This window comes from Coffea arabica, chromosome 3e (assembly GCF_036785885.1).
Source record: "Coffea arabica cultivar ET-39 chromosome 3e, Coffea Arabica ET-39 HiFi, whole genome shotgun sequence".
In the NCBI taxonomy this organism is placed as follows: Eukaryota; Viridiplantae; Streptophyta; class Magnoliopsida; order Gentianales; family Rubiaceae; genus Coffea; species Coffea arabica.
In genome coordinates, this window is record NC_092315.1 from 5,270,558 (window position 1) to 5,395,217 (window position 124,660).

Consider the following 124,660-nt stretch of genomic DNA (forward strand, 5'->3'; position numbering starts at 1 on the left):
TACCATAATTATTCATCACTAAGCGTCTGAAGGTTTGGTTATAATTATTTTTTCTTGTTCTGCGAGTGCTAAATATGGGGAGGCAATATTTGATTACCATCTTAACACGAAAAGTATCTTTAGCCTCATTGGATTTCCATATTCTCCAAAATTTCTAGCAACAAGATAATAACAATTCAAAGCATGGTAAGAGGAATCCGTTATTGCATTCAAGTACAAGGACTTGGCATTGATGCTCTTTTGTTTTTGGCAATTCGATTTGATTGCGCACATGTTTAAATTCTTGGATGTACAATTATATTATATTATTATATGAAGCGAATATGAAGTATTTTATTTATGTACACTATTTGTGTCATGAGTTTACTAATAGTATATAATTATGGATCTGTCTACCTGAGAACTCGTTAAGATATATTTCAGTTGCAATATTTTTTAAAATGTAAAATTAATTGGGAAAAGAAAATAAATACAAGAAAAGATGTGTATTATTAAATAAAAAAATATATAAGTACAAGAGACGGTAATGATTGTTTAATGTGTACGTATATATTAGATTAGATGAATATTAGATTTATCAATGAGTACACTATAGATACCGTTAGAAAGATGTGTTAATAAATGCACTATAAATACTGTTAGAAAAAGCCTATAATTATACATCAAATAATGTAATAAGTACAACCATATAATGATGTAATAATACGTAATTATGCACCGAAGTCAGCAGCATCAGCTGATTCTGGGAACTGGAACGGTATACAGCTGCCAAAAATCCACATGGGCTTATCTAAAATCTCTATAACAACCTGAAATTCAAATGGGTTATCTACAATCTCTCCTTCCCTTCCCTTTCCATCAATAAATACTTCCGTTTGTTCTTCCAATACCAATTTTCATCCTCTGGATTCTGACAAAATATTCATTGTATCTTTCCACCACTCAGACTAAAGAATAGAAACAAATAAGAGTAGCCGCTTCTTTTGAGCACTGTTGAGCCTTGCTGCCTTCAACGGCAACACCAGAAGTCCTCTTTCTCTTCGCTTTCTCCTCTCTGCTCTCTCCTCACTCCACTCTATCTGGAATACAAGGTAACTTCAACACGAAAACTCCCTCTTCTCTCCCATTTCCATAGCAAAAGACGTGCATGCAAATTCTTAAAGTTAAAATTGTTCAAGAAAATGTTGAATGCTGTTCTTGTCCAATGCTATCAAGAGAACAAAGTCTTCCAACCCTTCAAGGATTCCTAACTTTTTATTTCTCTTTTATTATCCTACACATTTATTTGTTTGTGTAGATTCCAATTTACCACTTGCAGATCATATAATTAGCAGATTAACTAGTCGAAGTCGTGGCTAGAAGCTAAATTTCATAGGCATCTTTTACAAAAGTGCATATAAGCAAAGGTTGGATTATATCATGAGGCTTTCTCAAGTGGTGAATTTTTTGTCAATGCAGTTGATTTTGGGAGTGAATTTGGTGGTATCAAATATTTATAAGCATGTCTAAGATGAGAGTGGCAGTGGTGGGTGCTGGGATTAGTGGGCTGGTTGCAGCTCATGTTTTGGCCAAGGAAGGTGTCGATGTGGTAATATACGAGAAAGAGGATTACTTAGGCGGCCATGCTAAGACTGTTACTATGGATGGCATTGATCTTGACCTTGGCTTCATGGTCTTTAATCGTGTAAGACAAAGCAATTTTATGTTCCTTTTGTCAGTGCATTTTGTTGATTCTTATGAACTTTGGGTGCATCTTTTCCCCATAAATAGTCTAGGAATCATTCTTAATGCTCCATTCTCTTCACATCTAAGTTTTCAACTTTTCAAGAATTTCACAAGAAGAAAAAAATACCAAAAGCATTGTTTACAATTCCAATAGTACTTGAGAAAAATAATTACTCTTTCAGCTTCATAACAAACCATAATTATTTAGCCTAGCAATATTTCTTGTTATTCGACTAGTGCAGAGCGAATACTCCTCATTTTAGAACTCAACTTCCAATTTCGGATGATGCATCCCGGTTAGAGATCCTTTTCTCAGTTAAAATACGAGGACTTGTCAAAGTAAAATAAGGAAAAACTGCTTGAGTTAGGTGTTGTAAAATTACAAGAACCTAAGTGAAAATTTTTTCTCGACATGAATATGGATAGAAAGGGATGGATGTAGTTATAGGCAATAATTCCTGATTCTGATTGTGCCACGACCTCAGCAGAGCTTGACCACATTCACTAACTAACGGGACAGGGGTGAACGGTTGTCAGGAAAATCGTTCGGGCATCTTTTGTGCAAAATGTATAAAATGTAATTTTGTATGTACATAATATAATTTACTTTCAATAACGTGTAATTATAAAATAAAATTTTGTGAGTCTCACACATGATATGAAAAACGATGTACCAGATACAATTTGAACTTTATATTTTTTTTTGCCAAATCTTGACCATGAACCTTTAGAAACTGTTGCAACCGTTGCATCTGCAACCGTTCCTGCCCCTCCTCCTCCTTCTCTAACATCATAACATATGAGTCAACTCTGTTCTAATGAATAAAGCATTATCAGGACTAGTAATAAGGGCAGACTCGATGTGTGTGCGCATGCAATTTAAGAAAAATCACTTTTTGCATGAAAGAAGTCAATATAAAATTTTTATAAATAAAAAAAAACTTTGATCTTTCAAAAGTTTTTTTGAATAAAATTTTAATGAACTTGGTGGTTATAATGTTTGTGGGTGGTTATGATTAAATTAAAAAAAAGAACTTTGATCTTTCAAAAAAAATTTAATAAAATTTTAATGAACTTGGTGGTTACAAATTGTGGGTGGTTATATTGGTTGGCAATATAGGTAACATGTAATCAGATAACAGAGGTATAATCAAGTGATTGTGAGAGTAAAATTGAAAATCTAAAAAATGATAATAAAAAAAAGTTTACACCAGACTCAATATCTCCGAGAAGGGTTGGGTTGGATTAGAGGTGGCAAATCAACCCACTTAATTAAATTTACCCATACCCGCCTATGAATAGATGGGTATGGATATCTTAAATTTTTGTATATGGGTATAAATGGGTTACCCAATAATACCCATTTAATAAATGGGTATTATTGGGTAACCCATCAAACCCAATTAACCCATTTAGAATTCTCTTCCTCCCAAGTCTCTTCTTTTTCCCCACCCATTTTTTTTTTCAAATTTTTCATTTTGTCATGATGTTAACTACTTTTTTTTCATTATTATTATTATTATTATTATTTGTTGGTTTTATCTTATTATTTTATTTTATCTTAGTTTGTTAACTTGCTCATTTTTCAGCATTACTCATTTATGATAAATTTTAGCCTATTTTCTTATCTTTCTAAAATGAAATTTTAAATTTATATATGAAAAAAATGTTAGGGGTTCAAAATTTTTGGATTAAGTTTTTATATTAATTTTTATAGTACTTAGTTCAAATTTTTATATTCTTATTATTCAATTATTAAATAATAGGTAATTTTGTGACATAGAGTATAAATGAAAAAAAATTGGTAATTAAGTTTATTGAACATTATAAATAAATATTTAAAACTAATGATGGGTACAAAGAGTGGTATAAATTGATAACTTAGTTTGCAAAAATGAATTTAAATGAGTTTACAAAAAGTTAAAATAAATGGGTTATAAATGGGTAATTGGGTTACCCAATTCATTTTTTGACTTACCCATTTATACCCATCTAATTAAATGGGTATAAATGAGTTGACTCACCTATACCCATTACCCATTTTATCCAACCCAAACCCGTCCAAGTCACCCATTTTGACACCTCTAGGTTGGATGGTGAGATGGGAGTAATTATAAATAAAACTTAACGCTCTTCTATTATATACAGTATAGATATTAATACCATAATATTCATTTATAGAAGCCGAAAATGGTACTTAACTCACATCATATACTTATCAGCATGGCATGATTCTTTTCCAACGCATATAGATGCATATGATCAGTTGGTGGTCTTTTTCATGAAATTTTAATTTTTTCGAGATATGATAATTAAATTTTGGGGGTATCTACTTATGTTCTTGTCTTAGCATCTATCCTAGCATTTTGTTGATCACATATGAAGATAGAAACAAACATCTTTAAACAAAAGTATAATATGTTAGAGAAAATGTGATGGCTCAAGAACTTCAAAAAAAAAAAAAAAAAAGGGAGACGGACAGTTCTTTTTATTCTCCTTTTATGCGAGTAGCTATCTAACAATTGCTAGGGTTCTGTTTTTTTTTAAAAAAAATGTGCCTATTGTCAATACACATAATGTAAATTTAATTGATTAATTAAATGCTCACACTTACATTTTGACTCTTTCCCAATAAAATTTCACTTATTAAGCAAACTAACATTAAGAAGTTCAAACCAATGAAAGTTCTATTTATTAGAGGAAAAAAAAAAACAAATGCTAGAAGAAACAAAAATGTGGCAAAATTTTGTTCTTGAAAAAGCGTAAAAATGATGCATGCATCTTTACGTATTTTTAGATTGTCATGGCTCTGTTTTATGGTTTTAAATTTAGTTACTTATATTATTCTAAAAGTATTTGCCAAAATTATAGTCTAGCAGCTGAATATTTTCTTAATCTTCTCTTTAGCGACTGACTGCCGTCGTAATCAAGAAAGGATTTTTTTTTTTTTTTCCTTTACAAGGAATTTTAGAAGTGAAAATGTGACCATAGAAGTCAATTACAGAAGCTACTTTCATCTCAATTAAGCCAAGATTGGTCCTAATATTACATCAATGCACGTTTTGTCTCTATGCTTCAATGAACTAAGGCCTATCGCTGTGTTTGGATATGGCTAAACGTTGTTAGATATTTCTCACCCTAATTCTACTTTGCACTCTTGAACTATTCGATTCTCACTTTGGTCGGTAAATTTTAAGTTTAGAACACTTTTGCTCCATAAATTTTAAACTCGATAATGGTTAACAAAATGCACAAAAACCAACTGAATACCTTTGCTAATCTTGATTACTTCATTGCTAAAACTAAAATATTCTGTTAGTTTTGTATATTCCATTAACAATTGGATTAAGGTGGGACAAGTTTAGATTTTGGACAGTAACATATACCAAACTTTAGTTCAGCAACCAAAATATGAACTGTAGTAGAGTTTTAAAGATGTAAAATTGAATTAACCCGTATTTTTGAAGTTTAACCTTAGATATTTGTTAATAAATGGTTTTTGATAAGGGACCATCTCTGTTGTTATCTTCCAAAATCCTAACTCCTAAAGTGTCAGTGATGGTATTTTGTAGTACACCTTGCTGTTGATAAGATTTTGGGACATGGGATTTTTTGGAGGGTTGTGGTGTGGGTGGGTTGGGGGGGGAGGGGGGCAGGGACCATTAGCAAATATCTCTTCTTCATGAAGGCTTTTACAGAAAAGAAATGGTACTAAAATGATAAAATCTGCCAAGTAGAATTCTAAGAACACTTTTATGCATTACACACAGAAAAAGAAAAAAAAGAATATATGGAGCATTACTACCTTGCGAAATTGCCATTATTTATTGGTTATTGGAATATGAAGCATACAAAATTTGAATGCATTCTAAACCTGAATCTGGTTATAAATTTTGGTAGTTAAAAAAGGGCATGAAGAAATTCCAGAAAAAATAGGGAACCCTTAATCATATTGAACAAGCAGCTGCTCAAGCCACAAGGATGCAGGTCTGCTAATTCAAATGCTTTGTTCTTTGTCGTAAATTTTCAGGACTGTTTGCATGGATCAAAATGTAGTTAGTACGAGACATTAGCAATGCATGACACAAACATTATGTAGGAAATAGTTGATGAAACTGTTTTAAGCGCAAATTGATTTGTTTTTTCGGTTACGATCTAAGTAGAAAAGCAAAGGTGGAATTAAGTCAAAGATGATACTTATAGCAAGACTGCTGAATATTCTGAAAAATCTTTAGTTTTTAACAAGAGCAGCAACAAAAGTGGAAAGAAATGACTGCATGCTATGCTAATTTTTACTTGAGGAAATTTGGGACTGTTTAACTAATGGTGTGTTGGGTAATTGGCCAGGTGACTTATCCAAATATGATGGAACTCTTTGAGAATCTTGGAGTAGATATGGAGCTTTCTGATATGTCATTCTCAGTGAGCCTAGACAAGGGCAAAGGCTGTGAATGGGGGAGCAGAAATGGATTGTCAAGTTTGTTTGCACAGAAGAAGAATGTACTTAATCCAAAATTTTGGCAAATGATTCGAGAAATTGTCAAGTTTAAGGCTGATGTCATAAGGTAGGTTTCCTCGTCCTTTTTAGTGTTTTGATTGAAGTAAGAATTCCTTAAAGAAATGTTTTTCCATTACATCTCAGAAGCCAAATGAAATGAAGCGACTGCAGAATTCTACATGGTGTCAAGATTAGGAAAAAATAGTTTTTGGTGCTAATCATTCAATTCTTACCTGAATTCCCTGGGAGCAACTAGAGGATTTGCATATGCGATCGACTTCTCCAGTTAAATATGCATCTAATGAAGGATGAACTAACCAAAAGTTCTATACTTAATGCAGTTATGTAGAAGAGCTAGAGAAAAATCCGGACTTAGATCGGAATGAAACACTTGGGCATTTCATCAGATCACGTGGATACTCAGAGTTATTTCAGAAGGCCTATCTTGTGAGGCTCCTACAGATGCTTTAGTTTATGGCAATGATTTTCTTTTGACCAATGTATTAAATGAGCTTGCTTTCACAATAATACCATAAGCATATATCTCTGCTTTTTGACAGGTTCCAATATGTGCTTCTATCTGGTCATGCTCTTCAGAAGGAGTATTGAACTTTTCTGCGTATTCTATTCTTTCCTTTTGTCGCAACCACCACCTTCTTCAGGTAATGTGCCTTGCAGGCACCATTGAGAATTTGAGATGAACTGCACTTTTTGAAATAATATGTGATGTGGCTGCTGTTTCCCTTTGCCATTTAGCTCTTTGGTCGCCCTCAGTGGCTCACAGTAAGATGGCGTTCCCAGACTTACATCTCCAAGGTAATTAATTTAAATTCCTTTTGTTGTATACCCCTGAAAATTCCCCTGATTGAATGCATAAGAGGACTGTATATTCTGTTATTGTTTTGCACAAACCAGGTTAAAGATGATCTGGAAAGAAGAGGCTGTCAAATAAGAAATGGTTGTGAAGTACGCGCTGTTTCAACTAAGGATGAGGGTATCAACTCGTACATTATGCTCAAACATTGTAGATTTCAAATTGGATGGTGTTCTTTTGTTCAAGTAAAAACCAGACCAATTAAAGCTGGAACTGGAACCAGAATATTGATATGTCATCGTAGGACAGTTTAAAGTACAACACAACAATTGCTTCAGAGAAACAAATGGTTGCCTTCTACATGAGGAAATAGTGAAGACGCAATCTTTATATACTAGCTGGTTGTAAACCAAGCAGGATCCTTCCTAGTGTCTTCTAAAATCTCTCTGTTTTGAGTACTTTCTACGAGTGTTTTATTGTCTATTCTTTTTCCTTAGTTGAGAATTTTGGATGTCATGCTTAGTTTCATGCCAAAAGACAGTACATAACACAATTTCCAAACTCAGAAACCAAAATATAGCAGTCTTGACTGTAGAGATATAATTTGCTCAATTGTTAGGTTGTGTGCTATTGATTATGTTGATACTCCCATTCATAATGAAGAAGAAATTTGTACAGGTTGTGTTGTTACATGTGAAGATGGTTCTCTTGAAGTATATAACTCGTGCATAGTGGCTGCGCATGCTCCAGATGCTCTTAAGATGTTGGGAGAGCAGGCAACATATGATGAATCAAGAATACTTGGTGCTTTCCAATATGCCTACAGGTATCTTACTTTTTAATGTTGGCTCTTAGTTTGCTGATTTCTTAACCTTGATACAAATTGTTGCTTGTCTCCTCTAGTCGTCTCCATTCTAAATTTTTATCAGAAATTGCAAATTGTCTCCTCTAGTCGTCTCAGTTCTAAATTTTATCAGAAATGCAAAGTTTGCGGTGAATTTTTCTCTTCTCCTTTTCTTACGTCAACATGTTTTGGGAGGTCGTATTTGGTTTGGAGATTTTCTTTTCGCCAATACTTCGCTTCTGTTTCTTGTTGTAGAAGGTCTGGTTTCAATTTTAATAAATATGCTGGGTCATGGAACCAGTTCAAAATGCACATTCATTGTTTACCGCTTTATGGCAGTGATATTTTCCTTCATCGTGACAAAAACTTCATGCCTCAAAATCCAGCAGCATGGAGCGCATGGAATTTTCTTGGAACTGTGGATAATAAAGTAGGTGTAACATATTGGCTCAACATCCTCCAGGTTGGTGAGATGTGTTCCCAATATATTTGATCATTAGTTGTATTGCTCTCAGAATCCATCATAACGAACAATTTCACAAAAAGCATTTGAGAATTCTGTGCAATTGGCTTGATCACATTGCTATGTATGAGCTTTTAACTTAAATAATAAGTACTAGCCCTCAAAGAAATACTGGGAACTTCCAAAAGATGTATCAGTAACCTCAGAAATCAATGTGCACGCTCAAGATATCAAATAAGCTCAATTTCTTATTTCCAGCTTCCAGCAACTTCATTTTCATGTTGCTGCATTAATGGAATTTATGCAATGTGCTTCTTCTGTCATTAATATCTTCAGCATGAATAACAATATTTAGTGTACAGAATCTAGGAGAAACTGGACTGCCTTACCTGGTAACTCTCAATCCGCCTCATACACCTGAGAATACATTACTCAGGTGGTCAACTGGGCATCCAGTTCCATCAGTTGCTGCCTCAAAAGCTTCTACTCGACTTAATGACATCCAGGGGAAGAGAGGAATATGGTTCTGTGGAGCATATCAAGGTGACCACTTCGCTTTGAAGATCTTACATGTCACCTTCTAATGCACAAAAACATTCATTATAAAACCAGTGCACCCAATGTTGAATTTTTATGTGAGAGTTCACTTTTGCATCTGACACTGTACTTTTTTCAGGTTATGGTTTCCATGAAGATGGACTTAAGGTACTCTCCATTTTGACATCATATTGACATAATTAGAGTAATTGAGTGTAGAAAATCTTGTAGATTGATCAAAAGAATGAAACCCAAGATTAAGAAGCTGGAAAGAAATGTTTCTAGTGAAGTATATTTTCTAATGTTTGGCTTGGTTCCAGAAGTGCTTATTAACTATATAGGTAAGTTATTGGTTGCAATTAAGCATCTTATCTTCTTTTCAGGCTGGTACAGTTGCTGCTCAGAGCCTGCTCAGAAAAAGTTGTACTATCCTGAGTAACCCCAAACACATGGTACCTTCCTGGACAGAGACTGGGGCACGCCTTCTCGTTACTAAATTCCTCAATGGTTTTATTGCTACTGGCTCATTAATGTGAGTCAATTCTGAGAGTAAACTAATTCTCATTTGCATGCTATATATTTTCACAAAGAAGACTTAGAACAAAGGCATACTATACCTATTTATTGAACTTATCTGTCTATCGAATTTGTATCCCTGTTTATCGAACTTATATCTGTCTATCGTTTACATTCTAATACTGCAGTGGTTTGTCTATGTTACCATTTACATTCTTTTTCTCTCAAATCCAAATTCTGTTTGACTGTTTTGTCATTAATTAATTCCTAAACTTTAACCGGATTTATCATTGGTTCTTCAGTAGACCTGCTCACGTATGCCAAATTTGCTTGTTATTGAATATTAGCTCCCGATGTGATTAAATAAGCATGTTTTTTCTTAGTTTTTTGATGTTTAAAAGTTGTTTTTAAGAGTCCAATCTATAGGCCTAAAGCTCCAAAGTTACATGCATTATCTGTGTTTTCTGTTTTAACAGGTTACTGGAAGAAGGTGGCACAATGTTTACCTTTGAAGGAACAACAAAGAAAAGCTTCCTGAAAGTTTCTATTAAAGTTCACAGCCCACAGTTTTATTGGAAGGCACAGTATTTCTTTGGTTGATGTTTAAAGCATTTGAACATAGTCTCCAGTTGCATACGCTTTGAGTTTGCCTTCATTCCATGTCAATGTTGTATTGCCAGGTTGCTACTCAAGCCGACTTAGGCCTTGCAGATGCCTATATAAACGGGGACATTTCTTTCGTGGATAAAAATGAAGGTTTGCTTAATCTTTTCATGGTAAGTAAATGAACACCAAACAACTGTCAAGCTTTTTCATCAACATCCCTTTTCTGAATTCTTCATTTCAGGTTTATGTTGCCAACAGAGATCTTAAAGCTTCTGCTACAAGTTCTAGCTACCAAAGGTAAAAGGATTTTCAGTTAGATGTGTTTAGATGTTAGTGAGTAGTTTATCCAGAGATCCAGAGTCCCGCCATTTCCTTAGTTTTGGTACGCATGCATTTAACCTTTTTGGCAGAGGCTGGTGGACACCACTGCTTCTGACGGCTGGACTAGCATCTGCAAAGTACTTCTTTCAGCATGTTTCAAGACAAAATACTCTAACACAGGCTCGCCGAAACATCTCTCGGCATTATGATCTGGTGAGTCATTTATCAATGAACAGTTCAGCAAGAACACACTTAAATATGACATTGCTAGGATATTCTTCCTGTTGACTTAGCGAGGGAATTGATACTGTCTTCCATTTTTCAGATTAGAACTGTTTCCTAAGAGATTCTCACAATCTCCAATCCTTTTCTTTTCTTTCTTTAATTATGAAACAATTTCCTTTTTTGGAATAAGAATACAGTACTTGTTGTATTTGGCTTTACGTTGGCAAATTGTAATTTCTTTCTGATGAAAGTTATTGGCCTAACTATTGAGCAGAAAGTTAATCAAGACTTCTTTCCTTGTAATGTCTCCAGAGCAATGAACTATTTTCTCTGTTTTTGGATGAAACAATGACGTATTCATGTGCAATATTTAAGGTAAGAATTTAAGCCTTGCTGTAGTATAGTAGTCTTTTCAAAGCTGAATTACAGCGAAACTTATTTTTTGTCTTGACATCTGAAAGCTATCCCTTTTTGTGTACTTGTCATAGTCTGAAGATGAGGACTTGAAAATTGCACAATTGAGAAAAATTTCCCTATTGATTGAAAGGGTAAGCATTCTACTTTTTGTAAGTCCCTCAAATTCCTAAGCTGGTTTGTAATCAAAGCCATGTCTGTTCATACTTACCTACTGCAAATCGACTTTTAGGCCAGAATCAGTAAGGACCACCATGTCCTGGAGATTGGCTGCGGTTGGGGAAGTCTAGCTATTGAAGTTGTCAAAAGAACTGGATGTCAATACACTGGAATCACCCTTTCTGAGAAGCAACTTACATATGCAGAACAGAAAGTGAGGGAAGTTGGGATGCAGGTATCAAAATCAATGGCTCTGGAACTTTACAAAACCGAATTGGACATCAAAACTCAATTTAGATGAACTTAAAAAGTGTAGTTCTTGTAATGTCTGAATGTGAAGATCATGTTTAATCCGAATAATCACAATCCACAATCTGGTTGCCATCTATCTTATTATGCAGTTACCAACAGTAACTATGAACATTGATTTCATAATGGATCATTTCGTGTTTGTCTGCTACTCTTCAAAAATTGAATGTTTGGGGATGGTAGGTAGGGTGTCTGTACAAGACCTATTATTGGTGCACCACACAAATACTACGCACCACTTTGGATGCATGGTTGGGTAAATGATTTTGCACAAGACTGTTTACCATTTGATAAGTAGTTTATGTCCATATTGCATTAAAAGTGTTCTCTGTATCTATGCTTGTGATCCTTCTAGCCAATTTCAGATGATCTATTTGTTATCATTTTAGACTGATTTAGTGCTATCTAAATTGAACTGTTTCCATAAACTTCCTCACTTATTTTGCTACGTTTCATTTCCTAGGATCACATAAAATTTCTTCTTTGTGACTATCGTCAATTGCCAGAAACCTATAAATATGACAGAATCATATCTTGGTAAGTTCTTTCATTATTATTTTTGCATTTTATTTTTTGACATCATACATCACTAGGCCAATGAGTATATAACAGAATTGATGATAAATTGCAGTGAGATGTTGGAAGCTGTTGGTCATGAATATATGGAGAAGTATTTCAGTTCTTGCAACTCAGTATTGGCAGAAGATGGGATTCTGGTCCTACAGGTAATTGGACTAGAAATTAAATGAAGTCAATCGATCTTTTTCAACTCTTCTGGGTTCCTTGATCAGGCTACGTGTTTTAGCTTGTGAGAATCCTTCAATGAAATGCTCGATCTGGCATAATGCTTGTTTTCCGTGTTTGCTTTTGGTGTCTTTTTCTTCCAATGAGACTTATTTTTACAATTACATCTTGTTTGCTTCTTGAAACTCTCTTAAAAATAATGGTCTAGTACTTGTAGAGTTCCTTATCCAGCCTGATCATCATTTTAGTATTTTGTTTTGGCTGTCAATATACAAGAAAAAGAAAAAATCAGTCTAATCTGCTCATGGTTGAAAACAATGATCTTAACTCTATTTTTCAATGGCCAAAAGCCCAGAACTAATTGATAAATGTGACTTGTGAATGAAAGATGATGATCACTGACTGATGCGGACATCAAAGTTTCTGCTAAACAGATTAAGGAGCCTTTTCAAACTTCCACAGTAACTTAATCTTCTTTCTCGATTTAAGCCAACGTCTTCCAAACTTCTTGCCTGAACCTCCTTGCATTCGAATTAAATAAATGGAAGTTTGAAAGGGCTCCTTAATCCATTTAGCACAATCTTTGATGTCTGCATCACTCACTATAGCCAGTTAGTTGAAAGGTTCATGTGACCTTAAGACTTGCTGATCTCCATGGATGCATGATCTTTGCTCCTCAGTTTATATCAATACCAGATGAGAGGTATGAAGAATACAGACAAAGCTCAGACTTCATAAGAGAGTACATCTTTCCAGGTGGTTGCCTACCTTCACTTAGCCGAGTAACATCAGCGATGGCTGCAGCATCCGGACTGTGGTAAAGTTACACTGCTGTGTGAAATGTGTTTGAAGCTTTCTCTATATAGGAAACTCATAAAAGTACCTCAAATGCAGCGTGGAGCACCTGGAAAACTTTGGAATCCATTACTATCATACCCTTAGGCGTTGGAGGACAAACTTCCTGTCAAAACAAAGGTATCTGTAATATAATCAGCACTATGTTCATTCCCGTTAGTTTCAGCCACCTGAGGCGATAATAAAGAATATATGGTTCTTCTTTCAGAGTTTTAGTGAACAAAATTCCAAATTTTGGTTTTAGTTTGAAGTCCTTTGACCTGAAAGCTCGTTCCAAGCTTATAAGAACTGATGTTCTGCAAGGAATAAGCACCAGCATAAATGTCTTGGCATTCTATACAGAATAAAGCAAGGCTGTGCTTGGATCGAGGAATTTGACAAAAGATTTGAAATTCTCTCAATTCCCTAGAGGTTTGAATTGCTTGGGATGCATTTGAGTTTGTAATCCACACCAGTTACAAACCCAAATCCAACCTAGAAGGGTTTTAGGAACTTTACACCTTTCGTTAGTTAAATCCCTCGATCCAAACGTAGCCCAAGAGAATTGTGCTACCTTTCTTCTGGTGCCACTTATAGTTCTTTCATTCATAGTAAACCATATATAGTTCTAGCTTTTGTGACTTGGAAACTGATTGGCGCGTTAATGCCTTTGTCCTCAGTGAAATCCTGGAATTGGGTTTCGATGAAAAGTTCATCCGGACGTGGGAATACTATTTTGATTATTGTGCTGCTGGATTCAAAACATGCACACTTGGAAACTACCAGGTACAAACCATGAAAAACTATTCTGCTCATCATTTTTCATGTTTCTGAGTTTAATCCAACACGATTGTCTGAATGATGTCATCGTAGGTTGTATTTTCCCGGCCTGGCAATGTTGTATCCTTTGGCAATCTACAGAAAGGTGTACCTTCAGCCTATTGATTGTTCATCCTATGAAGAGGAAATGATCTCCATCTCAAGAGAAACAACAGAAGAATTCAATCCTAGATAGATGACCAATAGCATAAACGCCTTACCATTTTAGTCTTTTAAGCTCCAATATTGATTTCTGCTCAAGATTTCATTTGGTTAGTCCTTCACTGCTTCCCAAAGAAGCATGAAAAACAAAACAAGAAATAAAGGTAAAAGAACCAAAAGTAGAGAAACAAACGTGCAAAGTTGATTCACAACTAGCTTCACAATGTTGCAAGTGTCTTTGTCGAAGGCATAGAAACAGATCACCAAGAATTGCTTGTGGAACGAAGATTGGTTAAAACCTTGAATTTGCATTCAACTGTAGTCGTGATTTGCAGTCAAAATCTAAATGTGACTGGGATTACACCATAAGATATGGTTGTATTTGAACTCTTATCGTAGATTGGAAACCTTAACCACGATAAATATAGTTAGACACCAATTTTAATAGAACTCAAAAGTAATGCCATTGAATACAACACAATCCAGTTTAACTTCTCAGGCTTCTGCGAGTCCAATACCACTAAAATCCCTTCCCACCATGATGCACCGGCAACTATTGCTTGACTGTGACTCGAGGGTTAAACCCTATCCTAGCAGGCATCCTGCAATGCAACAAAGTCACAGTATGTTTCCTTTATCACATGCCAGATAGAAGGCCAATATTGAACACATAGTGGCCTCCTGCATCAATCCAGTAGCATAGCCGACAACATACCACTACATTTCTGCTCTCCAATATGGTCCAATACTTCACCCAAAAACATTCTAACCATATCCCTCCAAGTCAAAAGAGCAACAGATTTTTAGACCATGTGATCAAATGATAAAAGAGGAAGACAGTTCACTAGCAGCATACAGCCAAAATACATCAGAGCTTACAACCGAAGTAGCCTCTACAACTAATACGATGTCTCGATGCAACGTCCATGCATCATGTTTTGATGTTTGAAACAAAACACTGGTGATTAATATCTAGCAAGATCAAAATCAAACAGTCAAGTTGCCAAGCTCCAGGCTTTTATCAAGATTAATGAGAGTCAAATCACCTATATAAATCCAAAATATTCAATCATTTATTACCATAAAAAACTTTTCTTAGACAGCAGACCAAAATTGTTGCTATTGTAACTAATCATTCAACTTCTGCTAGCCATGATAATGCCATAGAGCCTACAACTACTATGTCACCAGTATATTAAGTGGTGATGATTTCTCCATCTGCATTAGACAACATACCACATGTTGTCAGGTAATGAATCTTCCACCCATCTCAAATTGTATGAAGATCGAGACATCCAAATTCTTTAACAGCAGCATGGCCTGCTTCAACATGACAATTTCAGGGTAAAGCACCAAATCAACCCAGCCAAACTTCATTTTCCTGTAACATCCCACACCAAACACTCAGCAAAAAGTTGTGATTAGCCCCTGTGAAGGAACTTCAATTCACCCAGTTTATGACTTGAGCCTCTCCTCCTGTACAACACAAGGGCAAATACAGGAGGAAATGATTATGCCATTCTCAAAATCAAGCTACCGCTAAGATTATCGCTATCCATTAGGAATTGATCTACCCAAACCGGCTACAGCTGCAGTCTAAAGAAGCTTAACTAATCTCATTGTTCCTATTGCATCATACCAAAGAACTCTGGTCACCAAACAACGTAGAAGAGCTAAGTAATGAGAAACTACTACCATCACGGATGGCAATGACATAAATTTCTGGCTCATCTATATCCAGATAAAGGACAAACTTAAAATTTAACTAAATAACCATTACCATAATACTCACCGCAATTAACACAAACTTAAACAAAGCTACTATATGTTAAACACTACAAATAGACAAAAACTCCAGATCAGCTAGTGACCATAGCTATAAGCACACCAAAATTAAAACTACATTTGAGAGCAGATAATTAAAGAAGATGTAACTCTACTCCTCGCAAATACTACTTATTATAAACTAGCAAAATAGGTAACAGCAAGCTACTCAGATACAAGCAATCCAACCAGTCCTAGGTTGATTGGTAAAATCTTGCAACAGCCAGCCAACCTGCACCAATCTGAAAGCATTGTGTGTATAGATTCCAATATATGACGCAGTTTAAGTCTCCATCAAGGGTTACAGTTACTGCTGCTGAGCTTGCCGAGTTGGTGCACCACCATAGCCTCCACCATACCCAGCTTGGCCTCCATAATTGCCAGAAGCTTGTGAGGGGTCCGACCTCCATCCTGCATACCCAGCATTCCCAGATGTATCACCATAGCCACCTCCCATATAACCCCCAGCACCAGCTTGTAGATCTCCAGCACCATTTCCAGCTGAGGAATTACTATTTGGAGTACCCCCTGCACGCCCGCCACCACCATAAGTAGCCGGGTTACCATAAGCCCCATCATTTGTACCATATCCTCCATAACCGTAACCTTGATTTCCATATCCCGCAGCTCCACTGGGAGAATGTCCAGCAGCAGCTCCAGCACCACCTAGGCCACCACCACTAGTGTTAGAAGCACCCCAGGGAGCATTTCCATAGCCTACATTTCCATATCCAGAGGATCCCTGAGAGTTCCACGTGTTCCTTGGTGCACCTGGTGGACCACTTCCATAACCAGCATTAGGCACATTTGGGTTTCCATAAGCAGCAGCAGCAGCGGGGCCACCATATCCAGGATTAGCACCTCCAAAATTTCCATAGCCTCCATAACCCATACCATTATTGGTAGGACCATATCCATAACCAGTAGTATTATATCCAGAAGATCCGTAAGGTGGATATCCCCCTCCTGTGTTTTGAGATTGCATGTACCTGTTGGAATCCATTCGGCTCTCATAAGAATTTGAATTACCACCGGATGCACCATATCCCTGGTAACCTCCACCACCGCCACCCATGGCACGGCCACTCCCACCAGGATTAGCATCCTTTGGAAGAGCGCGCTTCACTTCCACTTGCTTACCATTTAAATCATGAAATGTCTTGTGCAAGACCCTATCAACAGCTTCCTCAGAGTCAAAAGAAATAAATCCAAATCCACGGGGTCGGTTCGTTTGCTGGTCAAACATGATTACCACATCAGTAACATCACCATAAGATTCAAAATACTGACGAAAAGCCTCATCAGTTAAAGTCGGAGGTAATCCTCCAACAAATATCTTCTTTGTCCTAGTATTTCCACCACCACCACCACCAAAGCTCCTCCCAGTATTAGCGTTTCCAACTTTAGAGATCTGTTGTTCCTCTCTTGATAAAGCTCTCTTAGCCTCAACCTGGATATTTCGAACTCAGGGTTATGCAAGAGAGTAATAGACATAACTAGCACATAAAGCTATTAGAGACACTGATATTGCTATAGCAGCACACAGGCAAATACATATTCACACACACACATGCTAATTATACCCAAGAACATAAAACATTAATCTCTGCTGCTAAGTTCAATGCTCTCGAGGAACGGTCTGAGAACAAATTCTCTTTTCATAGCTCAATGGCAAAATCCAGGTTTGAACTCCCAAGCTAGTAGCCTAATGGTCATTGCAGATATCATCACAGATAAGCCACACAAGTACATACACATGCAATGACCTATCAAAAACCACAATAACTTTAAAAATGGTGCACCTTCATTGGTAAAAAGCCCAAGTTAATGGACCAAATATAAGCTTTGTACTAGTGCCAACCAACCAAAATAACAGCCCATCAAGCCCAAAAAAAAAAGCAAAATCATGACACATGGGCTAGATTGGGCTTGACTTCACACGTCATATGAAAGAGCACAACACTGAAAAATTAAATCATCAGAATAACAAAAAATGCACGCAATAAAAAACATAAAGGCAGATTTCAAAAAGCCAAAACCATATCCTAAACTTGAAATCTAACCAGTATTCATTCAAACCCACATCCACAACCACCATATGTACAATATTTAAAATAAACCATGTCCGCTCAACCCTAAATAGAAACCTACAAGTACAACAAATGCAAAACCCCAATTTACACTAGCAAAGGCAAAAAGCTTTTTTTTCTAGCTAAAAACAAATAAAGAATCAACTTAACGCCACCAGTGTATACTAAGCAATCAACTCCTAAAATACTAGCAATCTACAGGAAAATTTCCAGGGATCATAATGAAAAAAATTCAGCACAAATACAGCTGAAATTTTAGCCTTTTCTGAATTCAAAAAACAAATAAAAGGAACTTAAATCATCCAACGTATAATACAACAACTTCACCTAGCTAAAACCAATGCCCAGAAGAGGAATAAAACTGCAGGCATATGCACAAAACAAAACAACTATGCCAAACTTACTAAAACGCATCACGACCCATCAAAGATTGAATTAAGATACGAAAAACCTACATCCCAAAACAAAGAAAACACTCAAAAATCAAACTAAAACTAATCTCAGGAAAAAAAATGGGGAAAAAAAACACACACACACACATACAAAGACAGTAATAGTTAAAAGCAAAACCGAAAAATTTTAAATGGAAAAAAAAGAGAAAACAAGGGGCTAATATTGTCTTACAGTGCGGCCATCAATGACATGCCTATCTTGAAGAACCCCATCAAGAACATTGGGATCTGCAAAAACCACAAACCCAAATCCTCTGGGCTTGCCAGAAACTTTATCCCGCATCACTACAGTCTGCAATACGTCACCGTATTTGCCAAAATAGTCCTTCAATTTCTCCTCTGATGTTTCCCATGAAATCCCTCCTATAAATAGCTTCCCCTGATCTGAATCCATCACCAAAATTGTTGCTTTTTCTTAACCCAGTAAAAATAAAGACTGAAATTTTGGTGGGCTTTGAAATTTAAAAGAAAAAAAGAAGTAATCTTAATCGAGCTGGGAAGAAGGGGTTAGAGGGGGGAAAGGAGGAAAGACGGCTGCTGGATTTCAGAGAAGGGGAGAAAGAAAGAGAAGTGAGGAGAGGGCAAGAGTGGGTATAAGAAATGGAGGGTGGAGATTTGTTGGGATGAACGGTGGAGATTTGAGTTCTGGAGATAGGGGGAGGAGGGTCAAGGTTTTGTAGGTTTACAAGAGATATTTTTGGAACGACATACGATTCTTTGTCCTAAACATGATGGTTATTTTATTTCTTTATTACTACCATAAAAAAAAACTAAAAAAAAGACAATAATTTATGAGAGGAATTATATATTGTAGAACAAGAATTTATATAAATTAAATTTACTTTTTGTAAAAGGAAGAAATTGTTAGATGCAGCACTTTACAAATTATTTGGCTAGAATCATGCCGTTTAAATAATTTAAAGAATTTAAAGAATCTTTCCACACTACAATGTAGAGGATGAATATAGTACATCTTTAGTTGGACGTGTTTGCATGTTACTTAATTTGGAAAAAAAATAGTTAAAATGATATAATAATAATTTTGTAATGCGATATCTGTGAAATAAAAAAATAATTATATTAATGTAAAATTAGTGTGTTTGGATACAAAATTTATCCCAAATAATATTTCGCTTGCATCATAAACATATTTTTCAACCCACCTTTTTATATTCCCAACCACCTTTTTATCTCATATACATCACATCACAAAAAGTGCTACAGTAATTATTCCAAATAATATTTCAAATAATACCCTATCCAAACAAACCTATATGGTTTTTCATTTTTAATCACGTAGAGATGTACTAATATAGCAATACAATGTTGAATGCTATGCCCAGCATAAATGTAGCAACTTATTAAACCAGAATCTAAGGCCATGCTTGGATTGCTTGTTTCCGTCGGAAAATATTGTCGTTTTCCGTGATCACATTTCCCTATCACCTTTTTCCCTCACATATACCAAATCGCTACAGTAATTTTTCCATGAAAAATGACGGAAAATGCAATCCAAACACAACCTAATACTACAATTTGTTATAACTTTATAAGTCTAATTGTAACTATTTGCAGTCAACATATCTTACAGATATTTTTGCCACTTTTGTTACCAATATCTTAAGCTTTTAGCATGGTTTCAACACCCCAAAATTTCAAAAGTAATATGGAGGCACAATTAGTATATTATAATTTATAACTGCTAATTACCAAAACTAGTTTCCTTTGTGTAATAGATTACTAGTTATGGTAATTGGATTACTCTTTTGATTAGGGAAGAAGCCATCTCTTCCTTATCCAGCGAAACCAAAATCCCTCTTGGAAAAGCATGGTCACATGATATAAAATTTACTCCACAACTTGGGGACTTTTTTTTACTATTATTTGAGCAATCTATTGTTGGATTGTTATTTTTAAAAATTTTTATAAAAAAAAAGTACTGTAGTGATTTGATGTATATATGATAAAAAGATAATTAAAAAATATGTTTGCAAAAAACGTAAAAAATTTTCTACGAAAAATCACAATCTCCAATTCTTCAACTTACGAATTTGGCTTCTTCATTTTCACCTCAAGCAGTTTTGCATTAGTTGATTGTATCTTGTTTGGAACCCAAGTTTTTGCCAAGTTTGTCTGCTACAAGTTTTTTTAAAATTTTAGCTACAGTAATTTCAAAAAATTTCTCAAAGTTTTTAAAAAATACATTTTAAAATATTCAAAAATCTACACATTTCAAAAATTTTTTAAAAAACTTCTACAGTAAAATACAGTAAAGTTTTAGACAAACTCTCAAAAAACTTACCTTTCAAACAAGGTGGTGGAAGAAAGAATTTACTCTTGTGTAGTACAGGCTACATGAACGAATGACAGGAGGAGACTACTAGCTAATGTTTTGTTTTATATCAAGAAGTGAATGATTAGTCCTAAAACAAACTACAAACATACACTCTAATTCCTATTAGAGTAGATGAGCTTGTTGACTAATGACCACTTTTCAGTAGTTTAAATCTCCTATATGTTTGTATTATTGTTGCCACTTTCTTGTGGTACAAATAGTTGTGCAAGATGAATCTTGGAAAACGAAGACTGCATAATGTACTTTAATCTAAGGACAATAAAGTCCTCTTCATCTTATCTTGTGGGTACTATGATTTCGTTTTTTTCTTGAGCAGTCTTACTTTTAGGTTTGAATGAGTGTGATTTGTGTGGAATAATAGCTAATATGTCATGGTCCACAAACCAGAAACTCAGACTTGATGGTCATAGGAACTGGTCATGCATGAGTTCATGTGACAAGGATTAATGATCAATTTGATTAAATTTTCTTTAAAAAATACACTTTTTGTCCCCTATTGTTTGGCAGTTGGACCAATTTGGTCCCTGTTATGTTATTTCAGTGAAAACACATTTTATCTCTCAGGTCTTAATTTTTTTTTTTAATGAATTTATGACAATTGACGTTTAATCGTCCAATTCGGACTAAAATTGAAGTTTAAAAAACTTAATTTGGACGGAATGAAATAAGTGAGAAATATGCATCATTAATAATAAAAAAAAAAGGACTTAGGGAAACAAAATTTATGAAACCCTCAAAATTAATCAGATAAAATTCTTCAAATTTTGAAAATAATGTGGGTAAAAGTGCTGAATGATTGGAAAAGAATCACAGGAAACTTGAAATGGATCAAGTTCGATAAAATTTTGTACCTCCCAAGTCTTTTTACTAATTTTATGCACCCTAGCTTCACACATTTTACTCTGTTCAAGTTTTAATTGTCAATCATCAATTTCTACCAAATTGAGTGATGAAACATCAATTCTCATTAATTGGTCAAGAACCAAAACTTAAGGGATGAAATATGTCCTTTTTTTTTTTTAAATAATAGAGACCACAATTGGTCCAATCCCCAAACAATGGGGATGAAAAAGGTGCATTTTTCCCTTAAATTTGACAGAAAGGTTGGCCATATTTCCTTCTTTTCATGCCCCATAAATGGTTGATTATTGAATGCTAGCAAGCTTGCAACCGTTGAGCTCTAGATCCCAGAATGGATATTAATAAAAAGTGTACAAAACCCGAAAGAAATGCTGCAATGCCAGAGTGGAGTGGAGCCACCATGGTACAGGTGTTGTTGAGTTACAAAGACAAAGCTGGTTTTTGTCTTAGTCTAACTCTATATATTTGGCCTTTTACTGAGCTCGTGTACCCACCTCTGTACTCATTATTACTTGCTCCTTTTCTCAACGTTCCTATTTTCAAAATGCCATTGGAGGCAACTCTTTGAAATGTTGCCCTCATCGGTCTGATAATTTATTAATAATACCCTGTGTGTGCTTATAAAATCCCTCAAGACAGACAACCCACATTCTTCTTCTTCTTCTTCTTCTTCCTGCCTGATTTGCAGGGAAGCGTGGAAATCTAGCATACTTCTTCAATGGGGTGCTTTCTTGCTTGTTTTGGGTTCACCAAGAAAAGGAGAAGGACAAAGGGTAGGAGCAAAAATGCATCTGGAGACCAAGTAAGACAAATCTCGACTTTTATCTTTTCTGTTTCTTTTATTTTGGTAAGAGAATTCTTTGCTTTTGAGGATACACAAAACTTGCATCAATTCAATATCTTGAATTTACTGTGGGAAATTGCCTTGTTTTTGTTAAAGAGTTATGGAAGGTATGTACCTCTGGACTGTGATGTTACGGTCAAACTTGAATGTGATGAGATGCAGAAGGCCTCAGCAACTGAGCTTAGGTGAGTTAAAGAGTTGTATTCGGTTTTAGGTGTACATCTAATCGTGGGAATGAAGGATTGCTTTTCATGCTTGTGTTCTGCTTTTGGTTGCAGAGATAAGCCTAAAGAATCGTCGTCCGCGAAAATAAAGAAAAAAGTGAGCTTCAATTTGAATGTCAAGACTTATGAGCCACTTCCTAATGATGAGCTTAGTAATTGCAATCTTTCTGAGGGTGAGGAGAAGACAATGTGGGAATATAATCAAGAAGAAACAGCTGGAGCAAGCATGAAATATTTCAATTATGAAGACAATTTGATGGCATCAAAGATTGGATCATTCCCTTCGAATTATAGATATCAAAATTGCAGAGATAGCTATGATGAAGAGGATGAGATGGAACTAGAGGATAGCGATCTAGATGATGAGGATGAACTTGACTTTGATGAAGATGATATTGGTGAAAGCTATGATTTCAGAAGTCAAAAACTATGCCAAGCATCAGTGGAAGAAGAGGGAAAAGTTACAACCGATCAATTGGCAGAAAAAGGAAGCAATCTTATGCAGCCTCAAGTTCTGCAGCATCAAGAACATAACAAAACTGAATCAAACCAAAATGCTCGAAACAGGAGTCACAATGTCTTTTCTGTGCTTGCTCCAGTTGAAAATCTCACTCAATGGAAAGAGGTTAAAGCTAAAACTAGACAGCAATTGAAGCATCAGAAGGAAAACATAGTGTTAGAGCAAGAGCAGCATATGCCCTTATGTACGAAGAAGAGCTCCGAACCTTTAGCTTTGAACTCATCAGTGGATTTGAATCAATTCAAGCCTCAGAGTCATGAAATTGCAGTTGATGCTAGCCTTTCAAACTGGTTGGTTTCTTTCAATGGCAAGGACAGCAATGCTGCAATAGCAAACACCCATCAAAAAAGATCAAGGTGGATGCATCAGACTCGTTCCGCAGATGAGATAGAACTACTCTAAGCACCAAGGAAAAGCTGTCGGCTTCACCACCAAAATACCATACATTCTCAAAACTGTTTCTGGATTTGTGCAGAATAGAACAGACATTGCATTTTCTCTCATAATAGAACAGACATTGCATTTTCTTGGAAAGCTCCACCCTGCCCAGGTGTTGAATTGTTTTCTGAATAAGACAAGGCAAGGGCGTCTTGTTACATTTGTCTTTATCTTGTACTTTTCAGCTTGATTGCTTTTATATCTTTAGTGATAATGGGAAATTGCTGTGAATCTGTAATACATTGTATTCTTTTTTCAATGCAAATGAAGTAAACAATACCTAAAGAAGGAACTCTGATGTACATGGATCAAATTTATCTTGCTTGTGTAGCATTAGACAGAAAATCCATTTAGTTTATCTTTGCCAAGAAAATCTGGGAAGCATCGTTTATCTTTAATGTTAACCAGTCCCCAATCTCGAATTGTACTCGATGAAAATCTAATCAACTGGGTTCGGAAGTTACAGACAATAATCAGCAGTTGCACAAGGAAATCTTTATTTAGGAAATAGAAGAAAGAAATTGACAAAAAAGTAGAGCAATTATTGCTGCATTATCAAACAAATATCACTAGTATGAGAATCCACCAGAGAACAAATTCTGGTCTCTCCTATTTTTTTCTTTTTTCTGTTTTCGTCTGCAATCTATCAAGTCAATTACACTGGAAGCTTGTAATCTCCGGCAGATGACCAGGACACAGGGATGGGGTGATAAGGCTATTATAGGTCATACGGAAGCCAAATCATGAACTTCTTAATCTACTCTCTATCTAACAGACGAATATTGCTAGTTGCTGCACACCTCCAGCAGGTGAAACCAATTTGCTACATGGTAAAGACCATCATTTTCATGAAATCCAATAGTCTGAAGCTTCAATGATGTTGAAATCATTTCACACTCGGCTCCATGTGAATTGAATTGTCAGCACTCTACCCAAATTTCACAATCTGAGTCGGGCGCAATCCATGATTGTCCAGCAAAATCTCACGAAGATACTACATTATCCTACAGAAGCAGGTATCTGACTCATCATCATCAGACTCACTCACATCACTGTAAGAAAAACAAGAAATTACATCAGAACAACTTCAGTTTATTAAGTAATATAGCCACCGTCTGTTGAACAAGTCTGGAAACCAATTCACAGGGAATTGTCAAATGCCAACATGCATTCCTCAGTACGGTAAATCTATCTCAATATGGAAAGAGGTGCAAACTTTTTTTGGGTGAAATCAAGGTTACACACGTGTATTCCGGTTGCTATTTTCAGTAAGGGTAGAGTGCCAAAGTTTATTATGCACTAAATAAAGCAATGATTCGTTACACTTGTTTATGTCAAGACATAAAGGTTGCCTAGATGTTCAATGGGCTCATGATTAAGTGCATATCCTGCTGTAAGGCATTGAAAACATGGCAACCCCAACAAATTTAAGTGCAAAATATGTGATGTAACTTGTGCCAGAACCATGGATGTCAGAACCCATAACACTGAAGATTCCTATAAAGCAACTTGGTGCCTGGAAAGCTATTCTCCTACACTAAAAGTTAGTGCTGATGGGCACCCACAGTCATGCCAAAAGAAATTTCTTAGCAGCAGCCGTCACATTCATGTCCCAGGAAAAAGTTAATTCCAGGCAAGGTCCCCGAACTAGATTGGCTAAATAAAACAATTCTCCAGCACATTTACTTGTGAAACTTAAATCTTCAAGGCTAAGCATCCCTCTCAAAATCCCCTGCTTGTCCAAAAATTTTCCAGATTCCCCTTTCCTTTCATTCTCTCATAATCCAACTTGGAAAAGTAAAATCTGAAAGCCAGTTAAAGAAGAAGAAAAGGATCCCAAGGACCAAGGAATTAAGATATAACAGCAATCTCCTGTAGAAGTATTATAGATACGATACAATGGAGGACATATTCCTTGATCTTGCAAGCATAATGTCAATCTAAGATTCTCAGAGGAAGGGACAATATATTGATAAAGAATGCAAAACAAAATGAGACAATTACGGGATGCCTATTCAGAAGATAGTACTGTTGGAATGATGACAAGATCATACTTGATTTTGAAATGCCAATGCTAAACAACCAGTGTGTCTCCACAATACACTGACAATCTGAATGACATTATGCAGATGCATCAACTCATCTAATGGCAAGTCAACTCTTACAATTTAGATCCTATAGAATGCAACTAGATCACCTAAATAAGGCAAGTATTGGCATTTGAAAGCACGATATAGTAGGCAAGAAGTTGGCTGCAATCACTTGAATGTAATTCAATCAACTAAATTGCCATTGAGAGTCATGGACATTCACTCACTACGTATGTCATATTTTAGCATCTCACAGTTTTTGTCTCTACCAGATTTAGAGAGCATTGGTGTCCGCTTTTGTCTCCACCAGACAATGGTGCTCCAAATATATCACTACTTCTGCAGAAAACATGCAGTCAGAATGACATCAACCTCCTAATGCCCATCATATCTGACGAAGGCTACCAGCTTTATGTTCCCAATACAGATAAACCATTACAAGGACAAATTTGATATTTAAGAATATAGCTCCAATGAATAATTTCCTGATCCTAGTCGTTTTTGTTTTCCATGAAGCAGAGAATTGGTTGTTTTGTTAGGGAAGGAATTGTCAGGGCCTATGTCAACGAAAAAAGCACAGGAAACACATTGTAGAGTAAACCAGATCTTGGGATTTCACTGCAAAAGAAAAAAATCAAGCTTGGTATTGGGACCGGTCCAAAAAAGTTAACAAGATTCGCCCTATTTAGTCACTTATCTCCAAACAGAATTCAAGCATCAACACAGAGCTCATAACCAGGAATCAACCATCACGAGAATTGGAAATGTAACACGATTTATATGGCACATATTAAACCAATCTATCAGGATCTCCTCGGCATATATAACTGACACCATTCTGCAACACACATCTCAGTTCATCCCACTGTTATTTGCAATTTAACAATCCAATATCCAGTTATGATCCTAAATATGTTACCTCATAGATCTTCCTAAAGCAATCACTTAATGGATCACCCATCAAAATCTCAATGACATGGATCCTCTAAACGCGACTAACTAAATTATGATAAAATTCAGTATCAATGTATCAAGCAGAAACCAACTAATAAGATAGATAATCAAACCAAAGCTCACAGTTAGAAAATCAATTATCCACTTCACCTGAATCCTTTAATGCAACTGAAACTACAAATTCCAGACTTTGACCACAATTTGAGCATCTATAACTCAAAAAAATCGAAAACAAGTAATATTACCTTGGTTGAAATTCCAGGACTTCTGCAAGCTTATTTCCATTTTTATCATTCCACTGAACTTTCCTCCTGGGCTTCCCCGACTTCTTAGACAATCCACCTTCATTATTTGGAGGCAACAACAGCTGTGATTCCTCTTGCTCATCTTTTCCTCCATTCAGTGCAAGATTCTGAGAATCTACACCATTTAAACACTCCTTTTTATCACTCTTACCATTCTTATCCATTGCTATGAGCTTCACTATCCTAGTATTTACAACTCAACCCACCAATCCAAAACCACAACAAACAAGAAGAACACTTGATTGTTAATCTTTAATCAAGAAAACCCATCTCAACCCAATCATCAATATCAATAAATTATCATCCTAAACCATAAAGATGCAATCTTGACAACTAAACTACGGAAATTCAATACAATCGGCATGACCCGATAAAGTCAATGCACATTTCTAACGAATAAAGGAATGAATTTTCAGCTCATGAAAGATTCAAGCAATCAGATTCAGAAACATGAAGGAAGGTTCTTGCAAACCCCAAAAAAGAGATCATATAAAATTGGAAGACATTCTTTTTCCAGCTCAAAAGATTGCCCGGATTTACTACAATGATTAAGAAGAATTTCTGGGTTTTTTTTTTCTTTCAAAAATATAATAGATATTGATAAGGATTGTTCAATAGATTTCCCGAACCCTGAATCTGAAGGACCAAAATTGAAAGAAAGTGTTTGTTTTCTCAATGGGGATTTTGTGCGTCGACTTTTGTTAGTGTTGAAACTTGGAAGATTTTAAAACGGTGCTACATACATTTGATACAACTGTGTGAAAGGAATAGGACACACAAAAAGGGGTCCATTTTGTTGGGGCAATGGGGCCAGCAACATTAATGTAATCTAAATTGAGATCTTTTGAGCAATGCCTTGAATTAAATGAGAACACCTATAAAAAGAGGGAAAGATGAAGCAAAATGAACTTTTAGTCACACCTGTTTTATGATTGGTTAGTTAATTTAATTTGGAACTGTCTCATAGGTTAGCCGATTGGTCAAGTATTCACTTCTGACTATATTGAGATTGTGACCGTTTCCATCTCATATTCATTCACGAGTATCTTGTTAACCTTATCTCAATCAATTTTGGGACATTCAAGAATAATTTCGTACAAAATTTACAATAAATATATTATCTTATCAGAGTAATACGTTCCTGATGGTTATTATTATTTGGTCTAAGACAATCTGGTGCATGTGTTTACTTGAGCACAGAAGCAACTGAGGCAGGTGCACCCGAAGGAGGGAAAAAATGAGAAGAAAAATAGAAAACTACTTGGTCAATATCTGCATGGCATGAAATTTTCAAGATTTTTGGTAACCCAAAACGACATCAGCCTGAACTTATCCTAGGATAAATTTATTTGCTACAATAGGCAACAGGAGCAAAATCCAAAAGAATGGTAATATGAGTTTGTTTGGAAAGAAGATTATTTGAATTTTTTTTTTAAAAAGTAATATTATAATTTTTTTTTTTTGTTATATGATGTATATGAGATGAAAATATGATTAAAAAATAAAAAAAAATTAAAAGTATATTTATTATGCAACCAAAAAAAATAGATTTTCTTAAACAAACTCAAAATAAACGATGGGCCAGGAGAAGTAAGGTCAACCGAAAAACATTAGATTATTGCTGTTTCTCATCATTGTCTTCACAAAACCAGAACCACAAGATAAGCCTGGCTGGCAAGGATGCCCGATACTACAAGTTCAGAGTGGACTTGTTTTTTCTTTTTTTTGTCCACCTTTCATTTATGTACTCTAACAAGGAGTATTATCTGTGAAAAGTTCACTATTACTTGATATCAAGGATTAGATAAGGGATAATTGACCACCATTTATTGAGATATATCGTTTTTGCCTTGTCATTTGCAATGTAAGCAACAAATTTGCTAGTAATACAATTCATGCAATCACTTTTTGGTGAGTTTGAATAGCTTTCTATATGGAGAGCCAAAACCCTTCATCTATGGAATGGCAGAGGTCAATCATGAATGGCAATCGGCAAAGCTCTTATGAAAGAAAGAGTGTCACGCAAACTCAATACAAAACAAAAGCAAATGATTACCCACACCAAATATTCTCCATTTGTCTGTTTTTGTAGTCTATTTTAGTTAATTCAATGTAATTAACTATGAAAGGATGAACCCATCTGTTTTATGTAAAACACATGTTTATACCTTTGTTCTTAAGAGTGGAAGTCTATACTATCATAGTTTTTTTTTTTATTGTAAGCGGGAGAGTTCGAATCCGAAATCTCTTACTAATTAGAGTACAAGTGCCATGTTTATCTTAAAAAAAGGAACAAGAAAAATAAAAGAACACGAGTACATGTCAAAATTAGATAATCGTTTCAGATTCCACTTAGTGGAGTCTTTTGTTCTTTCAATCAAATGGCCCAATGGCAATTCATTTTGAGGAAGTCAAATCATAGTAGTAGTGTCATATCAACCACGATTCATGAATGCAAAAAGATGAATGAAAAGAATTTATGCAAATGCCGAGTTGTTGACCAAAGTAGAACGAGCTCTCAATTTGGAATGGTACTCTAATTGGTTTGGAAGGGTTATTTCGCTGTCACATTTACGAGTCATCGAATCATGCGTCTAACAATTGCGGGAGGGAAGGATATGGAGGTATCAAGAAATCTTAGGATTAAGTGTGTAGTATTTGTTAATTATGTGCTTGCCCACTTGGAATCAGCAAATACAAAGCATCCATGTCCAAAAATTGGCTCAAAAGTCAAAAAAACACGATGCTTTCAATAAAATCAAAGTGCTTCTAGATAATGCAGGTTAGACGACTATGTTGGTGTCCCTTAGTTGTCAACTTCTACTTAAATGTTTTCGGGAAATTTCTCTGTTTACTTGCATTATATCCTTGTGTAGTTGGCCGATGATTATAATCATAGATTTCATCAATTAGACTCAAAAGTTATGTCAGACTTCTTGGATTTTTGTTTTTCAAGTTGAAAACTAAAAAGAACCAAAACCAATTGGTTTCCAATAGATCAAACTCAAATGAAAACAAAAGTGAGCTACATTCTGAAATTTGTATGAATTTTATTACCTACAAGATATGCTAAGTTAATATAAAAAAAAGGAGAAAGAAATCTAGACTTTCTACCAATAATCGACATAAGCTAACCACAAAAGAGCTTTCTTTTGCCTTCTAAGTTAGGTAATTGTTCAGTTGTAACCACATATTCACATGCCTAAGTAGGTAATATGTTCCTTCAAAGTTTAACCAAATCAAGTTGCCTTCTTAGCTTAGTCTTCCAACACATTATGGTTAATCAGTGTCGGTAGAAGCTAGAAAAAAACAAAAAATTATGCTACTTGGGTAGCTATGCCCAAATTTTCACTTGTCCAATCAGCATAAAGAGACAAGATTGCTAGTAAGTACTAATTATTGGTGCCTGAGGAGTAAAAATTCTCAGCTATCATATGTGCATCGAGACCTTGGTTAAAGAATTCAAGATAAGTTACAAGAAGTTATACAATAACTTTTGGCACCATTGCCTCCTGTTAAGCCCACAGTCCATTCTTTAATTTTTGTTGTAGTAGAAAGAAATGAAAAGATAAGGTAAATTATACACTTGTTTGCAGAAGCATTGCAGCTTACATTATATGATCTAACCATAATTTATTTGGATCCAACGACTAATATGTGAAGATTCTCACATGGGGTGCACAAAATGCAGCTTAAATAGTGCAAATTTAGGAGGATCATTCATTGGATGAAGAGTACAATTCAGACACTGATTGGTTTGATGTTTCTTTGACAGGAAGCATTTGATTTGTTGTACGTGTCTGGGAGGGAAGTGAAAGATAGGCTAAAGTATATTGCTTCACAGGTTGCTAAGCATGATTGCAACAGAAGACTTGAGTTTTACTCAAAAAGTGCTCATGCACCGTTCAGGTGTAGAAGTAAATATGTTGTAGACTTCTGTTGAACTTCAAACCTAAAACAATGTCTAGACACAGACAAAAACATAATATGGCATGCTTTCAAAGGGAATCACCAGCATTGAAGGAGATTCTGCTCAGATTATACAGGTCAGGGAAACTTCAATGCTTCTCTGCCTCTGACTATGCTGTTCTGCCAAGAATTGCTGAAATTACTTAGCATGCTTCTACTACATTTTTTAGATATTATTGTCGGAAACTGAAAGCAATGCAGAGGTCAACAGTCCACTTAGTTCAATATGCAATTTAACTCATTAAATGAGTTGAGCTTTTCTTAATCTTCTGTTGCAAAAGTTTTAAAGTTCTTATTCATGATAAGCGGTCATATTTGGTTTGAGGCAGAGCTGAAAAGCCCTTGGAGTTTGATCACCACTTGTATGAATTTGGATCAGTGGAATATCATGTTCAGGTACAGTTAATGAACAGTCTTCAGGTTTCTTCAGTTTCAGTGTCTATTGACCTGTGAAAGTTTGATGCATTTTATTAGTTTCATCTAAAGCATGTGAAGACTTTGATTACTAAAGATACATCATGAGTAAAAAATTCATAAGAGTCATCCTAGTAGTGTTGTATATTGTCCTTATCTTCTACCAATAATGTCCACAAGTTCAGTTCTTGTAGGTCATTGGTGGTTTTCCAGATATATGGCATTGTTGTAATATTCTTTACCTAATGCTGTTCTAGATTACCTTGCTTTCCCTCTTCTCGTAAACATTTCCCTTCCTTTTCAGCCTATCCCCTTCCTACAGTTCTTTTTAATATCATCTTCGGACCTTTAAAGCACTTAGGGTTTAGTCTCAAACCTATATTATGATATGCTAAAATGAAATATTAAACCTTTCATAGGCAGGCTAACGTGTAACTTTTGCATGATCATGTACACATTATTGCATCTCAGAATAAAAATTCTTACAGTTGTTTGATGTTATTTAGGCTTCTGCATCAATTCCAGATAACACCTATTTGTCTATAGCAACGCCACTCCTGTATCAAGACTTCATTCTCTCATCTGGGCTACCACGTTATACATTAGAGATGGTGAAGGGAATCAGCCCTGATGTCATTGAGATAATTGAACCTCCAAAAGAAGGATATAAGTTGACATTGAGACTCAAGTACTCAAGGATTCCACGCAATAAAGGTCAGTAATTTGTCTCCAAAACCAGCAGTTTGCACTTTGCACAGAAGGCCTATCCTCTTGTGCTGAAACCGTTGCCAATGCTTATACAGTTCAACCATGTCATTGGTGCCATTTGTTTCTAACCTGTTTATTCATCATGAAGACATAAAAAAGTTCCCTAAGCGGTTGCCTAAAAGAGGATACAAACAATAGTTACATGATTGAACAAGACTTTCTACTGCCCCTAATTTCATGCCAGGAATACTTCGACAACAGCAAACAATCTGTGCAGAGCTGCTACTAAGACAAGTGATATGTGCAAACGCTAAGTGAAAACTCAAAAATATAGGAGGTGGAAATATATAAAATGTTGGAATAAGTAATTTTGATGTACGTGCTATTAGATTAGTCGTGCAGAATTTCTAGGATTTCTGCTAATTAATAGGATTACCATATATCCAACTTATTGTTCTGTTTCAACTAAAACAAAGATAGAGCATGAGGAAGTATGTAGCTACCTTCAAGATGTTGATTTGTGAACACTTAGTGAACAAACATTTGGATAAGGAATGAAACTGTAAGACAAGTTGACCACATAGAATGATATTGTACTGGAAATGAGGGGGAAAAGGAGAAGGTTACCCCTCTCTTGGTTAGGTTTTCCACCTAGCCGAAACCATTCATTTACTTCTATCGGATTCAGACATTTTTAAGTCTAGAGGAGATTTGGCTAGTCACAATCAAGAATACATCTTACAGCTTCTACTCTCAGTTAGTGGTGAGGTGCTCAGTAGCCTAAAGACTCACCTGAGGATACAACCAACCATCCAATAGGTGACCGCTGCAATCAGTTCATTAGGAAAACATGCGCCTTACTCAAAAGAAAGGGGGAAAAAATGCACCTCACGGGCTATTAAAACATCTACCTCTTATGATGTAGGTACATGATTTAACCCTCTTTTCACTTCTAGCCAGTGCTACGCATGTGATAAAGTTATTGACATTCATTCTATGAATAAAAGTAAATGCGCTCATCAAATTTGCATGACATATGCTTTTCAGGTGGGGTGAAAATGATTGCAAGCATTTCCTCTGTACAAGGTGTCATCCTAAGCTCTCAGCTCAAAGATATGTTAATGAATGTCAATTCACTAGAAGTCTCTCAAGGGATGTACAGACCAGTCAAACTCATTTATCACCCAAGGGAACCTTTCTTTGTCATCAAACAGGTAAATTCATAAGTTCTACTGATTATTGTATGAATTTAACACCAAAGACATCTAAAGCAGAAGCAAAAAATAGACTATCAAATGCAATTGAACATGACGGAGAATTGGAAAATTAAAGACCATATTCCATATTCAATTTTAAAAATGAATACTTCTATAGCTCATGTATACATCCTCACCATTGTTTCTTTTAACAGCCAGAAAAAATCACTGCAGTATTCCCTATGCGCTTTAAAGAAGATACAGATGTAATCATAGCAACAGCTTTCTTTCAGGTAAAACCAAAAACTTTTATCAATGATGGAATAATATTCTTCTTGAAACCATGTTTTGTAAACAATATTTGAAGAAGCTTGAAACATTAACCACAGGAACTCATGGATATTGGAAGCTCAAAAGCATTTGTCAAAGCACCTCATTGCATCTGGTCTCCAATCCCACCAGCTGAGTTGAGAGGAGAGCCCATTGAAGATCTGAGCACCAATGGAGGATTTGTCTCTTTTGGTATTAGCTACACACCTTGTACTTCTTTTATTCTGCGACAAGAATACTAGTACATGATCTTACTTGATTACATCACAGATATCACTGGGCGTCATGTTGAAGGCAAGAGGCTTGACAAAACTGTTTGGAACCTACTTAACTTTTATGCATTTGTGAAATATCATGTAAAGGTAAGAACAAGATTATGTTCTTTAGCTAGATTACTGAACTTCTCTCACCTGCTGAGGCTAAAACAAAGTTCGAACAGAGCACTCGAGGCTTCATTCAAAGAAGGATGAGAACACGATTAGAGAGCTTAGTTGAGGTAACTTGAATTGCACCTACAAGCCTCTTTACAAAGTCCAGAATGATGTCTAACATCATTTTCTTATCTCACCATATACAATCTGGTTTCTGAAGCTCATTGAAACCTTAAATTCGTAAGAAAAACAAGGACATCTAATGAGTCCTCTATTCCTGACAACTCGCAGGTATTGTACAATGCTGGAATAAAAGATGAACATCATATTAAGAAGAAGAATCGAGGTATGGTTGGCTAGTATAGAACTAGAGAAAATCATCATTTAAATAGAAAGCTGTAGTTTGCCATAATATAAGCCATGAAATCAAGAGTCATGAAGAGTTCTGCAATGTTACACTGCACTACTTGTATAACAACCAACAGCACATGGGTTTAGCCCTGTCATCTGGGCCTTTTAGGCTAATGATGGGCCCATATAAAAAGTCACAGCTTTTAGTCTGGGCAACTGCCCATTTGGGCTAAAAATATCAAGGCACAAGAATGACCCTATAAGTATATTAGGCTTGTAGGCTCAACATCCCCTGGTCCAGACTCATGGTTTTCGTTCTTCTTGTTCTTTAAAAGAAATGTTTTACTAACAAATGGTATTAGTAGTGAATTATAAATCATAATTTTAAGTATTGAAAACAAGAATAATTCTAACTAATATCACAAGAATTTTAACTAATAGAAACCATCTTTTTTATAAAGATTTAAGGTGGGTAAAATAATCATAAATTTACATTTCATAGCTAGGAGATATCAGGTCTTTATTGGGTCAAGCGCATCATTCAATGGCCACAACATTACCCATTTTAAATTGCATTTAATACTCAAGCCCAAACCTCACCTAGCCTAATTTCATGTGAAATTTGGCCCTATTTTTGGTGGCTGAATGAACCATTTACTCGTTGTCCTATATGGTTTTTCTGGCAGTCTTGCTTAGTTTTTGCCCATCAATGTCTTCTATCTATTATATTCACTTTTCAAATTAACCTTCTTGATGAATATTATTTTTTAATGCAGGACCTAAAGGAGTTAGGAAATTGCTAAACTTCTCCAAATCCAAGCTACTCAAGAAAAGATACAATTTCATCAATAAGATCAAAAGAATTCGATCTAGAATTAAAATTCATTGGTTCAGTCGTTTCCGCAAGCGATGGTTGAATTTTTCCAGATTTTCTTCTGTAACAAGATATGAAAAACTAAACTAGTATAAGTGCAACTTCACAATAGCAATAATTGTACTTCAATAACTTCTCCTACAACATATTGTTGAGGGTAAATGTACTTGGACAAAAGGTGCCTGGTCTGTGTATCTTTTTCCTTTTCTTTTACAAACTTTGTACTCATCAAAACAGCATTGGTGAGCAGATTATTTCATTTGTCGACTCATGAAATGCTAGTAATGCAGAAGGCATAAAACAGTTTAGACTTCACCATTGTCACAGCTAGTTAGTCATTTCACTGTAATTAGAGCCCACATGGAGAAAGAACTTGAATACCAATTTTCTTGTGGATTAGTGAATTGTAATTTCACTATTGACAAAAGGTCTGATGATTTGTGAACTAAGCATCCAGCATTCCTATATGTGTCAAAAGATGTGCAAAAAAAAAAAAGGAAGAGAATGTATTTTACATTTATCATGTTCAAGATCTTTATCTGGTACTTGGCAAAATAAAAAACTTGCATAAGTCTTTGCACGAATATACCAGTCAGAGGCCATGTTTTTGACAGATAAACTGAAATGCAGCGGTAAAGTTGAGAAAGATTCTGGAGCCATGAAGTTTCAGCAGTTGCATGTTTCAATTCCTGAAGGAGATATAAGCTGAATGCAGACATAAAAGTACAAAAACAAGAAGCTTGGTGGATGGACCAGTTTAATGTGTGACTTAATCTTGAAAGAATAGAAAAGAGGTGCCTACTGCCACTAACAACTGAAATGATCTGGTTTAAGAATTTAAGAGATAAATTACCTCAAAAATTATCTGATGCCGGAGAGCCATTATTGAGCTACTCATGGATGACCCCCAGAAATTGACATTGTAAATGTCCTGATTTAAGTATGTAATGGAAACTAGTATTGCAGATAGTCTGATACCTAATTCTTCAGAATCCTCAAGTCACTCACCAAGTAGGCGAATAAAATCCAATTTTCTGATTCTCAGACTGAAAGAGATATCGAGTTCAAGAGTCTCTTTCTCCTCCCCCCCCCCCCCTCCTCTCTCTCTCCCAGTAATCACATAGTTACTTCTGCAGACCATTTTGTAGAAAAGTTACAACCATTGCTGTATCCCAATTTATCCAATTTATTGGAGCTGTGCAATACAAGCTTTTGGAAGGTTATGTAAACAATCTAAAAGAGGCAGGCATGGAACACTTGAAATTCATTGCAAGAGTTAAGAACAAGAAACAAAATGTTGTTCAGTTAAGTTTCAGTTCAAAGAACCATTGCAGTATCCTAGGGACTATCGTGTTATCTATGTCCCACTAAGTTAGAGTTACTTTGAGGAATGAATATTAAGCAACTAGATCTCAAAATTACTTTTAGACAAATAGATTCTTTATCATCTTTACAGTGTTATTCTAATATCACCACTGATAAAAGATCATAATTTCAGTTTTTCTTTTAAATTTTTTCTAGCAAGGGAGGGGTGGGATTTAAGAAACAGGGAGGGGGACATGGGGATTAGAAACCAGGACCTCTAACTCCTGAGGTATCAACCTTAACCACTCATAAAAGATCATAATTTCATAAAAGATCATAATTTCAGTTTCTTTAAGATATAATCAACCTTAATGAATTTCAAATCCATGAACGTCAGTCTAGTTTTATTTTGGCACTCCACTAAGCTTTGATCATTGATCCAAGAACTATTTCTCATTTCATGCTTTGGCCTGCAACATATTGCTCTTTGTGGATTATGTTTGTACAACTGTGAACTGTGGAATAAGAAAGGCAGACAGTTTCATCCCAACATATCACAAGAGAGGTACATACTGATTCCAGAAAACTTTCTAAGTCTGACAACGAATACAGGTGAATAATTGGTTTTATCTAGTAGTCCACCATTCCAGTTGAGCTATTCAATTCAATAACCAAACGTAAGAATTTCTGCATGTTTTCCACCATGAAGGCATGAAACAGAGAATTCTAATCAAAGTAAAGAGTAAGCAGGATCAAATATCAAATTACTAGACCTCTTTTTTCTGGGTACAGTACAAATTTCTGTCATCTACAGGAGTTTCGCGTAAAGCCTTGCGCAGGTATAAGTTAAAGACGTCCCTTTTGTTCTCTATTGATACAATAGAAGTAAGTTGCTCAGTTGGCAGTTGATTTTTAACAAGACTGACTATCCTTTATGTTAATTCTTTTATCTTAACATCTTTTTACATACTGAAACATGCATAAAACAGAGGTAACGAAAAAGATGAGAGCAAAAGTACTCTCATGAAAGCAGTAGTGTATCAAAAGCAGTAAGGATTTTTTGCACTTTGCCCTGTTCAAAGTGGCAACTGGTTAGAAGTTATAGAGTCCTAATTATACAAAATTGTGCTCATTATCTACTAGTAACTTTTTTATAGAGTACATTGCGAAAATACACAATTGCGGAGATGTAAGCATAATACATGGTTAAATATCCAATCAATCTTTAGCCAAATTTTCAAAAGTAATTTATATACTGATGACTATGAGATATATTCAAAAACGTATACACATACATGAGTATATAAACATGAAACCAATGACAATAAAGAACACTGACAACTCATTTCATTGAAGCATAAGTCAAGTACAAAATTCTGTATAGCAGCAATGTTTGCTGAGAAAAATGTCAAAGTATACCTGTCTGTAGAGAACAAGGAATAATTTTTTGCCAGATTTTCAACTCAAAGTTCCTACCTAAACTTGTTTACCAGTAAAATCCTCATTCTATCTCAAATATAGGGAGTGGATTCATCACAATACCCTCTGATGATCCAATCTGAGATAGCAATGGTCCCGTTACCTCCCGAGACCTGTTACTCCTATGTCGATGCAACAATCCAAGCAATGAGAAGCTCATGAACAAAACCAGTGCGGTATGCACAACGAACAGCAAATTTGTCAATGCCACACCCCTCAACTTGTCCTCTTCAAGCTCACACTTAACATCAATCTCCCTATTTCCCCGACTCACTGCCATCTTCTCACACCCTTTTAGACTAAATGCATCAGTATACAAAGACATTCCCACTTGCAGAACCCAAACAGCCTTCAGAACAAGCCCAGACGACAGCAAAAAATCAGCGAAAAATGCCGATGGGCTGATGGACAAATACAAGCAACAAGCAGCACAAACAAGTGCTAATCCACCTAAAAGCTCATAAGCAACTCCACCAAGTCCCAAAATCCCTTGCCCGTTCATGTAATACTCAATCACAAAAGCAATGCCACAAAGTATAAACACAAAACTCTCAGGAATTACATAAAGATCCAAACTTTCTTTCAAACTTATAAGAACTAAGAGGGCCCAGAAGATGAAGATCAACAAAGATTGTGCCAAGAATGAGAATCTGTAATTGGGGTGGCCTGAAATTGCAAAAAATAAATAAATGTGGGAAAATGAGGCAATTGGGAGGGCTAAAAGAAGAGCGTACATGTCCCCATTTTTCCACTTGGGTCCTGAAAAATACCATGCTTTTGATGTAAATTGAGATGGGTTTTGGAGATACAGTGACAGTGAGAATATAAGACGGCGAATGCCGACTGGGAAAAGGAAAAGGAACGCCAGAAAATGGGTTGCAAACAATACCATTCTTGATTCTTGCAGAGTAATAGGACTGATTTCTTGTTTTTGTGTTTTTTCAAGGATTTCTTTGAGAATTTTGTGGATTGAATTTGTAGAATCTGCAAACGAAATTAAATCAAATAGGGAAGAATTATGTAAGCTACCTTGATGATGGAGAGGTGTGGCTTGACAATGGATGGAGAGCTTGGTCAGCAACGGAAGAGGGAGAGCAGCAGAGTCAAAACTCAAGAGTAGACCTTCAAGTTTCAATATTTAATTTGACCCCATCATTTTTTTTTCAATTCATCTCTATCCCATGAAACTTTTGAGTTCTTGCACATGGCCTTCAAGGTGATTCACTCGCTAGAACTAATACAGTATATATTTCATCTGTGTTGTCATTTTGTCATTTGTGTGTTTTGCATTTTTTTTTTTTTTGACTTGTTTTCAATTTTTGTGACGTGTGTGACCATGTAGCCTTAAGCATATCTCCAACTTGGACTAATTCATCAGAGTTAAAGATAAATATTTTTGTTTTTTGGAGTCAAAATTTGTGTGCATATTGAACTCAAATCAATGCTTAAGTGGAGATTTTACCCTAAACTTCTTTGTGAAAACATTTTGTCTCTAACTGAGCACCTTTTTAACCAATAATAATGACAAAGCTTTCATGGATGCAGATTCAAAGAATGAAATGAAAGGGAGATTACAAGAATGGCACCCCAGTGACTGTAACTAAGCCAAGCTTTCATGGATTGGAGATTCCAAGAATGGCATCCAGTGACTGTAACCAAATAGTTCCAACATTTTAAAAACAAATGCATTCTTTTACCAGTTGAAAGAATTTTCCAAAACAAATTCAAATGCTCTCTTATTTCTTCAAGTAATTAAAAGGGAATGCAGTTCGTTTTTACTTTATCCCAAGCTAGGACTTGATGGTTACCTTAGCAACTTTTCTGTGGATAAAGACTTGATCCGAGATTAATTAGTAACAAAAGAGTGTAATTGTTACAAACTTGTTTAATTACTTGAAATCTAATGTTAAACGAGGGAAAAAATTTATTGAGGAATCTTTTGTTTTGCCTGGATGATAAAGAGAAGAAGAACATGAACGCTTGATGAATATGAGCATTGTAGTCTAATCATCTCAATCGTCAATTGTAAACAAAGTCATTTCCTTCCCCTTTTTTTTTGTTTTCTTCTGTTCGATGAGCTTTTGAATTCAATTAAGTTCGATGAGCTTTTGAACCTCAAATATTAAATTCTAGTTCGATTCGTTAAATAATTCAGACGGCTCGAACTTGATCTCAAATTCGATCAACATGAGTTTGAGTTCGAATTTTAATTGAATAAGATTATAAACTACTCGATTAAACTCGATTCGTTTACACCTCAACTAAAACAACCAAACAAAATATGAAAAAGAACTTCAGGACTTGAATCACATTATATTGAATTCCCCTCTTCATCTATTCCTTTCCTTCCAAGTTCCAGGCTTCCAGCCAGTAAACCAAAACAAATGGTCTCCATACGAAACACAAACAACAGTCTACTCTTTTTTCATGCTGCAACTCAATGTCCATGAATTTGAAAAGTTTTGGTCAAGTTTGACCTTTAAATTCATGAATCTTGATGTCCTCATTATTGTACCAAACGAGCAAGAAGACACGTTTCAACGATACAAATATGAAAACTATTTCAATCAAAGTTTACTTCGTATCTTGTTTTCCTACCACACTTTGAACTTTCAAAATCATTGTTTACAACCAAAGTTATGAATCTTCTGGTTGCCAAGCACTTTCTTCCGACATAAACATTTACGGCCAGAAATTGATTCAAAGCCACTAAATTTGTGGTTAGCCGACCCACACTTAGCGGCTTAGGCTGCCATGAGCAAAAATAATGTTCACATTCATGAAGAAAAAAAAGAAAGAAAATACGCAAGTTTGAGAATAGCATTTTTTTGTGAACACGACAACAATCCTGTACGTTGATTTATAAATTGTTTCTTGTAATTTTCCATAGTTAATCAGGTCCTAATAAATGGGATTTCCTTCTTCTTCTTCTTTTTTTTTTCAATTCCCTTTTGCAGTTCTTGATAAATGGATCCTTTTCTTCTTCGAATACATTTTTTTCCTATAGTTTCTGAAGCTTTTGAGAAATTCACCTGACGAATAAAAGTGCCAATTAAATACTACCAGGTGAAACTTTGTCTCTTGACAGCATCATAAAACCGCATAAAATTTGTGTTGGTAATATAGAAAATGAAGCAAAGGAAATGAAAAATTTTGAAAATGAAGAACTCACCCAAAAAATTTTGTTCCCATTTTTCATATATTTCATTATTTGCTTCCGAGTTATGGTCATGGACTTCAAAAAAATTATGGAGGGCTCCACAAGAATGGGAAAGAACCACAGAAATAGCAGAAAAAGATCCTCGAGCTCGAGGGGAAAGGATTCTATTCAAGTAAAAATACACGGAGAGGAAAATTACAGGCAAAAATCCAAGCCACCTGCCACCAGCATGCATGCGTGGCTCTTAATATCTCCTCACATTTCTCCAACTCTTCTATCCAATAAAAACCACAGGCTCTCATACTTACACCTCTTCATCATCACATCTTCTCACGACAACAGGACAGCATCAAAACTTCCGAAGACCGCAACGTAGATTAAAAGAAAAGTAAAACAAGAAAACCTCTGTGCTTAGATTTCTTAATTAAGAGGAAATCTTTCAAGTTAGGTCTACTTGTGATTTTTCAATGGCTGCAGCAGTTTGTGCGACTGGGTTTAAAGGGGGTTTATCATCTTCTTTTCATGGAAGTTGGGGAAAATCAGTGGGTGGGGAAGATTATCCCATGCTAGCCAAGACTGTTCCTAGCCATGTTCGAGTGGGGAAGCCGGTCAGATTACAGCCGATGATGGGAAATATTAATGAAGGAAAGGGACTGTTTGCTCCTCTTGTTATTGTTGCACGTAACATAATTGGCAAAAAGCGATTCAATCAGTTCAGGGGAAAGGCCATTTCTTTACACTCACAGGTACCAAGCTGAGCCACCTCCAATATTAATTTTTCTTAGTGATTTTCTTTGCTAATTGACATATTTCTTCCATGAGAAACAATTATTGGAGTTTGAACATAATATTTCCATGAGAAACAATAGTTGGATGATTATTTTAGGTTTTTAAAACTTGCAAGATATTATGTAGGGTGGTTTCTTGTGAAAGTTTTTAGCTTTATTTAAGGGATTTTAAGTGACATTTTAATTGAAAAATATTGCCTGGCCACAAAAAAGGCTGGTACTAGCATTTTAGCCTTTCTTGTTTTTATACATACAACCTTGGACGGATGATGCAATTGTGTTATCTTCAATATTTTCTGCCGATGAACTTGTTATGTTCTCCGAGCAATTTTCCTCTTTCTCTGCTTTTGGATTTCAAGTTCGTTCAACAAATTTCTGTTAATTATTATTGAATCAAATATTCTAAAATGAATCCTGAGTAATTTAGATAATTTTTTGAAAAAAATACTTAATACTTTTTTGATGTGATGTATATAATAAAATTAAAAAATGTGTTTGTGAGGCAAATGAATAAAATTTGGCGAACAATTACTATCCATACGAACCCATCTCGATATCCTTGATATTATCTAGGTAACTAGAATAACTAGATGTAAAAGAATGCCTCTACTATTCTTTTGTTTGGATATGAATTTTTTTCAAATATTATTTAACTTATATCATAAACACATTTTCAACAACTTTTTATACTCTTAATTACCTTTTTATCTCACATACATCATATAAAAAAATATTATAATATTAATCCCAATAATTTTCTATCCAAAGCATTTCATACTGAGACTACTATTATGTGCCAGTTTTCGCTTATGTAACTTATGAGTAACAGGACTCGCAATTTCAGGTAATAAATGAATTCTGCAAACAAATAGGAGCAGATTCAAAACAAAGGCAAGGGCTGATTCGATTAGCCAAGAAGAATGGAGAAAAACTTGGATTCCTTGCTTGATATGGTACATTCTCCTCACCACCATGGACACAGGATTATCAATGCTTGAGAGATTGTGTAAACTGCCACTGCAATATCTGATGTTCTTCTGATACCCAGAACATAATTCACATTGTCATCTCATTTATAGTACACATCTTCACAAAGGCTCCACGGTTAACCACAAAGTGTACGCAGGCATATAGGTTGCTTAGATTGCATTTTCTGAAGTGTTTTTGATAAAGAAATTACTGTAACACTTTTAGAACATAATGTATGTAAAATGAAAAAATGATCGATAAATGTTTAAAATAAATGTTCACAGAAAATGAAACAAAATTTTTGACAAAAATAGAAATCCAAACAGTACCAAAAAGCAATCCGGAATTCTAGTAACTGTTTATAAGTACGGAGAATTCCAATATCCAGTCAAAACTCAGTCAAATTGCGTAAAACCCCTTTGCTTGAAGACAATTAGCAACTCACACAAAGGGAAGAAAGGCAACAATCTCAGTATTACTAGAATCAAAACTGGCATCTGACAACGTTACATTGAAACAATATATATTTTTTTTAAAAAACACCTAGATTGCAAAGGTCAAAACTGGCGCATGATAATGTTACATCAAAATTAAAGCGCAAAGCAATATCTTCTACATCAATTTGCAGTGACACAAGTGGTGGGGTGTTCCTGATTGTCGTCATTAACCGCATCTCTACTTAAATGCCACACACACATAATTTTGAGTATAATCAGGTGCCTGTTAACACTGTCGATTTCAAGTGCATATTCACACACTATATCGATTTTTTGCTGATCTTTCCCTTTTAGAATCATCCTGCCATATACAAAACGAGCTTGAGAAAGAAAAAAATATATATCATGACATGAGAAACTTAATAACCCAAATAAAACTTACATGAAAACTGTAAGAGATCTTATCTGTGACGTCAAGGATTTCCTTCCATTTCCTTCCAATGCTCATCTGGATCACAAAAACCAGGCCTAAATTATTATTCTTCTTAATGAGCAGACAGAAGAAATCAAGAAGTTCCAATGAGACGCTTAGGGAAATATTCAATTTGTGAAGGTATTCAGTGATGAGAATTTCAAGCATGGCCAATTTTGGAACTTTTCAGATTCTAGGAATATCTTTTAATAAGTTCTACAGTCTAACTGAAAACACTCAATGGATAAGAAGTTCCAAAAGAGATACAATAACATCCAGTTAGGAGATTAAAACCCTACACACACCGCCCCCCCAACCCCCACCCCCCAAAAAAAAAATGCATGAGTTAAAAAGTTGCTCCTAGATTTGACAATCCAAACATCAACAGCCAACTAGAAACTCAATTTGCTTTAGAGGATGTAAATTTTTTGATAAAGATTACACCTATCTAGTCTTGGAATCTTATCATGCTAAGTGCCTAAAACTAATCCACGTACAGTTAGGGCTCATAAGAACATTAGGATACCTAGTATAACCATCCAAAGCTAGCCTTTGCCAGGTTTATGCCCATATCTTTGTTCAACAACTGTAAACTGCACCCCCCCCCCCCCTTTCCCCTCAACAAAAAAATGGAAAAAGAAGGAGAGAAGCTAGGGAACCTTGATGCTCTAAATGCTACACACTTTGAAAGATTCCTCAGGGATTATCCACATATTGTCATAATTAGACTACACAACTAGAACCAATACTAACAATAGAAGCTTAACAACAGAAAATAATGCTAATTTAAATGCATTTAGACCATATTAAAATCTGCAGATATACGTAATTAGAAGCTAGTATAATATGAGAATATAAACATAAGATAAAACTGTAAGACCAAAACCTGAGCAGCTTCGTTGGTAGCAGTTTTAGTCCAGAGTGAAATCTTGTCCTGCCTTTGACGCACACTGGCAACCACTCCACATATCTCATCAGCCTCATCAAATTGCTCCCCAATTAAAGCCATCAACTGTCCAGCAGAATTCCATAGGTTAATCAACAAGATAACAAAAAACTCAGCTCCAAGACCTTGTTTTAACAAAATACAATGACATAAAAGCATCAACAAAAAGTCCAAAAAATAAATAAGATCTTTACAGTTTCGAGCCACATGTTATCAAGATTAGCTTTTCTGTTGCTAGTAACTGTCCACTTGCCTCCACCAGCACACTCAGGATCTTCCCATTTTGGCTCTATCCCAGCTTTGAACAAGTGAAAGTCTGCGTTTATCACTAACTTGCTGGGTCTAAATATCTGATCATACAAGCTGCAATAAAAGCTGTTCTTTTAACCGACACATAACAACAATTGAATCTTACATCCAGTGTTAGTTTTACCATGATGCTACAGGTACATATGAAAAACCTGAATGTTTATAGTTAATTGATGTTTAACACGACAAAAGAGACATTATGTGCTGTCAGTTAGGTTGAACGATTTTGAAGAATGTAGCATTCTCTAATCGAGCTGTCCTATTCAGGACACCCAGTTTTTGTCACGTTAGCGCCGCCCCGCCCCCCAACAAAAACAATAAAAAAATCCCACAATTGAATCAAAAGTTGGATCTATTCGCCCGTGGAAAACTTTTAGTTGCTAAAGTTAGGAGAAATCAGCTTTTATTGGAAATGAGGAGACCAGGTTGCGAGCCAAACCAGGACTTGTACACTTTGCATCAGCTTTTCACATTTTCAGGGAACTATAATATAGTTGATTCATATCGTTGTACAATTCTGAAAAGTTTCCTCTATCCCAAATTTGAGGGAAACACAGATTTATCTTGTCAGATGCGCTAAAAGCAAAAGTGTTCGATTTTGTTTAATTAAAGGGCAGTCACTGCTACAGTTATTATTCTGACAATCCAAACCGCATTAGCAAAAAAGAAGCTGTCTTTTTCATTTGCATGAAAAAGAACAAATACAGATTCTAAATATTTTTCCCCCTCGTACAACCAATTACAGGATCAGTTAAAAAGAAATTTAACCTAAAACAGATACACTTTAGTAATTAATCTTAACCGTCAATCTATAAACACAATGAAATCAACAAATCTGACTGATAAGAGAAAGAACATACCGAATTCTCAAATTTATAATACTGAAGCCCTAGAATCCAATAAAATTCAGAAATCTGAATCAATCACACGAGATACATACAAAATATATACGTAAAAATTTAACAACATGAATTTATCAACAAATTTGTCCATGTTTGAGAGGATAATATACCTCCAGAATTCTTCAACTGTGTCGAAGGTGTAGAGCCTGCGCAAAGAGCTTCCCCAAGCTGCTCCTTGTTGTTTTGGCTTAGATGGGTTATCGCACCAAAACGACCACTTTCTCTCCACCTTATGCGGCAATTTTGCAGCTGCGTCCACCGTGGCCGGCGGTGCATCGGCCGATGTTGTTACCTCTACAGCCGCCGCAGCATCGCTCGCCATTTCTCTCTCTGTTTCCAGATTTCTTCCCCTTGTCTCTCTTAAGTTAGCGTTTTGATGGGATGTTGACTTGGGCCTCAAATTTTGGTTGCCCAATCTTGGAGGTCCAATAAGCACCAAAGGTGGAGCGGTTCAATGGTTTTGGATGCTTGCCACTTGGTCTGGACTCGATGAATACACTTTTTTGTTGTTGGGTTGTTTATTTGTTTGTGCGTTGGTTGTTTTTAGAAAAATTTTAATATGATGAACCAAAAGACTTCGTTTGCATTAATTATTTTTGGGATGTTTTTGAAATATTTTATTGTAACAGTTTATTGTAGCAGTGTATATTAAAATTTTTTTGAAATATTTGATATACTAATATGGATGGGATCTTTTTTGAGTTCTTGTGTTGGGATATGCAACTTTTTCTACATATTTTGCTAGATTATGTTTGATATCAAAATAATTTAGTTATTAGAAAAATAAGGATATTTGTTAACCAAAGATCATGTTGGTTTGTTAACAGATATTTTAGATAAGATTTGCTAGTAGAAGGAGATTATATTTTGTTGAGATTTTTAGGATAATTGTTAGTGGGATATTTTGCTAGTTTGTTTCATGTAATCACTATAAATAGTGAGTTGATGAATGTAGAACATAAGCTCATTTTCCACCTTCAATGGAAGTCTCTTATAAGTTTTTTTTGCAACACTAAGGTGTTGTTTCTTAGTTTATGCCCCAAAAAACCAACATCTTGTATATTACCGTAACATTGTATTTGAAAAAACTTGGGGTCCATTTGGATTGGTTGTTTTTGGGGTTGTTTTTTAAAAACTATACTATTCATTTTTTGAAAAACAGCAAATGTTGTTTGGATTAGCTGTTTTTGAGAAACGGCTTGTTTTTCAAAAACAAGCTTGTTTGGATTTATCTGTTTTTGAAAAACAGCTTGTTTTTCAAAAACAAGCTATTTTTATTAGCTATTTTTGAAAAACATCCATTCAAATTGGGCATTAAAAAAATCAATAAATTTCATTCACCAAAATACTTTAGCAGTACACCACTGGTATAATTAAAAGTAAACTTAATAGATAGAAATTTTGCATAAGTGTACATGCCATATACAATAGCCACCGTGGAACCATTATTTATGCTTTGCCATTCGCAATCCGCCCACTAGTTACAAAAGCACTACATAGATAACGACAAAATGGAGCTACTAATGTTGGTGATAGTACATGCTGTTTGCCAAGGCGCTCCTGAATTCATTCCAACCAGCAATTCCTTGAGGCGACATATCCAGTGGTTCTGTGCCGGCCATTTGATCCACCACATGATTTATATTATCTGCCTGTGCTGCAATAGTCTCTTCTTCAACAAAATATGCATCATTCGGGACATTATCACGCATAAAGTTGTGCAATGCACAGCAAGCCAGGACAATATTATTCTGTGTCGCCATCAAATAGTTCTGCATGGGGCCCTTAAGTATCGGAAATCGCTTCTTAAGAACACCAAACGTGCGTTCTATAATGCCCCGTAAAGATGCATGGCGTCTGTTGAAAAGTGTTCTTGCTGCCCGCTCCTGTTGGGTTCCCCGTGCACCCCTAAAGGGAGCCATAAATCCTGGCATGTTCATGTATGCTGCATCGACCGCATAATACTTCCCTGCACACAAAGTAATTATAGTTAAGTGCATTATAGATATTACTAATAAATGTTTTAAGAAATGTCATGCGATAAATTCCAAATGGATGATTTAATACCCAAATTACCTTCTGGTGGCCGTGGAAAAGCACAATTAGGATCAAGTAAGACATCTTTTAAGATCCTAGAATCATGTGCGCTACCCTCCCACCCTACCCTGACATAAGTGAATCGCATATTATGATCACACACTGCTAATATATTTTGCGATAAGCCGCCATGCCTATTCTGATAACGCTCCCTGTCTTCGGCTCTACACCAAGCTGAAACATGCGTTCCATCAATAGCTCCAACACAATCCTAATCAGAATAAGTAGACGTTCAGTCTCATATAGATTATAATTAATAAGAGATTTCACAAAATATCTCTAACCTTAAACCAGGGCCAAAACGTAGCACTGTTCTGTATTCTTGGATTCGTCGTGTGATAATCTATCGGCCGGACAAAGTGGCGTCCCAAGCGAACGAGAGATCGAAGGCATCGTCGTAGATGACGGTCCGTGGTCTCGGTTGTGCGTTGGAATCTCTCGGCTAGCACCCTATGTCGCTCGTTATGGCTCAAGCAAAGAAGGCAAATGGCGAGAGACTCGTGAATGCCTACCCGTCCTGTCGGGTGGGGCTCCCAATAGCCCCTCTCAATCAACAAATCACATAACTGCAGGAAAAGCGGAGCTTCCATTCGAAGGTTGTCGAATATTCTATCTCAATGGCCGTTTATGAGTTCTACAACCCATTGAGCACCCGACTGTGCACCATCTCGAATTCGTCGGCGCTCCACAGGGTTTAGATATGGGTCGAATAGAGCCAAACCAGCAAGCACAAAGTAGATGAAAGTCAAAAGTATCTCCTCCTCATCTCCTTCGTCGAAGAAATCCCCACCTTGCAAATAATCCTCATACTCCATTTCCAAATGTGATCTCGGCAGCCAAAGTCACTCATGGTCCTGAGAAAAAAGGTCATTTTCAAAAGGCATGATCAACAACAACGCCATTATCTCCTAATTAAAGCATACTGGCAAATAGCTATATAGCATCAGCAAATCAAGAAGGCAGGTTATATGCTATTTCGGGCAACAAATCTGAAAAAAAAATCCGCCAGTTTAATTTCTGTTTATATGGCAATAGCTCTTGGAATATATATTCACCACAGTTTTTGAAGATTCCAAGTCAAGACAGCTACTAACAAGCCAATAAGTGAATATTTGGACAGCAACAAAACCTGTGAGATAAAAACCATAAAGGACAGCATGTTACTTTGCCATTTCAGTTCACAACATTTGTAGCTATGAACAAATGCCTTAAAATGAGTAACCTGTTGTTAATGAAAACTAGCACCACATTCCTAATCCTATCCTTAGAAATTATCCCACAAAGTCATCCCCAAAAATATATAAGCACCACATGGTTTTAAATAGTAACCAACAGAGGACCAAACACAATTAACTCAAATCCTGCGTTTCGACATATAATATCCAGGGCATTCATGGACACAAAGCACCCCTGAATTTAGAGATTAACCAAGATAGTCAATGCCACAAACACATCATCAATAATAATAAAAACTGAACAACTCCAACCCAATGCAATAAAAACTGAACAAACTCATGGCCAGTAAGGGGCCGAAATCCAAATAGACAAATCACAACACCTCTGAAAAAAAAACACTCAAATGTATCGGTAGCAAATGCTACAATAGCTGAGTTGGCTATAAAGAAATCAACAACTCAAGTCAACAACTCAAGTCTCAGATACAAGCTCCCGATTTCCGCGAAACGACTACAATGGAGGTGGGGGAGGGGGCTCCTGCGTATCAGGCGGGAAACAGCCTTTTATTTTCATAAATGTGATGCGGTCGGCGTCCGATTGTGCTAAATTCCAAATGGCCAGCTCTTGCTTATCCTTCAATATTTCAGCCACGGCCATTTTGGCTGCGTATGAAACGTTCTCCATTCCCCGAAGTTGATCCATGGCAGCTTCATAGGCAGTTTTGGGAGGGCCACCGCGGCCGGAACACTGCTTGTCCGGAGAACTGACTGACACGCCTATGCTGCTGCTCTTATGGCGACTAACCAGGGACTCAATGGTGTCAAGAGCCTTCATGTACCTATCAGAAGCTGAATGGGAGGCGGTGGACATAGGACTACCGCTTGACATGTCCCCCGATTTCCGCTTTCCTTTGCCCTTTCTCCCTTTCGCTGCATTTGCCCCTACTAACTCAGTTTCAACACCCTCGTGCGTAGCGTCCGACCTTCCCTTTTCCCGTGACGATTGGGCAAGGTTCTCCATGTATCTCTCCTCGGGTGAAGTACGGGGCTCGTTCTCAAAGCCAGCGCTGAAATCCCCCGTTGCTCCTTGGTTGACAAAAACCTCCTCAAGCAAGTGGTAGACGGTGCAGTCATCTTGAAATTTTAAATATTTTGGGTTCAGCTGACAAAAAAAAAAAAAAACCACAGCCAAAAGGTTATTTGAGGGAGCTGCACGTATAATCTGATTAACTTTTAATAGACAAATTGATATAAAAACAGTTGACTTGACAAAAAATACCTGTGCAAGCTCAGCCCACTTGCTATCGTCCATGAGCCAGGTAAAGTTCTGGCTATCCCAACCCAGTCCCGTTTCCCGCCTCTTGAAGGCAATGTACAGCTTGGTAAGTTCTCGCAAGGCATAGTATTTGGCTCTTATGCTGTCCCATGTGAACGATGTGCCAAATTGGCAGTTCAACTGCTGTTGAATCTCGGGAACCACGTAGCTACCAATATTATTGTCCCTAATTTCACTAGCTGTATGCATGCTGACTAGGCGCTTGGCAATTTCTATTTCCTGCTGCCTAGTGAAATAAATTTTCTGGTGGCCTGGATTGCGCCTTTGTTTTCTCATCTTATTAACCCATAAATAAAGGCAATCAGAAACGGTTGGTACTTATACTATCGGCCGGACAAAACTATTTGAAATAATAAGTAGCGAAAGTAGAGGATTAGCATGTATTACCTTGTAATAGTTAGAAATGCACTTTTGTAAATCGTTTTCCCCCCAAGCTGAGTTGGATCCCCAACAATTGTCACAATTTTTCGTCTTCAATGCTGTGTTTACACACGAGTCAAAATTAGTCGCACTAAACAAGGCAGTAAACAGAGTCAGAGCCACACAAACTACCTTTGGAAGCACGGCGAGTAATAGGGGGCATGTAACCTTAGACAACGGCAATGAAAACACCAACCTACCCTGTTTTGTAGCACAGCACAGCAGTATGAAGTTAGACTGCAGATACCAATATCTCATCTATAGCCGGAGAAGACAATTTAAAATCACAGAAATAGCATCAGAGAGTTCATTTTGGGGTAAAAACACAAGAACTAATACTACAATAATACGAAAACAGGCTCCATAGGGTCGCATTTCAACAAAGCGAGACACACTCATGGGGGGAATAATATCCCAAAAAAGCACAATCAGAAGCAGCCCAACAAATATTTTATTTCCATCAGAAGCACAAACATATGCTTCTTTCACTGAATTTAGGCAATTCTAATGAATCTCAAGCAAGTAAGGTCATTTTCTTGGTAAATTTATATAAGGATTATCGAATGCAACCACCAACTCCGGCAAAACAGCACCAAACAAAATTCATGACCAGCTGATATGAATTGAAGTCAATGCCGTATTGTGGTCAAGAGATTTTCTCAATATTTTTCAAAATGAAATCTGACATTGAATCCAGAGCATGGCCAGTTTATCGTCTCAATATTCAAACCAGTTCAATTTTTCATGGTTCATTTTCAGCATTGCCGAGACTTGGTTCAGACACCACAATACTCTGCACAACTAATCTCTAACTCTACTGTCCAACACCTCTAAACGGCCAAATTGGAAAATTGAAAGCAGCAAGCAAATTTTGACCTCACAGTAAAATTTTTGGGGCATCCGGACATCAAATTTTGAACAACCCACGCATTATTCTTTACAATACGCAGCAAGAACAGTAAAGTGAAAGCCGCAAAATGCCTTAGAAACATAACCTTAACAGTAAATCGAAGGCCGAAGAGGGGTCGGAGCTGCCAGTCACTCGAGATGTGCTGCTCGCTGTGAAAGGGGGTTAAGAGAAAGCCGGATTGAAGCGCGAGGATGGGCTCTTGCAGACAAGGTCGCTCTCAAAGAGGGGCGTACTAGCAAGATGGATCGAAGAGCGAAGAGGGGGTCGGAGCTCAGAGGAGGTTTGGAAGTGAAGTCGCAAGCTGAAATCGCGAGCTGAAGGAGGCTGGATTCGAAGGTTGCGAGCTGAAATCTGCTTTGATTACTCACAAATTTGCCTCTCGATGGCCGGCAATGGTGCTTCAGAGGAGTACTTTGCACAAGCTCCTGACTGGTCCCTGTTCTGAGAGTCTTCGCCTTCAGCACAGAAGGCAATTTGGGAAAGTAGCGTCGACAAAGGAAAGCCGAAAACAAGTAATTGGGTATTTTGCCAAAAAACGCCGTCGTTTTATTAAAGACCCACTGTAGACTTACTTGATCAGTAAAGTTGTTTCTCAAAGACAAAAACAGTTTTTGGAAAAACTGTCAATCCAAACGAACCCTTGTTTTTTTGAAAAAATAGCCAATCCAAACGAAGTCTAAAGTTATTTGGTGGTTGCATTTATAAAATCTGATTTGAATTCATCTATAAATAATCAAATAAGGTTGAATACAATTTCAAATTCATTATCATAAAGAAATAAAGCTTGAACACATTTCAAGCTTGTTATCATAAAAGAAAAAAGCTTGGACACCAAGTGCTAGCTATAATTAGATTTGATTATATCTCTAAAAATATTATAGACATATTACAACTCCACCAATCCTTAATTTTGTATCGAGATACACGAAAGTATGAATGTACACCTAAAATATAAAGATAAAAGATTAAAAAAAATAGTGGATAGATTTGTCTGTAGTTAACAATCCTATTTTCCATCCCTATAAATGGGACGACTAAAGACTTTTTTTTTTTTTAGTACGACTAGAGTTGACATAGAATTTTTAAAGTTGTGCTTGAAGGGAGCTCACTTAGGGCTTGTTCTTAGTTAATTATTTGAGTTGATTATAAATTTTAATTTTAGATAATCAATTTTTTTTTGATGTTCTCATTTGTTTTTATGTTCAAATTATAGATTTTTAAGGATTCATTGGACACTCCTTAACACATTTAAATTTCATCTAACTTACCATATATATATATATATATATATATATATATATATATACATACAAACACACATTAATAATTATTACCCTTCTTACATTTATACACTTTCTCTAATTAATCTTACTTTTTCAAAAAATCTAACTTTTAAAATATATTTTAACGTTTTAACGCGTGCCCTTTTTTAATAGTAAAAGAAGTTAAAATACATAATCAATTAAAGAGTAGTTTTTGTTGATTGAGATAATTAAATTTTGCAAAATCTAAAGTAGCCGAGAACAAGGCTGTAAGCTGCTACCAAAAAAAAAAAAAAAGACAAGCTTTGTGATTCACATTTTCAACTTGCATCCCTGTCCATTTCCATACCTTTCGGTGAGCAATAATCCTTTGATACATCAATTCTTACCTTCGTCAAAAACTAGTATGACGCCTTCTACTCTACGTGTCACCAAGAGAACCCAGATGGCAAGATTCAAACGCAAGAGAGTCATGCATGCAAGCAGGTCCTGTGCATGTTTGCCACGAAATTTCCACACCATCAGTCGAGCTGCCCTTCTTTTCCCGGCTTCCTTTGCTAGTACGTTTCATTTTATCATCTTGTCTTTTCCATTTCGTGGGATCAATTTTCAATATCAGTATCTGAGAGAAGGAGAATTGATCAGGATAGAGGGATCGAGAGAGATGGCATTGGAGACTGATAGGAATGCTGCATTGTCACCCGTGGCTCCTCTTGCCCCCGTCACTCTGGAGAGGAATGTTCGGACTGACTTGGAAACTTTTATGCCTAAGCCTTGTAAGTAGCTCTCTCCCCTCTTATGTTACACCTGTACTTGCAGTGTTTTGTTATTTGCCAATAATGACTTCTTCTTTAGGGAATTTATCGTGTTAATTTAGTAGCAGGTGATGGAAATTCGATTCTTATCATTCTGACTTGGAGTAGTTTTGTCTACTGACTATTTGACATGGATTTGGTACTTAATTACGCTAAACATATATGGATTGAGTGACTATAATTAATTTTATGCGGAGCTGGGAAGTTTAGATTTGTGAATTAGCTTTAGGCTGACAACATTTTTTGTTGATAATTTCCAAGTTACATCAGAATTCAAGATGTTTATACAAGATCACAGCATTTAGGCTGAGAAATTGCTGAAATTGTGCTGTACAATTGGAAATGGTTCAGAGTAATAAAAAACGAAGAAAGCGTGCAGACTAAATGGTCAACCTACTATTACTTTCTGATGTCCAGATTCAGTCCTTGCTGTTTAGCTGTTAGAAGATTCGCATAATGATAATTGTAAAATAAGGGGCCAGTGGTATAATTTCTGATCATATTTAGGGGGAGATACATATCTAGTGGATGTTACCAAGACCCGGACTATGGGGTGAGAGTCGAGGTGGTCGTTACACATCATGGTTTTAGATACTAAGTAATTAATCTTTTTGCAAATCTAGAAGACGCAAACTGAAGCTGGAACATGTTATAGAGGGAATCATGCCAGTTTAGTTGCAGAGGACAGGGGCCTAAGAATGTGATTATATTTGGTGGGGGAATTATGGAACTCAGCGAGGTAGCAGATTGAAGCTTGATGCACTTGTGCTTCTATTTCTTGAACAAGAGAATAACTCAGATTTGCTTTAGATACCATTGGATTCAATGTGAATCGAGATATAGCATGTCACACAAAAAATGTTCCACATATCATCTGCTGGCAGACCCTTTTTCTGGTTCAAACAAATGGGGTGCACTATAGTTTGTTGTTTTTCCTTTCCAAACAACGATATATGTAAAAGGTAACAGCTTAAGGCATTAACATGTCTTGTCATGATTTTTCTTTGCTTTGCTTGGGTTCAGATATGGCTAGAGGATTGGCTGCTCCTGATACAGAACATCCTAATGGGACACGAGGCCATAGACATCACAATCTAAGTGTTCTTCAGCAGCATGTTGCCTTCTTTGATCAAGATGACAATGGAATCATCTACCCCTGGGAAACTTATGCTGGTAATTGCTTACTCTAAAAATCTCAAGGGCAAAAGTCAGTTGCACTACAAAATTCTTGAACCCATGTTTTTGGTATAGATGTAAATCTTCCAGCATATCATTATGTAATGTTCAATGTTGTCTACTGTTGCACATTATGTAACTTCCAGACCGTGGAGAAATGACGGTGTTCAGGCAGCATGCTCGATGGTCAAAATTAGTGCGTATTAGAAGGTTGATCCAATTGTGTAATTATACGAAGCTATATAGACTATAAGTATATTGAACTTGGATTGCTGGATGCATTTTTATCTCTTGAAATTCTGTTCATGCAAGTGAGAAGCCCTCTGATTCTCCCAATCCCAAAAGATTCATGGATGAAACTTTTAACTCCGAGTGATCAAGGATTGAATTTTGCTGTATATTAGAGTCTGATACCGCAAGAATTTCCCATAGGCCTTGTGGCTGTTTGTTGCTTTTTATAATTTTGTTCATCCCCACTTCCAAGAGCAATAGCTCATGCAATATTCAATTCCCTTGGTGTCTTTTAGGTGCAGAATATCACAAGACTCAGAAGGCAGTGGTACTAGAGCCATAGCAATATGAATCATGTGATGTTCATCTTTTGGAATCTTATTAGTTTCATTGTTATGTGAAGTTCAGTTTTGAAGTTTTTACCGGGTCTAGAATTCTCTGAATAGTCTGTGTATACATCTTAGATTACCTTTCTGCTTAGACTGAGTTTTCTGATTTAATGGTTTTTTGTGTTTTTTTTTTCCATATTGATGTGCCACAGGACTTCGTCAAATTGGTTTCAACATAATTGCATCCCTCATCATAGCTATTGCCATTAACGTTGGCTTGAGCTATCGTACTCTACCAGTAAGTTCATGCATCTTTTTAAAGAGGTCATATGATTCATCAGACCTGCAATCCATCTTTTATGGAGAATGATGGGGTCATGATATGTTTGTATCTTGTATCATGCTTTGGCAAGGAATTTCCTTGTCTCATAAGAGGTCATATGATTCATCAGACCTGCAATCCATCTTTTATGGAGAATGATGGGGTCATGATATGTTTGTATCTTGTATCATGCTTTGGCAAGGAATTTCCTTGTCTCATAACATGGGAACTGCTGTTCTTCCTTTATTTTCTATGTTTTTCTTACGTCTAGAGCTGACTCATTTGCATTATTCAACCTTTAGGAATACAGCATGACAATTTAGGACTCAGAACAGAGGGTTAACTAGTTTCTTTAAATAATTCACATATGCTCTTGACGTTTAGTATAAAGCTTTGTAATATTTTCCTTGCACTTACTTAAGGACACTTTTGATTTTGTTAGGGCTGGATACCTTCTCCACTTTTTCCCATATATGTGTACAACATACATAAAGCCAAGCATGGAAGTGATTCCGGAACCTATGACACAGAAGGAAGGTGAGTATCTAATCAGCTAAAGCTTTTTCAAATTTATAAATCCTTGATCATATATGACTGCCAGCATATGACAAACTTTGCAGGTACGTGCCAGTAAACTTTGAGAACATGTTTAGCAAGTATGCTCGAACTGTTCCCGACAAGCTAACTCTGCGAGAACTTTGGGAGATGACTGAGGGCAATCGAATAGCATATGATCCCTTTGGGTGGTAAGATTTTACATGCATTATTTAGTCATATTGTTCTCTCTGCTGATCTTGATCCATGTCATCTCTGGCAGGTTTGTAAACAAGGGAGAGTGGATAGTTCTCTATATCCTTGCTAGGGATGAGAATGGATTCCTATCCAAAGAAGCAATTAGACGATGTTATGATGGTAGTTTGTTTGAATATTGTGCTAAGATTCATGCTGGAGTTGAATCCAAGCTAGGATGAAGAAACATTGCAAACTCCTGGCAGCTTTCCCAATGCTACATGCTTTCTTGCTTTCTGAAACTTGGTACTTTCTGATGTAAACTGTACTCAAAAATCTTTTCTGGCTCTGTAATTGGTCAATGTGACTACTTGCTAGCATGTACTTAATTTACAGCAGTACCTTGTTATTACATAGTCTGCTGCCAATGATCAGATTATCTCATTTGCATTTGTGGGAATTGCGGCTTTAGCACTACAGAAAGGTATTTTATGCTTTATGCTGAAGCTATATACTGAAGCTTCAAACCTCTAGACAAAATCCTACCAAAAAAAAAAAAAAAGCTGACAAAATATGTTCTGTGGCGTATTGATTGAATGATCCTATGTTGCACTGAAAAATAGCTCAATCCCTGGAACTGTCTTCGTGCTAATTTGCTTCTGCAACTAACGATTAACAATTTTGTTAAGTGGCTTCTTAACCCCAAAGCTATTGAACTGAGCTTGATAAGCTCAATTCTGACTTAATTTATAGCTTCCATCAAGAAAATGCAGCAGTTGTTAGTCATGCCTAGTCATGGGGTGACTGAAATTAAGTTAGGAAAATATCAAGATACACAAACTGTTTTGTAAAGATACGATAGGATGGTAGGACGGTAGACGCTGTGATTCTAAACTATGATAGGATGACAGATGCTGTGAATCTAAGAGTTGCAGATAACTCTCAATCACTAATTTTTTAAGTCTATCATTATAATGCTAATCCTTCTGCACTCTAAAAAGTATATTAGAAGCCTAATTTTTTAAGTCTATCATTATAATGGTAATCCTTTTGCGCACTGAAAATATATTAGAAGCTTATGCAGGTTTCTTTTGCTGTTTCTCTTTTTTTTTGGTTCCCGGATATGAGGGTATTCAAGCTTAATCATTGTATGTTGGTAATTCAGCTATCAAATGAAACTTCTTTCTAAGTCTAATCATCCTATAATCATATATGTGCTGGTAATTCTGTTATCAAATCAATTTCTTGCTTAGTTTTAATAGAAATTGCCGGACTCCGTGAAGTCAAATTCTTTTTACATTATTTGGTTCAATCAAATAGCTTAGGGGCAATTAGGATTCAATTGGAACAGTTTGAGACAAGAGGGGGGCTCGGCTCATTTGCAGCCCTATTATAGCCTACGCTTGTAAGAATATTGAATATTTGCACTAATATTTAGTTGATCATGGGTTTTCGCTCTTATGAAATAAAAAGTGTAACTTTAGTGTATGATTTAAGTAGGAGTGAGAAGGGTGGGAGGAGAGATGGAAGAGTTAAAATGAAGAAGAAGAAATATATGATTAAATTGACATGCATGTAATAGTGAAAGTGAATAACAGAAAGAAGTCTTTTCAATACAAAAACTGAAGATAGCTGATCTATTTAGTTTGTAAAATACATTTGATACAATTAAAAGTTGATATATAATACAATACGAATTAGAATTCTCTTCAGTTACATCGGAGAAATTCTCTCTCTATCACACTCTAGTAAAAGTTAATTTGAAAATTGTTTTCGAAAATCAATACTATTAATAATGAATTTCATCACATGTGCTAATTATACATAAAATTTCATATAAGAAGGACTAGATTTTACCGTATGATTAATTGTTACAAATTTTATTGCAATTTTGACTCATTTTTTTGCCTTTGAAATATGTTGTGTAAATTAATTTAAAATATTCTCAAAATATTGTCATTAATTTTTAAATATATTGTTCTTGAGATCAAAATAAAAAATAATGATATAATCGGATAATTTTAAAAAATTATAACAATTTGGATATAAATAAATGCATAGATTAATAGGGAATTTCAAAGCCTATTAAGGCTAAGCAAATTGGCTTCTTTATGCATGTCCTATATTGTAATTGCATTTGGTGTATGCTTAAGATTTTGTGGACAAGCAGGTTCTATAATCCAACACTACAATCTACTTGATCAAGTCAATCTAGAAGCCAAAAAAAGCCTACCTCCTACTAATGATAGCAATGAGGAAAACTACCCTTTATGATCAAATTTAGCATATAACTCTCCAACCATATCTTCTCTGTTCCAACAAATCAACTCAAATTCTGGGAGTAAACTACTGCTCCTTAAATTGAGAGACATGCTGCGACGTTTAGGCTGCTTAATATACAGGAAAATGCTATACTTGGGCCAATTGGCAGTATTGTTTCTTTTAAAAGTGAGATGTTGATTGAAACAATTTTATAATTACCGATCTTGAAAAAGAGAAAAACAAAACAATTACAAGGAACTTAACAGCACCAAAACAGAGTAAAAAAAGCTGTCTCAATAAGGTCAAGATACATGGAACCTGAATTCTCTTCACCCCGAGAGCAAGGCAAAATTTTTGGTTTACTTCGTAATGCAAGGCGGTCAAGTTATCTTTTACTCATAACAAGAACTTAGCCTTTTGACTGAAGGGTCCTACAACTATTAGAGCAATAAAAGTTCGAACTTTAACACCTCAGGCTGAGGAGTTCGTGAAATGCTGAAGAATGAACTTTCGTATTTGATTCTGTTGTTGTCATGCAAATTTGTAGTTGCTGACGAGTTTGGCAGTTTCAAATGAGGGCCAAATCTTGTGACTAGTGTAAGCCTGCCGTATAAGAATTCTCTACTTCAGCAAAATTTAACAGCAGAACTTTCTGCTCCTTGAACTAGATTTTAGGGGCAGTTTCACAGCACATTTTTCATGAGACTTGAGAGAGGTATGGCAGAAAATGTGGAAGACAAAGCAGAGGCAACCCAGGCATCAATTGCTAGCAAAAGAAATTTTGGAAGTTCAAAGCAATGTAAGTTTAGCATTTGAAATATTTTACGAAAAAAAAGAGTTAGCATTTGGATTCCCTCAAGCCAAAACTCGAACATAATTTGCTCTGTGTGATTTACTTGTATGTGGAAATTTGAAGGATGAATGCGCAGAGGTAAATTTCTGTTTTTTCTTTCTAATTGTAAAGAGTTTTGCTAACATCTTTACTAGCATCTTGTTAGAAGTGAGTAATCTGCCGTATGGCAAATTCAATAGAAACAGGAGAAAGGACGTTATGTATATGGTACCATATTGATTTGAGAAAATCTAATTTGAATTAAGCCAAGAACATCCCCTATTTCCCAAACATAAGCAAATTAAGGCAAGTTGACCAGCATGAATTGTTTTAGATGTTGCACTCCCTTTTTTTCTGATGGTTTGGTCTGAAATGCAAACTAGCTCAATACTTTGATGCTATTAGGTGCTTCTGTTTCAGAAAGGAAGCATAAGCCTATCACTGTTACTATTAGCAAATATACACTTGGCTGAAGCAAAGTCTGATGGACCTTTACTGTTGCAGCTTCAGGCGCTGGTACAGGTCCCCGTAATTGTGGTTGGACTGCTCTTCAGCAACATATCTCTGATTTTGATGTTAATAAGGATGGTATCCTTTATCCCTGGGAGACATATGCAGGTAAACTTCAGAGTCTTACAGAGGCAAAATTTTGAATTGATGTTACTCCTATAGCCTCAAGATCTGTTTGCAATCCAAAATGCAAACCTGAACTCATTTCATGTGATCTTAACTAGAGTAATCCCAGACCTGGAGGGAAACATTGAAACAAGCTTAAATGCATTGATTTTTTTCTCTGTAATCAGGACTTCGGGGTATCGGATGGAATGTAATTGCCTCTACCATCTTGACTATTGTTTTCAACGTCACATTCAGTTATGCTTCTCTCCCGGTGTGTAAGAAGTTCTATATGCCTACTCATATTTGTTCTTGACCTGGACGTTGAAAACCAAAATTCTATTGCCTAGAAAGATTAGATAAAAAAAGCTATAGAATCTCCAGTTCAGCAGGCATAAAGCAAGGGAGCAGACAACTGGCTAGAAAAGATTTCTGATTTGAAGCAGCAAATCCAATTTTAGCAGTAGGATGTAGTTATTAATTTGGTGGTGGCTGATGTTATCTTTGTAGGGATGGGTTCCTTCTCTTCTGTTTCCTGTATACATTGAGAACATCCATAAAAACAAGCATGGAGATGATACAGAAAATTATGACAAAAAAGGAAGGTAACAATTACAGTGCATTATTACCCAACAGTGCTTGCGATTAAGGCCGCTTTTAATGGTTTATTTAAATCTGTCATATCTATCTGCAGTTTCTTCTCAGATGATTTTGAAATGTTGCTGAGCACCCTGTGTCCTCCTAAATCACCCAACAAACTCAAACTGACAGAGCTTTGGAAGATGCCCGTACATATCATCCTGTGGTTAGTTCAGGACCTACTCATGTCAGTTCCCATATGATTTCATGATTAGGCCTCTAAGTAGTAGCTAGACTTATGTTACAGGATAAAAGAGAAGATGGGATGGACAGCTCTGTATTTTTTGGCCAGGCTAGAAGCTATTTCCCTGTCAAAAGAGGCTGACGATTTCGATAGAACTTTGTACATGGCTAGGAAGCAAGCAGAGACAAAAGTGAAGTCCAGCTGAAGCAAATTTTTGTTGTCTATGCTCTACAGAGAAGTGAAACAATATTCTTGAGTGTCAGAAATTGATATGATCAGATTTGCATATTCAAAGTCCAGATTATCTGGAAAAATTAAGTATTTAACAGAATGAAGTCAGGAAAGACGATCATCGAGTTTCAGCTGCTCAATAATTCCAATGTAAACAAGCTTCATGCCTCAACTTGATTTGAGGCAATTATCTCTAAATGAAATGAGCAGTAACTGCGTTAATTTGTGCAGTTATATTCATGAGTTCAAAGTCACACTAGCTTAAAGCTTGCAAATAAAAAAAGCTCTTTGTAATTATATCCTTCCATGGTGAGGACCCTTAGAGTTGCCTGAAGTCCCCATTGTATCATCAAGAACCACAGATTTTCTGTCCAGGAATAATCAAATATGTCCACTAATAGCTGGAAGTTAATTTTCTCAAGTAATTAATACAATCTTTGTGAACCCAATGTATTTGTCCATACTTCTATTACTATCTCTATCATTCAACACTGGAAGTACTTTCCATGATGAAAACATCTTGATGTTCATGCTGCCAAGACATAATGGCAATGTGAATGCTTTCTGATGTTTCTTTTATACAACGTATGTTGCAATCAAAAGTTGCAGGCAAGTACTTGTATACACGTGGTCCAACGTATAATCAAGCACCAGGACGCCATAGATAACATGGTAAAGTGATTAAAATGTGATGAATTCCAGACTTATTGCGTCACCAAAGCTAAAAAGTATTGATGAGTTAATTTGGTCTTACACTAATGACATCAGTTGTACAAAAGTAGTATACTGTAAGGAAATTGACCAAGCCAAAAAAGGATGAACAAAAAACAGTTGAGTACATACAAGCATATTCAAAGTACCAAATCTTGCAGACTTGGCTTGATCTCCGGTATTATGTTCTTGAAATTTTTGTGCCAGGATATTCAATGAACTGATGCTAGACTTTCCACATACATAACAGGTCCATCATCAATACACTGATAGGGATGGAGCTCAATATTCTTGGATGACCTGTTTTTTAGATTGTATGCCAATATGAATGAAATGTTAGCAACTAAAATGTCCTCATCCAGAATATCCTCCTCAAACTTGTTAGAAAAGAGTACTGGCACTACCAACCGATATAGCCCTTTCCCCTGAAACCCACTCCTCCGCTTCGATATGACTTTGGTAATAATGAACAGGGTAGTCCAAGACTCCTTCAAACCATATTCTCTCATTCTTATAACCACAGTATCATCTGTAGATTTCCAGTTGTAGCCAAGTAAATACATCCATCTTTTTTTTTTTTGGCTCTCTTTGTTCTCGTATCTTACATGCTAACTATTGTCTTCTTTAGGGTCTGCTATTACTGGTCCGATAGGGAAGGAGTGTGCTGATCTGTGGCCCAGGATTGCTAGTGCTGCTAATGCCATTGTTTGAGATTTGGTCTGCCTTGTCACTTTTAGTTAAACTTTGACAAGTACGAGATTTTGTATGATATTTTTTGTGTGTGAATGGCAGTTGGCTTTGCTGAAACTTGCAACTCTCTAGCTCAAGTATTTTTCCTTTTTTTTTTGTTTTTAAATATTGTTCAGTTCCCTTTTGTCTGAACAGGCATTCCCATGGTTTGCAAAACAAAAAGTCTAGCTGTGAATTTGGAAGGAATTTAAAACTGGTAGTATTATATAGAAGTGGTGATTCAGAGGATTTGCTTCTCATTTCCTTTTGCTTTGGATCTGTTTCACTAATTGGAGATCTCATACGACAAAGATCTTAGGATCAGCTCAAATGTAGAAAGTTTTGGGTGGTGGTGATTTGTTTTTTTCCCCTGTTGCCCATGCACAATGCAGACTTGTTGAGTTAATAATCAGAAATCGTATTGATTCCATTAAAGAGTTTCACGCACATTTTGCTTGTAAACTTGTCTCCCTTAAAGAACTGCAGGCAGTTCAGTTGACTTTTCTCGTGTTCTAGTCATTACTTGCGAGTAAGCATGGAGTTGAATCTGAAATTGGTAATAGTAGTTAGTGTCTCTTACTGTTTTTCCATTTGCACCCGGAATATTCTTTGAGAATTACTCATAATGGTACCATTTATCTTGACCATCATTCTTTGGGGGCAGAATTAGAATTGCATTTTCCTTGTTTGGATTGTGATTTTCTGTCGAAAATTTTTTACATTTTTATGAACATATTTTTTAAATTATTTTTTTAATGGGATAATTTCAGAAACCTCCCCTGAGGTTTCTGACACTTTCACTGACATCCCCTGAGGTTCTCAAAATTTCACTTACCTCCCTTGCTTTTGATTTTGTGGTAACAATCCAGTCCAAATCAGATTAAAATATTATTTTCATGTGTGAGAAGGTATTTTTATTCCATAGCTACCCTTTGCAGAAGTTGTATTAGTAGAAGATTCAAAGAAAAATAAATGATTTGGACTAATTAGTAAAGTTGAGGGGGGGTAAGTGCAATACAAAAAATTGCATGCACCAGATGTGCCATGCAACAGTTATTTGGCAGATTTTGCAACGGCTAGCTGCAAATTGCAACGGCCAGAAGGTTTGCTGTTTCAGTAGCAATAGCATATAAAGCAAAGCAACTTAACTACCTCTGAGGTTTCAAGCTATTAACATTCTTTGCTACTAATTTGGAGTGATAACAAGTGCATTTGCTGTGCTACAATTAGAGCTCTGAGTAAAAAGTTTTAGCTGCAACCATGGCCTCTTCAAGCCATAGGGGAGAATCATGGAATTCACCTACATCTTTCTCCATTAAAAACAGGTTTTGCCGCTGTAATCGCAAAGCAACCGTAATGATATCAGAGAGTGAAAGGAATCCAGACAAGTTGTATTTCTATTGAGAAATTTCCAACTTTGTGATGAATTTTAAAAAAATTCTACAAAAGGGGTGATTTTGGGTTTAATTTCCGTCAGGGGATTTGTGAATTCCACGAATGCGAGCTCTTCTCAATTTTTTTTTTTCCTTTTTTAAGAGCTAGGGAATTATTTCTAGGAAGCAAATGCGAGCTCTTATCTTTTTTATTTTGGTATTTTTTGAGAGGTAGGGAATTATTTGCAGAAAGCTTCTAATTTTTGTTTTAAAAAATGTTGCAAATATTTAAAATTTTGCAAATAGCTCGCATTTGTTAAATTTGACCTGCAAAAATTGTATTTAACTTTTTTGTTAGATTTCGCATTTATAAGTATGACTTGTAGAAAATTAGATTCAAATTTAGATGTATTAGGGTTTTAAAAATATTATATAAGTGATAAAAATTTTATAAATTGTAAAAATAAAATCAAACTGCTTGGATAATTAAATGTTATATTTGCATAAGAAATAATACAATAATCATAATAATGATAATACAATAATATTGGTGTAATAAAACTGCCATTAATTTAAATATTTACTTATAATGCCCAAAGAGCCTAATTACCAATTTTTTCTTCTCGCGCTCAAATATAACATTAACCCGCATGCGAGCTAACCTTGAAATAGAAAAAACACAGAATCCCGCTTGCGGGTTTCAGGAGTATTCGGATATTCTCATATGCACCTATGCAAATCGAACCAACCGGATATCTTATCCGTATCCCATTTTTTTAAATAAAAATCTTATAAATTTGAAAAATAAAATCAAATTTAGATGTATTAGGGTTTTAAAAATATTATATAAGTGATAAAAATTTTATAAATTGTAAAAATAAAATCAAATTTAAATAATTAAATGTTATATTTGCATAAGAAATAATACAATAATCATAATAATCATAATACAATAATATTGGTGTAATAAAACTGCCATTAATTTAAATATTTACTTATAATGCCCAAAGAGCCTAATTACCAATCTTTTCTTCTCGCGCTCAAATATAACATTACCCCGCATGCGAGCTAACCTTGAAATAGAAAAAACACATAATCCCGCTTGCGGGTTTCAACGTTATTCTGCGCTTCGTGTGTTTGCTTTTGTTTTGCTTTTGTCTTTTTTTTTCGAAATGGAGGGTTGGCGGTGGAGCTTAGTACGAGAGCTCACTGAACTCTAATAGGTTTCTAATAAAGACTTCGTTCGATATGTGATATTTCAGCCGAACTTCGAATCCATGGCACTTATTACGCGCTTAAGCCACCTGTCCACATTAGCAATCAAATGGCTTGATATCAAGAATTCCACAAAGGTAAATTACCTAATAACCTTGCAAAATAGGCTATCCATCTTCCTTGAGTTCATATAAAAACATTATCCTAAATACCAAAAAGGACAAGCTTGAATTCCCAATCCCACCTGTGTACATAAATTGTTCTTATTTGATTGAACTTCTTGTCTTGTAACAAATGACTCCACAGACATTTTCTTGCAAAGTACGTAATTTGAAGTCAGGCGTGTAATCTTGCATGACAAGAATAGGTACGTAAAGAATAAGAAAATTCATTATGTAACTTAAACATAAACGGTAGTAATTAACCCCAACTACTTGGGATATATCTGTAATTTTGGCCCTGATGACGTCAGAAAAGGGGCCCAATTTTTTATCAAGGGAGGTAAGTGAAATTTTGAGAACCTCAGGGGATGTCAGTGAAAGTGTCAGAAACCTCAGGGGAGGTTTCTGAAATTATCCCTTTTTTAATTTCGCATACATCAAATTATTACAATAATTTTTTTTATAAAAACTTCTAAAAATAGTAATTCAACGGGGAGAGTGGTTTTTTTTGGTCCAGAAGAACAGTGTGCATGTTATCCCTAAAAATAGTGTAGGCTAGGCAGCAAGACAGAAGAAATAACTTATATGTTATCCCCTTTGTATATTGATGTATCCAAGTGCTACACTTTTGTTGTTGAATGCGCTTCCAATTGTTATTTCTGTTCATCCATCCACGACTGAGTTAAAGCATAGCTGTGGAAATGGCTGATGGAAAAGTGAGAAAATTTGATACTGTCGCAAAACTCAATTTACATAGAACTAATTGCACATATGGCTTTAGCCACTGTCTTGCCGGCTAACCCTGCAATACTTTTTGGCAACCCAGAAAACCTTTGTTGCTGAAGGAATTTCTATTAGCTGGTTAAAAAACGAAATTTTATTAGCCGGTTATGGTTGCAACAATACTCGATTTAGACTATTGAGATTGGTCAGATTGATCACGTCCAAATAATCGATTTAATATTTTAAAGTTCCTCGGGATAATAAAGAAAATCTATCTATTAATGTTCCTCCAGCACGGATGCAGGCGCTGCTGCTGCTGCTGCAGACAATTCTGATCAATAAATGGTAGTAATACGTTGACAAACAAACCGATCATTTTTTGTATGGGCGTCCAATACGTTGACAAACTAAAGTCAGCGGCTCCTAAATGAAAGTCAGTCGATGGAGCCCATGTGATATGCTTTTATGACGTTTTAAGAAAGACTTGAGGAAGACTTTTATAACTCGGTCCTAATGTGGAAGACTTGAGGAACTTTCCAAAAATGAAGACCAACGCATTTGACAATGCTAGCGTAAAGTCAACTGTCCGAGACATGCTAAGCCTCCTAGCATAGTGACAGTTTTATAGATTCTAATTACCATTTGACAATCTTTAGTATTTTTGTTGCAGACTTTTGGGCAGTATCTTATGGATTAACTGGGATAGAGTAATCCCTTATTTTAATACATTAGGTGTCTTGTTTGCCATGTGAAGCTGAAAATGGAGAAGAAGCTCCATGTGCCAACTAATGCCCACTGCTCCATGTCCTTTGCACCTCCTAGTGTAAATTGCTGACCAGTTCCACATATAGTAGCTATTTAAACCGGACAAATTAGACAGCCATCGATGCCCGTTGTAGATTGCCGACTACCCTTTGTGAGGAAAAGGATGGCAAGAAGTGTTGGCATTTTGTTAGCTATCTTTTGCTTCCTGCTAGGCTCAGCTGCAGCAGACTGCAACATTCTCAAGGAGAAAGGGAAAGATGGACTTCAAATCACCTTGAAGAACTACTGTGAGGCTTGGAGGATGAATGTTGAGCTCCATAACATCAGGGATTTTGATGTTGTGCCTGATGAATGTGTTTCATACATGGGCAAATACATGACATCAACTCAATACAGGGTGGATTCTGAGAGGACTATTCATGAATCCATTGTCTATCTCAGCACCAGCTGCAATCTCAAGAAAGATGGCGCAGATGCTTGGATCTTTGACATTGATGATACTCTTTTGTCCACTGTCCCTTACTACAAGAAAAATGGTTTTGGGTAAGTCATTTCAGCTATAAGATTCTATTATTCATTCACTTTTAAGCCTGATTCCTACCATATATTGTTTTTAATAGGGGAAAGAAGTTGAACTTGACCTCTTTGGAAGAGTGGATGAGCAAGGGCAAAGCACCAGCTCTTCAGCACTCTCTGAAGCTTTTCAATGAGCTTAAATCACGAGGAGTTCGGATCATTTTGGTTTCTTCAAGGATGGAGCATCTCAGATCTGCCACAGTCGACAACCTTGTCAATGAGGGCTTCTTTGGCTGGAATATTCTCTTATTAAGGTCTGGATATGATTTCTTTTGCTAGCACAATATGCATCCTTTTAAAACATGATTCTGTGCATCTGGTCTAAATGGTGCCTGCCTATCTTTTGAGATTATTCTCATTGCTCTATTGTTGCAGGGGAGCTGATGATGCACATGCATGCAAGGACATCCAGGGATTCAAATCTGATGTAAGGAAACAATTGATCAGCAAGGGATATCGCATTTGGGGCATTCTTGGTGACCAATGGAGCAGCATTGAGGGGCTTCCAAGTGCAAATAGAACATTTAAACTTCCAAATCCTTTGTATTATAGTGCCTAAAAATCACAACAGTCCTCGTACTCAAGAAGAGTCATCTTTTCTGCTTAATATTTACAGTCCTAGTTGCATTTGATATTTTCCTAACAATCAAGCTTGTCGTGTCCTAGCATATTTTGTCATCCCCGGTTATAGAAATGGTCCCTGAAGAATAAAATTCTGCTCGTGGACCTCAGCTCTTGTGCTATCAGTTATTTCCCCTTCAAAAAGCTTAAATAAGGATCTTAAGTTCATTAGCCGTTGCTTGCAAATTATTTGCCAATCACGCAAATTATGTAATTAAATCAATCAATCTTGCACCACAAAAAAGTAATACCTGAAGGAAATGAACCGACCAAAAAGAGTTAAAAAAAAAAAAGAAGTAAAAGAAAAAACAGTACTGAGAGATTCAAGCATATTTCAGAGTACACAACTTGCAAATTGCCTTTCAGAGTATTACTTTGTCGAATCTTCTTGAATAATTGATCTACTTTGGGTATAATCATATATGCCACCCCCTTTTGTGTCTATATAATTCTATATAACTGCAGCTTGGGCAATTCAATGAATCTGCTTGTCGTTTCATCTAAACAAACAAGGGATTCTCTACCAAATATCCCTTGATTATCCATTCCCAACTTCATTTGAATAGAAGGATTCGACAAAAGATTTTTTTAATCCACTCAAATTCTTATAAGCCGTTTGAATTATTTGATAAGTATTTGAGTTTGAAATTCGCCAATTATTTAATTAGTATTTAAATGTATTTAAGATAATGGGCTACAATTTTGACAAACTCAAATAAGTCCCATGCAGAGTCCGGGGTAAAAACCAGCTGAAGTATCTACTTTGAAAGCATATGCAAAGTCATCCATGTTGCGGCCGGTGTTAATGAGAAACAGTCTGCTTTCCTAGAAATTGATCTACTAGTCTAGATGACAGTGTTGGAGACACTATTAATTAATTAGATGCTTCTGCTCCTATTTAAGTGACTTTTTGGAGCATTGTTTTGTTAAAAGATACTCAATTTACCCTCCAACAATTAATTTACGAGATTCTTTATTTGCATGTAGTAAACCTTTCACGAGCCAATTTTGGTTTTATGTCTTGGATGCCATAATAATTAGTTCCAACAAATGGGCTCACAGTTTTGTCTCAGCTTATGTGCTAGAGTTTCTTGCGAGGATCATATATATGCTAGTTGACTGCATTTCACTGCCCAGATACAGCAAGGGCAATCACTAGGCAAATAGTACATATTCAGCTTCCAGTTTCATTCTCATAACTTGGAATATTTCGATCACTTTTACCGTACAAGTTAGGACAGTTTACATAGGAAAAGAGACAAAAATTGCTAGGCCGAAAACCAGATAACCAGTAGTACGTAGTAATATTATGTCCAGCATTACATAAGGGCTATTGATGCCATAATAGTTGTCCAGTGAGGGATTAACTCAGAAGCCCTTTTTTAGGACTCGAGCAATTTTACGCACGACCAGTCTCGAGCAAATTTCCAGACCTAAGATTTACTGTTTACTGGTTCAACGAACGCAATCAGTCAATACCCCAAAATAGATGAACCCAAAAAATTAAAAAGAAGAACGAAGGAGATGGACCAACATATAACCATAATAAAGATAACAAACAGTCTGGTAAAACTAAGGCATATTTTGATTTTTGAGCCATACATCCAGCAAAGGTTGGAAGATTTTACCACGTTTCATCTCTCAAAGTTTCCCAGCGGTATCAGACTTTCCACATACCTAAGAGGACCAACATAGGATTCCTGGCCGGAATATGTGTGAATTTCCTTGAGTGACTTGGTTTTTACATTGTAAGCCAATATACAATAAGAGCCTGAGATCAATAACTCCTCGCCGGACTTGGTGAAGAAGAGAGGCTCCCACCCCCTCACACTTCTCAAATTCGCTCCACCAGATATAGCGCACAAAGTAGCCCAAGATTCCTTCACACCATATTCTCGCATAACAAAAAGCTCGCACTTGAATGTATAAATTCCAGCAGTATATCTAGACATGCAAAGGCATCCGTCCAAAACTCCCAGCCTGTAAATAGGCTTATTCCCACCACGTACCACTGCTGGCGTGGGTAATTTGCTAAATCTGTTGGTGGTTTCATCAAAACAAACCATCAAGTCACCGCCAATGATCTCCTGACCATTTACGTCTATCCAATGCAAATTGCCATTGGCTAAAACCCCTGTTCCCCTAAGCATGTAGGGGAGACTGACATCTCTTAAAGTTGTTCCCCTCTTCAAGCTAAAAACAAGAGCCCTTTGAGAAGGAAACGATGAAGAAGAATAATACACCATTATTGCTTTGTAATCATCTGACAACTTGTCGAAGCAAAATCCATAGGCCACTGGATAATCAGTTATACGGTTTTCACCATACAATATCCTCCTGCCGAAGTTGATCAAACCTCTAAAAGATCTTGTTGATGGGTTCAAAAGATAGAAGTAACAATAACTATAGCAGTCGTAACGGGTACCATAAGTACTGAAGAGCACCAAACCGTTACAAGATCCCACAAAATCTAAATGCTGTCGATCCCAACATTGCCTAGGAATCTCTCGGATTGCATACTGATGGTCTAAAGAACCAAAACATCTTTTGCCACTACACCAGAAGATCGCGTGTTCTCTACCTTTAGTCACCAAACTGAATCGAGGATCGGATAGCAAAGAGTTCCATAACTTGCAAACCAGCTTGAATTTCAAAATCGATTTCACCGGCAATCTAGAGAGTATCTCAACAATCATTTCCTCTGGTATGTGAATGTGTACCATAGTGGTTATCCTTAACAAAACTCGTGTATGAAGAAAATAAACATGCTAATTTAACTTAGGGTTTGTTAAACTGTCGTTCGTATTTATTGAGCAGCCGTCAGCAAAACAGCTTTTAACTAAATTTTTTAAGAGCCCACGGACAATTAAAACTAAAACCTAGAAAAAGTCAGCTCGAGCTTATCTATTCAGGCCTTAAGTATTAATAGGCCGGAGCCTAGCTTACTGCTTACCTGTAAATAGAGAGAGTAGCCTTTTGGTATAAATAAAATTGTCGCTTTTAAAAAACCCCTCATAAACAACCTATTACTTATATTTTCCTCTATCTCTCTCATCATAAATGTCAAGAAAGTATTTTTCTTAATGTAATTTTTAATAAAATATAGTGTGATTAGAAATTATATGTTTGCTTTAAATTACCTATTGCTTTAATAAAATATAGTGTGATTACACATTTTATTTCGGTGAATTTTTTTTACCTGTTTATATTCAAAACATAAAATCAGATCTCATAAAAATGATTTCAAGAAAATATATTCCAAAAATTAATATCCTTTATTAATTGCACACATATCATGCTCCTTGAACACTTGTATGCACGTTAATATAGGAGGCAAGAATATTATAGACTATAATGAAGATGTGATGAAATATCAATTATTTGTGTGTTTTTTTTTTTTTGAAGAAAACCATAAAAACTGGTTATTTGCGTATTTTCTGATAAGCAATTAATTCTGCCCATGGACCTCCTAATCAAAGTTACTGACCAAGAAAATACACTAAGCTGCTTGCATATTCATACCCAAAAAAAAAAAATTGTAAATTATCTTTTTACCTTCATATGGTTTGAAGCTTTACCACATAACCGTGTATGATTTTAAAATATGCACATAACCTATACATGAATTAAGTTAAAGTGTCATCACTAGTTTTTCCATTAAAACCAACTATCAATATTAAAAAGTCAAAATCAAACTAATAAATTAATAAATTCACCCTTTCACTATTTTTTTTTATTTTCCCAAATACAATGAAAAATTGAGATAAAAAATAGATAAATACAAAATAAAAAATCGCCGTTAAAGATTTGCAGTCGTTAAAATTTTAGTTTTGAAACCTACAACGATATTTGCAGTCGTTAAATATTTGTTATTTTCTAATTCTTATTTATCTATTTTCTATTTCCATTTCTTCTATTTTTTATTTGGAAAAAATTATGATTTATTAAGATCTAGTAAGTCAAAGTATAGTTTTTTTTTTTTTTTAAATCATCTATTCTCTTCCCAAAGGAAAAAAGAAAATGGGAAAGAAAAGGAAAAACAAAAACAAAAAAAAGTAGTGAAAGCATAACTTTGTCAATTCATTAGTTTGACTTTAACTTTTTTAGATTAACCGTTAATTTTAGTAGAAAAGCTAATAACGACACTTTAGTTTAAACCATGAGAGCATTATGACACTTTTAAGTTTTAACTCAAATCATAAGATGGTTATATAAAATTTATTAAATCAGGATTACGTAGTAAAGGACCAAACTACGTACAGTGGGGGAAAAAGCAGTAAAGCACCGGAGCCATATGATGTTCTAGAAAATTAATCAAAATCCGTCATAGAGGACATGAGACAATCAATGCACGATGTTGCTAGCAAATTACCATGACTGAACTTCTACAATAGCTCAATGGAAGTAAATTGGCCGTAAGCTATTCTATTGAATTGTTATCAGTTCGAAAGCAAATGTCCACAATTTTGATGATATGGGATGCAATTAGTAGGTTGATGACTGCATTTGTCAGCAAATTCTGTGCTAAAGTAAACACTGTTTTGAGTCAATTAACTCTGGAAGAAACGAAACCAATACACAAATTGTTTCATAATCTGCTACCACGACTGGTTTTTTTGCTTTCATTAAGGCTGGGAGTCCAACCCAACCCAACCCAGTGATTTTGAAGATCATAACCCAAAAACTTAGGATCCGAGAGCAAAGATGCAAGGGAATTCGGTGCACATGCTTCTGCAATAAAAGAGAAGACCAAATGAGTGTGGACAAAAAGGAAACATCATATCTTTGACTTCTTTTTACAAAATCTGAGTGGAGGAAATTATGAAGTGAGAGGAATGGAATTTCTACCACCTTTTATGCAGAAACACAGGGGAGAAGCCTGGCATCACCATACGTAGCTAGTTTTCCTTCTTGCAACAAGTTTTCTCTCTAGTTAAGAGTTCTTAGAGAAGCATTTGGTTTTTCACTTGTAACCATCTTGTACAAGAACATAGCAGGAATTGGAGAGCTTTACCTTCAATTGGCTAAGCTTTCTTTTACCTTTCTTATACTTGTACTTCATGATGTTTTGCATTAATAAACTTGTGAGTTTGATTGTTAAATCATTCATGAGTAGCTAATTTCCTTTATCTAGGGAGTAGATGAAGCTTATGGCCAAATGATATGAAGTGATTGTGATTTATGCTTGTTATGTCTTGTATTAACTTATCTACTTGTGTATGTTGGATTACTTGTTGTTGCTTGATCACCAATAGCAGGTTTATAGTTGTTTTTACTCATTGAGAAATGGTAAAAATAATGGAATGACATAAGTAGAGCTTGAGTAGTATATTCATGAGAATAGAAATACATTCAAGTGGATAAAATCTATATTTCAGGTATGCACAAAACAGATTTAGTATTTTCCAAGAGATTAGGAAAAACTAATCTGTTTTAACCCATTATTATCATGAAAATGTGATTTTGGTATTGTTGGAAATGAATCCTTGGTTAAACAAGAGCAGTAACAAGTGTTAAATTCATTCGTTTTAGATCTTTTGTGTTATATGTGGAATCTACATCCCTAGATCTTAATATTTAGTGAATTCTATTTCTATTGTGAAATTGCATTTATCTATTTAAGAATTTTTGTAGTTGAATTAAATTCTGAAGTTTCTGCTCAAATTAATTGTAAGTCTAAATAATAGAGTAAATTAGTATCCAATAATTGTTTTAATTGCTCATCGTGGGATCGACCCGATACACATCTTGTACTACAATTGCGACCTGTATACTTGCAGTCCAACGGGTGTAAATTCGGAATTAAACTTGCATTGATAGTAAAAATCCCGTCAAGTTTTTCTGCCATAGCTTGCAAACTGACTCAAATCACAAAAGCAATTTCACCGGTAATCTGGAGAGTATCTGAATAATTTCCTCTTATAAGATGTTAGCGACTACCATAGTTTCCTTCCTTCCGTTTTCCTATTCTTTTGGGGCGTGCGGCTCTCTCAATTTTTTGAATTAGAATACGACCTCTCGTCAATACATCAGTGGATTGTTCATGCAAAGGGGATAGACTGCACTATTATCCCAAAAACTCCTATTGAGAGTTTCTTCTCTCCTAAACTATTATAGTGAAAGTTTTATTCTCTCTTAAGTTTTTCCTCACGAGAGTTTTTTGAATTTTTATCTTTTTTTTGTGAAATTTGAGATTTGATAAATTTAGAATCTAGTTTCTTAAATCTGCAACTTCTCTATTATTATCAGATTTAAATTTCTCTTTGGATTTGAACCAATTTTAATTCATAAACATGTTATCGGATCAACCCATAGATGACCTGAATTCGACCCTTTTTTTTCAGGTTCATCGGGTTCGACCCGATTCTGATCCGAACCCACAAAGTCTCAATTCAAACCCATTAATTTCATGTTAGGTTCATGTCATATCAAAAATTGCCAACCCTAGCTAATTGTCTAGTCCGACCGCCAAAGTAGAGCTCTCAAATGAATTGAGCTACTCCTGAGCTTAGCTTGACTTGGTTTGTATAAGTTTGAGTTCAGCTCATTAGTTTGGTTCTATTCAAGTTCGAATATAATATCAGTTTGGCTCGACTTGCAAACAATTCATTTTAATTTGTTTGGGCTCATTTATGCATTTTTTGGAACTATATGTCTAATTTCCCTTGGTGCTTATGTACACTTAGTTTGTCTTAATTATTTATAATATGTATTGTGAAAAGTATTTGGGAACCTTCTTATACTTGGTGAAATTTAATTTACTTGGTTCGTTAAATTAGTTAAATGTGTTGAGTTGCAATTTTGTATATGGTTCTAGAACTCACTTGAGCTTGTTCCAGCTCGAGCTCAATTCGTTGATGCTAAACAAGTTGAGCTCCAATTTGGATTTTCTTTACTGCTTCTCTAAAACAAATTTTAACTATTTCAGAAACTAAAGTATAATATGCTAAAAGTTTACTGATTTTTTTTAATGATATGAACGTATGAATATCATAGAGGTATAATATGAGCATTCACTACCTAAGTTCTTATTTTTATTTTTTTTTTGTCGACATAGGAGTGTTCGGGTCAATTCTTACGGGTCCCGACTAATCCCCTGCAACCTGAGCCTGACGCCCCAACCCGACCAAGACACGATAAGTGAGTGCACAGGCGTCCCCATAGCGCAGTTTCGAACCCGGAACCTAAAGGTTCCAAGAGATCGCTGCTACCATATGGCCGTGGGGGCTACCATGTGGCTACCTAAGTTCTTACACTCGGGGAAAAAAATATGGGTAGACTCCTGCAAGTTTTCCCTGCTCCACTGAGTGTGTTTGGGGGGGGGGGGAGGGGCGCTTTGCTCAGAGTTGAATTAGTATATCTATATTGTTTAAGCCTGAATCATCATTATGCAAAGAGAATTCGCCCAGAAGCAATAACAGAACCAAGAGCATTTCACATCTTCGCCAGTCAAGATGAGAAGAATAGACATGGAATAATTTTGCACCAATACATCAGAATATTTGGCTAACATTGTCTGTGCAAAGGACCTAATTCATATTTGAACGCATTTTATATGTGGAAGTATTTGACATGATAAATTTCAAATAAATAGGAAACCATAGTTATTCAATAACAGAATATTGAAGCAGAGGCACTTGGTGCATTATGCTAATACTGGTGCTTCAGAGATGCCTTTCCTCAAGAACACCGATTGGTTAGTGCAACTATGGATGAAGGTAAACATCTTTCTCCCATTCAATTTGTGGAGTCCATGCTGAAGTCCTGCGCTGGCCATGTCTGCAGCTTCAACTAAACTTTTAATCCATCTTTCTTGTGTGGTCTGACTTCTGGGAAGTATATCTAGTCAAGGGCACAATGTTGGAGCAGCAAACTAGGTGAGTTAAGCAGAGAAGGAAGTGCAGGACAAGATGCCTTAAAATCAAGAACTGGGGTTCTTATGTGGAGTTCTAATTGAAGGTAAACATATGTTTTCCACTCATTTAGTGGTGGCCATGCAAAACTTCTGGAGGACTGTGGAATCTGAGTTGAACTTTAAGAGTCTAAGAGTCGGGAATTCTGGCATTAAGTCAGAAAAGAGAAAAAAACAAAACAAAAACTTTTGGATAATAAAACTGAAAGCTTTCGTATTAGGCTTATAACATTACTCTAGCAATATGCTTGATTCATACCAGCTGTTATTGGTCTATAGAAAATGAAAGAGAATATACTAGTATAGTACTGATATTCGGAATTCAACATATTGCATTTCTTCTGCCCATAAGTTCCTTAAGCAAATTTTGGTTGAATTTGTCGGGGAGAAAATATCTGTCTGTTATTGGCAATCGCTTTTAGGGTGATGTTTAGGGATCATAATAGGAAAGAACTTGACAAGGTAGTATGCTTAGCATCTAAAAGTGTTACCTCTATCACAAATAATTAAAAAAAAGATGAGAAGATTTTACACCTAAAAAGAATTCCATAATTTAAGGCGGGTGTAAAGGACTACCTGATTTGCTGAAATGGTATATTCAAAGCCAACGATCATCACTGCCAAATTTTATGGCACAGTTGGAGTTGATTTTGTGAAGATCTTCTCCACCTATTCCATCTACCTTATGTAGCCTGCCTACAAATTGTTCTGGCATCATGCTAATCTTCAGCTTTCTGAGAGAACTGACATACTTTAGTCCCTCGGGAAGCATTTCCATTCTCCTGCACTTCGAAATTTCCAAAGTAAAAAGCTTATGCATTGCTCCTTCGGCAACCTCCCATGCTTCTAAACTGTACAATTTGGAGAGTTTTAAACACCTGAGCTCAGGAAAACCTGGGGCAGAACAATTCATATTCTTTCCCACGAATGCCTCAATTTCTAAGACCAGGATCCTTAGGTTGGGAAGCTTCTCCAGTGTTTCCATTGGATCTCGTTCAAACTCAGAACCGCTTAACACAATCTCGGTAAAGCTGGAAGAGATTGTACTAACCTCTGGTACTTTTCCCATATGCCCTTCCATTCTCAAAGATTTAAGTACACCACAGCTGAACAAACTTGGAATGAATGACACCCGCTCTTCAGAGTAACAATCAAAATTTTTTATGTCAAGCAATGTCCTGCTCAAGTGGCTCGAGTTATTGTTTATGCAGTTGATTATCTGCACCAAGTCCTTCAGCTTTCCTTCCACAGTTACTGCTAGACTCCGAAGGTTGGTCAGCTTTATGAGGTCCTCAGCACTGCAAACATTTGTATCTAAACCTTCTAGTGTCTCCAGTTCATTCAAGCCATCCAGTTTTAACATACCACAATGATCAGGAGTTCGAAATGCTAGAGGGAAGTATAGATGTCTTAGTCGTTTCAGCTTCCAAATGACATTTGAAATTGTCAATGTACAATCATTTCGAACCCTCAGGTCTAGGGTTTCCAGGTATAAAAATTCACCAACAAATGATGGCAAATCCTCCAGGTAACTTCCTCGAAAACTCAAGTATCTCAAGAAGAATAACTTGCTTACTCCGTCTGGTAGCTTTCCATCCTGAAAACATACTTTATCAAAATCTAGAACTCTTAGCCATCTATGATTATTGAAATTAAAAAATTCCTGTCGCCATGTATGTTCTTGCCCTGATTGGTCAGAGTTGAGGATTAAAAGAGACCGAAGGTTAGCAGAGGGGCAAACATCAGCTAAGTTGTCATATCTATTCAAATATATAGCACACCTTTGTGCAGATGACCTCATTCGTGGATGATTAATGGAAGATTCCATGACCTCATAAAATCCCTCCTCTTCTCCAAGTGATACACTGAAATCTCTTATTAGATCATGAACGTGGCAGGACATGAGTTTTACATCTGAGACTTCATCTTCATGCAGAATTACCAAGCTCCTTACCAACAGTTCATCAAAATATCGCCCTGCCAAGTCCATCGTTGTTTCTCCGCTTTCCCTATACGCTGATATCAGACCTTCAGCAATCCAAAGCTCACACAATTTGTCTACCTGAATCCCTGAATTGTTTGGGAAGTTTCCCAAATAAAGAAAACTCGAGCTTATACCAAGTGGCAAACTGTAGTAACTTAAAGATTCGGGACCTCTTCCAGAAGAATTTATCATGCCAAGGCTGACTTTCACAGATTCCAAATCAAGTGTCCTGCTTCTCAACATACTGGCGACTAAAATTATAGCCAATGGTAAGCCCCGGCATGATGAGATTAAGCTCCGTGTATTTTGTTCCAGTTCTGGGCCTTGGTCTCCTAGTTCCTGCTGATCTGAACCATCTTCTGGTGGGATTCCACCATCCATAATGAAGCCAATTAACCCAACATAAGACTAGAACATAAAATTAATATAGGTTTTATCTTCTCTAAAAATCTACCCAACAGGAATATGTAAACTACAACAGATCCCATATATTAGTCAAAATCATATTTGACAGTAAATAACATTGGAATTTCCCAAAAGTTTCCTCAATTTCAATCATAATATAACTTTAATTTGCAATTTACTCCTCAAAAATTACAACTCTAGTTGCCAATTGGCCCCTAAAGAATTTCATGGTGGATTTACCATGCTCTATATGTTAATTATTTCTATTTTTGTTTTTTTCCTCTCTATCTTCTCTTTCATTTCCTCTCTTATTTTTCCTTTATTTTTAATTTTTTTTCCATTCCCTCTTGTCACGTCTTTGTTACTACATCAATATTGATAATTGATTGAGCACAAGGTATAAGTTTTATATTTATATCTAAGCATTTTTAGTTGATATAAGTAACAAACTAACTACAACCTCCAAGAAACTTTATGTTGGAGTATGTGGTTAATAATTGGTGATGAAAACTAACGAATTAATAGGCAAATTTTGGCATGATGAAAGAATGAGCAAGAAAACTATGGGAAAACCACACTTTGTAGCCCCACAAAATATATGTTGTTCTTGTTACGAAGCATATTTAATTCAAAAAGTTTAAATTATTAAGACACATATATAAAAGTTAAAGTCTGTGATTAATCAATTACTAACAATCATATATTGCTTACTTATGTCAACACATAACGGTTAAAAAAAAAAAGGAGAAGTGAGAGATATACAAAAAAAAAGATGTTATAGAGAAAAATAAAAATAAGTAAAATATCAAGGATAATTTCATTCTTAAACATGAATTAGGAAGTAAATTGAGTGGAAAATTTTTAGAAGGTAAAGTGCAACTAGAGTCATAGTTGATAAGAGTATAACTACAATTGTTAAATTAAGGGTATTCAATTCATTTCACCAACCCTTTACCTTTGAATATGAGGCAAAGTGATTAAAAAATAAGTTAAGGGGGCAAAATGTTTCACGTTTGGGGGCTTAGTGCAATTAATCCGGAAAGATTTTTACAAATAGTAGTAATCAGTTAATTATCCAAAAAAAAAAGAAGAAGAAAAAAGAAAAGGTTAAAGAGAGACTGACCGTCCTTGAACGCTAAGTCTCGCCAATAGGAGAATAATTCCCAGCTTTGGTCGGGATCGAGATTTTGCATGTCCCAGATGAATCCCGCACCAACACGAACAGCTAAATCCCTCTGCCGAGTGGTAAGGATGAATCTGCTAGCATTCTCCTCCTCGGTTGGCAAGGCCATGCGCAGGCTATCCCAGAATTCATAGGTACAACAATTGTCCAGCACAATTAGGCAAACATTTTCTTGTAGAACTTCGTGTACCTGTTGAGCCAACTCCACGTCCTCAACGTCCACCATCGTCATCATCATCAACTCTTTGTTCTTCTTGGTCAGTCGCGAGGGAAGCAATTGGTGGAGTATATTGACCAAGATATCTCTAATCGTCCAGTTGATACCGACGTAGACCCAGGCGAAACACTCAAAATGACTCCGGATCTGATGCTGGTTGTACACTTTGTTTGCAAGGGTTGTTTTGCCGATTCCACCTTCGCCGCAAATGGAAGCAATCACTACTTTGGCATCAGTGTCTCCAGGGACTAAAACTTTTACCAGTCGACTTATGGCCTCCTCCAATCCAACAGTATGTTCCAAGTCGTTGGAGTAATTAGCTCGAGAAACCAGCCGTTGGGCCTTTTCTGAAGTGTGGGAAACTTTTATACTTCTTATATCATTTATACTTCTTATATCATGATTGACCATAGGTAGATCCGGAGCTTGTTCTCTGTTGTACTCGACGACAGCGTCACTGAGCTGGTTATGGATGATATCCAACTTTGCGCGACTTTTGTTAAGACCTTGTATGCAACTACGGATGATACCCCTGACCTTGTATCCACTTCCAGATCCTCCAGATTCATGTTGGAGGCCATAAAGCTCCACCTCGTTCTCAATTGTAAACAGCAGGCTTCTGATCCTTCTTTTAACTTCTAAAATCCTCTCAGATTGTCGTTCTGTTTCTGTTTTGGATCGTACCAACATCAATGCATCAACGATATTCTGCAGTGCCTCGCAATAAGGAGACAAATCCATGTCTACCCCGAAAGGTGATCCTCTTGCAGACATCAGATATAGAAGCCTTTCCCTGGTAGCCGAGACCATGTTAACCAGGCTGGTCATCTTTAGGAAACAGTTGGTGCCACTGCGGGAATGGAAATACTGGTGTCGTGAATCTTGCTTATATTTTTCTCGTCCGATAATCTTTTTACGTCTTTATATAGCAGAACGGATGATATATCCCCTCCTTCCACCGGGGGCGGAGCTAAGACACCAGACAAAGTGGGATCAAATTTTAGTACAGTAAAATTTATTTTTTTGAAAAAATAAAAATTACTAATATTATATACAGGTTATAACTGTACCGTACGAGTACTTTTCTTTTTTAATGTTGCAAAATCAATTCATTATTAATTTTGTTAAACGCATCTTTTTTAACATAAGTAATTAAACATCTTGAATTTTTTAAAGTAATCTGCGAATCACTATTAACTTGATCTTCTACGGATTTCTTTTATAAAATTTATCTTTATCCTATTATAAATAAAAATCATAATGACTTAATTTCGTATTATAAATAAAAAGTTTACCATCTACTTGAATAATTCTTGGTTTTGAAGACTTTTGAAGTTTGAAAAAAAAATGATTTGAAGAATTGGTTTTCTCACTCCCCACTTAAGAAAGTTCACCCTTTGTGTTTGAAAATTTTAGATGAATTTATTTTTGAACTGACTTCTATAGATAATTTAAAATAAATTCAAAATTATTGTGATGGTAAGAATTATGAATTTTCAATTTTTCGGGGTCAATGTATATAGAAAAGAGAATTTGATAAAATATAGTGGGGTCAAATAAGATGCAAATTTAAATTTTTTTTAAAAATTTTCTAAGTCTAAGAACTAATTTTTCAAAGTTAAATGGGGTCAATTGACTCCACTTGCTTGTATATGGCTCCACCACTGCCTTCCACCCTCTTCACCTCTTTCCATCTCCAATTGTCAAGTAAATTTGACGATGATGAAAAGGACCTTAACAGCTTTACTCTTACCACGGGGGGATGCTGTGTCCCCTTAGTCATTTTTTTTTAATATAAACAAATGATGCCGTTTTGGCTATTTTTTTTTTTAAAAAAAAAAAGAAAAGCCTCTGTCTTAAGTCTTCTTAACTAGTTGCTCCACATCTATGGGAAGTACTGACAATTATATAGAAAGTTCCACCCTTGTCCTTCTCCTAAGTTACGTAAAACTTGCGGGCTACCTCGTATCATTTCGTCTAAATTTCCCCAAAGAATAATTACGTATAATTTTTTTTAATAAACATTTTTCTTCTGTCTAAAATAAAATTTTTTTATTTTTAATATCCAACAAATATTTTAAGATACTTTTTCCCTTGACTTTTGAAGAATTGTATGAATTTTTTTTTGTATTTTATATAAAAAAAATGAAAACACAATAAAATTTAAAAATATATTTTATCTATTTAACTTCATGTAATTTATATTTTACACTGCTTATTAATTAATTATATTGCTAGCAGATGTAAAATTTTAACATAAAAAGCTATATGCTAAAATGAATTAAATATTACAATTGAAAATTTTTATCAATCATTAATTATTTTGAAAGCAAAAAAAAAATGTTAAAATTTCATGCAAACAAACAAATAACAAGTAGAACAAATAAAACGTGTTATATCCTATACAATAATCTAGAGCAATTAAGTCAAATTTGTATTAATTTTATATCATTCTGATACATAAATATGAATTATACCAAACATTGAAAAATGAATGGATACTATATATTGACTTGTGTACCAGATTGTTCCCTATCAATAAAATGATCAGTTTTAAAACCCTTGTGTACTAGACACTTGAATAATAAAATTTTCTCCCTACGATTCTGGGTGAAAAGGTAAATTTTTCTCCCTACCATTCTCGGTGAAAAGGTATTTCAAGTAGAAAGACCTTTCTATTCTATGACGGAGCCAGAATTTTTTTTTGGGGGGGCCAAAATTTTTTCCTAATAAAATTATCTTAATAGATTATGTTCAAAATAATTTTCTTCTATTTAAATATATGACATCTAAAAATATCAAATATTAAATTTAATTATAAAGGTATGGCTATTCATAAATATGCGGTATAGTCATAACAATAATTAACAAAAAATAACTTTTGATTAAATAGTTTATAACATCACAAACCATCCAATTTGCACATTATGAGAAGATGCTCTCCAATATGTCACCTATGCAATATATATATATATAACCATGTAATATAAATGTAACTATTTTCAATTGAAAAAAGATAAAAGTTATGTTAACATAATTTGAAATTTCAACATCTTTTTTTAGAAGTAAATTGAGCTCTACGCTCTTTCATAGAACTAAATTCATCTATAATTGAATCACTGCTAAATTTTTCAGCAACTTCCTTTTCTATATACACAATTAGACAATCATTCAAGAAATTATCTTCCATCTTGTTTCGGAGTTTTGTCTTGATTATTTTCATAATTGAAAATGCCCACTCTTACAAGAAGAGTAAGAACAAGTCTAATCAATCTGTCAATAAGAGGATATATCACTGATTTTCTTGTCTTCACCAAGTCTTGACATAACTCATGAATACCAGATAATTCTTACAATTCAGGATGATTTGGAATGTCAAGTTCAAAATGTTGAAGTTCTATTCTTACACGTACTAGTTCTTGCTTTTAACAATTATGAATTGGGTCTTTTTATTCTAATACATCACATTGGGTCAATTTACTATAGAACATCAAATTATATGTTTAATTTTTGAAAGTTAAATAATTAGTACAATAAAAAATAAATAACTTTTTTTGAAGAAAAAAATTAATTCAAAGATGACTAATTTATATATATATCAACTCTCATAATATAAACTAAAATTGTAAAAATTTAGGGGGGGCCAATTTTATTTTACACACATATTTACATATTATAAATTAAAATTTTCAAAACTTAGGGGGGGCCATGGCCCCCCTCTGCCCCCTTGGCTCCATCATTGATTCTATCCATTCCCATATACCAAACAAGGGGTTAGTTTTTAAGTTACACACTACATTTATCATTCCATGCTAAGTCACCATAATCGGGCAGTATTCATGAATTTAAATGTGAAATATTTTGGTGCATGCCACTTCGTTCTTTATTCAAAATGCAGAGTATAGCAATATGCCTTAATACACTTTATTTTCTTTCTAGTTTTCTTAAATAATTTGCATAGTTAGATCGCTCTGGGACAAGCTTGAAAACTCTTAGATATTCGTTTGGATGGTAGTTATGGAGAAATATATATATATATATATATATATATATATATATATATATATATATATATATAGTATTAAATATATTTAACTAATTTTCTCTCTCCTAAGTTACATGCCTAAATGAAGAGAATTACCAATTATCTGGTTTATCCGTTATTATCCAACTTTTATAGTGAACAATTATATTCTCTTTTTCTTCTAACAATTGTTATCTTTTCTCATCAATTTAAATTATGTTATTTATGGATCCTCGTTCTTCTAACAACATTTTGTTTTTTGAATAACTTCAAAATTGTTTTTATCCATATAGAGTAATTTTAATTAGTCCGACTACAAATGTTGCAGCTATAAGTTTACTAATATTCAGAACTAAATATTCATTCTTGAAAACATGGATTGCTGCATCTTTTGTATTTAATTTAATACAAATATGTAGTTCTAGGCATATGATTATTTTAACAAATTAATAAGCATTTGAAAGAATGTCTATCAATTTTTTTTTGTATGCATTGCAATATTCGTTGTGTATTAGTTACAGCAAAAATATGTATATAAGTATTCAAAAATTGGTATGGTATTTGAACATTTAAAATATATTAATTTTCTAAAAGTTAATATTAATGTATATGTAAAAAATATGTTGATATTTATTCTTGAATTATTTATGCTTGCACAAGTTCACTAAAAAATAATAATAATGTGCTAAAGCATTGGCTAAAGTGTTAGTTTTCTTAAAGAAAAGGTTGTCTTAGTATTCTTTTAAAGAAAATTTTACAATAATATTTTTGTTTAATGAAATTATTCAAAGTGTTTCTCAAATTTGTTGTATTTAAAGAACGTCACTCAATGGCGATAATTAATAGAGTAGAGGTTAAGAAAATATAAAATTTGTAAAATTGCCTAAATCCATTTTAATCTAACTGCGAAGACCATCGAATCAGGAGCCTCACAAGTCGAATCTATCCAATCCAAATCAATTGATGAAAATTTTCATGTATTTGGTATAGCTTATAAAGTTTTAGTGTAAACGCCAAGCAAGTTGTATAAATTGATAAAATTTAAGTTTATCACCAAATTGTGTGGATCTACGTCAACACGTGCAAGAATTATAGTAGTAACAGTTTGAATTAGACAAAGCCCGACTTATAGGGCCCCAGAGTAGTTTTCTCGTTTCTATGAACCGTGGAGGAAAGGGTTCGGAGCTAGAGTTACTGAATCCGGCTCCTCTTCCAATGCCAAATCGCTCTGTTCATTAAAATTTCCTTTTCTCCCTTCAACCTAGCATCACTGCTACTATTAAATTGCCCTCCCTTGTAGCAGTTTCTACCAAGAAGTTCATTGGAGCCGAGGAGCCTTCAATCTCGACTAATCCGGTACTTCCATCTGTATAATGCATGACATGCTTTTCTTTTCAACTATTTTTCTGTTTCAGTTGCGTTTCGGGGAATGGGTGTGTGAATCTAGTTCTTCTTAGTATGATCGAGTACATGGTACTTAATGCGCTTCCTCAATTATGAATTGGTTCATACGATATTAAAATGATGTATGATGGATCATGGATTTCAAATGCAGGAGGAGCCACAAATAATTTGCATTCGCGTTTGTCCTGCGGCAGATCGAATATGTCAATTTTCCAGCACAAATACAAACCGATAAACACTTCAGGTCAAGATGAAGGCAACCCAATAGTAACAGTCAATCGGAAGCCTGTTCGTAGGATATGCAAGTGCCAGTCTTCAGTCCTTGCTGAACTTGGAGAAAAGGGAAAGCTCCAAGACACACAACCCAGATTTGGCCCATTTTACCGCCGAGATGAGCCGGCGGTCAATGGAAAGAAGGAAGCGTGGGATAAGGTATTGGAAAAATCTGAAGACAGGAACAAAACCAAAGAAGATTACTTGTTTTCTATAAGAAGGATAGAGAAAAGAGCCAGGGCTATTTATGCTGATGCAGATTCAGGAGACCTGGATGACTTGACAGAGTCTGAGTTCCGCTGGATGATGATTAAAGATGGTTGCTTCTTCCTCCAGTTGGCATTATTCATCCTTGGAGTTCCGTCCGGGAAATTGGGGTATTCTTCCAATCACATAATTTTTGGCAAAAAAAGGAACAAGGAGGACGTCAAGAAATGGATTCAAGCGATGTTCTTTGTTGGAAATCAATTACCACTTTTGGTGCTAAACGAGTTAATGAAGCAAAGGTTTTTCCAGACAATTTTGCCTGAGGTGGACAAGGAAACCCCAGCAGATGTGCCCAGGAGGATCTTGTATGAGTCAATGGTTTTGCCTGCTCGAGAATATATGGAAAATCAAACTATGACATCTCCAACTCCCCGGAGCGGGCAGCAACAACCTTCTGACTTGCTCCATGCCCTTCACACCTCGATGTGTGGGTCGGGAGGAAGTCTGCGGAATGCCAACCTCCTTGCAAATGAAACAGAAAATGTTGATCTGGAAGCCGGCAGGGGTGTCAACCAGGCCAAGAACTTGACTTTCAGTGCCACGGAGTTGAAAAAAAAGGGAATTTATTTTCAAAAAGAGGAAAAGGTGGGATGTACTCATAAGATTAGTTTTAATGACTACTTCCTCTTCTCTCGTCTTTACTTGCCGGTTTTTACTGTTGATGATGATACGGAATTAGTATTCAAAAGCTTGAAGCTTTACGAAGTGAGTCAGGGCAAGCACGAACGCGAGGTGAGATCCTATCTGCATTTGATGAGTGATCTCATTTGCACGTATGAGGATGTCAAACTCTTAGCAGAGAACGGAATCATCAAGGCAGACAACCTTTACCTTAAAGAAAAGTTGCCGACAATCTTGGACAACATGGTCGGCCAGGACAAGATCAACACTTCAGACCACCATACTTTGAGGATCAGACTTAGAGATTATAACATAGCTCCCTGGGAAAAGTTCAAAATAGTGGCTTTCTTGATTTTTGTCTTCACCGCAGTCCAAGCATTCCTTGCACTGCTTGGTTACATCAGACCCCGACGTTAATGGCTTCCCACAACTTCAAGAATTCAGTTATTGGAGATCTTTGCTCTTCCTTCCCACAACCTGTACTAATGTTTTGACTGGTTCAATGCACCAGTTCTTGCATTTTAAACTGGAACAACAATATTTCATATGTGCAAAAAATGTTTATGAAAGGAAAGAGCTAAAAATAAAGTTCAAAAAAGTGTTATTTTACTGTTGATATTTACCAAAATGTGTTGAAATTTATGATAGGCATTAGGCAATCGCCCCATTCATCAACTTGAGGAAACTATAATACAGCCTTCAACATTTGACTCCCTATTGATAGAATTGTTGTAGTGCCTATTTGCAGCCTACAAGAAACACGATACTATATTTTCTCTTACACACCTTCTTCTTTGTTGAATTATTAAGTACTACATTAAAAGGAAAAGCAATATTTAATGTTGGTAATGATACAGGAAAGCTCTTTATTGGCTAGGCATGACCATATTTAATATCTACTATCAGTCGATTTCTTTTTTTTTTTTTTTTACTATTAGTCAATATTAAGCATACACTTGCAAGCAAATTTTAAACTTTACCAGGGGCAAGTTGTAAGTAGGGTTAAAAGATGAATCAAACTATTCGATACTTAAATCGAGTTTGGCTCAGTAAAAATTCATTTGAGTTTAGTTTGCGAGCTAATTAAACTAAAATCGAACAACAATTTATATTTGATAAACTTTGAAGTTCATCTCGAACTCGACTCGATTAACACTTTAATGAAATTTATATGTAAAAAATTCAAACTACTCGAGTTCGACTTAAGTTGGGCTTGATAAAAGTTCATTTGAACTCAACTCGAGAAGTAAGTAAATCAAGCTTGAACGAATTTCAGAATCATCAAAATAATTAAACAAGCTTAAACAATAAGGCATTTGGCTTGTTCAGATTCATTTATACCCCTAATTGTAGAACAAATTTTGCTGCATGTAATCCGAAATAATATAAACTGCATAATAGAGGTATTAGGCGAACGATCTCTGTCAATATGACAAGCTAGCTAAAACACAAAGAAAAAGAAAGGAAAAAAAATGGGGTATTTTCAGTAGCAGAAGCTCTTTGATGGCTAGGCATGGCCAAGATTTGTCATGTTATTAGTCAAAACTAAGCATAACTTTGCAAGGTGTCGCTGAACATTACAAATACAAGTTATAGAAGAATATGAACAAATGTATTGCTACACGTACGATAGTCAATATATAATACGGGATAATTGAGATATTGGCTGAATGATCTTTATCAGTATGACACCCAAGGCAACAAAATGAAAGTTGTTACGATCAGGGGAAGCTCTTTGTCGGTTAGGCACGACTAGATTTTTTTTTGTTATCCATTTGTCAAAATTGCATAAACTTGTCGCTGAGCACTACAAATGCAAGTTGTAGAAAGAATTTGAATAAATATTGCAATACGTACGATGAAATATATATACATATATATAATACGGGATAATCTGTATCAATATGACATGCTAGCAAACAAAATAAAAGTTGTTACGACCAAGGGAAGCTCTTCATTGGCTAGGCGCGACTACATTTTCTCTTTGTATCTATTAGTCAAAATTGTATAAACTTGCAAGCTGTTGCTGAACGCTACAAATGCAAGTTGTAGAAAGGATTTGAATAAATACTGCAACGTCCAATGAGAAACAGATATATAATATGAGACAATCGAGATGTATTAGCTGAACTGTCTATATCAACAAATATGACATGCTAGCTAGCAGCAAAATAAAGGTTGTTTGGATTAAGGGCAGCTCGTCATTGGCCAGGCATGTCCAGAATTTTTTTTTTTTACCTATTGGTCAAAATTATGCATACACTTGCAAGTTGTTGCAGAACATCGTTATTTGTATAGAGAATTCGAAAATTTTTTTGCTATATATCTTTGTCACTATGACATGCTAGCCAAAAAAATAAAAATAAAAATAAAAAAAGATGCAAGGATCAAGAGAATTGAAGCTCTTCATTGGTTAGGCATGACGTACTTGTTACTATTTATTAGTGAAAATAAAGCATAAATTTACGAGTTATTTATGAACTATATTAATGCAAATTGCAGAAAAAATTCATTTGAGTTTAGTTTGCGAGCTAATTAAACTAAAATCAAACAACAATTTATATTTGATAAACTTGCAAGTTTAACTTGAACTCAACTCGATTAACACTTTAGTGAAATTTATATATAAAAAATTCAAATTACTCGAGTTCGACTTAAGTTGGGTTTGATAAAAGTTCGTTTGAACTCAACTTGAAAAGTAAATAAATCAAGCTTGAATGAATTTCAAACTCGTCAAAATAATTAAACATGCTTAAACAATTAGGCGTTTATACCCCTAATTATAGAAAAAAAATTTCAACAAATTTTGCTGCATGTAATCCGAAATAATATAAATTGCTTAATAGAGGTATTGGCCGAACGATCTCTGTCACTATGACAAGCTAGCTAAAACACAAAGAAAAAAAAAAAAAAAAAAAAAAGGGTCTTGTCGGTATCAGAAGGTCTTTGATGGCTAGGCGTGACCAGATTTGTCATGGTATTAGCCAAAACTATGCATAACTTTGCAAGGTGTCGCTGAACATTACAAATACAAGTTATAGAAAGAATTTGAACAAATGTATTGCTACATGTACGATAATCAATATATAATACGGCGCAATTGAGATATATTAGCTGAAGTATCAATGTCAATATGACATGCTAGCAAGCAAAATAAAGGCTGTTTTTTTTTAAAAAAAAAAATCAAGGGAAGCTCTTCACTGGCTAGGCATGACTACATTTTTTTTTTTTAATCTATTAGTCAAAATTAAACATAAACTTGCAAGCTGTTGGTGAACACTACGAATGCAAGCTGTAGAAAGAATTTGAATAAATATTGTAAGATGTAAGATGAAAAAAAAATATATTATTGGATAATTAAGATATATTAGCTGAACAATCTGTATCAATATTACATGCTAGCAAACAAAACCAAGGGAAGCTCTTCGTTGGCTGGGCATGACTTCTTTTTTTTTTTTTCTTTGTATCTATTAGTCAAAATTGTATAAACTTGCAAGCTGTTGCTGAACGCTACAAATGCAAGTTGTAGAAAAAATTTCACTGAATCTTGCCAAATGTACGTAGTTCGAAAACATATTATATTGTAAGATTGAGGTATTAGCTGAACGATCTCCGTCAATGTGACATCCTAGCAATGCAATACGAAAAGAGCTTGTTCTGATCAAGGGACGCTCTTAATTGGTTAGGCATGAGCAAATTTCTTTTTTTTTTTTTTTTTGTTGCATATCCAATTTCCAGGTATTCCGCTACAGGCCCTTTAAATTAACGTAAAATTGTATAGTTTAGATGTTAGTTGAACTATCTTAGTCAATCTAAGAGAGTAGCGGACAAAAGAAAAGTTGTTATGATCATGAAGAGATGCTATATATTAAAAATAAATTTAGAAAAATCTCTTGTTCTTTCTTTCTCAGCCAAAAATCTCCTCAAAAATTTAGTGTAAAGACACAAAAAAGTCAATAAATGACGACTCAATTTCATTTTTTTTTCACACTTCTTCAAAAATAGATTAAGTAGTCAAACATAAAAGGGTAAATTCCACTTCGGACCCTCAAAATTCAGATGCACTTCCACTTCAATTTTAGACTAAAGTACTAGTTGACATAGAAAACCGGGCCAGCCATATGAAAGTGCGTATCTTAATAAGTTGTTGGGTTAAATGGTGATCTTTAAAGGTGGGAATTGGAAATTTTTATTCATCTTGATCTGTGAGAATCAGCTGTTAAACTTACGAGGGTCGCTAGAGTGACTTTGTGAGTAATTTTGGCCTCTATATAAGCACTCGACTTTGAATTCAACTTGATTTTGGTACAAAAGATGTGATCAATTGATTTTGCATCTATATTTTCTGGAATTGTTTGATCATTGTTTCAGTTACCGTCCATGCAAAATTGTTAGCTTTTCCGTGCAAACTGTACGCGTTGTAAATCAGAAACTTTCCGGCCTTCCACTAAAATGTTTTCCCAAGAACTAATCCAACTCTTCAATTTTATGGTACTTTGTTTGTATGACTGACCCACTCGCTGTCTCTCTCGTAGAACAGAATAGGTTACTGAAATGAATCGTTAGATTTATAATTTATAGCACTGTATGTATGGCTTTGTACAAACACATGTATGTGGTTTCAGTTGCTAGTGATCTTACTTTTGTTTTGATAAAGCCATAATATCTGATGATCGATTTTGGAAAACTTTCCTATAGTTGGAATTATTATGAAAAATAATCATAAATCACATAAACCAGGATTCATTGTCTTGTTCGTTAATCAACAAGTAGGAATAGCAGTCTTATTCTTATAGACATAGTTATAGTTGGTCCCTCAATTACCACCAGGCCACTTCGAGTTAAAGCCAGGTTTTGTTTTAAAAGAAAAAAAGAGTGGGAAATAAAATATGAAGAGAAAATTGCACCAATCGTCCCCCACATATTTTTTATATGAAATTTTAATCCCTCAAAATTAAAATGATTGATTTTAGTCCTTAAAAAATAATAAAGAAATGTTCACTTTTGGTTCCTCAACATCTTTCCGATCAAATTTTGGTCGGAATAATTCAAGGGCCCATCACTGATTAGCTTTTTAAGAGCAAATTTGGCAACTCACTTAATGTTGACCTAATTTCTTAATTCACCCTTTTTTTAGGACAACTTTAAGTGAGTTGCCAAATTTACCCCTAAAAATCATTTCATGATGGGTCTACGGTCTATTCCGACTAAAATTTGATTGAAAAATTGTGCTCTTTTTTATTTGTTAGGGGCCATTTCAAAGCAAAAAATCTTAATTCATCTGATCTATCTTCCTATCAGTAACTTTGAGCCTCATTTATTTGTTTGTTTACTTATTAATTTTGATAACAACAGATGCTTGAAAGATTGACTGAACCCAAATATTTTTTTACCACTAAAGAGAAAAAGGAAATAAAAACCTTAAGATGCAAACATTTGCTCCAAAATATAAGATATTCCTTTGCTTTCAATAAACATAATTAGGCCAGACCTAGCCAAGGCTCATCCACCATTGTGGCCTGGAACTGAAGACTTAACAAATCACTCGTTCCGGCCTCGTTTGGTACTCTCTAAGTTCTTCTTCTGTGTCTCTGCTGTGTTTTTTCGTCAGCAGCAGCCCGACTGATTATGGGCTTGTTCAAAACTATTTTTTTCTTTTAGCGTGGCAAGGTTCTTTTCCCCTGTGGATTTTTTTTTGGAGGCATCTCCTGTTGATTGGAAGAAAGACACAGGATGATTTAAGGCAATCACCCAATGATTTGCCCCATAATTGTACATGTTCTGAGGGCATCCCTATACTGTACAATAAGATCTTTTTCCCGCGTTTTCTTTCCATTAGCTGGTAAATTACTAGCCTTGATGTTAGGTGAAGTTGATATTCTTTCTTCCTCCCTTAAGGACACAACATACTCCAAATTTTTATAGGTTATTAGTAGTATTTTTTGTTATCCTAGATGAATGGAATGTAAGGATAGTATCCTATAAGCAAGGTACGTAGGCTAAAACTTGCTTACTATAGTGTCAAGTTTGATTGTAATTATTGTACAGCAATCATTTTTGACAACTCCACTTCTTGCATTCTTTGGTTCGTTTATTCTCTTCTATAAATGAAATGGAAATCCATCTTAATGTTAACAAGCAGCAACATATTTTCCATTTAGCCTTGGAAGTTGACTTTAAAATAAGTGACAAACAGCATGGCAGTGATGACTGCAAATATCATTATTATAAGTTTCAAAACTAACTAAATTTTTAATGACTACAAATCCTTAATGGTGACTTTTTATTTTGTATTTATCTATTTTTTATCTCTATTTTTTTTTTGTATTTGGAAAAATTAAAAAGTAGTGGAAGGGTGAATTTGTTTATTTATTAATTTGATTTTGAGTTTTTAATATTAATAGTTAGTTTTAATGGAATAGCTAGCTATGGTTAGTTTTAATATTGATAGTTAGTTTTATCTCGATGGGCAGAATCAATTACTCATCAGAAAAAATACAAAAATAACTGATATTTCATCACATCTTCAAAAAAACACACAAATAATTGATATTTCATCACATCTTCATTATAGTCTATAATATTCTTGCCTCCTATATTAACGTGCATACAAGTGTTCAAGGAGCATGATATGTGTGCAATTAATAAAGGATATTAATTTTTGGAATATATTTTCTTGAAATCATTTTTATGAGATCTGATTTTATGTTTTGAATATAAACAGGTAAAAAAAATTCACCGAAATAAAATGTGTAATCACACTATATTTTATTAAAGCAATAGGTAATTTAAAGCAAACATATAATTTCTAATCACACTATATTTTATTAAAAATTACATTAAGAAAAATACTTTCTTGACATTTATGATGAGAGAGATAGAGGAAAATATAAGTAATAGGTTGTTTATGAGGGGTTTTTTAAAAGCGACAATTTTATTTATACCAAAAGGCTACTCTCTCTATTTACAGGTAAGCAGTAAGCTAGGCTCCGGCCTATTAATACTTAAGGCCTGAATAGATAAGCTCGAGCTGACTTTTTCTAGGTTTTAGTTTTAATTGTCCGTGGGCTCTTAAAAAATTTAGTTAAAAGCTGTTTTGCTGACGGCTGCTCAATAAATACGAACGACAGTTTAACAAACCCTAAGTTAAATTAGCATGTTTATTTTCTTCATACACGAGTTTTGTTAAGGATAACCACTATGGTACACATTCACATACCAGAGGAAATGATTGTTGAGATACTCTCTAGATTGCCGGTGAAATCGATTTTGAAATTCAAGCTGGTTTGCAAGTTATGGAACTCTTTGCTATCCGATCCTCGATTCAGTTTGGTGACTAAAGGTAGAGAACACGCGATCTTCTGGTGTAGTGGCAAAAGATGTTTTGGTTCTTTAGACCATCAGTATGCAATCCGAGAGATTCCTAGGCAATGTTGGGATCGACAGCATTTAGATTTTGTGGGATCTTGTAACGGTTTGGTGCTCTTCAGTACTTATGGTACCCGTTACGACTGCTATAGTTATTGTTACTTCTATCTTTTGAACCCATCAACAAGATCTTTTAGAGGTTTGATCAACTTCGGCAGGAGGATATTGTATGGTGAAAACCGTATAACTGATTATCCAGTGGCCTATGGATTTTGCTTCGACAAGTTGTCAGATGATTACAAAGCAATAATGGTGTATTATTCTTCTTCATCGTTTCCTTCTCAAAGGGCTCTTGTTTTTAGCTTGAAGAGGGGAACAACTTTAAGAGATGTCAGTCTCCCCTACATGCTTAGGGGAACAGGGGTTTTAGCCAATGGCAATTTGCATTGGATAGACGTAAATGGTCAGGAGATCATTGGCGGTGACTTGATGGTTTGTTTTGATGAAACCACCAACAGATTTAGCAAATTACCCACGCCAGCAGTGGTACGTGGTGGGAATAAGCCTATTTACAGGCTGGGAGTTTTGGACGGATGCCTTTGCATGTCTAGATATACTGCTGGAATTTATACATTCAAGTGCGAGCTTTTTGTTATGCGAGAATATGGTGTGAAGGAATCTTGGGCTACTTTGTGCGCTATATCTGGTGGAGCGAATTTGAGAAGTGTGAGGGGGTGGGAGCCTCTCTTCTTCACCAAGTCCGGCGAGGAGTTATTGATCTCAGGCTCTTATTGTATATTGGCTTACAATGTAAAAACCAAGTCACTCAAGGAAATTCACACATATTCCGGCCAGGAATCCTATGTTGGTCCTCTTAGGTATGTGGAAAGTCTGATACCGCTGGGAAACTTTGAGAGATGAAACGTGGTAAAATCTTCCAACCTTTGCTGGATGTATGGCTCAAAAATCAAAATATGCCTTAGTTTTACCAGACTGTTTGTTATCTTTATTATGGTTATATGTTGGTCCATCTCCTTCGTTCTTCTTTTTAATTTTTTGGGTTCATCTATTTTGGGGTATTGACTGATTGCGTTCGTTGAACCAGTAAACAGTAAATCTTAGGTCTGGAAATTTGCTCGAGACTGGTCGTGCGTAAAATTGCTCGAGTCCTAAAAAAGGGCTTCTGAGTTAATCCCTCACTGGACAACTATTATGGCATCAATAGCCCTTATGTAATGCTGGACATAATATTACTACGTACTACTGGTTATCTGGTTTTCGGCCTAGCAATTTTTGTCTCTTTTCCTATGTAAACTGTCCTAACTTGTACGGTAAAAGTGATCGAAATATTCCAAGTTATGAGAATGAAACTGGAAGCTGAATATGTACTATTTGCCTAGTGATTGCCCTTGCTGTATCTGGGCAGTGAAATGCAGTCAACTAGCATATATATGATCCTCGCAAGAAACTCTAGCACATAAGCTGAGACAAAACTGTGAGCCCATTTGTTGGAACTAATTATTATGGCATCCAAGACATAAAACCAAAATTGGCTCGTGAAAGGTTTACTACATGCAAATAAAGAATCTCGTAAATTAATTGTTGGAGGGTAAATTGAGTATCTTTTAACAAAACAATGCTCCAAAAAGTCACTTAAATAGGAGCAGAAGCATCTAATTAATTAATAGTGTCTCCAACACTGTCATCTAGACTAGTAGATCAATTTCTAGGAAAGCAGACTGTTTCTCATTAACACCGGCCGCAACATGGATGACTTTGCATATGCTTTCAAAGTAGATACTTCAGCTGGTTTTTACCCCGGACTCTGCATGGGACTTATTTGAGTTTGTCAAAATTGTAGCCCATTATCTTAAATACATTTAAATACTAATTAAATAATTGGCGAATTTCAAACTCAAATACTTATCAAATAATTCAAACGGCTTATAAGAATTTGAGTGGATTAAAAAAATCTTTTGTCGAATCCTTCTATTCAAATGAAGTTGGGAATGGATAATCAAGGGATATTTGGTAGAGAATCCCTTGTTTGTTTAGATGAAACGACAAGCAGATTCATTGAATTGCCCAAGCTGCAGTTATATAGAATTATATAGACACAAAAGGGGGTGGCATATATGATTATACCCAAAGTAGATCAATTATTCAAGAAGATTCGACAAAGTAATACTCTGAAAGGCAATTTGCAAGTTGTGTACTCTGAAATATGCTTGAATCTCTCAGTACTGTTTTTTCTTTTACTTCTTTTTTTTTTTTAACTCTTTTTGGTCGGTTCATTTCCTTCAGGTATTACTTTTTTGTGGTGCAAGATTGATTGATTTAATTACATAATTTGCGTGATTGGCAAATAATTTGCAAGCAACGGCTAATGAACTTAAGATCCTTATTTAAGCTTTTTGAAGGGGAAATAACTGATAGCACAAGAGCTGAGGTCCACGAGCAGAATTTTATTCTTCAGGGACCATTTCTATAACCGGGGATGACAAAATATGCTAGGACACGACAAGCTTGATTGTTAGGAAAATATCAAATGCAACTAGGACTGTAAATATTAAGCAGAAAAGATGACTCTTCTTGAGTACGAGGACTGTTGTGATTTTTAGGCACTATAATACAAAGGATTTGGAAGTTTAAATGTTCTATTTGCACTTGGAAGCCCCTCAATGCTGCTCCATTGGTCACCAAGAATGCCCCAAATGCGATATCCCTTGCTGATCAATTGTTTCCTTACATCAGATTTGAATCCCTGGATGTCCTTGCATGCATGTGCATCATCAGCTCCCCTGCAACAATAGAGCAATGAGAATAATCTCAAAAGATAGGCAGGCACCATTTAGACCAGATGCACAGAATCATGTTTTAAAAGGATGCATATTGTGCTAGCAAAAGAAATCATATCCAGACCTTAATAAGAGAATATTCCAGCCAAAGAAGCCCTCATTGACAAGGTTGTCGACTGTGGCAGATCTGAGATGCTCCATCCTTGAAGAAACCAAAATGATCCGAACTCCTCGTGATTTAAGCTCATTGAAAAGCTTCAGAGAGTGCTGAAGAGCTGGTGCTTTGCCCTTGCTCATCCACTCTTCCAAAGAGGTCAAGTTCAACTTCTTTCCCCTATTAAAAACAATATATGGTAGGAATCAGGCTTAAAAGTGAATGAATAATAGAATCTTATAGCTGAAATGACTTACCCAAAACCATTTTTCTTGTAGTAAGGGACAGTGGACAAAAGAGTATCATCAATGTCAAAGATCCAAGCATCTGCGCCATCTTTCTTGAGATTGCAGCTGGTGCTGAGATAGACAATGGATTCATGAATAGTCCTCTCAGAATCCACCCTGTATTGAGTTGATGTCATGTATTTGCCCATGTATGAAACACATTCATCAGGCACAACATCAAAATCCCTGATGTTATGGAGCTCAACATTCATCCTCCAAGCCTCACAGTAGTTCTTCAAGGTGATTTGAAGTCCATCTTTCCCTTTCTCCTTGAGAATGTTGCAGTCTGCTGCAGCTGAGCCTAGCAGGAAGCAAAAGATAGCTAACAAAATGCCAACACTTCTTGCCATCCTTTTCCTCACAAAGGGTAGTCGGCAATCTACAACGGGCATCGATGGCTGTCTAATTTGTCCGGTTTAAATAGCTACTATATGTGGAACTGGTCAGCAATTTACACTAGGAGGTGCAAAGGACATGGAGCAGTGGGCATTAGTTGGCACATGGAGCTTCTTCTCCATTTTCAGCTTCACATGGCAAACAAGACACCTAATGTATTAAAATAAGGGATTACTCTATCCCAGTTAATCCATAAGATACTGCCCAAAAGTCTGCAACAAAAATACTAAAGATTGTCAAATGGTAATTAGAATCTATAAAACTGTCACTATGCTAGGAGGCTTAGCATGTCTCGGACAGTTGACTTTACGCTAGCATTGTCAAATGCGTTGGTCTTCATTTTTGGAAAGTTCCTCAAGTCTTCCACATTAGGACCGAGTTATAAAAGTCTTCCTCAAGTCTTTCTTAAAACGTCATAAAAGCATATCACATGGGCTCCATCGACTGACTTTCATTTAGGAGCCGCTGACTTTAGTTTGTCAACGTATTGGACGCCCATACAAAAAATGATCGGTTTGTTTGTCAACGTATTACTACCATTTATTGATCAGAATTGTCTGCAGCAGCAGCAGCAGCGCCTGCATCCGTGCTGGAGGAACATTAATAGATAGATTTTCTTTATTATCCCGAGGAACTTTAAAATATTAAATCGATTATTTGGACGTGATCAATCTGACCAATCTCAATAGTCTAAATCGAGTATTGTTGCAACCATAACCGGCTAATAAAATTTCGTTTTTTAACCAGCTAATAGAAATTCCTTCAGCAACAAAGGTTTTCTGGGTTGCCAAAAAGTATTGCAGGGTTAGCCGGCAAGACATTGGCTAAAGCCATATGTGCAATTAGTTCTATGTAAATTGAGTTTTGCGACAGTATCAAATTTTCTCACTTTTCCATCAGCCATTTCCACAGCTATGCTTTAACTCAGTCGTGGATGGATGAACAGAAATAACAATTGGAAGCGCATTCAACAACAAAAGTGTAGCACTTGGATACATCAATATACAAAGGGGATAACATATAAGTTATTTCTTCTGTCTTGCTGCCTAGCCTACACTATTTTTAGGGATAACATGCACACTGTTCTTCTGGACCAAAAAAAACCACTCTCCCCGTTGAATTACTATTTTTAGAAGTTTTTATAAAAAAAAATATTGTAATAATTTGATGTATGCGAGATTAAAAAAATAATTTAAAAAATATGTTCATAAAAACGTAAAAAATTTTCCACAGAAAATCACAATCCAAACAAGGAAAATGCAATTCTAATTCTGCCCCCAAAGAATGATGGTCAAGATAAATGGTACCATTATGAGTAATTCTCAAAGAATATTCCGGGTGCAAATGGAAAACAGTAAGAGACACTAACTACTATTACCAATTTCAGATTCAACTCCATGCTTACTCGCAAGTAATAACTAGAAGAATAGAAAAGTCAACTGAACTGCCTGCAGTTCTTTCAGGGAGACAAGTTTACAAGCAAAATGTGCGTGAAACTCTTTAATGGAATCAATACGATTTCTGATTATTAACTCAACAAGTCTGCCTTGTGCATGGGCAACAGATTTAAAAAAAAAAAAACAAATCACCACCACCCAAAACTTTCTACATTTGAGCTGATCCTAAGATCTTTGTCGTATGAGATCTCCAATTAGTGAAACAGATCCAAAGCAAAAAAGGAAATGAGAAGCAAATCCTCTGAATCACCACTTCTATATAATACTACCAGTTTTAAATTCCTTCCAAATTCACAGCTAGACTTTTTGTTTTGCAAACCATGGGAATGCCTGTTCAGACAAAAGGGAACTGAACAATATTTAAAAACAAAAAAAAAAGGAAAAATACTTGAGCTAAAGAGCTTCAAGTTTCAGCAAAGCCAACTGCCATTCACACACAAAAAATATCATACAAAATCTCGTACTTGTCAAAGTTTAACTAAAAGTGACAAGGCAGACCAAATCTCAAACAATGGCATTAGCAGCACTAGCAATCCTGGGCCACAGATCAGCACACTCCTTCCCTATCGGACCAGTAATAGCAGACCCTAAAGAAGACAATAGTTAGCATGTAAGACATGAGAACAAAGAGCACAAAAAATAAAATAAAATAAAAAATAAGAAGAAGTTTGAAACATCGAAAAAGAATATAAAATGAAATGCAAGAATGAATTTTGATAATTATGAGAGCTTCTAATAAGCAAATCTTGCTGGTCCACAATGACATTTAAGTGGAAATTAATAAGGAAATTAGCTAACACTTGCTATTACCGTCCATTGCTTGGTCAAGTGCAACAAGATTCAAAATACTTGTATTTAAGCATGCATTCGCACATAATCACCATGGTTTGAGCAAATTGTATACCTTTCATTTCACCTTTAGGATTCACAATGACACCCGCATTATCTGCATAAAGACAAACAACTCAGGTATCAAACATTGATCAAATGAAAAAAGATATCCCAAATCCCTGCGCATGATCCCCAAGCAAACAACAGACAATATGAATACTAGTCCAAGTATTAACATAAAACAAGGGAATGCAAAGAAAAACAACTATGAGCTCATGCGCTCCCCGTGGAGGTAATTCTATAAAGGTCATTCCTAGAACACCAAAAAAAAAAGAAGAAGAAAATGTCAACTATAAGCTTCTACTTAAGTTGCAATCAATGGTATAAATAAGACTTGGTGGATAATGATGATAATATATGTATCATGCAGCCCTTAACCTTGAGAAACATTTAAGGGTAATTCACACTTATGCTATTTGCAACTATTTTTTCAAAAAAATAAAATTTTCAAAAATATGTAGAACCAATTCAGAGTTGATTATACATTGGTTAGCAGTTTTCAATAACACACCCCAGATAAATTGTCTGCATTGCTATGCATATTTCAGGCAGAAGATTACACAAGCACACATCTGACCTGTTATTGTAGATTGACATTGTAATTTAACAAATTATATGTAGAAGCTCTTGCTAAAAATGTAGGGCTCCAATGGAGCAGATTTGAGCTTTAAAAAGCTATATCACATCTGCAACGAGGGGCACCTTTGCTTTTCCAGACGTGTAACTGTATCAACCACAGAACATGAAGGTGGATACCTGACTAATGTCTGGTGTTATCTAGTTACCAGCTATTAGTAAAGAGATGGAAAAACCACTATACACAGGTACAGAAACATGTAAAATAGATAGCTGAACTGACAAAATGTTCTCAGCTGTAAATCTCTGAACATGATAACTATGATAAGCAAGTAGTCGGATGAACCCAAATATCATGGGTATTGATCACAAACAAAGACCATAATAATACAATGATAATGCTTCAACCCAAATAGATCCATAAACCATCTTCAGCCAAAACAAAGAAGCAACAGATATGGAACGGATGCCAGGTAGCAGGACCCTCCTTAGACAAAAGGATAATGAATACTTGCATAGACACATCTGACTAATTTGTTTATCTACAAAGATGCAATACTGCTGTGTATTGCATTTAGGGCCCATATGGAGCAGATGTATGCTTAAGAGGTTTTAATACATCCGTAACGATAGGCACACTCCCTTTTCCAGACTTGTAACTGTATTAACCACTAAATGTATGTTAATACCTGACTAAGACTGGGAAGGTCATCCAAGTACAATAGGAGATTCAGCATCCAAACAAAATAAATGTAAAAACACACTTTATCCATCCCACTACAATGAATGAAAATTCTGGTTAACTATTAGACCCTTGCATGTTATAACCTGTCATTTATTGCAGCTATCCATCTAAGAGCTGGAAGATATGAACAATCTGTGAGTAGCAGTAATACTTAACCATCTATGAGAAGAAATGTATCGAATTGCGAAAAGTGAGATCTCATAAGGAAAATCCCGCTCGATATAAATTCGACAATATCATTTCATTTGGCTGGACTAAGGAAGCATCATATCTTGTTACATTCATAGGCTACAAAAGTAACATGGCTTATGATGCATCAAGACAAACCCTAGCCAGCGAAAGCTAGTTTTGGCGTATCTCCTTCTAAGCCTAAATTAAAACAAGTTTTCCCCAGTCAACATCCTTAAGAGTTAATTTAAAACCATAGTCTGCAAGACACATTGAGTTTGTTTGGATAAGAATTTATTTGGATGATTTGTTTGTTCCAGTTACTGTAGCACTTTTTGTGATATGATGTATGTGAGATAAAAAGGTAATTGAAAATTGTGTGTATGATGCAAGCAAAACAAAATCTGAAATTTTTATTCCAAATTTTTGTTGTCCAAACAAACTCATTATTAGCTGGACTTTAAACAATCAACACAAGTCTCCTAAGTACCACCTAACAGCAAAGAAGACCCCCGCAGAAAGAGATAGCCATAAAAAAGAGAAGCTCAAAAAAGCACAAGACAAGTAAGTAAACAACTCTCCGAAGTACACCCCAGAGCTAAACAAATAGTCATAAACATACAACTCACTCAAGCAGCACTGAAGGACTAAGCCAAAAGAATTTTGTGAAAATGGGAAGCAAAAAAGAGATTCAAATAATGTGATAGAAATGTATCAACCTTGACAGAGCATGGTTCAACATGATTAAAACCCACTCGATCTTATGACTGACATTCATTTTACTGTAGCTGGTCTCAGGAAGCATCACGTCATGTGCACATAACACTCAAATGTTCTTGAGAAATCCACACATCAAGATGCTGCTTAGCCAGCCATCACTTCTGCACACCAAGTAATGACTTACCTAAGAACATCTCCTTTCCTCTCATGACTTGCGTTGTCTCAGTACAATCAGATGAGTACTTTCAAATTAAAAAATTAAAGAAAAAATCAAATTCCAGCAGTGTTGTAAAACAATCTTATACAAACAACCAAGACCAAACAATATATTCTTTAAAGCCCAACGACAAATGATTGAAACAATTATCCTAGATACACTTATGCCTTAAATAGACCGAGAGCTGACAAAGAAGGCTCTTTTGACAAGTCAATATCCACTGAACCGCTAATGACATAAAAAACACCCAAAACATCAAAAACATAGTAATTAATCAATGACCCAACTAACAGACAATGCATATCATTCCTGAAATCTAACATCTAACTCAACTTATGCGACCTCAGCAAATGAATAAAAAAGGAGAAACCCAGAATCTTTACGAATAATGCAAAGGGTAAAAGAAATGACCTTCAAAATACATATAAACCCCGTCCTTTCGGCGCCATGGTTTCCTCTGCCTCACGATGACAGCTGGCATAACCTTCTTTCTCAAATCAGGCTTCCCCTTTTTCACAGTAGCCATCACCATATCTCCAACACAAGCCGACGGCAGCCGATTGAGCCGGCCCTTAATCCCTTTCACCGATATAATGTAAAGATTCTTAGCTCCTGTGTTGTCGGCGCAGTTCACCGTTGCCGCCACCGGTAAACCCAGCGACATCCGGAACTTGTTCCCCGCCGACCCACCTCGCCCTAACCACAAAACATTAAACCAAATACAAAATCAAAAAAGAAAGGGAAAATGGAAGGGACGGAGCAATTGAATGTACCTCGCTTCGACATTGTTGTCAAGTGTTTCGAGTCTGGACGAATTACGGTTCTCCTTCGGTGCCCAGGTACATATGCATATATATAGAGAGATGTCTGCAGCTGTTGTAGAGCAGGGAGTAAATTAGGGTTTTAAGAGTCTTAGATAGCATTTCACGCTTTTCTTTCCAGGGCTCCGTAAAGCACACCAGAAAGCGTGGTACACAGGTTTGCTAATTGCTATATCAATGAAATTTGGGCTGGAGACCGTTTTGAGCTTCCCTCCTTGAGCCCAAAACCAGATTGGGCTATAACTTCAGTGCTGAGCCCAAAGCACATGATTTTTTGGTGTTGAAACTTGAAAGAACTACTTTTATTCTTTCTATTTTGAGAGAGATGTCACGTAGTTTTTTTTTTTTTTTTTTTTTGGGGGGGTTCCTTTCTCAAAGTGTCACTTGTTCACATAGTTGATTGATAAATGAAAACGGGAAAAATGATAATTTTTTGAGTGGCTATTTGAGTTTCTTGCTCGTGTTATCTTGATTTCTCGTGCTTAAGAAAAAAAACAAAATTTTAAGGCCCATCTAGTTCTTAAATCTCAATTCTGAAGCTTTGCATTCTCCAACTTTCTTTTTCTTTGATGTGTTCAGCATCTATGGAATGGTTTCGGAGGAGGATATCTCTTGAAACGCACTCTTCTGTCCTGCAAGGGTGAAATCCAGTGATTCCTTTGAGATTAGAGTACAAAGATCCAGCAACTTTTGTTTAGGTTTCATGTGCTTCAATAGCATGATGACTAAGGCAACAATGGCATTAAAATGAATCTGGTTTCACGGGCATATGAATTTGGAAAAAATCCAAGTTGCAGAAGTTCTGAAACAAGAAAATTTTGAGAAAGGAAAACCACTACTAAACAGGTCATGCAATGAAAACCAGACTGACATGGCCAAGCCTATGGCCTCAGGCTCCTCAGACATCTTTCTAAAAGAAGAATCCATGAGAACAGCAGTGAATGTGTAACATCATGAATTGGTTCAGATGTTTAATGTGGTAGAACACATTTGAAAAGAAGTGGTGAGATCTAAACCATCTCTTGAAAAGGAGTAGCTATGATTTTTGGTTCAGTATCTAAACAAATAATAGTGCCTTCGCATCAAACTCGATAGAGAATCAATGGGAGAATCAATGGAAGCTATAAAGTACAAGCTTCAGCTTACAGAGAAAATTTCTACAGTTATGTAGTATACACTTTGTACAAGTTGTAATACTTACTGGTCCACAATGTGTGTAGAACATCTATAAAAGTAAAACTACTAAAACATCTATGCCTCGATAGCTTGTTTGGATCTTATGTTTAAGCATGAAAACACACACACATTTAGGATACAAAATCCAACTAAGAAGCTAAGATCTGCATGTAATAATGGAAATCAAACACCTAGACTTCTTTAGACGCTTTATCTGATTTAGATATTAATAATCAACTTCAAATCCATCTACGTTTCTCTAGCTTTGATATCTAGAAGTCAGCAAAACTGGTTGCTTAAATCAGCAAAATGCTTAGTACAAGCTGACAAGAATACCAGAAAGAACAGAGCTGAATCATGGAACACAAGCCAAATGAAGCATGCACAAAGATCAGAATAGTGGAAGCAGGGCAAGTATAAATAGGAATCTCGGAGCCTGAACCTGTAATTTGTTTAGTTGTTATGGATTGGAAGTTGAACATTTTGTTTCAACTACACTTTGAAATTCAAAAACAGTAAAGAAAGAGACACTTCGAACTTCTAGGTAATACAAGCAGAGTTATGTGAATGCATACAGTAAATTGAAAATAAGCAGAGAAAATAAGCAGAGTTACGTGATAATGTTGAAGTACAGTAGTCAGAATATGAAGCTTTTGCACGCTTAAATTAACTCCAGACCTATACCTTGCCAAATTCCATGTAGATACAAGAAAACAGTCATCTAAACTGTCCACCTCATTATATTCAAGATGATTACCTAAAATAAGAATAAGATCATAAAACTAACGAAAAATGAATCAAATTACATAAATTAAGCTGTAAAACACAATCTTAAAACAAATTCACCTCAACAGCAATTAGTTCCCTGTGCTTTTCACAAATGAAGTATTATGGCATCAAACCACAGAATGAAACTAAGAAAACTCAATGAACACACACACATACACACACACCCCCCCCCCCCCCAAAAAAAAAAAAGAGCCCACAACTAAACACAAAAATAAACAAGATAAAAGAACCATCTAGAGACCTTTCAGTTCAAGAATCCTAAATCCAAGTAAAATCTCTTTCCATAGTACTAAGCTGATATACTTCATCAAGAAAAAGAAGCAACATTGCCTAAAAAAGACGCAGCAAAAGCACAAAGAGAGGCAATCTTGGATACTGGAAAGCACCACAAAAACATATCATGGAGGCAAACAACTGAAATTTAAAGAAGAAGGAGATCAGAAAACTGACCCTCATTATACTCCATTCCCTGGTAAACAGGAACTTCACACCATTGCAAACAATAACTACTGATTGAGAAAAGCTTCAGTCGAGAGAGTGAGAGAATGAGGGGTCCTTGAGCTTAGAATCTTAGCAGGGAGTAGAATCAAGTCCTTAGTATAGTATGTACTCAATGTTCGAAGCTACAAATTCAATTAACACTATGTAGGTAGAAAAAAATTAAAAAAAATTGCTATGTAGTAGAAAAAAATAAAAAATAAAACTCAGCAGCGCTTGGTCTCCGTGGAATAAATTGCCGAGAGAGAGAGAGCAAAATTTACTAGTGTGAAATATAATTGCTAAACAACGTAGAAAAGGCCTACTGCCATTAGATGATGAATTCTGAAAATCGAAGACTCATCATGGTCAGCGCCAGCCTCGTGGCATTTGTAGGTTTCTCTGGCTATAGAGAGAGAAGCAAACGAATTTACAATAGTACAATACACTTGCTGAACAACATACAACAGGCCCTAATGTGACTGGCTGATAGATCCCAATAAACTGAAGTCTCCTCTTACCCAGCTCCAGCCTCAGTTAGAAAGATCAGTGCCGCAGCTTACCTCTTTAACAAAACATTTCTCCATAAAATGGCTAATGCATAATCAAAGGCCCTTAAATCTTTTCAAAATTAAGATTAGACTTACAATATCTCCAATGGATGGATAACATGGAAGCAACCTCTGCATGCAACAACAGGAAGAATATGAACCATGTCTCTTTCCTTCCCAAAAATTAATGGGCATTATTCTTCAGCAACAAACACAGTCAGTGTTCTTTTGGGATGCAGTAAGATCACCTCTCATGGCTTTCCCTGGTTGTAGTAGGAAAGAATGCCATAGTACATTTGCATAAAACCAAATGCTAACGTCAAAATAGAGGAAATAATAAACATCCATTTTAGCGGCTTTCGCCACTGCCAGGGTCGATTTCCTACTATTTCTCTTTTAATAGAGTGCATATTGCCAGATGAAACCAAGACATCCAAAGTTCCTAGAAGTCCTAGTAAGTCTGTTGACTGTCCTTGAACAACTTCTTCAGACTCAAGGACTTCCCTATCTTGTGTTGTATGAATCAGCTCACGAATAAACTTAAAGAAAGTAATTACCTCAGGTTCAACCCCTTGAGGTTCCTGAGCTATCTCATACTTTAAAAGACACCTTAATAAGAGCCCTGTGTGTCTGTCAACCCTCAATACAGGCAAGTATAAAACAGCCCCAAAAGCATTGGACTCATAACGCATCCCTCTAATCCCCAAATCTCCTTCTAGCTTTCGTATTTTAACACCATGTTTGCATAACTTGGTCGCAGTACCAATGTCCCCTATGTCATCATCCTTTTTTGCAACACCTATGTTTGAGCGACCTTCTGGACCAAGCATGATGGATTGTAGGCAATGGATTAAGTCCATTGGTTTTGAATTCTGATCAACAATCAAGAACTTGTGTAAGGTTCTTTTTCCCAATTCCAGTGGCTGCTTACATTTAAGTGTTTGTTTAAGTACTTTAAAGAAACTAAGATCCATAAGTTTCTCAAGCACTATGAAAGGGATTTGATTTCCAACAAAGAACATGGACTCTAGCCACATGCCCATGTATTCAGTGACGCATCCTGTGCCAAAAACAAGATCGTTCTCCGGGAACTTTAGTTTTGCACCAAGAATTGAGAATGACAACAGGAGAAAAAAGCAGCCGTCTACTACCATTATCTCTTGGACCACATCCGATGTCAAACCATCCAGCACATCATCAGCATAAGCAGCCCTTACTTGGGTTTCAATATCTCCTATTGCACCCATTATTGCTGATCGCAAACATTGCGAGTTGCATAGTACATGGACAAGAGCTTTCTCTTTAATACCCTCCTGAAATTTATCATAATTTGCCCTGTAGTTTGGACCAAGTACCCAAAGCTTTCCAAATTTTTTACCATGATAGTCTGGGTTATATACCAGAACCTTGCGCTGAGCTGCTGATGCTGGCTGAGCAATGTTCTGGTTTGGACTAGGGAGGCTTTGCATTGGGATGCAATGATTAACTCAAAATCTATGAATCAAAAAAATATAAACTTTTACCTGCAGTCATAATGATCAACCACATGTAAGTACCTGTGTGATTATATATTACCATCAAGCAATGAATTTAAAAAGTAAAGCAACCAAACTAGAGTATATTTTAGACTTTGAAAAGTAAATGAAATCACAGAAATCCAAATTTACACTGATTTTGGTTGGTAAGGACTTTCATCAAATAGAAACTTTAGAAGTCACGAACTCTCAGAGGAGGTTAAAAGAACCAAAACCACAGTAAATTTGACATAGACGAGGTCAACAAAAGGACTAACAAAGGTTAATTCCAACGATAAAAAGGTTCCTGATTAGTTTCAAGTAAAATCTTCACTATCAATCAGTATTTGTAGTCCGATCCACACGATTACAGCTCAAGCTTTGTGAACAAGCAATGAAGATTATATTACAGTCAAGCCCACAAAAATTACAGCAGAGTAAGCTGCCAAGAGAATCGCATTGGTTAACTCCAAACAATGGGGGATCTACAATGATATTCCATTTGGTCAACTAAAGGGAAATTAGAGACAGTAAATAGTAGTGAATAATCAACAAAATAATCAACAAATAACAAAGTCAGATGACGCTTGATCATTCATCATCAATAGAGATCCCTTGATGCTTACCGAAAAGGGACGATCTGTCTTAGATTATGAGAAGATTCCCACCAAAGAAATAATCCAGCAATAACAGCTTAAATGTGCGAAAGCTAAGATGAAATGAGGTACGTCTTTTTCTATTCTGAGAAAGAACGAGGATACTGCCAGGCAAATGCTTTGATCACTTTTCTACGTACTTTTGCTTCTGCCCCTGTCCCGAACCAGCGTTTTCAGGCCATGACACCGGTCCGGTTCCATAGTAAAGACGGAAGCCGGCTGAACCGGCCATTTCCGGTTTTCAAATTAGCTCTAAGTCTGTTTTTTTTTTTTTTTAATAGGTATTGAAAAAATACAGGATTCTGTTAGGCATCGAGTAATTGGGTCAGAAGTTAGGAAATTGGGTCAGCAATTTGGGTTAGTAATTGGGGAGATTAGGACACCGAACGGTATCATCCCAATTAATAAGGGTTCCATGGGAATTATGGCGGTGCAATTGTTAGTTAAGGCAGTTAGTAGCGTATTAGAGGAAAGGTAATAAAGGGGGTCCAGACATGTAGAGTTGGCAAGTAATAACAGAATTCAGTTGCTCCTTCTCATTCCTCTCTTTCTCCTCTGCTCACCTCCCTCTCTCGCACTCTCTCCTCATTCTTCCTTCTCTCCTTCAATAATCAGACCAAACTGGGAAATTTACCTCTCAGATCCTAACAATTGGTAATCAGAGTCTTAGATCCTTGGAGTACAATCAATTTCTATGGCAAAAGGTACGAGATTCCGAACCTTGGAAGATCAAGTGAAGCGACAAGAACTCCAACTCCAGGAATTGATGGAATCGCTGTTGTTCCATCAGTCGGAGCAGCAATAGCTCAAGGACAATTTGAAGAAAGAATTGGAAGAAAACAACAAAAAAATGGAGAATATGCTGACCGGAATGGAACAGAATTTCAGCAAATCCTTGGAACAGAAGTTCGGCGCACTCCTATCTAAAATGAACTCTACGCAGGACAAAAACACAGATAGAAAGGAAAGAATAATGGCGGATATGCCGCCACTCCTTCCTACACCCCCAAATCATCAGAGGTTGCGACCTGAAATAGAACAACAGAATGCCTGCAAACGAGATTGGGGTAAGTTCCAGCTTCCAAATCCACCAAAAATAGACTTACAATTGTTTACTGGGGACAATCCTAGAGAGTGGCTGTGAAAATGTGACAAATACTTTATGAACAACCAAATCCTAGATCGCCAAAAGGTAGAAATAATAGAAATGTACTTAGATGAGAAGGCTGATAAGTGGTTCCAAGGTGTTAAGCTTGGAAAACCTAAATTGAGTTGGGTAGAATTTGGAGATCTATTATGTAAGAGGTTTGCAGATAGCATATGTAAGGATGTGGTGGAGGAATTCAACAAATTAAGACAAGAAGGCAGTATAGAGGAATATCAGGAAAAATTTGAAGAGTTGAAACCGTTGATGTTGATTAAGATCAGGAACTTGGATGAGAACTACTTCATCTCCAACTTCATTAGTGGCTTAAAAGAAGAGATTAAACCAATGATTAGAATGCTAAAACCAGCTACATTGGTTGAGGCTTTTGAGTTGTCACAGTGGCAAGAGTACTCACTCAAAGTACAGAACAAACACTCCAAGGAAAACTTCAAACTATCTGGGGAGAATAGGTTTGGAATATCAAGAGGAAATACCTCAGCCTTAAGTAGCAATACTTATAGAGTTCCTGCCAATAATACTGTCAAAACCTCTAGGTTCAGTAACAGATTACAGGAGGACAGCGGAGAGCTGAAGAAAATTTCAGCACAGGAGCTACAATATAGGAGAAGTAAGGGACTCTGCTTTAAGTGTGGAGAGAAATATAGCATTGGCCACCAATGTGCATTAGGACACGTCAACTGCATGATACTAGAAGAAGAAGAAGATGCTGCTTTTGAGGATGCGATGGAGAACAAGATGAACAAACTGGTAACCCAGGGCAAACTATGGAAATGTCCTTGCATGCATTGTCGGATTCCTTGCAAAGGAAAACAATTACATTGACAGGAATACTAGATGGTGAGAAGGTTTTCATGCTGGTAGACACTGGTAGCTCTGATTGCTACATTAACAGTGAGAAAGTCATTGGGATGAATATTGACTACAAATGGGTTGAACAACCATTCTCTGTCATCATGGGAAATGGAACCACTGTGACTAGCAATGCTATCTGTCCAAATGTACACTGGAGAATCAACCAACATAACTTCAAATTCGATTTAAAGGTGATAGAGCTAGACCGATGGGACATAATATTAGGGGTAGATTGGATGACACATTTTAGTCCTATCACCTTTGATTTTCAGCAACTCAGGATATCACTGCACCATGAGGGAAGTGAGATTCACTTGCATGGACAAGCTGAGGACTGTGAGATGGACTTGATTAGAGGGAAGGATTTGAGGACGTTCATAGAATACAAAAGACAAATGTGCATGACCTTGAATTGTAAAGGTGAATCAGAAGGAAAAGAGGAAATTATCCCACAGAGAGTTAGGGAGCTACTCCAAGAATTTGAAGATGTGTTCCAGACTCCAAGCTCCCTACCTCCCAGCAGGAGTGTTGATCACGCCATTCATCTGAAACCAGATGCACAACCCTTCAAGTTGAAGCCATACAGGTATCCACACTGCCATAAGGAGGAAATAGAGAAACAGGTGACGGAAATGCTTCAGAAGGGGATAGTCAAGTACAATAACAGCCCGTTTGCATCCCCTATATTGTTGGTCAAAAAAAAAGAAGGAACTTGGCGTTTTTGTGTGGATTATAGAAGTTTGAATGAATTAACCATCAAAGATAGATTTCCCATACCTAATGTGGATGAATTATTAGATGAATTAGCTGGCTCAGTCTACAAAACAAAGCTGGGCCTCACGGCTGGATACCACCAGATTAGAGTCAAGTCTCAAGACACATTCAAGACAGCTTTCCAAACTCACTGTGGGTATTTTGAATTCCTAGTCATGTCATTTGGACTCACTAATGCACCAGCAACATTCCAGTCACTGATGAATCAAGTGTTTTAGCCATATTTGAGGAGATTTGTACTTATCTTTTTCGATGATATCTTGGTATACAGTCCTACCATGGATACACATGTTCAACATTTAAGAGTTGTATTTGAGATTCTGAGGAAGCATCAGCTCTATGTTAAGAAATCTAAGTGTGTCTTCGCTCAGAAGAAGGTTGACTACTTGGGACACACCATCACAAACAAGGGGGTCAGCATGGACTCTTCAAAGATCAGTAGCATTCTCCAATGGTCTTTATCTCAGTCAGTCAAAGAGCTGAGGGGCTTCCTTAGACTTACTGGCTACTACAGGAGGTTTATCAAACACTATGGCCTTGTGTGTAAGCCACTCACTGAACTGTTGAAGAAAGACAGCTTCAAATGGAACAATCAAGCACAGGATTCCTTTGAACACTTAAAGAAATTGATGTGCTCAGCTCCAGTTCTCCAATTACCAGGCTTTAATAAGTTCTTTGTTGTGGAGACTGATGCCAGTGGGGGAGGTATTGGAGCTGTCTTTATGCAAGAAGGACACCCCATTGCTTTTTTTGAGTAAAGCACTTTCAGTTAAGAACTTGGGACTTTCTGTTTATGAAAAAGAGCTTTTGGCTTTGGTGATGGCTGTTACCAAGTGGCGGCATTATTTGGTGGGCAATCATTTCATTATTAGAACAGATCACCAGTCCTTGAAGTACCTCTTGGATCAGAAACTGAACACTACTATACAGCATAAATGGATGACTAAGCTCCTAGGGTTGGATTATAAGATTGAGTATAAGAAGGGCGTTGACAACCAAGTGGCAGATGCTTTATCCAGAAGGCATGCAACTGTACACCAGGAAGAGCTTGGCTCTTGTTTGGCTATCATATCTGTTCAGCCTGGTTGGATGGAGGAATTACAGAAGAGCTATGAAGGTGATACACAAAGCCAAAACATTATGAGCCAGTTAATCCTGGATCCTAATTCACATGCTGACTACAACCTGCTGGATGGAATTCTTAAGTACCAGGGGAAGATATACGTAGGAGGTGCTAACAACATCCGAAGCAAACTAATCCAGACTTTACATGACTCAGCTATAGGGGGTCACTCGGGCCAAAGGAACTGCTGGCAGAAGCTCAAGTCCCTATTCTTTTGGCCTGGCATGAAGCAGGGGGTGATAGCATATGTACAGAGCTGTGATATTTGCCAGAAGAACAAAGCTGAGCATGTCCCTTATCCTGGATTGTTACAACCCATCCCTGTTCCTACGCAAGCTTGGTTTCACATTTCTATGAACTTTATTGAAAGGTTGCCCAAGTCACAGGGGTACGATACTATCCTAGTGGTGATTGACAAATTCACCAAATTTGGACATTTTATCCGGCTTACTCACCTTTTTACAGCTAAGTCCATTGCTCAAGTATTCCTGGACCACATCTACAGGTTGCATGGCTTGCCATACTCTATCATCACTGATAGGGATAAGGTATTCACCAGTGTGTTCTGGAAGGAAATTTTTAAGTTGGTGGGGATAGAACTGCACTACACCTTATCTTATCATCCTCAAACGGATGGTCAGAGTGAGAGGTTAAATCAATATGTGGAGAGCTACCTGAGATGCATGACAGGTGACCTTCCATCCCAGTGGAGCAAATGGCTCTCACTAGCGGAATGGTGGTACAATTCTACCTACCACTCTAGCTTGAACATGACTCCGTTTGAAGCCCTCTTCGGTTACAAGCCTACACCACTATCACTTGGGCCCTATTTGGATTCGATGGTGCCTGCAGTGACTGATATGGTCCAAGAGAGAAGCAGAATTTCAAGCTGCATCAAGGATCATCTTGCAAAGGCTCAGCAGAGGATGAAGCACTTTGCGGACCAGCACAGAACTGAGAGAAGCTTTGATAAGGGGGATTGGGTGTTTTTGAAGCTGCAACCATATAGACAACAATCTGTGGTAGTGAGGAAATGCCTTGGTTGCAAAGTACTATGGTCCATTCCAGATAGAAGAGAAAGTTGGAGCAGTTGCCTACAAGATCAAACTACCTCCAGACGCAAGAATTCATCCGGTGTTTCATGTTTTTCTGTTGAAAAAGAAGATTGGGCCACTTTAGTGAGCTCTCCTCAGTTGCCAGAGCTGGGTGAACGTAATCAGTGTCCACTAAAACCAGAGGTTATTTTGAAGAAAAGGGTCATCATGCGCGACGAGAGGCCTGTCATACAATTTCTGATGAAATGGAACCATTTGAGTTATGATGAAGCTTCATGGGAGGACAAGACATTCATTGAGAGTCAGTTTCCTGAGCTCCAGACTTGAGGACAAGTCTACCTTAATGGGGGAAGAATTGTTAGGCATCGGGTAATTGGGTCAGAAGTTAGGAAATTAGTTCAGCAATTTGGGTTAGTAATTGGGGAGATTAGGACACCGAACGGTGTCGTCCCAATTAATAAGGGTTCCATGGGAATTATGGCGGTGCAATTGTTAGTTAAGGCAGTTAGTAGCGTATTAGAGGAAAGGTAATAAAGGGGGCCCAGACATATAGAGTTGGCAAGTAATAACAGAATTCAGTTGCTCCTTCTCATTCCTCTCTTTCTCCTCTGCTCACCTCCCTCTCTCACACTCTCTCCTCATTCTTCCTTCTCTCCTTCAATAATCAGACCAAACTGGAAAATTTACCTCTCAGATCCTAACAGATTCTTTGCCGGTGGCAATAATCAATCTGCGGTTCTGCGCTGCGGAAGCGAAACATATCAGCCAACGCACCAACGCTTTGTGCGACCTCAATAACTAAAAGAGGAGGAACATACAAAATCTACGCACCGCATAAAATAGCAAGCCATATATTAGCAAGTGATGACAGACAAAGGGTTTGTTTGGCAAATGAGTTTTTGTCCAAGTTTGTCTCCTCCATTTTTTTAATAACTTTAACTATAATAATTTCAAAAAAAATTTAAATTATATACTTCAAAATATCTGAAACACACCAAAAAGATTTTTCTTCCTCCTTTCTTCTTCTTCCTCCCCCATATCAACCCATCACCACATTTGGCGTTGATCACCTCTTTCGCCGCCAACGCCAAACGCCGACCATCTCTTCCAGCGCTGGTGTCGGCAAAGGTAAGTTTTTTTTTTTTTATTCTCACTCTTCCTCTCCCTCTCCTCCTCACCAATTGCCGACTGTCGGCGCCGATAATTGTAGATTTTTTTTTTGCTTTTCCGCTCTCCTCATCTCTCTTTCTCCCCTCCTCCCCTCCCATCTCCCTTTCTTCTCCCCTATTTCCCGCCACCTCCCTCCCCCTCCCCTTTTCCCCGGCAATCTGACCGCACGACTAGATTTGACCGCGTGACCAGTAGATTTGACCACGTGACCAAATCTGGTCACACGGCCAGATAGTGCCACCAGATTGAGTCGAGTGATTTGCGAAGGGGAGGGGAGGAGAAAAGGAAGGGGGGAGAGGGAGAGAAAGAAAAAGAGAGGAAAAAGAAAAAAATAATAATACTGCAACTGCCAGCGCCTGTTGTCGGCGGAGGTTTGAGCGCCAGCGGCTGACAATTGGTGAGGTGAGGGAGAAGAAGCGGAGAGGAAAGAAAAGGAAAAAGAAAGAAAAAGAAAAGAAAAAGTTTTACAAATCTTACAAATTTTACTATAACTTCTACGGCTTGTCATCCTCTGTCCCCAGAACTACTCCTGTCCCTCTGTCCCCTTGTTACCATTGGCTGCCACGTGGATTCTTCCTTTTTGAAAGCAAGTGAGCCAAATTTGTAGAGTTAAAAATCATTTTTTGTCTTGCTAAACTGCAAAACCCCCTTTAATTACTTGGTTTAATTTATGCATTTTCTAAGTAGCCACCAGTACATTCTTCTCCATATTAGCCTCTTTGCGGGTAGGTCTAAACATATGTGCTTTTGCAAGCATGGAGAAATGAGAAGATTTGTTAAGGAGAAAGCATCAATAGCCATCAACAACCAAGTATTCTTCTGAATTTTTCTTTGGTCTTTTTATGTTAGATTTTCAAATGAACTTAGAGATAATGGGAATTTTGTTTTCGTACAAAAACGTAGCATTTGTCTGTAGAAATTTTAATTTGAAACGTAAAAAAATCTGATAGAGTGTTAATTTTGATTTCCCAATTATATGTATGGTAATATAGAAAATGTCTAAATGACTAAGTGAGCATACTTATCCATTGATGATGTACACAGTACACATTGAATCTATTTAAGTTTTTAAAAACGAAGACGGAAAAATTCGGCCATGATGTTAGTACAAAGGCATCCTAGTTTGCGAGGATGATAATGATTTACCCATTTCTATTATTCTGTGAGAAAGATAGAAAAATCCGTAAAACATCATTTATAGTGAATTTTTAAACTAATACCCATAAAACTCATTTATCAAACCGAACCAAAGTCTGAAGTGGTGATCTCTCATCCCACCAAAACTTAAAGTCTTTTTGGACTATTGGCCACCTCTTTTCTAATCAACCTTTTTAGTTAATGTGTTGATGGTTTCTTCCACCTTTTCTAGTTCAATATTTTGAAGCTTTCTTTTCTTTTCTTTTCTTTCTTGAGTGCAAGTTGAGTTTTTTTTTTGGCGCTTTATTTTCATTTGAAATTTTCTTTTCTTTGTTTTCAATATATTGCCTTTCTTTCTTTCATTTTTTTGGTGGATGGATTGAAAGCTTCTTTTCTTGATTTGCGATTTCTTTTTTGTTTACTTGAGGTTTTCATTTCTTTTTTATGGTTGGAGAAAATTATAATCCATCAATGTGAAATTTTATTATTTTTGTGGTTGGAAAAAATTATAGTGTCAATGTGAAATTTCATGCGTCTACAATTTTTTTTCAGGGGACTTAAAAGTTGTTTTTCTAATTTTGGGGAAGATAATGATTTTTGCTAATGGTTGATTGAAGATACTATAGAAGTGGCTAATGATTTATGCTAATGGATGATAATGGATGGGTGATCACTCTTTTTATCTTATTGCTTTCTTTTTCCTTTCCCTTTTTCCCTGCACTTTTCCTGATTTTTTCTCCTCACTTTTATTTTCTTCTAAAACTAGAAGAAAAAGATAAAAAGGAACAATAAGGCATGTCCCAATACATGTAGCAATGCCGGAACACCACGCCAATTGCAGCGAAATTCGTGGCCACATGACTACCGTGGTAGTAATAACAAAAGAGCAAATTATTTGGGTAGTCACCAAATTTTTCGAAAAAGTTGAGTTTTAACCAATCAATTATTAATAGTATATTTTCATTTATTAAATTATCAAAAGTATAAATTTTAGACCATTCCATTTGATTTCACTGTTAACTCTCTCAGATCTAATTATTAATAGTGTATCTTGTAAATTGTGTAGGCTCTTAGATTTGGTAGAATTAATGGTGGAATTAAACGGAATGGCCCACAATTTACATATTTGATCGTTTAATGGATAAAAATATATTATTAATAATTAAATGACCAAATTTTGACTATTCAAAAAGTCAATGGCTATCCGATTATTTTGCTCAATAACAAAATGAGCGATGACAAGCACATCCTATGCAAATGATCACAGGATGGGGTGCCATGTGCAAAAACTACACCAACGCTTAAGGGGAATGTACACAAATAGGTACATCCCTTGTCCAGGTATCATACACAGTGACTATTAAAAGCTAGTGATACAATAATGCCTTTTAGATAAAAATTTACTCTCTATAAATTGTCTACCATTTGGATAAAAATTTAGTATCTATAGATTGTCCTTTTTTGTCTGAAATTTGAAGAAATTTAAGTCAAAGTTGTAGATATCAAATTATTTACCTATCTTTTTTCAACTGCAATTATATTAAAATAAAACTCACAAAACTAAAAATTACGAGAAGAATGCAAAAATAGTAATAAGCTCATGTAGAATTGCTAATGTATCTCGTCTCGGAAATCAAGTTAACCGTAGTTCAAATGCAAATGAATTATAATAAACTCAATTAGGCTACTAGTACTAGGACGCATAAATCACGCGATGCGTGGTAGCAACTAAACAATACATGCCCAATTAAACATAAATTATAAAGGCACTCCTTCTCTATTCGTGTTTCTATGTGTGTACATCTTTATCTATAGTGCATACATATTTATTCTTCATGCAAGTCATTGTAGCAAAGCATTGTGAATCTGATACAAACGTTATAAATCAAAAGCATAATAAAGTAGTATGTTTTGAGAATAAAAGCTTAATCCCTGAATCAGCATTTTGCACTAGCATGTATTTTTCTTAAATCAGGCCTAGGGTCAGATAAAAGGCTTTGCTCAATCATTTGAAGATCAATCTATCCCAACCGTAATCCAAATATTGTAGTATTCATAAATAAAAAATAAATTGAACAGGTATAACCAATGCTCTATAAAAAAAAGGGGAAAAAGTACCCGTTGCTCAATGGTGGCATAACCTGGAATAACCCATCTTTCTTTCTGGGATTGCTGCTGCTACTAATACGGCTATTAGGATTGTCACATTCAAACCTACAATAGTAAAGTTTAAATACTCAATTTATAAAATCGCCAATAATAAATAAAGGGCAATAAATGAAGATGATCAGATGGTCCATACAAATTTATAAAAATAAGTAGATCCTAGTTCAAATTAATGACAAGAATACCCTAAGAAATAAAAGAAAAAAAAAAAGAATGGCTTTTTGTTTTCTTTTTTTTCAGGAAAATTCAGAAAAAAAAAACCCTATGAAATGAAATAATTAGGGGAAAAAAGTAGAGAAAATCACGCATATCTCACTCTAATACTTTTGCTTGATGACCTGGAGTAAGATAACGGCCATCTAAACATCAGACATCAAAATGGACACAGCACGGTATGGTACTCTGATCCCTGTCAGGTTTGGAGCTTTTCTTTCAGATCATCTATAAGAGCGCAAAAAAAAGGAGGACTGATTGTTTAAAAATAAAAATAAAAAACAGAAATGAAAGTAAAGAGACAAATTAAAGAAGTTACCGATGTTGGCTAGGCTATGTTGGTTATGTAGCTCTAAAAATGTGTAGTGTTTGAAACTCCGCACTTGGACCGTTTGAACAAAAATATAATAGCTCAGATCCATCTGCAACAAAAGGAAAATAAAAAAGAGTGGAGGACAAGATAGAAAAAAAGAGAAGACATATATAGGAGAAAGGAAAGAAATATAAGAGAATGAAGAAGGAAGGAGAGATCGAACGTTCTGGAGAGAAGGAAACGAAGTAGAAGTGACGGAGCTTCTAAGGAGAGAAAAAGAAAGAGCGAACCCTAGCAGGCTTATCAAGTACTGTGAAACCGACCTGCATGTTGCATGAAGAAAATAATGTTAAAAACACGAGAGGCTAACTTGCTTCATCGACGACCAAAGATTGTGGTTGGATTCCTTTCACTGGTCATGCAAGGCTTATGTGAGGATGAGGATGACGAAAACATTTGAGAACCCCTCTTCACACTTAGTTTGGTATTCTAATAAATGAGAAATATAAGGTCTAGGACTGCTTAACACTGTAGTCATGAAATCTGGTCCAGTTTGATGGTTCAATTAGTTAATTCAATGAACTAGCAATTAGCTAGGCTGGATCTCTAATTTGATGGACCCAGTAGTTCAACCAATTAAGCTAGTGAATCGACCTATTAATTGGGTTGGGTCTCTAATTAGATAGATAAGTAATTTGATTGAATACTAGATTCGTTGACTTGTCAATGAATCAGTGGTTAAATAGGATTGAATCGGGAACCTTGATAATTTTGTAAAGAATTGAGTAGCATTAATTTTTTGTAGGAAAATTTTTTTGTAAATAATCGGGTAGCATTAGTTTTTGTGGGAAAAATTTTGGTAAGGTGTTGGTGTGGTTTGAACATGGGACCTTATACATGTATGAATAGTACGCTGTACATTTACAGTTAAACCAACAACATTCATGTTAACTAATAATCCTTTTTACATTATATAAACTTTTTAGTCAATTCTTTCTTTATTCTATTCTATTTTTGTAAAGCAAATTTATTTGGAATCTTTTCATAAAACTTGTTATTCCTCAGGCTCTATAGGTTACGAAATGGATTTTAAAAGTAACATATTATACGATTCATTTTAAATATAAATATTGTTGCTAATAATCTTTTGCACTTAAAATTCGTAAATGAATTAGATAATTACACCAAATATAGATAAAATTTTATACACTTATTACATTTAGGTTTTATTGATTCTTAAAAGAATTAATTATTCTATAACGAATTAACTGAAATGAGTATTTGCTATGGTATAGTTTATTAATATTGATACCATATATCTGACATAAAAAATTATGAAATATAATATTTAAATATATTTAATGACCCATCAGTTCAATCATTCATCCGCTAGTTGAACCAGTATCCCGTTAACCAGCCTCATTCATTGGGTTCTTCTTCGGGCTGAGTTTAATAACTATACTTAACACAAAAATTAAAATGCAATTCCAAACTATTGAGATGAATCAAAATATAAAATTTTGACTGTCAAACATGAAAATTAATATGCAATGTCTAGACTATTGGACAGAAAAATTAAAACTAAATCCCACGTTATTAGAATGAATGAAAATGCAACATTTGGAATACCAATTTTGAAAATTGAAATGCAATGTCAAACTACTAGACTTAAATTAAGACGCAATCCTATACTATTGGGATAAATGAAAATGCAAAGTTTGGATTGTTAGACTTGAAAATTAAAAGGGAAAATGGCTATTTTCGTCCCTAAATTTTTTTCCCGTCGATTTAGTCCCTAACTTTTATTTTTGGCCAATTTAATACATGAACTTAATTTTCGGGTTCAATTAAGGCCTTCTACGGCGGCACCACCACCTAAAAGTAATTTAGCTCCTAATTTAACATTAAACAGGGACATTTTGGGAACTTTGAATTATCTCCTCTCCACTACCAACCTCCGCCACCAACTACCCACCTCCTCCTTCGTGGAATAGTTCTTTTCTCAGCTAATGACTTTAATACTCCCATGTGACTTTCCGGCAAACCAAACGGAGCCTTCATGATCTCTAACGTCTTGCTTCTTCTTGACATGACTGACCCTTGTACTTCTTCTTCATCTGCTTCTAAGGCAACAAGAGGGCTGTGATGATTTAACTTATAGAGCAAATGGGTCAGTGTGTTTGAGACAAGTCCGACCCGTATCTTGGCTGGGTTGTGACGCCCCCACTTCTCCCAAGGGCGAACCCAAGGGTATTCGCAGGATGCCTGCCAACTCTCGCCAGGACTCGAGACAAATCCAATTCAAATTTAGTCTAATACTAACAATGAAAGTCGAAATAAAGGTACGGAGTCATTTCCATACATAAATATCCAATCTTACATCACCATTTCAAATTTACAATCACTTTCCAAAAAATATACAACATCTAAAAGTGTCTAGTCGATCACAATCAAAACACTAATACAAAAGTGCCTCAAGTCGGCATTTGCTTAACTCCTTCCGATTGGGTTCCTATTAAGGAAAACAAACTAATGGGATGAACCAATACTCAGTAAGGCCAAGAAACATACATGCAAACACATAATCCAAGTAGTAACAACATTTACATTGTAAGTAAAGCTATCAAGTTCGAATAATTCATACTTCGAATAGGAAAATAAACAGAAACAATTCAAAGATACTGTAACTCTCAGGAGATAAATTCCACGTAGTCAGTCAAAATCTTGATCACAGCTCATGTTGACACTCCGTCAATCACATAAGTATCAAATCCGTAGATACACCACTTTTCTTCGAATCTCGTCACCGTTACACCCCCTTATCGGTCCCGCTCATTAAAGTTTTGATAATACTCGAGTATATCATGGCAATACTTAGGGATGGCAATGGGACGGGCACCCGCCCCGCGGGGGGCTCTCGGGGCGGGGGTCCCCCGCCCTGCCACCTGCAAAAAAAAAATTATATATATAAATAAATAAATTTATATAATATGTAATTTAATTAGTTATAAACTTATGATAATGATATTATTAGTTAGATGTATTATATAATATATATTAGTGTATGTAATATAATTGATATTATCAATTATATGAATAATTAGACATGTCTACTAATAGAATTTATTAATTAGTTATACTAAATTTACTAATACATTTATACTAAATTTCTAATTACACTTAATAGAATAACACTTTTTTTTCAAAAAAAAACACAAACACAATAATGAATTAGTGATTGTATTTGTACCAAAAGTGAAAACTTGACTATTTTAGTTGTATTTATTTCATCATATTGGATTGTATACAAATAACTTTTGTTTGATTATTTTTATGAGTTTCAATTGTAAAATTACAATGAATAATAACTTGATGATGTGTTGATATTTTAGTACTTAATTATTTATTAAAATTTAACTATAATAAAATTTTATTAACCCCGCGCGGACAATATTATTAACCCCGCGGGTGCCCCCGCAGGGAAAGCGGGGCGGGGCGGGGGGAGTGGGAGGCGGGGGACGGGGCGGGGGTCGGGGGGAATTAATAGGCAACGAGGCGGGGAGTGGGGGAGGGGTCCCCCGCCCCAACCCCGCCCCGTTGCCATCCCTAGCAATACTGCGCGAGTAATGCCGAGCAAGATCTCTTAATAGATCATACTCTACGAATATCTCATGGTTTACTAAGCTTATCGACCAAGCCCATGCTAGCTCGAATCGCAAAGTTAACCAACGAGTTTGGGCGTCCCTCGAATACGAATATGAATACGAATACGAATATAAGTCGATGAGCAACGCTCAAATCGACAATTCCAAATAGGAATCACAAATAGGAATCACATATACGAATCACAAATACGAATCACATCCACATTACTATGTACAAGACGAATATGAATTCACATAACAAAATACAAATATTATTTCGTTGGAAAGAGAACGAGTGCGGTAAAGTACACACTCGTCTCAAAATTTCAAATTCACATATCGGATAAGAAACAGTTAACCACTTAGCAACAAATTCATGCACTTGACACTCACAGTGATTCAAGTAGCAAGTTCAAATGATGGTTTAGGCGTCTCCCGTGAGATCCTGTGGAAGGTCCTCTTGAGCGCCTAAGCATTTAATAATAAACTATCACTTATAAACCCCAATTAATAAAGAAGATTGCACCCTTGTACAATTTAAGAAAATTTCACGAGAATGACCCTTAATTACTCGTAAATTGAGACTCAAAAGTGGGGTTTTAGAATACAAGCAAAATCTGATTTTCATCTTTGAAATCGAGTGTAAAACGATCAAGTGATATCGCAGGAAAAGAGAGAGTTTGAAAAACTCCATTTCCTTTAAGTTAGGAATTTTCAGATTTGTTACACTTACTTTGAAAAATCGTATCTCACTCTCTACACGTCTAAAATTGAAAAATTTAGTACCGTTGGAAACTATTTCCAAAGTACTAAAAGTTTCTAGAATACACTTTTCTATGATTCCAAATGGAAGACATTTAAAAATTGGCTCAAAGTTACTGTTTTAGGTTTGCGAGACAGTTTTGAGGTTGATTTTTCGCCAAATTTGAAAATTCGGAAAAATTCACAGAATTTGAACTAGTCCCTCAGATTCGAAACTCAATTAGAGTTGCAATCAAAGTTTAAAAAAAAAATTAGAACAAGAATCGGAGTTTTGAGCACCAAGATATAGTGGCTCAAAATTACTGAAAAATAAGACCGTTGGGCCAATTTTCCAGATTTAGATCACGGACTTTGGGATTTTATTTGAGCTTCGAAATGGACTCGAAATAGCACCAAATTTGGCAGTATTATCCTACCATATAAGGGATATTCCTGTACCAAATTTTATATGAAAATTCATTCGGGAAGTTAGTTAACAAAACCATCAAAGTTTCCAAATCTCCAAGGCAAAACTGCCTTGCACCACTAGTTCTTTTTTTCTCAAACCTTTGGCCAATAAAATGCCTAAAACATGTCTCATTTATGATGACCATGTCTAATAAAGATCCAAGATATATTTTGTAGGTGGTTTACACTAAGAATTTTGAGTAACAAGTCCCAAGTCAAGATTGGTTACAAATCTGTTCAAAATGAGGGTTTTCTCCCACAAAGTCAGTTTTGAAATCTGGTCATAAATCATTCAATTTAACTCAGAATTGAGTGTGGTTGGTGGCGTTGGAAACTAGATTCATAAATCTACAATTTCATAGAAGAAATCATTTTTAAAATCTGTCCACCACTAGCTCACATTTGAGCATCGATTAGCTGCTCAAAACAGAGCTCCCAGTGTAGACGCGAAACAGGACATTCATGTTTAAACGATTGGTGTGGACTATTCAAGTGGAATCAGAATGTGAATTTTATACCGTTGGAAAGTTAGGAATGTCTAGTTTCCAGTGCCATAAACGGCACTCGATTTTGACATCGGAGCAAAAGGTTATAGCCAAAACAAAAACACTGCCAGAGCAGTTACAGGAAAAATTTTCAGTTTTGCTGATTTCCGAAAATACATCATTTGGCCAACCAAATCATGAAATTTTTTGATAAAACTTCATACACAACCTATATTACTCATGTACATCAAATAAAAGTCATTAGAACCTCACAAATTTTCACTAAAGTGCACGAAATTCACAAGGGCAGAATCGGAAAAATTCTCCCTTTGACCTCTTTTGGTTTTCATCCTTAACATCACTCATTTCTAGTATAACAAGCACTAAACCAACATTAATAACACCATAATTCATCAAATCAGTCCATCCAATTATTGTAGAAATTCATAGAGCCCACACACCAAAATCCAACATAAATAAAGCTACCCACATGCATGCATGAGCTCATAAGTGTACTACTACTTCCATAAATCAAGATTTTTAAGGTTGATGATTGATCACCTTAGTTGATAACTTAGACAGAAATTTTTGGCCTCTTGAAGCTCAACAAAATCGTGTAAGGCAAGCTCTCTTCCTAGCTTGAGGTGGTCTCCAAGTGATTTACAAGTTGTAGCTAAAATTTGGGGTGATTTGGGTGAGGTTTTGAGGTAGAAATAAAGAGTTTTCTTTCCTTTCTTTTCTTTCTTATTTTGGCCGGCTCTTGAGGTGAGAAAATGAGAGTTTCAGCCATGCACTTGAGGTAAGAAAAGAAGAGTTTTGATCTGGTGTGATGCTTCCATGAGAAACTTAAGAAAGTGTGGCCAAAATTGCTCCAAAAGTCAACTAAGGATAGTGCGCGTATGCGCTCGTTTCGTGCTCGATTCCTCTCGAGTT

At 35.9% G+C, this 124,660-nt stretch overlaps 21 protein-coding genes and 1 long non-coding RNA gene across 29 annotated transcripts; 10 read left to right on the top strand and 12 right to left on the bottom strand.

Annotated features, from left to right (window-relative positions):
• The first annotated feature begins 753 nt into the window (after positions 1 to 753).
• Positions 754 to 14,371, top strand: LOC113736201 (uncharacterized). 4 transcript variants are annotated; one of them, XM_027263057.2, is made up of 25 exons: positions 754 to 1,091; positions 1,459 to 1,684; positions 6,073 to 6,290; positions 6,565 to 6,670; positions 6,784 to 6,885; positions 6,980 to 7,039; positions 7,139 to 7,217; positions 7,716 to 7,863; positions 8,221 to 8,344; positions 8,707 to 8,887; positions 9,021 to 9,049; positions 9,265 to 9,413; positions 9,874 to 9,976; positions 10,078 to 10,173; positions 10,245 to 10,300; positions 10,414 to 10,537; positions 10,862 to 10,924; positions 11,038 to 11,097; positions 11,196 to 11,357; positions 11,895 to 11,968; positions 12,063 to 12,156; positions 12,856 to 12,992; positions 13,070 to 13,150; positions 13,690 to 13,795; positions 13,883 to 14,371. In XM_027263057.2, exons 2-25 carry the CDS (start codon positions 1,502 to 1,504, stop codon positions 13,952 to 13,954), a joined length of 2,607 nt encoding a protein of 868 aa, XP_027118858.1. In that variant the 5' UTR covers positions 754 to 1,091; positions 1,459 to 1,501; the 3' UTR covers positions 13,955 to 14,371. The 4 variants fall into 4 exon arrangements, with proteins under 4 accessions (XP_027118858.1, XP_071940643.1, XP_071940641.1 ...); XM_072084542.1 differs by lacking the exon at positions 1,459 to 1,684 and having other exon boundaries at positions 756 to 1,091; XM_072084540.1 differs by lacking the exon at positions 754 to 1,091 and having other exon boundaries at positions 1,560 to 1,682.
• A 670-nt stretch (positions 14,372 to 15,041) lies between these two features.
• Positions 15,042 to 19,041, bottom strand: LOC113736202 (heterogeneous nuclear ribonucleoprotein 1-like). 3 transcript variants are annotated; one of them, XR_003459660.2, is made up of 3 exons: positions 18,529 to 19,041; positions 16,047 to 17,264; positions 15,042 to 15,466 (listed from the first exon to the last, which is right to left on the bottom strand). XR_003459660.2 is itself a non-coding variant. In XM_027263058.2 (2 exons), the coding sequence occupies exons 1-2, from the start codon at positions 18,748 to 18,750 to the stop codon at positions 16,122 to 16,124; spliced, it is 1,365 nt and encodes a 454-aa protein (XP_027118859.1). In that variant the 5' UTR covers positions 18,751 to 19,041; the 3' UTR covers positions 15,751 to 16,121. The 3 variants fall into 3 exon arrangements, 1 of the variants encoding a protein (XP_027118859.1); XR_011842412.1 differs by having other exon boundaries at positions 16,004 to 17,264; XM_027263058.2 differs by lacking the exon at positions 15,042 to 15,466 and having other exon boundaries at positions 15,751 to 17,264.
• Positions 19,042 to 22,097: 3,056 nt separating this feature from the next.
• LOC113737187 (uncharacterized) lies at positions 22,098 to 23,759 on the top strand. Of its 2 annotated transcripts, XM_027264451.2 has the most exons (3): positions 22,098 to 22,375; positions 22,514 to 22,602; positions 22,696 to 23,759. In XM_027264451.2, the coding sequence occupies exons 1-3, from the start codon at positions 22,292 to 22,294 to the stop codon at positions 23,561 to 23,563; spliced, it is 1,041 nt and encodes a 346-aa protein (XP_027120252.1). In that variant the 5' UTR covers positions 22,098 to 22,291; the 3' UTR covers positions 23,564 to 23,759. The 2 variants fall into 2 exon arrangements, with proteins under 2 accessions (XP_027120252.1, XP_027120251.1); XM_027264450.2 differs by having other exon boundaries at positions 22,099 to 22,602.
• Positions 23,760 to 24,120: 361 nt separating this feature from the next.
• LOC113736203 (uncharacterized) lies at positions 24,121 to 27,801 on the bottom strand. The gene is made up of 2 exons (XM_027263060.2): positions 26,889 to 27,801; positions 24,121 to 24,651 (listed from the first exon to the last, which is right to left on the bottom strand). The coding sequence occupies exons 1-2, from the start codon at positions 27,110 to 27,112 to the stop codon at positions 24,594 to 24,596; spliced, it is 282 nt and encodes a 93-aa protein (XP_027118861.1). The 5' UTR covers positions 27,113 to 27,801; the 3' UTR covers positions 24,121 to 24,593.
• Positions 27,802 to 30,860: 3,059 nt separating this feature from the next.
• On the top strand, positions 30,861 to 35,420 carry LOC113736204 (actin-related protein 2/3 complex subunit 2B). Its single transcript, XM_027263061.2, has 10 exons — positions 30,861 to 30,994; positions 31,247 to 31,313; positions 31,838 to 32,045; positions 33,087 to 33,253; positions 33,451 to 33,528; positions 33,625 to 33,757; positions 33,836 to 33,927; positions 34,005 to 34,061; positions 34,228 to 34,282; positions 35,064 to 35,420. The coding sequence occupies exons 1-10, from the start codon at positions 30,909 to 30,911 to the stop codon at positions 35,249 to 35,251; spliced, it is 1,131 nt and encodes a 376-aa protein (XP_027118862.1). The 5' UTR covers positions 30,861 to 30,908; the 3' UTR covers positions 35,252 to 35,420.
• On the bottom strand, positions 31,757 to 33,787 carry LOC113736205 (uncharacterized). The gene is made up of 2 exons (XR_003459661.2): positions 33,668 to 33,787; positions 31,757 to 32,168 (listed from the first exon to the last, which is right to left on the bottom strand). It is a non-coding gene; the product is annotated as an uncharacterized lncRNA (long non-coding RNA).
• Positions 35,421 to 37,967: 2,547 nt separating the features above from the next.
• LOC113737936 (uncharacterized) lies at positions 37,968 to 38,837 on the bottom strand. The gene has a single exon (XM_027265072.1). It carries the CDS (start codon positions 38,835 to 38,837, stop codon positions 37,968 to 37,970), a length of 870 nt encoding a protein of 289 aa, XP_027120873.1.
• A 2,590-nt stretch (positions 38,838 to 41,427) lies between these two features.
• Positions 41,428 to 42,988, top strand: LOC113736206 (protein PROTON GRADIENT REGULATION 5, chloroplastic-like). The gene is made up of 2 exons (XM_027263062.2): positions 41,428 to 41,851; positions 42,738 to 42,988. The coding sequence occupies exons 1-2, from the start codon at positions 41,573 to 41,575 to the stop codon at positions 42,840 to 42,842; spliced, it is 384 nt and encodes a 127-aa protein (XP_027118863.1). The 5' UTR covers positions 41,428 to 41,572; the 3' UTR covers positions 42,843 to 42,988.
• A 325-nt stretch (positions 42,989 to 43,313) lies between these two features.
• On the bottom strand, positions 43,314 to 46,287 carry LOC113736208 (eukaryotic translation initiation factor). The gene is made up of 5 exons (XM_072084543.1): positions 46,039 to 46,287; positions 44,912 to 45,080; positions 44,658 to 44,783; positions 43,742 to 43,807; positions 43,314 to 43,660 (listed from the first exon to the last, which is right to left on the bottom strand). The coding sequence occupies exons 1-5, from the start codon at positions 46,248 to 46,250 to the stop codon at positions 43,613 to 43,615; spliced, it is 621 nt and encodes a 206-aa protein (XP_071940644.1). The 5' UTR covers positions 46,251 to 46,287; the 3' UTR covers positions 43,314 to 43,612.
• A 1,161-nt stretch (positions 46,288 to 47,448) lies between these two features.
• Positions 47,449 to 48,840, bottom strand: LOC113737937 (uncharacterized). The gene is made up of 3 exons (XM_027265073.2): positions 48,667 to 48,840; positions 48,005 to 48,236; positions 47,449 to 47,897 (listed from the first exon to the last, which is right to left on the bottom strand). Exons 1-3 carry the CDS (start codon positions 48,838 to 48,840, stop codon positions 47,449 to 47,451), a joined length of 855 nt encoding a protein of 284 aa, XP_027120874.1.
• A 651-nt stretch (positions 48,841 to 49,491) lies between these two features.
• Positions 49,492 to 52,335, bottom strand: LOC140038611 (uncharacterized). The gene is made up of 5 exons (XM_072083989.1): positions 51,952 to 52,335; positions 51,089 to 51,157; positions 50,924 to 51,015; positions 50,480 to 50,812; positions 49,492 to 50,362 (listed from the first exon to the last, which is right to left on the bottom strand). Exons 2-5 carry the CDS (start codon positions 51,117 to 51,119, stop codon positions 49,712 to 49,714), a joined length of 1,107 nt encoding a protein of 368 aa, XP_071940090.1. The 5' UTR covers positions 51,120 to 51,157; positions 51,952 to 52,335; the 3' UTR covers positions 49,492 to 49,711.
• A 1,351-nt stretch (positions 52,336 to 53,686) lies between these two features.
• Positions 53,687 to 57,190, top strand: LOC113738066 (peroxygenase). The gene is made up of 6 exons (XM_027265230.2): positions 53,687 to 53,904; positions 54,967 to 55,116; positions 55,892 to 55,977; positions 56,444 to 56,538; positions 56,622 to 56,747; positions 56,819 to 57,190. The coding sequence occupies exons 1-6, from the start codon at positions 53,793 to 53,795 to the stop codon at positions 56,970 to 56,972; spliced, it is 723 nt and encodes a 240-aa protein (XP_027121031.1). The 5' UTR covers positions 53,687 to 53,792; the 3' UTR covers positions 56,973 to 57,190.
• A 2,470-nt stretch (positions 57,191 to 59,660) lies between these two features.
• LOC113737938 (peroxygenase 1-like) lies at positions 59,661 to 61,609 on the top strand. The gene is made up of 6 exons (XM_027265074.2): positions 59,661 to 59,791; positions 60,329 to 60,442; positions 60,628 to 60,713; positions 60,950 to 61,044; positions 61,134 to 61,244; positions 61,326 to 61,609. The coding sequence occupies exons 1-6, from the start codon at positions 59,692 to 59,694 to the stop codon at positions 61,465 to 61,467; spliced, it is 648 nt and encodes a 215-aa protein (XP_027120875.2). The 5' UTR covers positions 59,661 to 59,691; the 3' UTR covers positions 61,468 to 61,609.
• A 5,672-nt stretch (positions 61,610 to 67,281) lies between these two features.
• LOC113736704 (acid phosphatase 1-like) lies at positions 67,282 to 68,538 on the top strand. The gene is made up of 3 exons (XM_027263778.2): positions 67,282 to 67,713; positions 67,791 to 68,000; positions 68,122 to 68,538. Exons 1-3 carry the CDS (start codon positions 67,292 to 67,294, stop codon positions 68,303 to 68,305), a joined length of 816 nt encoding a protein of 271 aa, XP_027119579.1. The 5' UTR covers positions 67,282 to 67,291; the 3' UTR covers positions 68,306 to 68,538.
• Positions 68,539 to 70,001: 1,463 nt separating this feature from the next.
• On the bottom strand, positions 70,002 to 71,090 carry LOC113737939 (F-box protein CPR1-like). The gene has a single exon (XM_027265075.1). It carries the CDS (start codon positions 71,088 to 71,090, stop codon positions 70,002 to 70,004), a length of 1,089 nt encoding a protein of 362 aa, XP_027120876.1.
• A 4,727-nt stretch (positions 71,091 to 75,817) lies between these two features.
• On the bottom strand, positions 75,818 to 80,967 carry LOC113737940 (probable disease resistance RPP8-like protein 2). Its single transcript, XM_027265076.2, has 3 exons — positions 79,792 to 80,967; positions 76,856 to 78,622; positions 75,818 to 76,209 (listed from the first exon to the last, which is right to left on the bottom strand). Exons 1-2 carry the CDS (start codon positions 80,894 to 80,896, stop codon positions 76,878 to 76,880), a joined length of 2,850 nt encoding a protein of 949 aa, XP_027120877.2. The 5' UTR covers positions 80,897 to 80,967; the 3' UTR covers positions 75,818 to 76,209; positions 76,856 to 76,877.
• A 4,265-nt stretch (positions 80,968 to 85,232) lies between these two features.
• LOC113736738 (uncharacterized) lies at positions 85,233 to 87,266 on the top strand. Its single transcript, XM_027263822.2, has 2 exons — positions 85,233 to 85,448; positions 85,648 to 87,266. Exon 2 carries the CDS (start codon positions 85,698 to 85,700, stop codon positions 87,072 to 87,074), a length of 1,377 nt encoding a protein of 458 aa, XP_027119623.1. The 5' UTR covers positions 85,233 to 85,448; positions 85,648 to 85,697; the 3' UTR covers positions 87,075 to 87,266.
• Positions 87,267 to 93,857: 6,591 nt separating this feature from the next.
• On the top strand, positions 93,858 to 94,946 carry LOC113737943 (F-box protein CPR1-like). Its single transcript, XM_027265078.1, has one exon. The coding sequence runs from the start codon at positions 93,858 to 93,860 to the stop codon at positions 94,944 to 94,946; it is 1,089 nt and encodes a 362-aa protein (XP_027120879.1).
• Positions 94,947 to 96,409: 1,463 nt separating this feature from the next.
• LOC113736771 (acid phosphatase 1-like) lies at positions 96,410 to 97,666 on the bottom strand. Its single transcript, XM_027263868.2, has 3 exons — positions 97,235 to 97,666; positions 96,948 to 97,157; positions 96,410 to 96,826 (listed from the first exon to the last, which is right to left on the bottom strand). Exons 1-3 carry the CDS (start codon positions 97,654 to 97,656, stop codon positions 96,643 to 96,645), a joined length of 816 nt encoding a protein of 271 aa, XP_027119669.1. The 5' UTR covers positions 97,657 to 97,666; the 3' UTR covers positions 96,410 to 96,642.
• A 1,688-nt stretch (positions 97,667 to 99,354) lies between these two features.
• Positions 99,355 to 103,396, bottom strand: LOC113736212 (large ribosomal subunit protein uL14). The gene is made up of 4 exons (XM_027263069.2): positions 103,208 to 103,396; positions 102,846 to 103,130; positions 100,022 to 100,063; positions 99,355 to 99,704 (listed from the first exon to the last, which is right to left on the bottom strand). Exons 1-4 carry the CDS (start codon positions 103,218 to 103,220, stop codon positions 99,622 to 99,624), a joined length of 423 nt encoding a protein of 140 aa, XP_027118870.1. The 5' UTR covers positions 103,221 to 103,396; the 3' UTR covers positions 99,355 to 99,621.
• Positions 103,397 to 105,946: 2,550 nt separating this feature from the next.
• LOC113736211 (uncharacterized) lies at positions 105,947 to 108,882 on the bottom strand. 2 transcript variants are annotated; one of them, XM_027263068.2, is made up of 2 exons: positions 108,389 to 108,882; positions 105,947 to 107,804 (listed from the first exon to the last, which is right to left on the bottom strand). In XM_027263068.2, the coding sequence occupies exon 2, from the start codon at positions 107,715 to 107,717 to the stop codon at positions 106,500 to 106,502; it is 1,218 nt and encodes a 405-aa protein (XP_027118869.1). In that variant the 5' UTR covers positions 107,718 to 107,804; positions 108,389 to 108,882; the 3' UTR covers positions 105,947 to 106,499. The 2 variants fall into 2 exon arrangements, with proteins under 2 accessions (XP_027118869.1, XP_027118868.1); XM_027263067.2 differs by having other exon boundaries at positions 105,947 to 107,771; positions 108,389 to 108,881.
• A 509-nt stretch (positions 108,883 to 109,391) lies between these two features.
• LOC113737944 (uncharacterized) lies at positions 109,392 to 111,430 on the top strand. The gene is made up of 3 exons (XM_027265079.2): positions 109,392 to 109,485; positions 109,600 to 110,343; positions 110,412 to 111,430. The coding sequence occupies exons 1-3, from the start codon at positions 109,392 to 109,394 to the stop codon at positions 111,428 to 111,430; spliced, it is 1,857 nt and encodes a 618-aa protein (XP_027120880.2).
• Positions 111,431 to 124,660: the final 13,230 nt, after the last annotated feature.

What these genes read in the sequence shown, in the direction of transcription:
- LOC113737944 (XM_027265079.2), top strand. Translation starts at nt 109,392, where the DNA reads ATGGCGGATATGCCGCCACTCCTTCCTACACCCCCAAATCATCAGAGG. An exon ending in TGCCTGCAAACGAGATTGGG is followed by an intron (nt 109,486 to 109,599) that starts GTAAGTTCCAGC and finishes ACCAAATCCTAG; the next exon opens with ATCGCCAAAAGGTAGAAATA. An exon ending in GAACAAACTGGTAACCCAGG is followed by an intron (nt 110,344 to 110,411) that starts GCAAACTATGGA and finishes TTACATTGACAG; the next exon opens with GAATACTAGATGGTGAGAAG.
- LOC113736212 (XM_027263069.2), bottom strand. An exon ending in GGTTTATATGTATTTTGAAG is followed by an intron (nt 100,064 to 102,845) that starts GTCATTTCTTTT and finishes GTCTTTATGCAG; the next exon opens with ATAATGCGGGTGTCATTGTG. An exon ending in TCCTAAAGGTGAAATGAAAG is followed by an intron (nt 99,705 to 100,021) that starts GTATACAATTTG and finishes TGTCTTCTTTAG; the next exon opens with GGTCTGCTATTACTGGTCCG.
- LOC113736201 (XM_027263057.2), top strand. Translation starts at nt 1,502, where the DNA reads ATGTCTAAGATGAGAGTGGCAGTGGTGGGTGCTGGGATTAGTGGGCTG. An exon ending in GCAACCACCACCTTCTTCAG is followed by an intron (nt 6,886 to 6,979) that starts GTAATGTGCCTT and finishes TTTGCCATTTAG; the next exon opens with CTCTTTGGTCGCCCTCAGTG. An exon ending in TGTTTCAACTAAGGATGAGG is followed by an intron (nt 7,218 to 7,715) that starts GTATCAACTCGT and finishes AAATTTGTACAG; the next exon opens with GTTGTGTTGTTACATGTGAA.
- LOC140038611 (XM_072083989.1), bottom strand. Translation starts at nt 51,119, where the DNA reads ATGCCCCCTATTACTCGCCGTGCTTCCAAAG. An exon ending in TACTCGCCGTGCTTCCAAAG is followed by an intron (nt 51,016 to 51,088) that starts GTAGTTTGTGTG and finishes GTGTAAACACAG; the next exon opens with CATTGAAGACGAAAAATTGT. An exon ending in AGTGGGCTGAGCTTGCACAG is followed by an intron (nt 50,363 to 50,479) that starts GTATTTTTTGTC and finishes TTTTTTTGTCAG; the next exon opens with CTGAACCCAAAATATTTAAA.
- LOC113736211 (XM_027263068.2), bottom strand. Translation starts at nt 107,717, where the DNA reads ATGCAAAGCCTCCCTAGTCCAAACCAGAACATTGCTCAGCCAGCATCA.
- LOC113737938 (XM_027265074.2), top strand. Translation starts at nt 59,692, where the DNA reads ATGAGACTTGAGAGAGGTATGGCAGAAAATGTGGAAGACAAAGCAGAG. An exon ending in TCCCTGGGAGACATATGCAG is followed by an intron (nt 60,443 to 60,627) that starts GTAAACTTCAGA and finishes CTCTGTAATCAG; the next exon opens with GACTTCGGGGTATCGGATGG. An exon ending in AATTATGACAAAAAAGGAAG is followed by an intron (nt 61,045 to 61,133) that starts GTAACAATTACA and finishes ATCTATCTGCAG; the next exon opens with TTTCTTCTCAGATGATTTTG.
- LOC113736202 (XM_027263058.2), bottom strand. Translation starts at nt 18,750, where the DNA reads ATGGATTCAGATCAGGGGAAGCTATTTATAGGAGGGATTTCATGGGAA. An exon ending in ATGTCATTGATGGCCGCACT is followed by an intron (nt 17,265 to 18,528) that starts GTAAGACAATAT and finishes CGAAATATCCAG; the next exon opens with GTTGAGGCTAAGAGAGCTTT.
- LOC113736203 (XM_027263060.2), bottom strand. Translation starts at nt 27,112, where the DNA reads ATGGATAAGAATGGTAAGAGTGATAAAAAGGAGTGTTTAAATGGTGTA. An exon ending in GTCCTGGAATTTCAACCAAG is followed by an intron (nt 24,652 to 26,888) that starts GTAATATTACTT and finishes TTTTTCTTACAG; the next exon opens with TGATGTGAGTGAGTCTGATG.
- LOC113736704 (XM_027263778.2), top strand. Translation starts at nt 67,292, where the DNA reads ATGCCCGTTGTAGATTGCCGACTACCCTTTGTGAGGAAAAGGATGGCA. An exon ending in TACAAGAAAAATGGTTTTGG is followed by an intron (nt 67,714 to 67,790) that starts GTAAGTCATTTC and finishes TGTTTTTAATAG; the next exon opens with GGGAAAGAAGTTGAACTTGA. An exon ending in TGGAATATTCTCTTATTAAG is followed by an intron (nt 68,001 to 68,121) that starts GTCTGGATATGA and finishes CTATTGTTGCAG; the next exon opens with GGGAGCTGATGATGCACATG.
- LOC113736771 (XM_027263868.2), bottom strand. Translation starts at nt 97,656, where the DNA reads ATGCCCGTTGTAGATTGCCGACTACCCTTTGTGAGGAAAAGGATGGCA. An exon ending in TACAAGAAAAATGGTTTTGG is followed by an intron (nt 97,158 to 97,234) that starts GTAAGTCATTTC and finishes TGTTTTTAATAG; the next exon opens with GGGAAAGAAGTTGAACTTGA. An exon ending in TGGAATATTCTCTTATTAAG is followed by an intron (nt 96,827 to 96,947) that starts GTCTGGATATGA and finishes CTATTGTTGCAG; the next exon opens with GGGAGCTGATGATGCACATG.
- LOC113736208 (XM_072084543.1), bottom strand. Translation starts at nt 46,250, where the DNA reads ATGGCGAGCGATGCTGCGGCGGCTGTAGAGGTAACAACATCGGCCGAT. An exon ending in ATAACATGTGGCTCGAAACT is followed by an intron (nt 44,784 to 44,911) that starts GTAAAGATCTTA and finishes TCTGCTGGACAG; the next exon opens with TTGATGGCTTTAATTGGGGA. An exon ending in CTACCAACGAAGCTGCTCAG is followed by an intron (nt 43,808 to 44,657) that starts GTTTTGGTCTTA and finishes TTTGTGATCCAG; the next exon opens with ATGAGCATTGGAAGGAAATG.
- LOC113738066 (XM_027265230.2), top strand. Translation starts at nt 53,793, where the DNA reads ATGGCATTGGAGACTGATAGGAATGCTGCATTGTCACCCGTGGCTCCT. An exon ending in AACTTTTATGCCTAAGCCTT is followed by an intron (nt 53,905 to 54,966) that starts GTAAGTAGCTCT and finishes GCTTGGGTTCAG; the next exon opens with ATATGGCTAGAGGATTGGCT. An exon ending in ACCTATGACACAGAAGGAAG is followed by an intron (nt 56,539 to 56,621) that starts GTGAGTATCTAA and finishes CAAACTTTGCAG; the next exon opens with GTACGTGCCAGTAAACTTTG.
- LOC113737187 (XM_027264450.2), top strand. Translation starts at nt 22,292, where the DNA reads ATGGGGTGCTTTCTTGCTTGTTTTGGGTTCACCAAGAAAAGGAGAAGG. An exon ending in GCCTCAGCAACTGAGCTTAG is followed by an intron (nt 22,603 to 22,695) that starts GTGAGTTAAAGA and finishes TTTTGGTTGCAG; the next exon opens with AGATAAGCCTAAAGAATCGT.
- LOC113736204 (XM_027263061.2), top strand. Translation starts at nt 30,909, where the DNA reads ATGTCTAGACACAGACAAAAACATAATATGGCATGCTTTCAAAGGGAA. An exon ending in CAGTGGAATATCATGTTCAG is followed by an intron (nt 31,314 to 31,837) that starts GTACAGTTAATG and finishes GATGTTATTTAG; the next exon opens with GCTTCTGCATCAATTCCAGA. An exon ending in TTGTGAAATATCATGTAAAG is followed by an intron (nt 33,928 to 34,004) that starts GTAAGAACAAGA and finishes AAGTTCGAACAG; the next exon opens with AGCACTCGAGGCTTCATTCA.
- LOC113737937 (XM_027265073.2), bottom strand. Translation starts at nt 48,840, where the DNA reads ATGGAGTATGAGGATTATTTGCAAGGTGGGGATTTCTTCGACGAAGGA. An exon ending in CACAGTCGGGTGCTCAATGG is followed by an intron (nt 48,237 to 48,666) that starts GTTGTAGAACTC and finishes TATTCTGATTAG; the next exon opens with GATTGTGTTGGAGCTATTGA. An exon ending in TTTTCCACGGCCACCAGAAG is followed by an intron (nt 47,898 to 48,004) that starts GTAATTTGGGTA and finishes CTTTGTGTGCAG; the next exon opens with GGAAGTATTATGCGGTCGAT.
- LOC113737939 (XM_027265075.1), bottom strand. Translation starts at nt 71,090, where the DNA reads ATGGTACACATTCACATACCAGAGGAAATGATTGTTGAGATACTCTCT.
- LOC113736738 (XM_027263822.2), top strand. Translation starts at nt 85,698, where the DNA reads ATGTCAATTTTCCAGCACAAATACAAACCGATAAACACTTCAGGTCAA.
- LOC113737936 (XM_027265072.1), bottom strand. Translation starts at nt 38,837, where the DNA reads ATGGTATTGTTTGCAACCCATTTTCTGGCGTTCCTTTTCCTTTTCCCA.
- LOC113737940 (XM_027265076.2), bottom strand. Translation starts at nt 80,896, where the DNA reads ATGACCAGCCTGGTTAACATGGTCTCGGCTACCAGGGAAAGGCTTCTA. An exon ending in AGACTTAGCGTTCAAGGACG is followed by an intron (nt 78,623 to 79,791) that starts GTCAGTCTCTCT and finishes GAATCCCACCAG; the next exon opens with AAGATGGTTCAGATCAGCAG.
- LOC113736206 (XM_027263062.2), top strand. Translation starts at nt 41,573, where the DNA reads ATGGCTGCAGCAGTTTGTGCGACTGGGTTTAAAGGGGGTTTATCATCT. An exon ending in CCATTTCTTTACACTCACAG is followed by an intron (nt 41,852 to 42,737) that starts GTACCAAGCTGA and finishes TCGCAATTTCAG; the next exon opens with GTAATAAATGAATTCTGCAA.
- LOC113737943 (XM_027265078.1), top strand. Translation starts at nt 93,858, where the DNA reads ATGGTACACATTCACATACCAGAGGAAATGATTGTTGAGATACTCTCT.